The 144,179-nt window shown below is 39.3% G+C and overlaps 1 protein-coding gene across 3 annotated transcripts; it reads right to left on the minus strand.

Annotated features, from left to right (window-relative positions):
* Positions 1-320: 320 nt before the first annotated feature.
* On the minus strand, positions 321-111,236 carry ENTPD1 (ectonucleoside triphosphate diphosphohydrolase 1). Of its 3 annotated transcripts, XM_020996783.2 has the most exons (11): positions 110,936-111,236; positions 84,186-84,391; positions 38,676-38,803; positions 31,981-32,098; positions 26,947-27,097; positions 24,398-24,557; positions 23,267-23,506; positions 19,472-19,732; positions 14,640-14,747; positions 12,115-12,252; positions 321-8,949 (listed from the first exon to the last, which is right to left on the minus strand). In XM_020996783.2, the coding sequence occupies exons 2-11, from the start codon at positions 84,211-84,213 to the stop codon at positions 8,743-8,745; spliced, it is 1,539 nt and encodes a 512-aa protein (XP_020852442.1). In that variant the 5' UTR covers positions 84,214-84,391; positions 110,936-111,236; the 3' UTR covers positions 321-8,742. The 3 variants fall into 3 exon arrangements, with proteins under 3 accessions (XP_020852442.1, XP_020852443.1, XP_020852441.1); XM_020996784.2 differs by lacking the exon at positions 84,186-84,391; XM_020996782.2 differs by lacking the exons at positions 84,186-84,391; positions 110,936-111,236 and adding an exon at positions 106,007-106,144.
* Between the last annotated feature and the right edge of the window lie 32,943 nt (positions 111,237-144,179).

Raw genomic sequence — 144,179 nt, forward strand, 5'->3', positions numbered from 1 at the left:
TATGATTGTCATCTCTACATGGGTTACACGGCTGCCAAATTCTTATCTCCAGCCCAAATATTTCTCCTGATATCCTGTCCTGCATTACCAGCTCCCTCTTGAACATCTTTGGATTTCCCAGACTTCTTGTCTTATGTTTGACGCATCTCAAACTCAATTTATCATGTTTCTCCCAGAACCCACCCACCCCTGAAATTTCCCTGCTCCTTCCAAGGGCATTACCATCCACCAAATTTCCTGAGCTAATGACCTCAGAGCAGGAATATGCTGACAAATATTTAACAGATGTCTAGAAGAAAAAAATTACACATGACACAGTATGGGAAAAAACAATTATATTTGTTTTTCTTGGGTCCAGAAGGCAGAACTCAAAGCAGTAAATGGAAGTGACAAAGATGTGGATTTCAGTTCTTTCTCCTGCCCCTCTCCCTCACAGTAGAAAGGGATTTATCAGGAGGTCCTCATCACTGAGGTTCTTCAAGCAGAGGATGATGGATGGTCTCACTTGTTACAGGGGATTCCTGTTCAGGTATAGATTGAACTACATGATCCCTTCCAACTTTGAGATTCTGTAGTTTTGGTGATTCTATTCAATTGGTGGACTTTTGAAGCCACAGTTTGTGGCTCCAGTCTCCATTTAGATCCTTGGCCTAGGAATTATTAAGAGCCAAAGATGAGAGTGAACCAAACAGAAACAAAATGGGATGTAGTTAACTACTGACATAGTTGAATTTTAGGGAATTATTTCTATGTTAGAATTTTTGTTTATCATTGGCTCCAAGTGTAGTATACTGGAAAGATCAATGAACTAGATGTTTGGGGACTTGAATTTTTGTCATGACTGCCACTTACCCACTTTACCCTTCCAAGCTTCAGGTAATAGATGGGGGGGGGGGAAGCATTTATTAAGCATCTCCTATGTGCCAGGCACCATGCTAAGTGTTTTACAAATATTATCTGATCCTCATAACCAATCCTGGGAGGATTCTCATTTTACAGTTGAGGACACTGAGGCAGACAGAAGTTAAGTGATTTGCCCAGGCTCAGCTCTCAATCATACCACCTGGCTGCCTCTGTTTCCTGAGGGGCTTGGACTCCATGATTTCTAAGGTCTCTTCCAGTTCTGATGTCCTGCACTTCTGGAAGCAATAATATTTTGATCTTGTGTGGCATTGCTTTTATGCCGAAGTCCACCTGTTTAGTTCTCTACCCCAGCTGCCCTTTCTTTTAGAGGAATGTGGACTTGGAACTGCTGTTTTCCCACTGATCAGATAATAAAGACAAAACTAAGACATTCGTGGCACTGTGTTAGCCAGGTTATCAAGATGTCATTCATTCCCACGTAGAGAGTCTGAAATATGGTAGTTTTGAAACCTGGATGTGGCCACCAGAAAAACAAAGCATGGAAAGAAATAGGGGGAATGAACCAGAAATAAGGAAGGTAAACAGAGAGAAAGATAGGGTGGTATCCACTGTTGCATTAGTAGATTGGTATGAAAAAACCCTGGAATTGGTGTCACAGAACCTAAGTTTTGCATCTTGCTCTCTTCTAAGGCTATAACTCAGCAAGTGTCTTTAGAGCTCATTTCCTTCATCCACAAAATGGCAGAGTTGTTACTACATGACTACATGATTGCTAAGGTCCCTTTCAGCTTGTAATTTATAACCCTAAAACCTATGAACCTGTAATCTTGGTACCATCACTGTGTGAGTTTGCCAAAGTCACTTAACTTCTCTCAATTTGTTTCCTTATCTGTAAGATGGATATAATCATGCCAAACTGACCTAGGATCAATATCTTAATTTTGAATGAAAAAAAAAAAGAATACTACCCTTAAGTGAATCATGGTGACCAAGCACTTTGGGTAGGTGAAGAGATAATGATCACATCTAGAGAAGAGTTAGGTTTGACTATTACCCTTAATCCATTTTCCTAAAAAAGGCCTTAATTTTTGTTTCATCCACTTTCCTAAAGGGAAGAAAAGCCTGGAAAAAAGTTTTAGCCTAGAGAAAATATTGTTTCTTAGTATATTAGATCTTGCTAAAAATGAAGGTTTTTAAAAATATGCACCCTTTGCTAATTCTCTTTATTTCTTCTATCAAATGCATATGCTTATTGGTACACAAAATGCCTGCATCCTAAAACGTTCTCCCTCCTCATTTCCACCTCCTGGTTTTCTTCAAGCTTCAGCTTAAATCCCATCTTCTACAGGAAGCCTTTCCCAACCCTTCTTAATTCTATTACTTTCGCTCTCTTACTTCCTATTTATTCTGGATATGGCTGGTTTGTTGAAATTTGTTTGCTTGTTGTCTTCCACATTAGATTGTACCTTGAGGTCAGGAACGACCATTTGCATTTTTTTGTTTGTTCCTCCAGCTTAGTGTAGTGCCTGGCATGTAGTAGGTGCTTAATAAATGTTTATTGACTGACCAGTAATTCTAGCATCTCAATTTTGTACCTGTTACTCAGGAGTAGTTGGTCCAAAATATGGAGTTTTCTGTGTTTTGCTTTAATACAACAAGTGCAGCAAAACACAAAGATGATGAGAACAATTCTAGATGTTGTAACAGTAGATCAAGTGACATAATAGGATTGAGTCATTGCCTTGAATTGGGAACAGAAAGCAAAGCAACGGATCGAGACAAAACCCAGTACAGCAACACACAACTGGGGTGCCCGCAAGTCATTAGAGTGTCCATGTCCCATCATCAGGAAGCTAGTGTCATAGTCTTGACTTCTTGCAAAACCTTTCTCATTACAAATTCATTCCTTGTGAGGAAACATGTGTAACCTGGTTTCATATATGATGTTTTCCTGGGTGGCTCTAACCTTGTCAGAAGAGAAAGGTGTATGTATAAATTATTTGCAGATTTTATAGTGGTACAGAAAAGTCAGTTACCATTTATGTCATTGTTAACAGTGTTAGTAGCATTAATACTATTATTAGAAGCCATATTATTAAATGGAAGAGCAATTTACCTGGATGGAGGGAGTATGGAATATAGGGAAGTTTATATTCTTTTTAAATAACAGTTTGGAAATATGTGGCAAAGACAGAGCACAAAGGAGCTAAATATCCTGAAGAGCAGGCAAAGTGTACTTTGGCAGAAGGAAAATTGAGCAATTAGTGTTCGTATAGGGGGTGTTAAAGAGATAATTAATTACTTCCTGAATAGCAGCTAGAAACAAGTTAGAATAGAAGGCTTCAAAAGGTGCTGGTGAAGCCTAGAGGCAGGGGAAAAAACCCCCAAAACTCACAGTTAACTAGAAGCAAGGATAGATATTTTGTACTTAGGTATTTATGTTTTTATCAGTTTTTAATAAAACTGGAATACTATGCATTCCAGTGTTCAAAAGGAAAATAGAAAAAAATTCTTACTTCTTAATATGGAACTGTATTTTTGTAGGAAAAGCACTGAAGGTGGATTATATTTCCCTATCTCACTCACCTAAAAAAAAAGCCTCAGGAGTTAGGAGACATTGATTATAGCTCCCACTGTGTATACCAAGTAGATGAGTGGTTTAGGTCAAGCCGTTTTACAATCATGGTCTAAATTTTCTCACCTATAAAAGAAGGGAGTTAGACTGAATAATTTCATCTCCAAAATTCAATCTAATCTGTGAAATTAAAGACTAAATTACCTAACTGGGCATCACTGTTCACGTGCTGTGGAGTTCATTCATTCAATTCAGGTCTCATGTTATTTACCACTTTTAGTGATGTACAATGTCATGATTACATGATTACATTTTATATTAAAATAACTTACAATATCTTCTCCACATTGAAGGGACTAATGTTTCTCCTCATTATTTTCAAATAGAAGTCATTGTATAGTTCACACAATTATGCTTGTATTTTGATGTGCTCCAATGGTCCCTCTATCCTCTTCCTTAAGCACTTCCATCAATCGATGGATAATTGGATGTTGTGTGTTGTACTTGCTGTTAAACTCTGTCTCCTAAGCAAAGACTAGGAACACTTTTCAGATGTCAGCTGCTGAAGAGAGTATTCATTCATTCAAAGACATTTATTAAGCTCCTACTATGTGTCAAGCACCTTATGATCTATAATGGATGATGCAAAAAAGGAATCGAGTAAACTACTCTTGAGAGCCTTGAATACCACTGAGAGTTTATGTTTGATGCAACAGGGAATCACTATAGTTTCATATATAAGTATAGTAAAAAAGGGAAATGATGTTTGAAAAGATTGACCTAGTGACCTTTGGAGGGGGCAGAGAGGGAGGCTATGACACTTCTAAAATGGCTTTTCTGTCCCATAAAGTTTCAGTGCATTTTTGGAACAAGTGAATAACCAAGGGTTCCCCTGGTGAGAGGCTGCATTTTTAGACAATTTTCTTACATACAATTCTCTTAGTATGACTCTTTTTTCCAATAAGACTTCCTGAATAGTTAAGCATCTGCATAGTTCCCAGTACACTCTGTCCCTGCCTATCTGTACAGATTCTTCCCTTCCCTACCTTCCTCTCCACTCCCCTTTTCTCTTTCTTTTCCCTCATTTCAAGTCATAGGAGGGAAGAGGGGTGCCGTAGCTTCTCAGAGGGCTTCATTCAAAGATGTAAAGAATGTCATCAAAGCACTTTTCAGATGATGCTTTGTTACTGGGTATCTCTTTATAATACAAAAGCCTGGAGTCAACTTGTTTACTTCTGTCAGTAATGCCATTATTGGACCATTAAACACTACCAGACCATACACATGTGTGCATGCATGTACATATACACCTGCACACACATGCATGCACACACATACAGTCTGAAAGTTTATACTAGTGTTCACATCCAATCTAGCTACCATCAGGTTCATTTAATAAAAGGACTTTTGCAAAACTTCTAAATATGGTACTCCTCTGCCAGCACACCTGTAAATTATGTGTTGATCAGAGACCACTCAAGGAAACCCATAGTGAATTAGCCCTTTTCATCCTTGTTTCAGAGGAAATCTATAAGGTCAAGTGAATGATGTCACCTGATTTAGAGTTTCATGTTGATTTTACAAGGAAGGGTGTGGGTACTTGGATCCAGCCTATAATAGATACGCAAAAATGAAATGTCTTTTGGCCACCATTTCTCCCACTATTAGAACACAGTTATGGCTATGACAAAACCAGCTTTGTTAAATTTTATTGTATCTTTGTCTGAAATGTTGTTTTTTGGATTATACAGGGCACCACATGCATAAATGAGAAAGAAAATGGGTAGATAAGTCTTTAAGGAATTCTGTCAGTTTAAAATATGAGGCCATCTGAGCTGAAGGGGGTGTCCGCACTGAGACTCTTCAGGGAAGAAAACAGCCCCAAGCAAGAGAAGTAAATCTTTAATTAGAAAGAATATACTTCTGAATTAGGTCTATTAATAGGACATTAACTGGCATAAACAATTTCACAGCTAACAATGAGTTACTGTCATATTGCAACACTAATGACAGCTGAGGTTCAAAGGTTGACGAGGCTGATTTCTAATGTAGCATTTTTTTGGAACTCATTAAATATAGCAAACAACTGTGTCTTTAAGCTAGCTGAGAATGACATTTAATAGACTATAATTTCATTATTTTATGTATTTTGCTCTAAGAAGACAGTGTATTTTCTTTCTCCTAGTTCTCCTTGTCGAACATAACAGATGCTTAATATATAGTACTGAATTGAATAATTGTTCATCAGTTTAATTTTTACTTATAATTTAAGTAATTGTCTTGATTACTAAAAAACTAACATCTGTTTTCTTTGTCTTATCTCAGAATTAAGATTACTATATATGTGTGTGTATGTATGTATATATGCACATGTATATATATTCCTGAGGTTGCCAGACTGTTCAGGTACTGATACAAAATAACTGATACTTATCCTCACTTAAAAGGCAGCAAAACCTGAATATTAAACAAAAATTCCTAAAATCCTAGTTAAAAACTACTTCAAACCTCAAATGCAATAAACGTCCAATGGAAACTACATTACAATACTTGTGGTTGCAAAAATAAATTATGACTTTAAGTATCTCCCACCACTAGGGGAAATGGGGGGGGGGGGAAGAAACGCTTTCTCTCTGACCAGGTATATTGCTCTACCTCTGTCTTTTCTTGCCCTGAATGTCTCTTAACCCTCTTTGCCATTCCTAGGCTAGCTTTCTCATAAACCACAATATGATATTTACTTTTTACTATTTGTTATAAATTTCTGTGTGTATTCTGTTCTTAATATTAAAAGCATATCAGTCGAATTCTTTTCTATTTCTCTGAAGAAAAAAAAAACACCCTACACTAGTTATATGATTTTATGGTGGTATATAGATCACTGTGATTTTTCTTTTGTGGTCCATAATGGAAAAAAAAAGCCACTCACAAGTACATCTCACTCCTCCCTCCCATCGTCACCCTCTACCCTTTCTTAAGGAATGGGATTGCCAAATTCCAGAGCATTCTCTCGACCTAAGGCTCTAGAAAGAATTGCAACTATCCGTAACGAGTGATGATAGAAGTCCGATGTCAAAATATCTATCTGCCCTGACCTACCCCTGTATGTTAACTTGATTCTAGAGAGGTACTTGGGCTGAGCAGAGCCTTGGCCTAAATCTTTCCGTCATTTTTCTGAGATGTAGAGACTAGTAGCTTGTCCCCTGAATTTCTTGGTGACCAAAAAGTGTGATGAAACTCACTGTTGTCAGAAATTGACTTTGGAATGCACTGAGTTGGTCAAGGGATTTAGAAGTGAGATGCTAAGAAGTGTTTATTTAGCCTCTCATTTTTTTTTCTCGCTGTCATCATCATATACTGTTTAAAGGTCACAGCTACATGATAGTCCCCTATAAAATGAGCGAGATAGAGCAGAAGAGCACTAGACTTGCAGTCAGAAGACCTGGGTTTGAACCCCAATTTTGCCACAGGCTAGCTGTGTGACCTTGATGCATTTAAACTCTCTGAGCTTCAGTTTTTCATCTGTAAAATGGGACAAATAATACCTGCACAAAGTGGTTCTGGAGCTCAAATAAGATAATGCAGTACTTTATGATAACAAAGCATGACATAAACATAAGGGACTGTTGTCTTATAGGCTTGGAGTGTATGTTTGTATGTTTGTCATACTTGAACTCAGTGATCCAGAGGACTCAGGTTTTGCTCAAGATTTGGGGAAGAAGGCAAACAGGAATGAGGGGGATTCCCATCACGGATTAATTGCTTTGTCATAAGAGAAGATTAAAATGTCCAGATTTGGCGTCTGACTCTTGCTTGAGGTCAAGAAGGTTCAGCTGGGGATAACTATAGAAGAGAAGGTGTTTCCCTCCTCACAGGTCATACTCTTTGGACATATTGAAAAGCAGATCTGTTGTTCTTGGGGAAAAGGGCCACCTACTCCATGAAGAGCCCAGTGAAGGAGAAGTCAGAGATCTTGGAACAAGGTCAAAGTCATGCACCATTATTCTTGCCTATGAGGCAATGCTTATAACAGTTCATGGAGGTAGGTGGCACAGGGATTCTTCATCCTCCTCCTTTCCCCCACCCCACCCAGAATTAACAACACATGCATCTCCTACAAAAGGAAAAGAAGTCCGAAGGCAAGGGCTACATCACTGTTTTTTGAAGTATGTTAATTAACCTTACTGCAGATTGTCATGACAACCTAATGACCTGTTGCTCCGTAGCAGCAGTTCTTAAAGTATGGTCTGGGGACCCCAAGGAGTCTGGGAGTCTAGGAGGTCAGAACTATATTTATAATAATACTGACATTTTGATTTCTAATATGGTAAACATCAGCAGATTTAACCCACACAAACAAAAAGTCTTTGTAGGGTGGGGCATGGTTTTCAATAATTTTTAAGAGTGTAAAGGAGTCCTGAGACAGAAAAGTCTGAGAATCTCTGCTCTACAACCGATACATAGACTTTTCCACTTTCATCCAAAGCTAGTATGACTCTCCCCATGCTAAGGCCTGATACAGCATTAAGATGTGCTACTCCCAACCCTGAGTTGAAAAGATATCTTTAATCCTGACATACATACACACACACCTGCCATGATATGTGCCCTAGGACTGGTATGTCTATATGTTTAGCAGCTCTCAGAATAAACTCTGCACTGTCAGAGATGGGGCTGCCCCCAGGAGCTCACATCTCAGCGATGGCACAGTATGGTTCTGAGGTAAGCATTGTCAAACTACCACAGAAGATGACCATGTGATACTCTTTGGCCCTAACCAATATCGGCCTAGTCTAAGAACTTTTCCTACAGAGCCCATTTGACTCTGCTCCATACAGAGGCACCATCTGTTCTTCATAAATGGGGCAGGAGAATCCCAAGGAACTCAAACAATTCCTGAGATGAGGTATTTCCAGCCACTCCAGCCTCCCCATGTAGCCCCACTGCCCTTTCCCCGGCAACTGTGGCTGATTTGTAGCTTCATCATCTCTTCTCTTCCAAAAGAATGCAAAGTTCTGAAAAAATGGAGAATCCTTGTGACCCACAAAAGCACAAAACACACAGGAGAAAGAAGGTGAAAAAGAAAGAAGGACAAGGAGATGCTGGATTTTTGCCATGAAGCATGGGACACAGATAGCAAGATACCCTCCTGAGAAAAATTGTGCAGCAGAAGTCAAGGGAAGCTTTGTGCTGGTAAAGACTGACCCCGAGGAAGGAGTGCAGCATGAAGTTGCAGGAGGGAGAAAAGTCCTCCTTATAAGTGTTTCTGTCATATTCTACCCAGCAGAACTCAGACTGACTTGCTATACAGCTCCTTTCTGAAGGCATGAAGGCTTTCGAAAGATAAGCCAGCCGATGAAGAACACAGCCGCCAGGAGCAGTGAGAAGAGGACCATGAGGAAGATGTACGTCGAATGGGGAAGAGGCGGATACAAAGGCTGCTCTGCTGGGATCATGTTGGTCAAGTTCAGCATGTAACCCAAAGTCCATCCGGCATCACTTCCACTAATCTGGAGACAGAAAGAGGGGGAGGGGTTAGGCAGGATGGAAATTTTGTTATTCAAGGTTTGATTTAAAAAACAACAACAAAACACCACCCACCTTCTGTACTGATCATTCAACAACCTTATCCACATTTATACTTAGCTATAGGACATTCATTCATCCATTCAATAAGCATTAATTTTTAAATAACTACTGTATGTATGGGCCCTGAGGAAGAGACTGTTTAAGAAACATGGTGCCAGTAATATTTTCTAAATTTATGAATTTTATATTTGAACTGATTTAAAGCAAGTGAATTAGTAACAAGGGATCAGAAAGTAAGGATTAGGACTTAATGACCCCAGTGAGTCTTAGTAGCAATCAAGAATACTGACTTTCTCATTAGTCTCTCAGGAGAATGGAGATCAAACCCTAAACTTGTATTCTTGGTTTGGGGTGCATGACCTCTGTATTCTTCAAGCTGCATTCCAGACTTTCTCTACCATGACCCCTCCATTCCCTGTCTCCCCAACTCCTCCTTTTATGTGTTGGCCTCCTCCGTTAAAATGGATGCTTGTTGTGGGCAGGAGCTGTCTTTCTTTCTACTTGTATTTGTATTCCCAACACTTAGCACAATGCCTGGCACTTGGTAAGCACTTAATAAATGCTTGTTGAGTATCAAGGTCCCTCAAGGATCTTGATAGTCTTGGACATATTTACCTGTGACCACCTAGTGTCTAATGTAAGTTAGATCAAGACTTGTTAACCCTTGGACAACCAGTTTACAGTCTCTTGAGGAAGGTACACAGCCTCATTCTAGAGGTATTGGAAGGACGAATGGGGATGGGGTGCTGTACTGTATCTAAGGATAGAGTTTATGACATTAACATGATCAGAGTCAGAACAAAAGCCAAAGGGGAGAAGGATATGTGTCTCTGTGAAAGCACAAAAACACTCTTTCTCAGATGTTTGGAGATTTTAGATACATGCAATGTACAGAAGTAACAGGGCTACCAAACCCTCTGTGAGTCAGCCATCAAACCTTCAATATTCCTGTGATGAAGTAACTATTCATTTTTAGCTCTTAAGTAGCTACTTATGTAGAGTTTTTGTTTCTCCTTTCCCTCCCACCAACAAAACAAAACAAAACAACAACATAAAAACAACAACCCAGTCTTAAGCAACAACAGCTGAGAATCTCAACGAAAGAGTTTCTTTCCAGCATTTGTTATTTGGCTTTAATTTTTATCTTGGATAATGTATTTGCCTTTTAAAAGCTGTACTTTTCCATGAATGACTGCATCAGTTAATTTGGAAAGCAATAGTGCTAAAAGGCATTGTGACAATTCATTCGACAAAATATATATTGAATTCCTCCTACTGTGTGTAGGATTAAGATACAAAGACAAAAGTGGAATACTTCCTGTCCTCAAGGAGTTTATATTCCATTAGGGAGGAACATGGACACAGAAAAATAAAAACAACATAGATTAAAAGGACACCAGCAACTTAGGAGGATCATAGGCTTCCTGTTGGAAAGGGCATTTGAGCTGAGTGTGGAAGGAGGCTGGAGAAGACTTTTGAGAGTCCCTTGAACAGCAAGGAGATCAAATCAGTCAATCCTTAAAGAAATTAATTCCGGCCATATAGTGGAAAGTCAAACTGAAGCCAAAGCTTAAATACTTTGGCCACACAATAAGAAGATAGGACTTCCAGGGCAGCTAGGGTGGCACAGTGGATAGAGCACCGGCCCTGGATTCAGGAGGACCTGAGTTCAAATATGGCCTCAGACCAAGCACATGACACTTACTAGCTGTGTGACCCTGGGCAAATCACTTAACCCCATTGACTAGCCAAAACAACAACAACAACAAGAAGATAGGACTTCCTAAAAAAGATCCTATGTTAGGAAAGATTGAGGGCAAAAGGAAAAAGAGATGGCAGAGAATGAGACCGATAGATAGTGTCACAGAAACAATAGAAACAACGCACGTGAGGTTGGACAGACTTTGGGAGATAACGGAGGACAGAAGGGCCTGGTGTGCTGTGTGGTTCGTTGGACATGGCTCATCAAACGAACAGCAAAAAGAAATTCGAATAGATGGAGGGCATGAGGAAGTACATTCAAGGCATGGGGGATAAAGGCAGAGAGCTAGGAGATGGGACTCTCTTGTGCAGGAAAAAATAAGGTGACAAATCTGGCTGGAATGTCCATGGGGAGTTAGGTATAAGAAACCTGAAAGGTAGGTTGGAGTCAGATCATGAAGGCCTTTAAAAGGATTGGGAATCAGGAGACTTAGTTTCAAGGCCTAATCTGGCAAGCTATTATTATTGAATCTCAGTTTTCTAATACGTAAAATGAAAATAATCATACATGCCTTACCTACTTCATGGGTTTACTGTAAGCCCCCAGTGTGATTCTGAAAGTGCTTTTATAGAACCATAAAGCATTTGACAAAGGGAAGGTGGCAGCTAGATGGTACCATAGTGCACAGAGCACTAGACCTGGAGTTGGGAAGACCTGGGTTCAAATCCAGCCTTAGACACTTATTGTTTGTTTGATCCTGGCCAAATAAATCACTTAACCTTCTTCTGCCTCAGTTTCCCCAACTATAAAATGAGGATAATAATGTCACCTATCTCCCAGGATTGTTGTGAGGATCAAATGAAATAATATTTGTAAAGTACTTCTGGATACCAGGCACATGGTACATAGGACCTTAATAAATGTTTATGACTTTCCTTATCCCATCAGACTGTAACTTCCTTGAGGGTTGCTACTGTCTTTTGCTTCTTTTTGTATCCCCAGTGCTTTCACATCCTTAGTACAGTGCCCAGCACATAGTAAGTGCTTAATAAATATTCACTCGCTGGTTGAGTGATCCTGCTCAGGTCACAATACAGACAGATTGTGGGAGGGAAAACCTAGGAAGAGGTTTTTATACACACACTTAAACACAAGCACACATACTTATATACATACATATATACATACACATATATTTGCTTAGATTAAAAACAAAACAAAACACAGTCAAATAGACAAAAAAAAAAAGGTAATTAAATAGAATGGGCCAAAGCATCATGAGGGTGATGCCCAAGAAAAGACATCCACTTTCATGCCCCCGAGACTCTGACTGTAGCATATGTTCCCCCCAATCTCTCTCTCCCCATGTATACACAGTGGTTACCTTGCCCATAAACTCGATATTTTTCCAGTTATCCTCAGTGAATCCATATCCTAGCTGTAGGAGGGCAAGAATGTAGGTCCCAGAGAAGCAATATTCACTGAGGTACTTCACTTTGATGTTAGGAAATTGTGCTTTCACCTTTGAAAGGAAAAAAAAAAAGATTTTTAACTTTATTTGACTACAATAGACACCTGTCAAGAGACCTAGTTTCCAATTATAGTGCTGATCAAGAGTAAGGTAATTGGGATTGCAGTCTCCAAATGAAACAGGTTGAAAGTCCCTAAGCCTAGCTTTGAGAAGGGCAGGAGGCTGAGCTATTGAGAGTGATCTAGGGTTTGTAGCCATTTTTGTACCATGAACCCCTTTGGCATTTTGGTGAAGTCTATGGACCCCTTCCTCAGAATAATGTTTTTAAATGTGTAAAATAAATACAAGGACTGCAAAAGAAATCAATTATATTGAAATAAATTTTGTTTCCTATCCAAGTTCATAAATGATCTTGAAATCTACCCACAGACCCTTTGAGGTCTGTGGCCCCCAAGTTAAGAACCCCTGAACTAGGTCTAAATATTTCTTTCAGCTCTAAATCTATGGTCCTATTCTCGGTGAGAAGTGGGAGTGAGACTACTATTTTTCCACTGGTTCAAGAGCACATACCTTGGGCCTTCTCTATTGAGGATATCTCTTTGTGGAGTCTAGAATTATTGCCTCACCCTACCGCATACTACATTGTGTAGGACAAAGGAGAACATGGACCAATGGAGTCAACTGAAAATGCACACTCACTTTTTTTTTAGGCAGTTGGGATTAAGTGACTTGCCCAGGGTCACACAGCTAGTAAGTGTCAAGTGTTTGGTCTGAGGCTGGATTTGAACTCAGTTCCTTCTGACTTCCGGGCTGGTGCTCTATCCACTGTGCCACCTAGTTGCCCTACAAACTCTCTTTTTAACCTCTTCTTTCCCTAAATTTTTTTGCTAAAGGTATTAAAAAGTAGCAAAATTAAATTTGTTGTAATCCCTTTCATCTCCTTTACCTATTAATAAGTAAGGAATTTATTAGGCATAGAAATGGCCAAAAGAAAAGGGGCCATCATAGGGGCAGCTAGGTGGCGAGGTGGATAGAGTACCAGTCCTGGAGTCAGGAGGACCCGAGTTCAAATCTGACCTCAGACCAGACACTTGACACTTACTAGCTGTGTGACCTGGGCAAGTCACTTAACCCCAGTTGCCCAATAAAAGAAAAAAAAAGGAGCCATCAGGACTAAGAGAAGCCAAAGGCACAGACAATTAACACGTGCTTAGAGTTGGGAGTTGGTTGTATTGGGGGTTTGTGGGCTCCTTACTATTCACCTTTCCAGAAGGACAAGGAGCTGGAATTCCCAGCAACGAGAGAATCCTGACCCAGTTCAATGTGATATCAAAGCAGGTGAAACTCAAATTCCATTCTGCCACATTTTGGAAGCTCTAGTAGAAAGCCTAGTGAGAGAAAGGTTGGAAAGCAAGATGTTTTTACTTTCCACAGACTTTACTCATCTATGCTTTTCTCCATTTTCCCAGATAATCTAATATTGTCTCTAGAGCAGGGCCTCCCAAACTGGAGTATATGTATCTCATGGGGTACAGGAAGCTCATTAAGTGGGTGCAAGGGATAATTGGTAAATATCTTATTATCCTACTGAAATGAATTATTTTATCTATTACATGCACATGCATGGTAAACTCTAGAATTTATTTCCACTCATTTTGCAGAGGGGTTACAGGAACATTTACTCAAACCTAAAGGGTATGGGAGCCAAAACAGGCTGGGAACCCCAGCTATAGAGTGAGGTACTAAGTCCAAATTCCATAGATATCCTCAATGGAAAAGGTAAAAGCTACCAACTCTTGCATCCACGGAAGGACAAAAGCTCCATGCCTAGTTCCCAGCAGATTAGCAATCAAAATGTAGTCTGCTTTTGGTATATTATGGACTTGCCCTTAAAACTCACAACAGCTGCTTTGGCCCTTGTAGATGGGGTCTTTTCTATAATCTGTCAGGGCTAGGCCCCAGGTCTCTTTTTCTTAACACGAACTATGAGGTTAGGCTATGAATGATACAAGTCTCCAAACCAGCTAGTTCTTGAAGCATTGGGGGACAGTGGTGGGGGGTGGGAGGAGGTATGATGGCTCCAGTTCTAGCTTTCTTACATTTTTTAAATAAAGTTTGATTATATTTAAAAATGTAAAAATCAGCAGCTGCCTGTCTGTAGTTTGCTGACCTCTGGACTAGAAGATGTCAAAGGTCTCTTCTATCTCTAATACCCTGTGACTATGAAATGGTCATCTAATTGCCTAGATCATCTATAAAATCATTATTGCTAGCTGTGAGACCCTGGGCAAGTCACTTAACATGCCTCAGTTTTCTCATCTATAAAATGAGAATAATGATACCTGTACAATTTCACAGGGTTGTTGTGAAGATCGAATGACATAATATGTGTAGAGCACTTTGCAAATCTTACCTTGATGCAGAAATATGTCACTTACCTCTTCCCAGGGCTGGGAGCAGAAAGTTTGCATTTTGGTGATCACGCTTTCCAGAGAGGAATCTGTCAAGTTCAGGAAGTCCATCACAAAGTAAAAAGCAGAAAAAGCCTGAGAGAGAGAGAGAGAGAGAGAGAGAGAGAGAGAGAGAGAGAGAGAGAGAGAGAGAGAGAGAGAGAGGATTGACATAGTTTAACACACCCAGCAAAGAAAATTTCTCATGCCTCAGAGGCTCAGACTGCAATGAATGCCCAGTCCAAAATTTGAGAAGGTCACAGGGCATCAAGTCTTATTTCCTGTCTTCCTCAAAGAGCAGTGTCCTCCTAGGGCAAAAAAATGAAGGCTTGGTGAATAGGTTTATAAAACCTCCTATTGGCAAGAAATCCCAGACTTTATTTAGTAAACAAGAAGCTACAGGCCTCCAAAGTGATCCAGACCCCCAAAATCTAAGAGGCAAAATATGATGAAATGACCCTTTCTTTGTAAGCTATATGTGGCAATTACTACAAGAATAATGTACATATGGCATATTAAAATGGTCAGGGAAAAGGATAAAAAATAAATAAAGTTATTAAGGGTCTTGAGTAGGATGAGAAGTGAGTCAGGAATCAAGACCTGGGGAATAGTTGTGTTGACTGAACATTTGATTCAATTTACTTCAACAAATATTGTTCCTCTACTATGTGGAAGGCACTGCATTTGTGAAGGCTAGAAAAGAAAGAGTCCCTCATTCTCAAACAGCTTGCATTTGGTTGGACGATGTTACACAAGTAAATATGAAGCAATTTTAAGAGAGAGAAAGTGAAAATAACTGGGGACCAGGTTGGGCAGAATAAGGAAAGGTGTCCTGCAGAAGGTGGTTCCTGAATTGTGCTTTGAAGGAAACCAACGATGCCTACTGTGTGCAGAGGTGTGTGTTAGGTCCTGGGTCACAGGTACAAAGCTTAGCTAAGAGAGAGTCCCTTGCTAGCAGTGAAGTAAGATAAGAAAGTACTTTCCATCCAGTAGTAGAAGTATGTAGAGCTAGCAAGAGGGGCTGGGACAAGACTATGATAATTTTTAATTAGACCCTAATAGCTGTCTGGTCCAGTCATAGTAGACATTGAGTAAAAAAAAAAAATTCAGCAGGTGGGCCTGGGTCTTAAGTATAGTTACAGGTGCTTTCCTATCTATAGTGGAGGTGTACTGAATAGAGAGAGCTGAAGCTGGAGTCAGGAGGACCTGAGTTCAAATCTAGCCTTAGACACGTACTAGCTGGGTGATCCTGGGCAAGCCACTTAACTTCTATCTATCTCCGTTTCCTTTTCATAAAATGGTGATAATAGTAGCTCTTAGCTTCTTCCATGGTTGCTGTGAGGTTAAAATGAGATAATGTTTATAAAGTGATTTATAAGCATTAAAGTACTCTGTAAATGCTAGCTATTAATTACTATTAGTAGTTTCTTTACACATAGTAAGAAAAAGAATAAGACACCGAGCTAGGGAAAGAGTTGCCTTCTTTAATTGAAAATTATGAATTAAGGTTATCTCCAATTAGACCACTGAACACTAGACTAGAGAGCTTGAAATGTTTTGACAGAAGCTATAGAGGCAACTCTGGGAGCTTGGGGGAGGGGGTATGGAATTTCCCTGGGATAAAGGAGACTTGGGGAAATTTCAGAACAAAATATAAATAATTAAACCAATGTTCATATTGAAAGATTACAGAGGAATATTTTTGATGCATGCATAATTCCATTTAGTATTTCAAAGGAGAATTAATACTAAAGCCAAAATTCTCATCAAACCCCTATTCAGATTGCTCAAAGTACAATTTAGGAAGTAGTGTCCTAGTAGTTAATGAAGATGCCTCTCCAAAGGCATCCATAACTCCAATATGATTCTTAATAATTAATTGCAAACTTGGAAGTTGTAACCTGCTGTGAAATGATGAATATGTTGAAGTAATGTGCAATGACAAGTACAAACGGAAGACTGGAGGTCTTCATAGAGTCTAGAGGAGAAAAAAAGAGAGAGCTGGAGAATAAGTAATACAACATTATTATCCTCATTCTACAGATTCTATAGATTTTACCCAGTAAGATTAGTTGATTCAGAGGCAGATTGGAAGTCAAGTGTCTGCTGACTCTACACTTTCCACTAGTCAATAACACCTTTCCATCCAAGCTATTATATTTGTGATTCCTTATTGACCAAGAAACATTCTTGGTTAAACCCACATAGATTTCCTTGCCAGCGAGAAAATAAACTTGACTGCTGCATTACGACCTGTCCACTGATCTCTCTGTGACTTAAAAAACTGGTTTTCTGGTACTAATCAGGCCTGTATGAGTTTAGGTAATAGAAATCAGTCTTCTCAGCGCCTGATCATCCTTGGATAAATTGGTTGCCAGGTTTCCATAGTTCAGAGAACAAACACAGAATTTGGGGGTCATCCCAACCTGCCTAAAAGGAATTGTTGGGTGGTGCTAGAAACATTCCAGTTCCAAACAAGTCAATGAAATCCGAAATTCTTGAACTACATAGCCAGAATAATACTCCTTGAGATATGGTAGATGCATTTAATCATCTATATAAATCTCTCCCACTTACCCATTTTTGGGTTACCCCCTCCAATTCCTCTTTGTTTTCTTTTTCTTCTCCTCTCCCACCCTAGTTCTCTAGAAATAGCTTCTAGTTTCTTACTCCACAATTTCAAAACCATGCCTAAATCCAGAATCCTAAAAACTGGATAAGATAGCCAATTTCTTTTTTCCCTAGTCTAGGAGCCTGCATACCTTTGGGTATATTCTTTAGAAATCTGCCTTGTTTGGTTTTACATAGTCTAAATAAACAATGGTGGTTTCCCCAATCTCCTTAGGGAACATTGTTCATCATTCTAATAAATCTCATTAAGAAGTCTTTGAACTTGATTTTTGATTTATCCCTCCTCACAATGTTCTAGTCAATTCTGCTTTCCTAGTTGTGCTGTTAACATAGTATTCACAGATGTCATTAAAAATAATTTTAAAATTATCTCATTATCTCATCCCTGAAGATCTCATTTATTCCCTCCCTTCTTGAGATGTTTCTAATTTGCCTCCAAAATGGGATTCAGTCCAGCAGTCCAAAAGAACAAGTTAATCAAAATGACAGGAACAGTGACAGCCTTTGAGACTCTATTTACATCTGGAGAATGAGGTCATAAGTCCCAAATACAACTGTGGCAAAAAAAAATAATAATAATCTGGAACTGTAAAATTACATGTGGATTAAGAAACTTCAGGCTGGTGGGGCCCAGAATAACTTGAATGTAGTTGGATTTTGGAGATGCTAGTAATTATGCTAATGCTGGTGCTGAAATGCAAGAAAAAGATACTGGGATGGGAGGAGAGCAAGGTGAGAGAATGGAAGCTAGATTTATGATACTGGGATGGTGGGTGGGGAGGGGAGAGTTGTGAAGAAATTAGAGCTATTTTGGGAAACTTTGGGGATGGGGGAGGAGGAAAATGCTTTTAGAGCTAGGGTGGTTTAATGGGCTTTATGCTCAGAGGAGAGGGTCTGATTCAGGGAAATGAGGAGAATCATTAGGATGACTGAGATGAGAAGTTTCGCCTTGGGCCTGAGTATAAACTTGGGGTCTTGCTTTTATGGCAACCTTAGAAGCTGAGACAAATGACTCTGACATTGAACCTGAGGGGAGAAATCAAGTACAAGAAATGGGAAACATATCTGGAATCCTGATCCATGTAAACCTGTGTCAAGCTAAGGAGAGTAATGTGAGACTTAACTTTGTACTTTTTTTTGGTATACAAACTGCACCCCAAGATTCTATCACAGTATGGTAAAATAGTACATTCTAACCAGTCATTGGAGGATTTTTTGCTTGAAAAGGCCACTACAGAACATAGGGAAAGACTGTGAAACCTTGAAAGGGAAACCCTAAAGGTGGGGATAACCAAAATGATGGCAAAACCAGTGAGGGAATCTACAGTTTCTGGGCTAAACTTTTTGTTGTACTATTCCATTAGAAGTGCTTTCCTTCTCCTCCTTCAGGGTCATTTAACAGAGCCAGGACCCCCCTACCAGCAAAAATGATTGCCTACCATCATGTCCTAATGCTAAGAAAAAACAGGTGGCATGAGAGAGTGATGCCAATCCTTCCTTCTCAGTCTTTCTTTTATCAATGCCATAAATTTTCATTTCCTCTCCCAAGGCAAGTAACTTCTTCCTTTCCTGTCCCCCCCTTTCAGCTCCCTTTTATGTATCATCTTTGTCCACTAGAATGCAAGGTCCCAGAAAGCAAGGACTGTCTTTTTGCTTTTATTAACATCTTTACCATTTAGCACAGTACCTACCATATAGCAAGCACTTAAAAAATGCTGGTTTCCTTTCCTGCCTGGCTGTCTCATTCTTGGTAATCAGTTTCCTGGATAAGTAGGAAGGGGGTGTGAACTCAAAGGGTGCTACTTTCTTGCTCCCTTGAAGCTGTCCCATCAAAACTACTGCAGCAGCCCGGTCTGGCTTCCTATCACTGCCACCAAGAATGGTCAGCAAATGTGAGGTCACAAAGCTTGAATGCCAATCAGCCACTTATCCTCAACAAGGGAAAGATTTTAGTCTAAAAGGCTATGAATCCATGAAATGTAGAGCTCCGATGTTCCACACGGTTAAGAAAAACAGCCTTAATTCAGACCACGATCAAATGTCTCCTGCCCAATGTTGAAATGAAATAAAGTCTTCCTGGGACTTTCAAAGTCAGTGATTACACCTCAGGAGAAGCATTCAGTCATGGTATTCATTTCTACCTCCTTAAAAACTGAGATCTGAAATGCCAAATCATTTCCTCTACTTACCCCAAAATCTCCATGTAAGAATGGCAGGAAAACTCCATTGAAAGAACACCTTGAGTAAGGACAATAGGTGGTGTTGAAGATCTTCTGAATACTCTGCAGGCATGCCGAGTAGTTTCCAGTACCCTGTATTTGAAGTCTCCGAAATGGAAATGATTTCTTATCCTTTGTGATGCAGGGTGTGTTGAAGAACTCACTTATGTTCACATCCTTTTCATAGCCAGGGTGGAAGCATGGATCCCTTAGGAGTCCATTCTCTGCATCCTACACGAGAAAATACGGAAATCCATGACCTGCAAGGCCATGGGAAGGGAAGGAGCCACAACGTGATCTCACAACATACATCTTAGGTTTGTTTTTGTAGGAGCAGGACTTAGGGCTGTTATTAATGTCCTCCTTGTTCCTTACACCCCATCTAAGCAGAATTGACATAGTATATTCATTCACTGATATAACACATTCACTGGTATTCATTTATCCATTCAAACATATTGAGCACTTAGTAGGTGCTTAATATGCACATAGTAGCCCTTCTGAGTTTCAAAGATAAGTAAGACAGACTTTAAAGGACCTAGTAGGGGTGATACACACACAAATATCCAGAATGCCAAAATGAGTGCTAAACTGTTACAGCCTTTTTTTTTTTAATTTTTGTTTTCTGTGGCAACAAGAAAATAGAAGGATGAAAGCACAGCATAGTAGACAGAAAGCTAGTCAAAATGTCAGGAAGACCTATTCAAGGACTACAAGTTGGTTGTCTGGCCCCAGGTAATACTTAAGCTCTTAGAGCCCTAGGCAGGAGATCTGTAGAATCAAGTAATTGTTGCTCTGCTTTGCTAGAGGGAGTTTCCTCACTGGGAGTTCTCCACACCAGTGAAATCACAGATCTAATACAACACCAAAAACTGGAAACAAGGTGGGTGTCTATTTGGGAATGGCTGAACAAATGATAGTGTATGATTGTAGTAGAATATTATTGTACTATAATAAATGATAACTATGAAGAATTCTTAGTAGATAGAGCACTGGCTCTGGAATCAGGAAGACCTGAATTCAGATATGCTTCAGCACTTACTAGCAGTGTGACCCTGGGCAAGTCACTTAACTTCTGTTTGCCTTAATCCACTAGAGAAGGAAATGGCAAAACACTCTAGTATCTTTGCCAAGAAAAACCCATGGACAGTATTGGCATGCTGTGGTCCATGGGGTCATGAAAAGAGTTGGACATGACTGAATGACTGAACAATAACAATGAAGAATTCAGAGAAACTTGGGAAGGATTTGAACTGATGTAGAGTAAAGTAGGCAGAACCAAGGCAAAATAATATGCACAACAAGGACCATAATAATATAAAAGAGAATAATCTCAAAGACATCATAACTCAGATCAATGCATTAATCAATGTTTACTTCAGAGGGCTACACATTTGCCTCCTCTTGGGAGAGAGGTGGTCAACTACAGGTACTGAATGAGGCATATGCTATTAGTTTTTATCAATATGTGAGTTTGTTCTTGCTTAACTGTTCTTCTTTGTCATAAGAGAGAGTTCCATTTGGGTTGTAAGGAAACTTAAAAGTCATCTAGTCCAACAGCGATGGCACTCAAAAATTAATAATAAGGTTTTGGTTTTTTTAAAAGCAATAATTAAACATTTTTTGAAAATTAGAGCATAATGGATAGAGCTCTGGCCTTAGAGTCAGGAGGACATGAGTTCAAATCCAGTCTCAGACACATGACACTTACTAGCTGTGTGACCCTGGGCAAGTCACTTAATCACAATTGCCTCACCAAAAAAAGCAAGAAAGAAAGCAAGCAAGCAAGAAAGAAAGAAAGGAAGGAAGGAAGAAAGAAAGAAAGAAAATTAGAGCTTAAGGGAGGTGCCAAAAAAAAATGAGACACAGTAGGAGTGTCAATGATAAAGAGATCATTTCTCTGGGAAGTTGTATAACATGTCAGTAGTGTGATCTGGAGTTTGTCACAAATGTTAAAAAATACCATCCTTGGGCTATCTAGACAACCAGATTGAAAGTGGTCCTAGTAATACTTTAGGCTCACTACAAGCTTGACTTAAATGACTTTAAGGGCAAAGGCTTATGGCAGAATTTCAGCTAAAATTCCCAAGCTTTTGCCCCTTGGTACAAGGGAAAGAGCTTGACTTTTGGAGTCTGAATATCTGAGTTCAAAACCCAGCTGTGTTCCTTACCACCTTTTGTTATTGTTCAGTTGTTTCATTTGGGTCCAACTGTTGGGGACCCCATTTGGAGTTATCTTGGCAAAGATACTGGAATGGTTTGCCATTTCCTTTCTCCAGCTCATTTCACAGATAAAGAAACTGAGGCAAATGGGTGAAGTGACTTCTCCAGGGTCACACAACTCCTAAGTATCTGAGGACAGATTTGAACTCAGGAAAATGAGTCTGCCTGACTCTAAGGCCATTGCTCTATCCACTATGGCACCACCTAGCTGCCTCTTCACTATCTGGGACCTCCGTACCTCCATTCCTTGATCTGTAGGACTTTATGGCTTTTAAGGTCCCTTCCAACCCTAAAATGATAACCCTATGATGCTAACTTGGGGGAGCCCAAGTTCATTTGGTGGAAGTACCCCCGGCTATAAAGGTAAAAGTGAAAAACCAGGGCAAGGACCTGGAAGAGAGAGGCTGAGGAGAGTGAGGCTTTTCTTTGTAGTGAAAAGAAAAGAGAGGTGATTGGGAGCTAGCAGAGCAAGCCTGGCTTCTTGTATCTTTAAATACAGAAAGTGTTTGGATATGGAATTTTGAAGGTCAATTGGTCTACTCAAACTGTGGCTTTTACTAAAATGTTTCTCATTAACAGGCTTTTTATAACAATCTTCTTTTTGTTGTTATGAAATGAAGATAAAAACTCCTAACAACGGATGACAAAAACTCATAGCAACTCAGCCGGCTTCTTAATGGCCATGTGACCCATAGCAGGAAAAAGCCACAATTACCCTCCTCAGGGCATATCACGTCTTGCCAAGCTATTTTCATTGGTAGTCTTATAGCAGTAAGAAGTAGTCTCCTGGGGATTGTTTAAAAATTAGTTTCCTGGATTAGTTTGAAAATTATGGCTGGAGATATTTTATAAGAGAGGTAGGACACTGGATTTGAAATGGACAGGCCTGTTTTTGAATCCTGGCTTGGCCATTTGCTTTCTTTGTGCCTATAGGCAAATCACTTCACATCGTTATTGTTGTTCAGTCATGTTCTACTCTTTGTGACCCTGTGGACCACACTGTCCATGGGGATTTCTTGGCAAAGATACTGGAGTGGTCTTCCATTTCCTTCTCCAGCTCATTTTACAGATGAGGAAACTGAGGCAAACAGGGTCAGGTGACTTGCCCAGGGTCACATAGCTAGTAAGTGTCTGAGGCCAGATTTGAACTCAGGTCTTCCTGACTCTAGGCCCATGCTCTATACACTGCGCTGTCAAGCTGCCTCCTACTTCACCTTGCTGGGCCTTAATTTCCTCATCTGTAAAATGAGGGGGAACAGAGTGAATAATCCCCGTGGTCCCTTTCCAGCTCTAAATCTTTGACATACTAAAGAAATGTGTTGGATGTGGGAGGTGTAAGAGGAGGGGATGCTGGGAATAAACAACTGTCAAAATTAGGGTCCACCAAATTTTGTCAGATAACTTGTCAAAAATTGGTCAGGGCTGGGGGGTGTATTGCTGAGCCCAACCTCAGTAATGATAATGTGTGAGGCAGAGAAAACAGGATGTGAGGTCATGCTTGCAGATGTGGGGGAGGCAGGATCTGGAATCGGTTAGACTTGCCTGAATGCTGCTGACTAGTTTTAGCCGGAGAGCTTGATCCTTCCCATAACACAGGAAGCTGTGTGTATACACATTGTAGCTCTTGCCATAGAGACGGAAGTGTAGGGAGTTGCCTTGGGACTCAATCTGGTCATTGAGGGGCACGAAAGTTATTTGTGTAGAGGCTCCTCCAAGGTCCAAGGCCCCAGAGGTTTCCTGGGGACCTTCTCTTCTGGGCAGAAGTCTGAGCCAGCTGACAGTCTAAAAGAGATGAAGCTTATTATGCTACTATAGGTAGGAGTGGACGGCCCCACACCTACCATGTGCCCTGTGACACACCCCTTCCTAGATTCAAGTGCAGGAAGAAAAGGAGCAGGGGCCCAGGGGCAAGGCGAGGCATAGCTTTGGAAGAGGGATGGAATCTATGCCAAAATCAATGGCCAGAAAAGAGGGGTTCCCAGTAAACATTAGGGACACAAGCCCAGAGATTTTCCATTCTACAGTGTTCTCCCATTAGGTCAGTGCTTCTGAGATCTTTGGTTTCATCAGTGGGGGTTCTCCCTCCACTGAAACAAATTGCAACTCCTCTGTGCCTCAGTAGAGGGTCTTGGAGAGATGTTACAGCTCCAAAACTCTATCCTTCCTTGGCTTGCCTACTGATTACCCTCCTTGAACTTGGCTAGGCTGGTCCTCAGATGACAGTCCATTGCAGAGGAGGCTGGTCCTCAGACAAGAATCCTTTGCCAGGTCCCTACATGAATGCTTGGTAATTTGCTAGCATCTTCTACCAGCCTCACCTCTGAGCACCCTGCTACACCAGAGTGTGGCATCAAAAGAGGACTTCAGTACAGGCTAACACATGCTACTAATCGCTCAAAAAGCAATTTCCTCATAAGGGGCAGATAACTTTAGTTCTCTGAGAAAGATTTCACTCTGAAATCTCAGACTCATAGTTACATATCAATCAACAAGCATTTATTTGGCATTTACTGTGTGCAGGGCATTAAGCTGGGGCCAAGGATGCCAGTATAATCACACATTCTTAGCAGTAGAATTGGAACTGCTGGTGACACCACCAATATACTTCCCAGGACACAAACTGTGCGGGCGTCCAGGCAGCCACTCCCACACATCCTAGAGGATTGATATTACCTGGTTGAATTTGCCTAACAAGTAGTTAATGGTAATCCAGCCATAGGCACCTTCTTCCTGGCCAGTGATGATCCTGGCCCCTTGGAAATCAAAAGGGTAAGAAGAGAGGCTCTGTTTCACAGCTGTCAGGACTTTGTCCGCCAGGAGGCTGCTCTCCATCCTGGACCCCCAACACAAAGAAGAGCTCTGTTAGCTACTAGTCCTGAGATCCCAACCTCCCTCACCCACCCTACACCAGGGCAAATTACCACCAGGAAACAAGATCCCTAGACCTGAGAGGAGGTAACAATGACTAACTTGGGACTCCTACTCTCAGGCCACCTCAGTCTGCCTTCTGGCAGCTCAAGTGACACCTCTTTCAAAAGACCCTTCCTGATTGCCCCGCTTGTCAGTCAGTCAGGCAGTCAACAAGCATCTATTAAGCACTTAGTACTAAATAACATACATTGATCCCAACATAGTGATGTCATTTTGGTTCTCTTTGCCAACCAATCAGTACTAAGTGCTTGGTAGTGCCCATCCCCCTTCACTTTGTATTTGTTTTGTATTGACTTGTCCATTCATACATATCCCCGCAGTTGTCCTGATCTATATCTTGCCATTGGACCCATGTGGCTCCAGAAGAGAGAGTGAGGCTGGTGGCTCTGCATAGCCTTGCCTCGCTTAAATCCAATTCACTTGCAAGTCAAGACATCACCTTCTGGATGTCATCGATCCTCTTTAAGAACAAAGGACAAACAACTGCAACAGCCTTGTAGAATATAAGCTCCTTGAAAGCAGGGCTTGTCTCACTTTCTAAATTGTATTCCCACCATCTAGTATAGTGCCTGGTATATAGTAGGTGCTTAATAAATGCTTTTTATTTGGGGCAGCTAGGTGGTGCAGTGGATAGAGCTCTGGCCTCGGAGTCAGAAGGACCTGAGTTCAAATCTGGCCTTAGACACTTGACATTTACTAGTGGTGTGACCCGGGCAAGTCACTTAACTCCAATTACCTCATCAAAAAGCAAAAAAATGGTTTGTTTTTTTAATTGATTAAGGTGACTACCAGGATGGTGAAGAATCTTGAGTTCATGCCACATGAGAAATGGTCAAAAAGAACTGGAGGTGCCTAGTTGGAGAGAAGATTTAGGGGGTACATGATGTCTGATTTCCAGAATCTGAAAGGCTGTCCCACGGAAGAGAGATCATACTTATACTTTATCCTTGAGGGCAGACTTAAGAGCAATGGGCGGAAATTTCAGGGACTCAAATTTCAGTTTGCTGAGAAGAAAAACATTTAACAATGAGAGCTGTCCAAAAGAAGAAAAAGGGAATCTGCTCAGGAGGCTCTCATCAAACACCGGATGACCACTTGTTGGCAGAACCACAAGTAGCAATTTTGTCACTTGAGGCAATTGCTGCCTGGGAAAAGCAGCACCATCTGAGTCAAGGGACACAAAACGTACCTTCAAAACAACTTTGTGATTCATGATGAGACAAGACCACAAGAAGCAAGTCAGGTTTAGTTGAGAGGGAGGGAAAATCAGGGATCATATCAATCAACAATCACCTGTGCCAGGTGCTGGGGACCCAAACACAAAAGTGAGACTGTCCCTGCCCACGAGGAGCTTCCATTCTACAGGAAGATTATGACATGTTCCCAGATAAAACAAATACAGAATATTTGCAAAATAAGTACAAAGTGATTTTTTTTTCTAGCAGGAGGGGGAATTTAAAAAGGCTTCTTGAAGGAGATAGCACTTGAGCTGAGCCTTAAAAGGAGCTGGGGTCCTAAGATGCTAAAATGAGAGAGAGAAGCCTTCCTGATATGGGTGACAGCCTGTGTGCCAAGGCATATGGGAGTGAGAGAGGAAATGTCATGTGTTGGGAATAGGCACATAGATTGTTTGGCTGGATTATAGAGTGTGTGAGGGGGAATAAGGTGTACTCAGCTTGTAAAGAGAGGCTGGAGCTAAATTGTGAAGGGCTTGAAATGCCAAACAGATGTTTGCATTTTTATCCTGGAGTCAAAGGAGAGCCAAACATCCTCTTCCCCACTTCTTGGTTGGCATCTGAGCTCACACTCCCTTCACCTCTTCTTTTTTGGGGGGGGCAATTGGAGTTAAGTGACTTGCCTAGGGTCACAGTGTCAAGTGTTTGGTCGGAGGCCAGATTTCAACTCAGGTCCTCCTGACTTCAGGGGCGGTGCTCTATCGATTGTACCACCTAGTGCCCCCCTTCACCTCTTTCTAAAGAAGTAGAGGATTCAAATTTTTGCAGCCTCAAATTCCTCACCGTGGTGGAAAGTCTTAGTGGCCATAGGCTAGTTATGTTTCTGTTTATTGGGGATAGCATAGAGGAGATTCGTAATTGAGTACAGGTTGGACCAAATGGTCTCTGAGCTCACTTTGAGCTCTGAGGTCCAGTGAGTCTGTTCAGTGAATCTTGATTGAAATCCTTGTTCCCCTCTTGGACTTTTGCAAGATGGAGGATTTAACTACTACAACGGGGACATTGCCTTGAACCCCAAATCCTAACCCTATCATAGGTTCCTAGATGCTGCTATACCTGAGCAACCTCATGCCAGCCGTGGCTCCGAGATAAACAGGGGTCTGATGCTGCTGCTCCTTGGGAATCACTTGCTGAGCTTTGTCCATGCACTGATTTAGGTAAAAACCTACATCTTCCACATTCTGGGCATACCCTGAGATGCCAGGACCTGGAGATATCGAGTAAACCATAATAAACGATTCTAATGCTGCTGAATAAGTTCAAAAGCTTCATAGATTGCACTATGAGACACCACAGGATAAAGCTGGGGTTGGACTCCTTGTGTTTACATTCCACACCTACCCCCCAGACCTCCCAGAGGTTTGTTTTTCTTTGAAAACCTCTGGTTCCCTATGTCGACTCTTCTAAGTTAGGACTAGAACCCACATCTTCAGATGAACTCCATTGATATTTTTACTATATACTACAGTACCTCTCCAGAAACATTTGTTCTCCATCATTGGATCAAATTGAACTCTTCTTCCCCCTTCCCCCTACCCCTTTTGCAGAGGTGGAACATCAAAGGGTTTGGAATATTTTCAGATTGTTTTTGATGTTTTGACTGGTTTTGCTGATTGTCTTAGCTATTCTTCCTCTTTTTCTTTATTTCTTTTAAAATATTCTTTGTTATAAAGTGTGGCTGTCTGGGAGGGGCAAAGGGAGAGGTACAGGGGAAAATTTACACGATAGGTACCAATAACATTTTGTTTTTTTTAAAAAAGCCAATGTCAAGCATGGATAGATGGCCTCAACATGTGGAGTCCCACATGTGCTATAAATCCCTCTTGAAGGAAGTATCCCTTGAGCTGAACTTTGTTAAGGGAATCAAGGGTTCCAAGACGCATAAATGAGAAGGAGAAACATTCCAGGCATGAGAGACAGCCTGGGCCAAGGCATACAGGTAGGAGATGGAATGCTCATAAATCTGAAAAATGTTATTCTAATCCATGCTCATAAATATAAACCTAGGTGGGCCTGAGACATCTTGCCCTCGCTGTACCATGTGGGGCCTTAAGATGTTGGCCCAAACACTTCAGGAAGCGTGGGGAAAGCAAGAATAGAGAATGGGGCAGACTTAAGGTAATGAGAGCTACAGCAATAAATCAGTCAATAAACATGTATTAAGCACCTACTATGTGCTGAGTACTATGAAGTAATAAGAATTATGTAGCCCTAAATCCTCACTTTACAGAAGAAGAAACTGAAACCCAGGGAAGTGAGCTTGTTCAGAATCACTCATAAGTCTATTACAGAAAAGGACTAGAATCTAGATCTTTAAGCTTTCATTATAGTGCCTTTTTCGTATACCAGGCTATAGAAGCTCAGCGCTGCCTTAAATCTCTAGTGTGCAGCCTATAAAAACATAACAGCTTCCCAGCTGGCAGTGTCTCAGCCAATCACTACACCCCAAAAAAGTGCTCAGTCAGCAGGTTTTCTTTTTCTTTTTAAAAATTTGCTATAAACAATCATCAGCAAAAACAAATTAACGTATTATAAAGAAATAAAATCTTATATTAGAGCCCTTAGCATTTAAAAAAGCAGAAGTAAATGAATTAACAGGCAATAACCAAGAAACGTGTTGCCTCTTTGTCCTTTCCAAGTCTCGGTTTCCTTGTCTATACAATGAGGGAGCTGAACTAAGTGACCTCTAAGATCACTTCCAGTTCTCAGTCTGTGATCCTCTAAAGTCTGAGCAATGGAATCACTTGGGCAAAAAGTACCGTTTTGTGATTCTTATTGTATGCTGCCATGTTCCTCTCCGAAACATTTACAGTACACTACAGGTCTACCAATGATGTATTAGAAAGCTCGGTTCGGGTCCGTTTCAAAAGGCCCTATCACACCAGGATGAGAAGAAAAAAATTCTGATGCTGTTTTTCAATATTTCTGCGGATTTGCATGCAGTATATCAGCACAAATGCTACTGAAATGAACAATATGAAAATTAATTAACTTAGGCCCACACTATGTGAATATTAGTGATTGACTCTGTACAACTTGTCTAAATCCTTTTGGAACTATGCACATTGTGCTTCTTAAGGGCTGGATCCAAAAGGACTCTGGCATGGAAACTGTTTTGTAAATTCCATTCTCCCCCTTCCCTGGGCCTCCAATGCCTCTTGACTCTTTTCCTTTTACATGTTATCACTTGTTGGGATGAGATAGAGTTCCGTTTCCAAGTTATACAAGAGAAATGAACTTAAAATTCCTGGTTTCCATTCCAGTAGCCTTACTATTTATTGCACTCTGATCTTCATAATCATAGGCATTTGTTTCACCAGGCAATTAAACTTCAGTTGCTTCCAGTCCTACACAGATCTGTGTAGATGTCCTCTTCCCTTAACAGGCCCAAGTCAGAAGAGGATGTTTAATGAGGATTGGTTAATTACAGGGAAAACATTAAACAGACTATATGATTTACAGAGCATATAGAAGTTACTGAAGAGACAAAGAAAAAAGTAGAGACCCATTAATCCTATCGAGGCTTTCCTAAGCTGACCAATGAACTGATTGGAACCAAAATTCCGAAACTAAGCTAGCCCCCACCCTTGCTCCTCAGCTTGGGTCAGGGGCTCTGGATCTATGGGCTGTAGGAACCATTTTGTTTCTGGGAGTTACTCTCTCCACTTCCAGTGATTTGTTCTCCCTTCTCCAAAGCAGGCAACCTTTAAGGTTTATCCACTTCCCACTGTCCTAACTCCCTGGTAGGGCTACGACAAGAGACAGGCCAAATGGCAATGAACCCCCTTTCCTTGGCCCGGCTGCTTTGCGCCCCATGGCCCCTGTCTAAACTTTAAGCTGCCATGCCATAGCTGGGGGATGATGGGAAGGGATGGTGCAGCTCTAGGTTTTATCTCCATTCTCCCCTAACATTTTTCTGAAACTGTTTCCTTAAAGGTAACAAGTAACCTCAGCTGCTAAAGCTGTTAGCCTTTTCTTTCTCCTCCTCTGTGAACTTTCTATATCTTCTTATACTATGAATCAGCTACATGATACAGTAGATAAAACATTGGAGTTGGAGCCAGGAAAGCCTGAGTTTAAATCCTGCCTCAGATACTAAGTGTGTAACTGCTGGCCAAATCACTCAACCCTTTTCAGCTCTGGTTTCCTCACCTGTAAAATGCGGATATTCCTAGCCCCTACCTCAGAGGTTTGTTGTCAGGCTCAAATGAGAAGACCTGCAATGTACTCTATAAATGTGAGCTATTATTACTGCTATTAGCCACATCCCCCTCCTAGACACTCTGTCTTGCCTTGGCTTCATGACTCTGCTCTTTCCTGTTTCTTTAGTTTCCTGCCTGACTTTTCCTTCTCAGTCTTTGATGAATTGTTATCCATCTCCTGTCTCCTTAACATGAGTATTCATACAGGGCTCCATCCTGTGCCCTCCCTTACTGAGCTCATCCATCCCTAAAGGTTCAATGATCATGTCTACACCTATAATTCCTGAATCTGTATATGCAACCTGAGTCCCATATTGCCAAATGCTTCATATCTTCATCCTAATGACTCACTGGCATGTCACACTCACACCATAGTAAAATAGTAAAGTCATCTCCCCTCACAAACTTTCCTCTCTCCTAATTTTCTCTGTTTCTGTTAAGAGCACAACCATCTTCCCATTCATAATAATTATAATAGCTACATTCATATAGCTGTTAAAGTTTGCAAAGTGCTTTCTTTAAATGGCAAATCATATTTGATCCTCAGTCACAGCCCTGTGAATCAGGTGCCATTACTATCACCATTTCACAGGCTGAGAAAGGTTTAGTTCCTTGCCCAGAGTCACACTATTAGTAAGTGTCTGCGGTAAGATTCAAACTCAGATCTTCCCAGCACTGTAACTTGGAGCCCCTGTCCCTTGGCTCTTTCTTTTCTGTCATTCTCTATAGCCAAAAAGTTTTCCAGTGCTATTGATTCCCCTTCCTCATGTTTCACACCCATCTGCTTCTTTCCATTTATACTTAGAACCCCTTGCCTGCGTTAATATAACAGCCTCCTGATTGGTCTCCCTGCTTCCAGTTTTTTCCTCCTCCAATCCATCCTCCACACAGCTGTCCAAATAATATTCCTAAAACACCGTTGAACCAGGCCACTCCCCTGCTCCAGTGACTCCCTTTGACTCAAAGATAAAGTAGAAACTCCTCTGCTTCTAAAGCCCTTGAAAATCTGGCTTCAAACCTGGCTTCAACTTTTCCATTCTTATTTCCCATTACTCCCTTCAAACCCTATGTTACAACCAAAATGAATGGCTAACTTTTTTTTCAAGCTCAACATTTCAGCATGTCCCACCTCTGTGCATTTATAGAAGCCTCTCTCCTGGAATGCCGTTCCTCTTCATCCCTACCACTCAGAATCCTTATCTTCCTTTAATATTGAGCCTATGGGCCACCTCCTCCATGAGGGCTTCCCTGTTTCCCCCCAGTTGTTAGTGATTACTCCATCCTGAAATTGCCTTACATTTTGTGTATGACTAGGTTTTTTGGGGGGGCAGGTAGGTTGAAATGGGGGGAAAGAGAACATGGGGCAGGAAATTTGAACCTGTACAAAGTTCCAGGTGTGAAAACTCCCTCCACCAATGCAGATCAGCAACTCATGTGTAAGTTACAATCTTAGATCACTGCCTGGAGCACTAGGAGGTTATAAATTGCCCAAGATCCCTTAGCCAGGATAAGTCAAAGGTGGAACTTGAATTCCAGTCTTGCTGATTTCAGGATTAACTCTTTCATTGACTGTGCCACGCTGCTTCTCATATGTATCATATCTTCTCAGTAGGGCCTGAGGGACATTCTTTTATTTTTATTCTTGTATCCCCTACCTACTTATCGCAGTGCCATGCACATAACAGATACTTCATAAATGTTTGCTAAATTGGATTGCATTCATGTTGATTATAACAGTGCCTACAAGGTAGCATCAACAAATTTCCCCCAAAAGTTCACTGGAAGGGTTACTTCTTAATGCATACTACTCTATGGTCATGACTTCTCACGACCCTCATGGCACCCCATCTCCTCTCCACTTCCACTTTCCCACATTTCCACACCTTACCTTGTACCTTGCACATTTCCACCTGTTGTACCACTCCAGTGTCGTTCTCCTTCTCTGCTGGCCAGTTGTAGATGTACATGTTGGTGTGAGAAGAGCCTGCATCCAGCACGATTCCATACTGAGGACAAAGCAAGCCAGGAGCCAATTAGCCACAAACACCCTCCTAACTAGTTAACTCATGGCAGAACACACTGTTCTCATGTAGTCAAGAGCCTTGGAACAATGTGTATTTTATTCAGAGGAGGTAATGGCAGTCCTTTACATGAGAGCCGAGAACACCCCAGTATCTCTGGTGACCGAATCCTTTTAAAATCACATACCAGCAAGCACGTCGATGTACATAATATGCTAGGGTGAGGGTGGGGAACATTCTTTCCTCCAGAGACTTCTAAAAGTAATAATAATAGTTCAGATTTATTTAGCCCTTTACAATCTATAAAGCCTTGCCTTAACAACCTTATGAGGTGGGTGCTATTGCTACTCCCATTTTACAGATGGGGAAAATGAGGTTCATAGGGGATAGATGACTTGCACAAAGTCACATTTGTTGTTGTTCCGTCATTTCAATTGGGTCCAACTCTTTGTGACCTCATTTGGAGTCTTCTTGGCAAAGATATTGGAGTGGTTTGCCATGAGCTTTTCCAGCTCATTTTATAGATGAGGAAACTGAGGCAAACAGGATTAAGTGACTTGTCTGAGGTCATATAGCTAGTAAGTATGTGAGCCTGGATTTGAACTCAAGACTTCCTGACTCCAGGCATAACACTCTGTTCACTGTGCCACGTAGTTGCCTGCATTTGGATTCCAACCTAGTTTTCACTGCCTTCAGATCTAGGATTCTACTCACTGTGCTATGCTGCCATTTTCAAAATAAAAAAATTAAAACAACTTAAGATAACTTGTTTTTGTTTTGAGAGAGAATGAGAGAGAGAGAGACTCACCTGATTTTTAATTTATTAGGAATGTGAAAGTTTAGTCAACAGATACAACAAATATTTTAAAATGGATTTCAATTCCATCATTATGGTTCACGGATCCATGATTTCATCCACATGAGACTTTGTTCCATTAATGCAGATCACAGCCCCTCTAGTCCTTAGCAGATGGATTTTATGAGTTACTGTGGTTGAAATAATTTGTCACTGGTAGCCAACTGTCTGGTAACGTGTCTCTGGACTGAGCTAGGCTGGCCTTCAAACAACAGGCATGCTATCTGTCATCGGGCCTATTTATTCTTTCCAGCTTTCTGATGGGCCTTGCCAATTCCTTGACAGAACTTTATAGATCCCATAGGCTACTCCACACCATGATGAGACATTTGAGCAGGACTTCAGTGGCAGCAATTCCATATTCCATTTTCCGTAGGAGACTCTGAGACTAAACATAGCTGAATCATTGCTATCCACACTAGTGGAGAGAGTTTCCTCACTGGAAGTTCCTGACATCAATAAAATCACAAGTCTGGTCCAAAATCAAAAGAAAAAATATCCACATTATGGACACTTAAAAGTAAGGGTAAAGTTAAAGGTTAAATTGGAGAATGGAGATAGAGAAATATGGATAGAGGCAAAGAAAGACAAAAGGGAAAGAAAGGATAGGTAAAGGAGAGGAGAAGAAGACAGACAGACAGATAGCTATGAAAAAGCCAAAGCAACATAGACGAAAGAGGAGAGGGAGAGAGGATGAGACAGTGTTGGGCTTCTCAAACCTCACTGTTCAATGAAGAACTGTGAATGACTTAGGTATTCTCAGCAATACAATGATCCAAGACAATCCCAAAGGACTAATGATGAAGTATACTATCCACCGCCAGAGAAAGAACTGATATTGACTGAATATAGACTGAAGCTTGCTATTTTTCACTTTCTTTCATTTTTTTCCTTTTATTTGAGTAGTCTTATACAAAATTACTAATATGGAAATGTTTTACATAACTGCACATGTATAACCTATATCTGATTGCTTACTGTGTCAGGGAGGGGAGAAGGGAAGGAATGAGGGAGAGAGAGAATTTGGAACTCAAAATCTTATGGAAGTGAATGTTGAAAATGAAAAATTAATAAACTGCTTAATAAAAAAGATAGCACCTTTCCAATACTTCTAAGTGGAATAAATACCAAATATCCACATCTAAGTGGATAAATAACAGAGGCAAGTCCCCTTACTTTTCTGAGATGCATTGTTTTTGTTTTGTGCCTTGTTTTGTGAGCCCTAAAGTCTTTTTTTTAAAGCGCTTGTTTCTTTAATACTCATTCCTGCAGCTCCATCAGCCAGTCTCAGAAATTCTAATGGTTTATAAGCAGTCAGTCCTTTTAAATGTTACTTTAGTGATCTGTAAACAAGTCTTTGTCTGTCCTTGGGGAACCACTGATCTGGCCTGCTAAATCTTTAGTTTAGAGAGATGGGAAGAGGAACCTTTTTGTAAGTGACAATAGTGGGTCCTCCTTGAAAACAGGGCCAAGATTTTCCTTATTTCCTAGTAGAAAACACTTTGAAATGCAGTTTTAGAAAATGTATGGAACTGTACAAACATCCGGATCCTGAAATCAGAACTGATCTTTCCAAATACTTCATAAAGACATCAAACCACAAAATCTTTCTCATCTGAGGACAATCCTTTGATCCATTTTTGAAGTGGAACTCTTGGGAAATTCCATGAACACTGAACACCAGATGCATGTCTTGGAGAGTGCCAGCAGTGGAAAATGTCTCAAGTGAAATGTTCACAGCAGAGTCCTGTTTGTAACACTGATTGGACAAAGCAGTCCAGAATGGGAGAGTGGAACTTAACTCAAATGCAGAGAAGTCAAAGCTAATAATCAGCAGTCCAGCAAAGGTGTTGTGGCTGAAAACTGCATGCCTGGAAGTGGAGGGAGAATTCTTTTCTATTAGCTGTTCTGTGTAAGTCTTTATAACTGTTCCAAAAAAGGTTTGGCATTCAGGAATGGACAAGGCTAAGAAGATTTTAAAACAGCCTCTTTCTGAATGCACTTGACACCCAGAAGATTTGGAAAAGAGATGTGGAAACAAGGAGTTTCCAGATGGAGCAAAGGACTGTTAGATATACTAGTTCCTAATTATATATTATGAGGAGCTTCTTTTTTGAGCCTCACAATAATCCTGTGAACTAAGTTCTATTATTATTATCCCTCACTTACAGGGTCACAAAACTATTGAGGGTCTGAGGGGGAATATGAAATACTGCTTTCTCTGACTCCAAGTACAGTACTCTGTCCACTGTACCCTCATGTCTCTCCAACTTAACTAGGATCCAAGAAATGAGGACATGATTGGCATGTTACAGTGACCTGCTGTATATGTGCTAAGCTTCTCTTCCTGACAGACATTATTCCTAGCTCTGTCTGTTCCAAGTCCAAGCTGGTCTCCCTCTTTGAGAACGTCAAAGACCTTAGGAGATACATATTTCTCTTCACTCTAGCTTGTGAGAGAGGATGAATCATTCTTAGGGAGAATAGAAGCCAAGAAGAAGAAAATTCCAAGATGAAAGCCGCTGACCTGGAGGAGAAGATAAGGACTTACATCATTGGTTCCATAAAGCAGACAAGGCTTTCTCATGAAAAGTATTCTCAGACACACGGAAAGGAAACTTTCAGCCATGCAAAGGAAGACTCTCTGGCAATAGCCCAAATGCTGCTCTGTTTCCCAGAATGAACAGACAGAAGATGGTGGTTGGTGGCACTCTACTGAGAACTCTTCTTGACAAGGTGAAGACAATATCACAAGTCCATGTTTCTGTAGAACATATCCAAGTTGTGACAGAGCACTGCCCAAAGCACAGACCTATGAACTGCTATCCATTTCTGCTTTTCTGTGTGGGAATGAATGAAAACACAAAACGAAACACATTTCTTGAAAATTTTAAGGTCTGAGAAAGAAGCTGAAAATCTGTGGTACTTATATCTCTTTTTTATTTATTTTTTTCAATTAATAAGCATTTTCTCTCCCTTCCACCTTGTCTTTTCCCATGGGGAAAACCTCCTTTTAACAAATAGACATGGTCCAGCAAAAAATCCCCACATTGGGATATTAGAAAATGTATGTCTTGTATCACATCTTGAGTATATCACCTCTTTGCCAGGAGGTGAGTAGCATAGTTCATCATAGGTCCCTTGGAATTATGGTCAGTTGTTGCATTGATCAGCATCTTTACATCTGAAAATTTTTTGTCATTAAAACATTGTTATGGTATAAATTGTTCTCCTAGTTTTCCTTACTTCACTTTGCATCAGTAAGTCTTCTTAGGTTTCTCTGAAAATGTCCCTCTAGTCATTTCTTATTGCATAATAGAATTCCATTTGTTCATACATCCTCCAAATGATGAGAACTCTCTTAGTTTCCAGTTCTTCGTTGCTATAAAGAATGGCTATAAATATTTTTGTACTTATGGGTGTTTTCCCCTTTTTTTTCCATCTCTTTGGTGGTAAAGGCCTTGTAGTGGTATCACTGGGCAGACTCATTTTCCTGAGTTCAAATTCAGCCTCAGATACTTAATAGCTGAGTGACCCTGGGCAAGTCACTTAACCCTGTTTGCCTCAGTTTCTTCATTGGAAAATGGACTAGAGAAGGAAATGGCAAATCATTCCAATATCTCTGCAAAAAAACCCTAAATGGGGTCATAAAGAGTCAGATACGACTGAAACAACTGAACCACGACAACAGCAACTAGTGTCACTGAGTCAAAGGGTATGCACAATTCAGTAACTTTGGAGGCATACCTCCAAATTGCTTTCCAGTATGGTTGTACCAACTCACAGTTCCATCAATAGTATATTAATGTACCTATTTTCCTGCAACTCTTCCAACATTTGTCATTTTCCTTTTTTTTAAACAACTTTGCCAATTTGAGAAGCATAAGATAGAAACACAGAGTTTTTCATTTTCATCTTTTCATCCAGTTGATGGTCATGACTTGGAAGAAGGCAGAAATGAGGAGCTGGTTATGTAGATGGTGCCTATGACAGCAAGAATGTGATTTCCTGGATGGTGAGCCATAATACCACATTGGAAGGCAACTGTTCAGGTGTGGGGACTGAGAGGGATAGGTTTAGCAAGAGACTAATTGAGAGGACTTTCAATTAAATTTTGAAGACGGGGGAGTAAAAAGCCCAGCTGCAATTGCAAACCTGAATAAAGCAGGAGGAGCATTGGAAAGATGGTACTATTAAATCTTAAATGAAAATAACAGGGAAGCTGGTTGGGAATGCAGCTTCAGATAGCAATATAACCGCACAAATGACCTCATTGCAGCCCACATTAAGCTAGAGAATGGACTAACATGAGAATTAGGGTGATGGACTTGGCCCAGGCCAGGCAGGCTAAAGTAAAGACTATATATACTTTATTCTGCATGGAAGACTAGTCTGGGGAGGGGTTAGGTGAAGAGATACAGTAAGGAAACTACCAGAGCAGGCAGGTCTGGATTAGGCTATATCATAGACACATAAAGGAACAAGGAGACCTATCTCTCTAGGATATGCTGATGAAGGACAAAGTCAAAGATAAGAAAATGAGACGAGAGAAGGAAGTGTGACACAATTACTTGGAGACAGGAAAACTCAGGTTCAAATACTGCCTCAAACACTTCATAATTTGTGGTCCTGGTCTAGCTACTTAACCACTGTATGCCACAGTTTCCTCATCTGCAAAATGGGGGAGAAGTTGGAGGCGAAGACCTCTCAGATCCCCTCCAGCTTTAAATCTATGACCTTATGATCCTATGACAAACAAGTGTGTAATTATCATTACGCCATGGTCAGGACTGAAGGATTAGGGGAGGCAGCAGCCAGGCTGAATCAGTCAGGTAATCCCCCTCAGCTCTGATGATGTCACAGTGAAGTTCTTCCCTCAGGATCAAGCTTGTAGACTGAGCATTTTCTCTCTCTCTCTCTCTCTCTTTCTTTCTCTCCTTCTCTCTTCCTCCCTTCCTCTCTTTCTTTCTTTCTTCTTTCTTTCTTTCTTTCTTTCTTTCTTTCTTCTTCTTTCTTTCTCTTTCTCTCTCTCTCTCTCTCTCTCTCTCTCTCTCTCTCTCTCTCTCTCTCTCTCTCTCTCTCTTTCCTTTTCTTTTCTTTCTTTCTCTTTTTTTTAAATTTTGGAGGCAATGGGGGTTAAGTGACTTGCCCAGGGTCACACAGCTAGCAAGTATCTGAGGCCACATTTGAACTCAGGTCCTCCTGTCTCCAGGGCCTGTGCTCTATCTACTGCACCACCTAGCTGCCCCCTAGACTGGGCATTTTCTCAAAGCTCTGATCATATCCAGTGCACAGAGTAGAGTTAAGGAAGGAAATTCAAAATTGAAAGGCAAGAAGGTCAAAAAGCCTCAAGTTTTAAAACTCCATGATTTGTGGACTACAGGTAGAGATATCCTGGAACCAGCTCAAACTAGCTCAGAGAACTGATTGTTGAACTTTCAATGTGAGCATCAACACCTCAGAAATCAGCAAATGCCACAAATCAGAGCTTGATTCATTGTTGCGTTGGTTGTCTCTAGGCTTAAGAAAGTGATGGGGAAGATGCAAGTAATGTAGATTAAGCTTAAAAGTGCGTTCTGCAGCCGGTTGTTAAACATTTACCAGTATACCTCTGACTGTAAGAGGTTTGGTGGGGACACAAAGAGAATTGGAATGGTCAGGGCAGGCTAATTTACCCTCCAAATTGTTATAAATTCTTTGACTCACCTTAACATTTTCTGGCAGTGGCTTGTTCTGGGTTAAGGCCACTGTGATTAAAGCAATCACAGCCAAGGAAAATAAGAATCCAAGGATGACCAGGATATTCTTGGACCCACATCTCTTTGGTTTAGTACCTGTAACCAAAAGCAAATGATAGTCAGCCAATAAGCATTTATTAAGCTCCTGCTATGTACCAGGCACCGTGCTAAGCACTGGGGATACAAAGAAATGTAGAAGATAGATCCCACCACTGTTTAATCAGCAAGTATTTACTGAGCGCCTGCCACGTGCCCCAAAATGTGCTAAGTCTGGGGAAGGTGGAGACACCAAAATAGAAAAGCTAGTCTCTGTCCATGAATAACTCACAATCGAGTTGATGAGTGGGCTTATACACATGAGACAATTGCAATACAAGGCCAGGTATCATCCAACAGATCTGTGATGGCAACAATGAGAGTGCTCTCCTCACCCACGTAGGTCACTGCTTCTATGTGCCTTTTTATCCTTGAGGTAAATTGATTAATAAATGTTTATTGACTGACTAATTGGGTTACACCACAGCACAGTGCAGTGGTACCCGTTTAGTGGTTCACAGACCCCCTTGTGGGGTTTGAGTTGTGTTGATCCAAGTGCTTATATATACATTATTCTGCAATAAATTAAGCAATAAATAATTATAAACATAAATAAAAATAAATATATAAATAAATGATAGATGATTGCCCAATTATATTACAAATAAATTTTTCTTCTCTGACAACAGGCACATGCATGTCTGAAACATGATGGGTTTTCATAATAACAGGTAGAACAAAATGTTATAATTCATAATTATAGCATATACATTTTAATCTGGAGCTTTCAGGAGAGGGCAAAAGTTACAATGTAGTTTTATAAACACAATGAATAAATCTAAAAATCTGTAAAGAGTGGTATATTAAATTATCCTGGGGGTTCACAACACAGTTTTATTGTTGTTGTTGTTGTTGAAAGGGATTGAAGGAACAAAAACAATTGGAAACCACTGTGGGCAGATTGCTGGCCTGGGAGTCAAGAAGCCTTGAGCCTGAAGCTTGCCTCTAACATTAGTTATATAACCATGCACAAATCATTTAACCACTCTGAGCTTTAGTTTCTGCAAAATGTGATCTGCAAAATGGAATTAATAATACCTGTAGCAAAAGCTCCCACAGTTGTTGTAAGGCTCTAATGAGATAAGGCCTGTAAAGCATTTTGTAAACTTTAAAGCAATTATTTATATAAATATCAATGGTTTTTATCATCCTACATTTCTCTTGTCCATCTCCCCCCATAAATCTTCACGGAGAATGTGCCCAATATGAAGGGAAGGTCTGCGTCTAGGCTTCTCTTAAATTCATAGATATCAATCAGTCCATCAACAACCATTTATTAAGCACCTATGTGCTGGACACTGTTCTAAGAGCTGGGGATACAAAGAAAGGCAGAAAACACAGTCCTTGCTCTCAAGATCACATTCTAATAGTGGAGACAACATATTAAAAAACGAGGTACATATGAGATGTAGAATAGATGAAAAAGTAATCAAGTTGGCCCATGCCCTTTAGACTAAGTCTCAACCCATTAATCAAGGATTTTGGATTAAGTATGAAAAGTCCTTGAATGAACCAGAGTGACACTGACAGGAAGAATGTTCAGATTGACGAAGAAATCTTAGTCACATCTGTGGGTCTTGCATAAAATAGCAGACCAGTGAAAAATCAGAAATTGAAGATTCAGAGTTGAGAGGGATTTGGAGGTCTGGCTGTGGAAAAAAAGAAGTGAGGATATCCAGTAGTGACTAGGAAAAAACAGAGAAAATGGGACTATCCCGTGAGGAGGAAGAGAGAGAAAGTGAGGAGGGCCATCAGCCCTACAGGCAAACTGAAACACTTGGTTGTATCCAACCCATCAAAGACTTAGGGAAGTTCCCAGAAAAGGTCTACTTTTTGCCTAACTTCTCTTTTCAGTACCTGTCTATCAACAGACACTATGATATAACACTCTACTGCTTTTTTTACCTAAACATTTCCAGTAACTGCAATTTCACCTCAACCACAAAGAGGCCGCCAAAGGTTGACTAGAAATCAAGATAAAACGTAAATTAAGGTGGAGAGTCAAACCTTTGCCAGAATGTTAGAAATTTTCCTAACTGGGAACTTGGAGAGATTGTGACGGTATGCCTAATTTTTTTGTTCAATATAAATTTGTTTAAAGCAGCATGTGGATCTAAAGGGACATTCTAATGCCCCTAGGCTTAAAAAGAGTTAATTATTTTAATAGCATGTTACACTAAAATAAAAGCCTTTCCTTGTAGCAAGTAAGTATCATCAAGCTAAGCAAATTTAGACATTGGTCATATCTAAAAAGACATCTCATTTTGTGCCACCTCCCTGCCAAGAAGCAGAAAAGTGGAGAGCATGCTTCATCATTTAGTGTTCTGGAGTCACAACTAGATACTGAATTGATCTGAGTTGTCACATCTTTCACTTAGTTTCCTATTGAGGGGATGCCATTTAATTGGGGAATGACTGAACAAGTTGTGGTATATGACGGTGATGGAATACTATTGTGCTATAAGAATTGGTGAGGATGGTTACAAAAAAACCTGGGAAGTCTCACATGAACTAACGTAAAGTGAAGTGGGTACATTGTACGCAGCATTAGAGCTGTGAAAGACTTAGCTACTGTGATCAAGACACGAATCCAAGACAATTCCAAAGGACTCATGATGAAAAATGTTATCCACCTCCAGATAGAGAACTGATGGACTCAGAGTGGAGATGGAAACATACCTTTTTCACTTTTAAAATTTTTTCTTGTTTGTATGTGTTTTCTTCTGCAACATGGCTAATACGGAAATATGTATTGTTAGACATCCCATGGATAATCAATATCATATTGCTTGCCTTCTCAAGGGGTGAGAGGGCAAGAGGAAGGGAGAGAATTTGTAACTCAAATTTTAAAAAAATGAATGTTAAAAAAATTTTAGTGTAATTTGGAAATAGTTACTGAAATAAATAAAAGATATATTTTTAAAAGTTAGTTTCCTTTACAATATTGTAGTCATTGTATAAATTGGTTATGCTACTGGTTATACCCACTTCTTCTGTTTCAATTTATATATGTCTTCTCAGGTTTCTCTGAATTCCTCCATTTTGTAATTTCTAATAATGCAATAATGCATTATAGATTTGTTAAGCTATTCTCTAATTAATGGGCACCTATTTCATTTCCAGTTCTTCCTAAAACAAAAAGTGCTGCTATAAATACTTTTTTGTACATTTGAATCCTTTCCCTTTTGTCTTTGACCTCTTTGTGGTATATGCCAACAGTAGTATCACTGGGTAAAAGGGTCAAACTGGTCAAATTCCGCATATGCACAGTTTATGGAGTTTGGGGGCATAGTTCCAAATGACCTTCTAGAATAGTTGAACCAATTCATAGTTCCACCAACAGTCCATTAGTGTCCCAGTGTTCCCATAGCTCCTCTAACATTTTGCATTTTCCCTTTTTTGTCATCTTTGCCAATGATGGGCATAAGGTAGAACCTCAGTGTTGTTTTAATGTTCATTTCTTATATTAGTAATCTGGCATCTTACTTCATATGGCTTTTATGGTTTGGATTTCCTCTTTTGAAAATTTCCTGTTTATATCCTTTGACCATTTGAATGGCTCTTGTTCTCATATATTTACATCAGTTCCCTATATATCTTGCATAACAGACTTGAATAACAGAGAAATTTTCATTATTCCTTTAAGATTCTTGACCTTTTATTCTTCCAAATAAATTTTATTACTTTGTCTACTTCTACAAAGTAACCCTTTGAGAGTTTGATTGATTCAGCATTGAAATTTCTAAATTAATTTATGTAATATTGTCATTTTCCTTCTAACTATTCAATGTCTGACATTTTGATGGTCCACTCAGGCCTGCCCTTCCACAAAGTGTCCCATGCTCCAAAACTATTCCTTCCTTGTCTAAGACCCTCTCCCACTCCACATTCTCATTTCCTCAGGGTTAGGGATTTCAGATAGGTATTCTGATTATCTGATTAAAGCAAACCACACAGATATCTAGTAACTGATTACCTTAACCCCCACCTCCCCCCCATATATATTTCCTTAAATTCTTCTTGTTCTACTTTTCATTTCTATGCCACATCCAACCATTCACTATGAGCTTTGTGAATGGGATAGGAAGTGAAATAAAAGAAAAGAGGAGAGGGAAAAAAAGAAGGAAAGGAGGGCAGAAAGTGAGCTAGTATCCCCAAACTGTATGATTAGGATTATATAATGTTAGAACTAGAAGAGAATATAGTGTAAAAGTATGGAAAGGTCAGCTAAGTAGCACAGTGGATAGAGCATCGGGCCTGGATGCAAGGAAGACTCATCTTCCTGAGTTCAAATCTGGCCTCAGATACTTCCTAGCTGTGTGACCCTGGGCAACTCATTTAACCTTGTTTGCCTCAGTTTTTTCATCTATAAAATAAACTGGAGAAGAAAATGGAAAACCACTCCAGCACCTTTGCTAAGAAAACCCCAGATTAGGTCATGAAGAGTCAGACATGACTAAATAATGACGGAACAACAACAACAACAACAATATGAGTGGAATTTGGAGTCACTAGCTATGTAGCCTCAGACAAACCATTTAACCTCCCAGAATCTCAACTTCCTCATCTATAAAAGCTGACAATACCTTTCCTACATATCTCACAGGTTGTTATGAGGAAAGTAGTTTGTAAACCTTAAGGTACCATGGAAATGTGAGTTGTTATCATCATCATTTCATTCTACTTCTTGTTTTAGAGATGAGAAAATGAAAGGCCTTAGAGGGAAAGGGACGGAAGTCCAAGCTCACCCAGAGAATGAACAGCAAAGCCAAGACTCAGGCCCAAATGGCTTGATCCAGTACTCTGTCCTTCAAAGAGCATATCCCAAAATTCTTAATGCAGCTTTAAACTTCAGCAGCTGTTTTAGCTATAATTCATCTTATGCAAGTTTTGATAGTTACTTAATAGGATTCAATTCAAAACTGCAGCAAGAATTTCATGCCACCCTGTATAAGATGGCTAATGTTGTGAAGTAGGTAAGTGGGATGACAGCTGCTGAAAGAATCCAGGCACTACTCACTCCTCCTCCTTCTGTCATTATCTGTAGTAGCCAACACTTTCCTGATAAGATAGAGCCCCTAGTCTTTGTCTTGCCTCAAGAGCTAAAATTCTGCCTTTGGGACTGGACTTGAAGTCAAGAATTCCAACATTGCCGTAGGCTGATGCATAGACCAAAAGCCAGTAATCTCTAGAAGGGTCTTTATACCACCACTCCCCAAGTCCCCAATGTAAAATTAGGGGAAATGGCACATTTTGGGGATGCTATTTATATTCTTCTACTCAAGTTCTCCAGGGCCTCGTTGGAGCATAGAGTGGGCCCGGGTTCTAAAAGGCTCTGTGAATAGGATGCACATTGTAACAGGTCTGATGAAACTGTAAAGGCTTTGAGTATAGGCCTGGTAATAGACAGTGTATCACCCAAGGACCAGTGTAGCTAGCTAAATTCATCACTGACAGTACTTTGGCCGTTGAGTGATGAATTTATGAAACCTTCTAACAATCATGAAAGGAAGTGCAATGGGAAGGAATATTCACATTGATGAAATTACCAATCCTTGAAATACTAAAGCATTGAATTCAATTGAAGTTACAGAGGAAAGAATACAGAGTGCCCCAAAGGCTTAAAACTGCACTAAGATTTTTGGGACAACCTGTAAACACACAGGCAAAACAGCATAGCATGTATGCACTGAAAGAATTTGTGCTTAGAGAATTCTAAGCAGGTTTTTTTTGTTGTTTTTTTCTGCTTAGGCAATCCAGGTTAAGTGACTTGCCCAGGGTTGCACAGCTAGTAAGTGTCAAGTGTCTGAGGCTGGATTTGAACTCAGGTCCTCCTGACTCCAAGGCTGGAGCTCTATCCACTGCACCACCTAGCTGCCCCTTAAAGCAACTTTGTCCTTTTGCCCCTCTGATTTTTGTGATAGAAGCAAAACCCTAGAAGAAGAGAAAAGAAAAGTTGCTAGGAGAGACAACCATGAAGGAGAAGGGAAGATTTTGGTTATGGAGGTAAGAAGACGAGGCAGTAATAACACCTCCCTGGCAAGTCCTGGGTGTTCCTGATTCAAGCTGGGAACTGAAGAAATCAGACAATGCCATGCAGAGGGTGGCAGAATGGCAGAACCCAAAGGGTCATTGGGTACCCCAACGCCAACAACCTCCTGGAGCCAAGACACCAGGAGAAAGTAAGAAGGTGCCCTGTTCCCTTCAACTCCCCAGGCTCTTCTCAACACCACTTTCACTACTGGGATGCTACTGTGAGTTCACTTTGTGGCTACTGACTTTCTGGGGGGAGGAACAGCCCTCACCATAAGGTAGGCTTTACCTGTTCCCTTGCTAACTGAGATCAGATCTGAGTTCTTCCTCAGTCCTTTAGATGCATTTTAACGAAACCTATTTTAGGTTCTGTGCCTTGTTTACAGTCATCCTTGATCCCTGACTCTCTCTCACGCACGCACTCCTCTCTACATATCCAATTAGTTGCCAAATATTATTGATTCTACCTCCATAACATCTCTTACAAATGTCCACTTCTCTCCTTTCATGAGGCCGTGACCTAGTTCAGGTCTTTATCATCTCTCAACTGGATTACTGTATTGGCCTCCTGGATGACCTTGCCTCCACTCTGTCCCCCATACAGCTCATCGTTCACAGAGCTGACCAAGTGATGTGCTTAAACCATAAGAATGATCCTGTCACTTGCCCACTTAGGAAACTTGTGGCAGCTTACTGCTTCTAGAGCAAGACACAGACTCCTCTGTTCATCATGTAAAGCTCTTGACAATTTGGATCCATTCAATCTTTCTAGGCTAATTGCACATTATTCCTCTTCACACATTCTATGTACCAGACAAGCTGGTCTACTTCCCATTCCTCATACACAATATTCTCTTCCCCATCTCTGGTATTTGCAGACTGTCCCACACCCTGCACCCCAGTTTCTTCATCTGTAATGTAGTCCTTCCTCACCTCTACCTTTTAGAATCCCTAGTTTCTTTCAAGACCCAGCTCAAGTGCTACTTCCTATAGAAAGCCAATCCCAATGACCCCATTTGTCCCTCTCCCTGCTCCAAAAGAATTTGCTTCTTATTTACTAATTTGTGTAATGTGTTATTCCCTTCTAAAAGAACATGAGATACTTAAGTAAAATTCTGCTGTATTTTGTTTTTGTCTTTTTACTGGTCAAATATCTTAACCTCTATCTGCCTCAATTTCCTCAGCTGTAAAATGGGGATCATAATAGCACTAACTTCACAGGGTTGTTGTAAGAACCAAATGAGGTAATATTTATAAAGTACTTAGCAGAGCACCTGGCACATAGTAGGATCTTAATAAATGCTTATTTCATTCCCCCTCCATTTTAACATGCAATTTTGACATCCATTCATTATATTACAGTGGAAAGATCATTGGCTGTAGAAAGAAGAAATTGTTTTGGAGCATAGGACATTTTGTAGGAGGGACTTGGGTTCAAATCCCCCCTCCTCTTATTAATTGTGCGACCTTGGGCAAATCATTTAACTTTTGTTGGCCTCAGTTTCCTTATCTGCAAAATGAGTGAGTTGGACTAGGTAGCTTCTGAGTTTCCCTAAGATCTCTTCCAGTTCTAGATTTACACTCTTGAGAAAAGATATCGCCCATATGCTCATCTTAACCATGATGTAACTTCCCTGGTATTTTCAGTTTTGTCTTCATGGCTGTCACTGTACAAGAGAATGCCCATTGCTTGTTTTTTTTCCAAATGGTAGCTTTTACTCATTAGTTACTATCTGCGGACAAAGTGGCTTACATTTTTTCCCACTTACCCTACTCTTATTATGCTGGCTACAAATTACATTTCAGACCATATAAAATATGCTCTCCCTCTCTCTGTCTGTCTCTCTCTCTTTTACCATTTGCATGAGACCAACAAGAAGAGCTTAGTTCAGCTAAACCCTTAAAATAGTCCAACATTTACTTTGGATTATGCTAAAGGCTACGTGTCTAATAACAGAGATAAGGTTATTCATCCATTCCCACCATTGATCACCCCACCCAGAAGGAGGGGAATCAGTCAGGGACCAAGTGCTCCAGGTCCAAGGCTTCCCAAGGCTCCACAATTTCTACAAAGTGAAAAGAGGGAAAAAAAGAAAAGAAAAAAAAGGCTAAGTTAATTGTTTTTGTTCAACTGATATCCATTGTTTTTGTTCAACTGATGTCCATTATCCATAGGGTTGCACTCTCAACTGACATGAAGCACTGTGGGGAAAAGCACTGGGTCTGGAGCCAGAAAACATGGCAGGCAATTATGGTACAATGGAAAAAGCTCAAGATTTTTAGTCAGAGGACCTGGGGCCAAATCCCACTTACCACCTTAGAAACTTTGGCAATTCCCTGCACTTCAATTCCTTTATCTATATTATAAGAGGGTGAAGGTGGGAGGAAGGCCTAACTAGATGAGTCAGGGAGGAAAGTGTGGAATTTGGAATCAAAAGGGCTGGGTTCAAATCTAGACTCTGTTACGTAATAGGTACCTTAAGGTTATGAGTAACTGTAGGCAGTCGCTTAACATCTCTGAATCTCAGTCGTTGAGTGAATTCTAACATCTCTTCTAGTTAGAAATCTATGAGCCTGAGAAATAATAGGAAATGTTCATGCCTCCTTGTTACTGAGGGAGACACTGGCATCTCCAGGAGGGTTGGCAAACAGTGCTAGGGGCCCAGATCAAATGATTTGGGATAAAAATGACCCGTTGTAAATCTCTCTTGCTCCAGACTTACTTCATGTCTGGACAGCTTCCATCAAGGTTTATTATGGAGACGCTCCCCTTGAATGTCATCCTTCCTGCCCCCCCACCCCACATTTGCTAATTTCCTGACATTTTGATACTAGGAAGGCTGCTTCAACCACCAACTTGAGGCAATTATCTGAATTATGCAGTAATTATCTGATAATTGAAATGTCCAGAGGCCAAAGTGAAATGTCAAATGTTCTTTTTTTTTTTAATTGTATGGCTAATTGCCTCAATTAAAGGCGCTACTCTAGTAGATCTGAGAGATTCAGGTTTAGCAAGCCAATAATCTCTCCATTAAATTAAACAAACATTTATTAAGCATCTACTATGTAGAAGAAATACTTATTGAATACTCACTGTGTTGTAGGGGATAAAAAGACCAAAATAAAATAAAATAAAACTGTCTCTGTCCTCAACAAACTTGTGTTGTCCTAGGGATAAGAAAGAGATATTATATATGCAGAAAGAGGTAAAAGAAGCATTACATAAAATGTTATATGAAAATCTCAGGAAAAAGAAAATACTAATAACTAGAGAGAGATTGGGGCACCTAGTGGATAGAATGCCAGCCTCATTTTCCTGGATTTAGATCTGGCCTCAGACACTTACTAGCTATATGACCCTGGGCAAGTCACTTAACCCTGTTTGCTTCAGTCTTCTCATCTGTAAAATGAGCTAGAGAAGGAAATGGCCAAGAAAACCCCAACTGGGGTCATGAAGAGTTGGACTCCACTGAACAACAACTGAACAGCAAAACAGAAAGGGAGATCAGGGAAGACTTCATAGAGGAAGAATCAACTGAAACATGAAGAAAATTAAGGAATCTAAACGATGAAGTCGAGGATGAAGTGTGTTACAGGTATAGGGGACCTTTTGTGCAAATGCATTTGGAAGAACAAGGTTTTGTTTTATGTTTTGTTTTATCCAATTAATTTTTTTTCTGTGGTCAGTAAACAATAGATATAGTGGCACCTTGTCTTGGTCTTGGCCTAGTCCAGCTGCACTTTCTACCTTTTTCTCTTTTATCTCTTATCTGCTTTCTCATGTAGCACAATGGGAACCACATTGTTAAGGTCCAAATCTGATAGTTCATTGAAGTTCAACGCATAGCTCACTGAGGTGGATAGATGCTGCAGATGGATAATAAACTGGATCCAGAATTAAAGAAGAGGAAGGAACAAGCTGAATTGCATTTAGGAAATTGCCTGTGTTTATTATGAACTCAAGTTTCTTCCTGAAATAAAGACTCATCATTGTAACATTATTCTTTCAGTGATACTACATAGTTAAAATTCACAGAATTCCACAGGAGCCAAAGAATAGAAACTGCATATCATCCAAAAGGTAATATACATGATAGGCACCAATAGGGGGTAATGTATTATTTAAAAAGAATGAAGCAAAAGAAAGGGCATTAGGGATATATTATCTAAGAGATATAAGACCACAAAAAGGAGATATGATAAGCTTGTCAATGAGTATGAAGTACAATTGATGGACAGCTTTTGTGCTCCATTGCTTTCTAAGCAATGTCAAGATATCTGGGGGAAGGACCCTAGCATGTTGGGTGGACTCCTTGTGATGGATTCATGGGAGGACATGGATGAGATTCACACAAGATGGAAAGGCATGGATGGGTCACAATCTGCATCACTGAAGGGAGTCCCCACATTGCTGAGATCACAGACCCACTGAAAGACTGAAGACAAAGACAAAGAGACAAAACTGAGCAAACGAAATGCTTTTTGTATGTGATTAATTTCAGGATCGTTGTTCAGAGCAAGAAATGAAGAGCCATCATAATTCTAGCAGAAGCAACCATTGTTACATGCAGCCTGTAAGGGAGCTTAAGAAATACTTGTTCAATTGAAGTTAGTTGACAAAATCTATTTCTTCTTTTCTTTAACCCACAGTCTGCTCTCAGTATTATCTCTCCATCTCAGCCTAAAATAGGAAAGAAATCACATCATCTTGCTTTTGTAATCTTACCAAGTTAATAGGATATTTGGATACTGATGGACATAATGGTTTTCCAGTGGGGAAAAAAAATGCTAGTTTTGCTTTTCCCCAGATACAAGGAAAGGCAGTGTCACAGAGCTATGTTTCCTTGGGCAAGTTATTTCCTTCTTCTAGGTCTTAACTTCCTTAATTATCAATGAAGCGGTTGGAATAGATGGTCTTTACATTTGCTTTCCAAATTTTTTATCTTGTTGAACTGGTTATGTTTAAGTTGGTTGCAAATATTAAACTGGCCACATCTGGAACAAAGCTTATTAAGTCTTAAGGAAAACAAAACACTGGAGATCAAACAGCTGTGCAGTGAGCACTGAACTTCTTCCAGTGTTCACATGGACCACAAAGCCAGCCAAAATAATGTAGTGAAAATCCTTAAATAAAATAATTGGCCCTTATTAGAGGAACCACCTTAATGGAGAACTATGTCCTCTGCATCCCCCAGGTTCAAGATCATAGCACAGCATCTTTCACTTAGCTCTCCTCTCTCTTCAATCTTTACCCTCTACCTCTAGCCCACCATTGTGTAAGGCTCTAAATGTTAAAGATAAAAAACAAAAGAAAAACAGTTCCTGACCTCAAGAAGCTTACATTTTCCTTTGGGAAATCATCCTATAAATGACTTTTTTTAATAGATCATTCTAGTTTGTATACATAAGTATTATCTTCCTCTAATAGCATTTAAGCTCTTTGAAGGTAGATGCTATCTTCTTTTTGAATCTGAATTCCTAGTGCTTAGCATAGTGGTTGGCATGTGATAAGTTCTTAATAACTGCTTTTCATTTATTCATTTGAATGACTGGTATCAAATAGTGTTGTCTATTTTACTAAGTTTTCTATTTGGGGATCTTTTAACCAACAAGAAATCTAGACTGAGCAAATGGAAGCAGGACAAGATATTTGTGTACTCTAGGCGAGAACTGAAAGCTGCATTCCCTGTGTACACTCTCAGGGAAAACTACACATGTAACAGTAACCGGAATTATTGCAAATAAACACATATAATGGAAAAGAGATAATAGTCTTCTGGCATTAAAATATTTACTTTTACTTAAAAAAAGGAATACGTTAACAAGTGTTCCTGTTCACAGCTTCCATGGCATGCCACCCCTTACATGGCTGCCTGCCTTGCCTGCTTCTAGATCCAACTCTGATAGTAGATAATACCACTCTATAAAACCTTGTGTACATGTTGGCTTTTTCAATGTATTGTAACTCCTTGAGCAGGGAAATTTTGTTTGTTTTGCAACCTTGACCCTAAAACACACACATGCACAGAGCCTGGACTTTTGCAGACTACAGCTGCTTCATAAAAGTGCCTGGCTGATGGACTTGCTAACTAACTGGAAGGAAAGCTTTTTGGCTCCATTCTTTCCCTTGTAGATCCATAGGGAAGGAATACACTGAGGCCAATGAGGTCCTTGGCTGGTTCCTTTTAACTTATGGCTGTTTAGATTATAGATAGGTTTAAGATTAGATGTAAAGTAAACTCAAGAGCCATTGTTTGTCCTAGTGAGGGTCTTTGCTCCAGGATGGTTCTGGAATTGATCCATTCTCCTTGAGGTCTTTTGGATCTGTACCCTCTGAGCAGGGCTGAAAGTGAAAATCCTATGACCTGTGATACATTGATCTATCTGTATCTATCCTCTTACTCAGAGGGCTCATTTGCTTTTATGCTCCAGCAAAACTGGATTTTGGGACATTCCTTGAACATGTTCAGTATTTTCTCATCTCCGTATCTTTGCTTATGTTTTGACCTACTCATAGATTGCTGTCTATCCACTGTCTCTGCTTATTGTGTATCCAGGAACCTCCTTAAATCCTTCTCTTTTATAGGAAGGCTTCCTTCCCTGATCCCTTTTTCCCCTCATCTGACTTCAGAGCACTTTTCTACTCTTTGTATGTACTTATCTTGTAATTTATATTTTGTCTCTGAGAATGTCTTATCTCCCCTAGTAGATTGTAAGAGCCTTGAGGGATTTTACATTGGGTCAAATTTGTCTTTGTGTCTTTCCTAGTGTTATAGCATAGGTAAGTGCATACACATAGTGGGTGCATAATAAATCTTTGTTGACAAGATCAGAAGGGAAGCAGAAAGCCGGGAAACATTTTTTACAGCCAGTGTCTATAATAAAGGCCTCATTTCTAAAACATGTAGAGAACTTTATAGGAATTTATGGGAATACAAGTCATTCCCCAGTTGATAGGTGGTCAAAGGATATGAACAGACAGTTTTCAGATGAAGAAATTAAAACTATCTATAGTCATATGAAAAAATGCTCTAAATCATTATTGATTAGAGAAATGCAAATTAAAACAACTCTGAGGTACCACCTCCCACCTCAGATTAGCTGACATGACAAAACAGGAAAATGATAAATGTGGAGATGTGGGAAAATTTTAACACCAAGGCATTGTTGGTGGAGTTGTGAACTGATCCAGCCATTCTGGAGAGCAATTTGGAACTATGCCCAAAGGGCTATAAAACTGTGCATACCCCTTGATCCAACAATACCACTACTAGTTCTGTATTCCAAAGAGATCATTAAAAAGGGAAAAGGGGGGAGGTGGAGCCAAGATGGTGGAATAAAAGCAGACTTGCTTGAGCTCTCCCCCAAACCTCTCCAACTACCTGTAAAAATGACTCTAAACAAATTCTAGAGTGGCAGAACCCACAAAATGACAGAGTGAAACAAATTTCCAGCCCAAGACAACCTGGAAGGTGGACAGAAAAGGTCTATTACACCAGTCTAAGAGAGGAGCACAGTCCAGCGTAAAACACACCAGCACAGATTAGGCCCTAGCAAACCCAGAGCAGGCCTCAGGGGACTGAATCACTGGCAACTATGGTTTCCAGCCTTCTCAACCCACAAATGCCAAAGACAACTTAGAAGATCAGTAGGAAAGGTCTGTCGGACCAAGGTGAGAGAGGAGTCTGGGTCCAGCCCCAGGGTGGCAGCAATGGTAGTGCCTGCTTCTGGAGCGTTTGGCCCACAGACAGTGAGGGGATCAAGTGGCTGATCAGAGCGGGATTGCAGGGATCTCTTTGCTGGTGCTGAGGCAGTATTCTCTTGTTTTGCTTGTGCTTGGATCTGGGTCACAGTTCTGGGTGGTCGTCCTGGGGTGAGGAGGAGCACCGGCATGGCAGAGTTTGTGGCAGTACAGAAGGAATCCTCCTCACAGCTCCAAGGCAGAAAAGAGTGCTTGTACTCACTCACAGACAAGAGCACAGGCCAGGAAAGGAGTAAACACCTTGCCTTTGATTATACCACCTTGGAAGAACTGGAAATTTACAGGTCCCTAGAAATATCTCTGAAAACATCTGCACAAAACCCCTGAAGCTTCAGACAGTACATCTTCCACATTGGAAGCAGAATCCTACTTTAACAGAGTTAAAAAGTCAAGTAATTGACTGGGAACATGAACAAAAAGTGGAAAAATACTTAGACTATAGAATTTTACTTTGGTGACAAAGAAGATCAAAACATACAACCATAAGAAGACAACAAAATCAAACCTCCTACATCCAAATACTCCAAGAAAAATATAAATTGGTCTCAGGCCATGGAAGAATTCAAAAAGGATTTTGAAAATCAAAATAAGAGAAGTAGAGGAAAAATTGGGAAGAGAAATGAGAGTAATACAAGAAAATCATGAAAAACATGTTAACAGCTTGCTAAAGGAGACCCCCCAAAAAAATACTGAAGAAAAGAACACCTTAAAAATATATTAATTCAAACGACAAAAGAGCTCCAAAAATCCAATGAGGAGAAGAATCCCTTAAAAAGCAGAATTGGCCAAATGGAAAAGGAGGTCCAAAAGCTCACTGAAGAAAATACTTGATTAAAAATTAGAATGGAGTAAATGGAAGCTAATAATTTTATGAGAAATCAAGAAACAATAAAACAAAACCAGAAGATTGAAAAAAAAGAAGACAATGTGAAATATCTCATTGTAAAAACAACTAACCTGGAAAATAGATCCAAGAGAGATAATTTGAAAATTATTGGACTATCTGAAAGCCATGATCAAGAAAAGGGCCCAGACATAATCTTTCAAGAAATTATCAAGGAAAACTGCCTTGACATTCTCGAACCACAGAGTAAAATAGAAATCAAAAGAACCCACCAATCACCTCCTGAAAGAGATCCCAAAAGGAAAACTCCTAGGAATATTATAGCCAAATTCCAGAGTTCCCAGGTCAAGGAGAAAATAGTGCAAGCAGACAGAAAGAAATAATTGAAGTATTGTGGAAACACAATCAGGATAACACAAGATTTAGCAGCTTCTACATTAATGGACCAGAGGGCTTGGAATATGATATTCTGGAGGTCAAAGGAGCTAGGATTAAAACCAAGAGTCACCTACCCAGCAAAACTGAGTATAATCCCTCAGAGAGAAAAATGGAAATTCAATGAAATAGAAGACTTTCAATCATTCTTGATGAAAAGACCAGAGCTGAATAGAACTTCTGACTTTCAAATACAAGACTCAAGAGAAGCATGAAAAGGTAAACAGGAAAGAGAAATCATAAGGGACTTATTAAAGTTGAACTGTTTACATTCCTACATGGAAAGATGATATTTGTAAAATCATAAGACTTCTCTCAGTATTAGGGTAGTTGGAGGGAATATACATACATGCATACATATATACCTACATCACATAAAAGAGGCAAGAAAAAGCATTTACAGTGGAGGGGAAGGGGAGGAGGTAAAAGGGAATGAGTGAACCTTACTCTCATTGGATTTGGCTTAAGGAGGGGAATAACATACACACTCAATTGGGTATGGAAGTCCATTTTACCCTACAGGAAAGTAGGGGGAAAGGGATAAGAAAGGGGGGGATGATAGAAGGGACAGCAGATTGGAGGAGGGGATAATCAGAAGCCCAAACACTTTTGAGGAGGGCCAGGGTCAAAGGAGAGAATAGAATAAACAGGGGGTTGGATAGGATGGAGGAAAATATAGTTAGTCTTTCACAGCATGAATACTATGGAAGCGTTTTGCATGACTACACATGAATAACCTATATCGAATTGCTTGCCTTCTCAATGAAGGTGGGTGGGGAGAGAAGAAGGGAGAGAATTTGGAACTCAAAATGTTAAAAACGAATGTTAAAAATTGTTTTTACATGTAACTGGGAAATGGGATATGCAGGCAATGGGGTATAGAAATCTATCTTGCCCTACAGGAAAATAGAAAGGGAAGGGGATAAGAGAAGGGGGGTGGGGTGATAGAAGGGAGGGCAGATTGGGAGAAGCGGTAATCAGAATGCATGCAATCTTGGGGTGGGGAAGGGGAGAGATGGGGAGAAAATCTGGAACTCAAAATCTTGTGGAAGTGAGTTTTGAAAACTAAAAATAAATAAATAAATATTTTTTTAAAAAAAGAGAAAAGGACCCACATATACAAAAATATTTATAACAGCTCTTTTTGTGGTGGCAAAGAATTGGAAATTGGGAGATGTCAATCAATTGGGGAATGGCTGAACAAGTTGTGGTATATGAATGCAATGGAATACTACTGTTCCATAAGAAATGAACAGGTGAATTTCAGAAAAACCTGGAAAGACTTGCATGAACTGATGCTGAGTGAAGTGAGCAGAACCTGGAAAACATTGTACGCAGTAACAGCCACATGGTACAATGACCAACTTTGATAGACTTAGCTTTTTTCAGCAATGCAATGGTATAAGACAGACTCATGATGGAAAATGTTTTTCACATCCAGAGAAAAAACTATGGCGTTTGAATGCAGATCAAAGCATACTATTTTCTCTCTTTTTTTTTTGGTAGTTTTTTGTTTTTCCTTTCTCATGGTTTTCCCCTTCTGATTCTTCTTTCACAATATGACTAGTGTGGAAATATGTTTAATATGATTGTACATGTATGGCCTATATTAGATTGCATGCCATCTTGTGGAAGGGAAACGGGGGAAATTTAGAACTCAAAATCTTATAAAAGTGAATGCTGAAAACTAAAAATAAATTAATTTTTAAAAAAATCTTTGTTGAATAAAGTTAATGCAAAAAATAAAAATAAAAAGTATTGTAGAAGTCTCTTTCCTACCAAATCTGTTATCTAATTCCAAAACATAAATGCATAGTGAATTAATAACTTGTGGATTATATTTGCATTAGAGTTTGCTAATGCAATGTAGCTGCTGAAATGACTCCCAAAGCTTGTCTGCCTTCCTGGCTCAACCTTGCCTTTTATGGATAAAGCAGGAGATGCCTCAGCCAGACACTTAAGAACGTTTGTTTATCAATTTAATAGATTCCCAGTTTATTCCATTTCATAGGCTCATTCTTTCTGTAACCTGAGAAGGCAAGGCTGTGTCTTGGCTTTCTTCTACAAATCACAAACCCCTGCCAACGTCTTTGTTCTGTCCCTATCCTCCCTCCTTCCTCCTCTCTCGCCCATTCTCTCTGCCTACCCCCTCAACAAAGACTCACAGGACAAACCTTCCTTGCTCTTAACTCTAAAAAAAGGAAATTCTCCTTCATTCCAGGCTGCACTCTTGACTTTTCCAATGTTTCTCTACAATGCCCCAGAAACCCCTTCACCCTGGAAGCTCACTGGACTTCCCATATTGAACACATCCTCCACTCCTGCAGTCTATCCCTCTAATTGGCTGGTTCCACAGAGAACCTCGATTTTAAGGAGGATGCCCAGGCTAGCCATGATTTCATTCCTTGCCAGGCTTCCTTCCTGACTCTTCTGGACTTTCCAATGTCCTAGATCCCCTTACCTTTGCTTTTCCTCCCTACTCCCCCTCTCTTTTTTTTTTCTTTTTCGCTTTTTGGTGAGGCAATTGGGGTTAAGTGACTTGCCTAGCGTCACACAGCTAGTACATGTCAAATGTCTGAGGCCAGATTTGAACTCAGGTCCTCCTGACTCTAAGGCTGGAGCTCTATCCATTGGGCTACCTAGTTGCCCCCCCCTTTCCAATTCTCTTTTGTGTGTTGTCTATTCTTGTTAAAATGTAAGCTCGTTGAGGGCAGGGGCTTTCTTTCTGCTTGTATTTGAACTTACAGCTGTTAGCACCGTGCCTGGCACACAGTAAGTGTTTCATAAATGCATGTTGATTTATTGACTGAAATTTCAGAGGTTCACAACTACTCATCCACAGAGACAGAGGAGGATGGAGTCCCAACAACACTACAGATATTGAAGTTCTCCTAAATCCATGTTATGGGGCTATGCCTAAGGAAGGACCAGCAAATGCCTGGAACAAGAGAAATCCTCAAGATAGTGTAATCCTCACCTAGGACAAGGTTGGGAGGAGTGTATACACAGTTCAAACTGGGGAGGAGAACAGAATGATCCAAAGGTCAGGCTAAGGTGAGTTACCAGAGTAATTATGGGTGCCAGTATCCAAAGGAGGAGATGAGTGGGTACACTGGTACCAGTCAGAGTCCAAAGTCAAAGGAGATAACGCTATGATCCTGCCAAAGTCTGGGAGCTTTCAAAAATTCAGGAAGTACCCTGGAGTTGACACTGTCTAAACTCAGACTGCTTTCCAAAAGGTTAGGTTTTTTTATTTTTAACTTTTAAATCATAGTACCTGTTGAAGCCAATGCCCATTGGAGTCTTGAGTGGACCTGGCTGCCTCCTGCTGACTTAGTCACCCCCAACAACTCCCACAGACACATTAACCCTGTCCTAATCTCCTAAATATCTGTGATATGATGGTTGCATTGGCTTCTTTAGAACTAAATGGGTAGGGGCAGTGGATAGAGCACCAGCCCTGGATTCAGGAGGACCTGGGTTCAAATCCAGCCTCAGACACATAACACTCACTAGCATTGTGACTCTGGGCAAGTCACTTAACACCAGTTGCCTCAAACAAACAAACAAACAACAACAACAACAAAAACACAAGTGGGTAAGTCATCCCCAGCATCAGGCCTGACCTCAATATGGTTTTCAACAGTCCTCTTCCTAATGAGCAGATTGGGGAGAAATTAGGAATGGCTGACTCCTGGTGGTTGGCTAGTGATTGCTGTGACCATACCGTAGCATCTCCTTTTCAATGCATCCTCATGGTTTGTAGGAAATATTGGATTGTAGGTTTAGAGTTGGAAATTAATCAATCATCAAGCATTTATTAAGTGCCTACTGTGTGCTAGGCAGTAGGAAAACAAACACAAAAAAAGAAACAGCTCTCATGGAAAGAAGTAAATAAATGGAGGAATATTCAAAATATAAGGTAACTTTGTGGCAAGGCTCTAGCAACTAAGGGTATCGCAAAAAGCCTGAGGTAGGAGGTGGTATCTGAGCTGAGTTTTGAAACAAACCAGGCAGAGGTAAAAGGGAATGAATTTCAGGAATGAGGGGCAGGTTGTGCCAACACACGAAGACAGAAGATTGAATACATGAGGAACAGCAAGAAGACCGGCTTAGACAGTTTGGAAAGGTGTTGTCTGGTCTGAGTCCTCCATTTTACAAAGAGGAAACTGAGATCTAGTTAGGTTAAGGGCTTCGTCCAAGGCTATGCAGGTAGTAAGTGGCACAGCTGCTATTTGAACCCAGTCCTCCGATTCCAAATTTGGTGATTGTTCCAAAGTATTCCTTTGCCTCTGAGCTGTCAATCTGTCTCCTAAGTGACCACATATCAGTAAGAGTTGCTTTTTCCTTGCGTTTGCATAGACAAATAAAGACGTCTCATATAATGTAATCTGGTCTAATCTAATCTAATGTCAGCATTTATATAGTGCTTTAAGGTTTGTGAAGTATGCTACGAACATATTTCACTTGATCCTCACAATAACCCTGAGCAATAGGTGCCATCAGTGTTCCCATTTTATAGATGAGGAAATAGAGGCAGACAGAGGTTAAGCAAGGTTACAAAGTTAGTAAATATCTCTAAGGCTGGATTTAAACTCAGGTCTTCTTGATTCTAACACGCCCAGCATTCTATTCATTTTGCTACGTATCTGCCTCCATGAATTCTATGTCCAGATACACAGTTTCCCAGGTTAACACGTTTCATCATAAATTTCTGGAGACATGATTAGTCATGGCTTTGATCAGAGGTCTTGTCTTTTAAAGTTTTTTTTATATTGTTGTTGCCCATGTATAAATTGTTCTGGTTCTGCCCACTTCACACTCCCTTCAGTTTATACCACCAAGAATTATCTGAAATTGTCTCATGTCATTTTTTATGGCACAACAGTATTCCATTATATCTACATACCACAATTTGTTCAGCCATTCCCCAATTAATGAGTAACCACCTCCCTTTAGATTCTAGCTCTTTGTTTTTCACCCTGTCCCCCTCCCCCTTTAATTTTCCATTCAGAATCAGGAAGTTTACTTCGCTCATGTCTGTTTTCTACTCAATATTATCCTCCCTCTTAATCCTAGTCCTCATCCCACTTGTTTCAATATATTAAGTTAGATGTGTTTCTACACTGAATTGTGTGTGTATGTGTGTGTGTTCAACCCTCATTTGTCCATTTCAAATGAATACAGTTCGTCTGATGTCTGCTCCCTTCACTACTCCCTTTCTCACACACCCAAATTATGAGAAAAAGCAAATTCTACTACCTTTCCCTTCTTTTCTACTCTTCTAATTCTGGTCTATTCCCATTTTATTTACTTTAAAAATACTCAGAACAGAACCAATCCATCCCCAGGTTCTCTGTTTTTTTTTTAACTCCTTCAATACTCTTTGTAGACATTTAGGTTCTGAAGGAACAATTATTTCTGCTCTCCTTATTAGAATGTTAGCACTGTATCACCATACAGCGCCTTCTAATTACTCAGATAAATCTACCTTTCTACATTTTTGTATTTGTATTTCTAAGTTCCTATTCAGCTGGAGTTTTTCATCAGAAATTCTTATAATTCCTCTATTCCAGTGGTGTCAAATTCAAATAGAATGGAAGCCATTAAAGCATACATAACAAATCCCTGGGGACTGCATATTGACTTAATTCTAACATTTGATATTATCCACATTGTATTTATTTATTTTCTTAAATATTTCCCAATTATATTTTAATCTGATTTGGGTTGCACTCAAAAGTGTTATGGACTACATGCAGCCTGCAGGAAGCATATTTAATACCTTTGCTCTATTCAATTAAAGGTTTTTGTTTTCCCCCTTTAGGGTTATAATTAACTTTGCAGATTAAATTCTTCTTGGCTGTAAACCTCTATTTTTTGCCTTTAGAAATATTTATTAGAAGCTCTCCTTGCATTTACACCAGAAGCTGTTACATCTTGTGTGATACTGAATGTAGTTCCTTGGTACTTGAACTATATTTTTCTCTATGTTTGCAATATGATGTGGGAATGAGGAATTTTGGCTGTGACATTTCTGGTACTTTTCCTTCTGGCTGCTTTTCAGGAGGTGATCAATAGATTATTTATATCTTCACTCTGCTTTATGGTTCTAATACATCAGAATAGTTTCCATTCATGAATTCTTGAAATACAGTGTCCAGGCTTTTTCGAATCAAGGTTTTCAGGGAGTCCAGTGATTTGCTAATTATCTTTTCCTGACCTCTTTTCCAGGCCAGTTGTTTTTGTTATCTGGTATCTAGTGTTTTCTTCAATTTTTAATTTTGTTCTAAAATTTCTTGCTATTTTATTGAATCATTGATTTGTTTGGTTTATTCTAGTTTTCAAGGAGTCTGGTAATGTTTGCCTTTTCTTTTCTTAGCTATTTATTATTTTGTCTCTCACTTTACTTTCTTCTAGACAGTCATGTAGTCTTAGTGGAAAATCTAATTGTTTTCTTTGAGTCTTTATATTGCAGTTATTATGGAGTTACTCTCCTTTTTTTGTTGTTTGTTTGTTTTTTTGGTTAGGCAATGGGGTTAAGTGACTTGCCCAGAGTTAAACAGCTAATAAGTGTTATGTGTCTGAGGCTGGATTTGAACTCAGGTCCTCCTGAATCCAGGGCTGGTGCTCTATCCACTGTGCCACCTAGCTGCCCTGAGTTACTCTCCTTCTTTGGAGGAATCTATGAATCTACAGTATAGATAGATAGATAGATAGATAGATAGATAGATAGATAGATAGATAGATAGATAGATAGATAGATAGATAGATATAGATAGATATAGATAGATAGATAGATAGATAGATAGATATAGATAGATATAGATATATCTATAGATATATCTATATATCTATAGATGTATAGATATATAGATATAGATATAGATATAGATATAGATATAGATATAGATATAGATATAGATATAGATATAGATATAGATAGGATGATGTCTCCTTTGATTTATTCATTTCTCCAGCTTTAGTTCCTGAATCTGAATTTTATGTGAAGACCAGCCTCTTCCCCCTTCTTGTGCTCTTGAGTGGGGTAGGCAGGTCCTGGTAGGGGTCACTCTGGTTCCCTTAGGTTCCTTCACTGACCTCTCTTTCCTGGGATTAGCCCTCCCCCTCCCCGATCTTTGATATTTAAAAGACTACATCTTCAGAACCTCTATGACATTTCAAGAGAGAGTGATAGGGACCTGAGAGGACCTGGACATCTTAGATGTTCCTCTATCTACATCGATCCCCAAAACTTCTAAGTTCTCTACCCTAGGACTATCTATCTTGAGGATTTCTGACCTTTCTAGGTCTAGGGCATGGCAGATCTACTCTTGCTATCTCCAGGTAGAGAATTTTTCAAACTATGTGTGTCTCTGGCCCATCACTAGCCATGCTATAGGGCTGGACTTTCTTGACTTTGGCCCCCTTTCCTATTGTCCATGGGCTTCTGGTTTACTTTTTATGTAGTTTTGGGGCAGAAGCCACTTACTACAATTTCTCATGGGATTCTTTGATTCTTATTCACTATGATTCCAATTTCAGATTTTTGCCAGAGTAAGATAAGAAGGAGCTGGGTGTTCCCATTCCATTCAGGCAGCCATCTTGACCCAGGGTCTGAGTTTAGGTTAGAGCAAGATGGCGGGAACACAACTAGAGAACATCTTGGAGGTATCAACAACTTTAAAAGAAGTCCTAAACAGGAATGTTGTCAAAATCACAGAGAAATAATGTAATCTCAATATGAGTCAGCAGCATGATGTGGCAGACAAAAAAATTAGTGAGATCTTGGGCTGCATTAAGAGAAGCAAAGCTCCCAGCAATCGAGTGGTGAGAGTCCCTCTTACTCCGCCCTTGTCAGAACTCATCTGGAGTACCGTGCCCAATTCTGGGAACCACAGTGTCTGATGGGCATTGATAACTGTTTTCAAGTATCTGAAGGGTTGTCATGTAAAGGAAAGGATTAGATTTATTCTTTTTGGCCTTAGAGGGAAGAACCAGGATTAGTGGGTGGAAGATGCAGCTGCAAAGGAGCCAATTTAGGCATGATGTCAGGAAAAACTTCTTAACAATTAGCGTTGTCACAAAGTGGAATATGTTGCCTAGAGAAGGATTGGTTTCCTCTCTTTGAAGATCTTCAAGCAAAGGTTGGATGGCCACTTATCAGGCGTACCATAGTGGGGATTCCTTTGGCATATGAGTTGGACTAGATGGATAGCTTCTGAAATCCCTTCCAGTCCTTAAATTCTGTGATTCTAATGTATGCCAAGTGCTTTTTAAATTTTAAAAGTCAGTGATACTAATGTTAGCTCTTATTTTTAACATACGCAGTTGAATTAAATTGTTCCTTCATAAGAGGTTCGCTTTTTTAAAAATCAACTTGAGTTCATAGAGTCAGTTCTTTGTAATAGACACCAGATGGTAGCACACTGAATAGAAAAGCAGCAGTGGGTAGCTGCCCAGAGGCTCCTGGGTCTACTCTAGTCAGTACCAAACTGGTACTGATCCAGCTCAAGTCTTAGATGCTGTTTGTTTTTTCATCCTGGGAGCATTCAAGAGAAAAGAAAGGGAAAAAGTGGATATGGAAAGGGTAGAAGACATTTCCCTTTAGGGCATTTATAACCCAGGAAGTTCTCCTTCCAGAGATGCTTAACTCCCTCTTTTAGCCTTCCAGAAGAAACAGCAGGATGCTTCTGGTAAACTTTGGTAATTCTAATTTGGGTTAATGATCTATAGTAATATACGATTTTCAGTCCCTATCCCTTTCTTTCCTCAAAAGCTAAAAGTTTTTCTTGGCTCCCAAAATTTGGGAGCTGTATCCTAGATGCAAAACAAATTTGTTAAGCCTGATTTGTCGATCTCAAGCTTTGAAATTGGGTCGAATATGTGAAATGAAAAGGACTGACCCTATGACCTATTATCTCACAAAAGAAATAGTCTGACTGTACCTGGGAAGATCTCATATTCCAATTCTCCAATTCAATGCAATTACTGGTGTTAAAAAATTATATAAAGTTACAATTTGAGAGTAAAACAGCCACGCCACTGAGTAGAAGTTCAGAGACCCACACTAAGAACTAAATTATGGAAGAAGGCAATGGCAAAGGAACACCTGTGTATTACAGTGCTGGAGAAGGGGAGGAGATTCATTAATTGTTTTTAAGTGAACCACACAAGTAAAAAAACCAAGTTATTTCATATTTATCTTTAAAATACTATTCAGTTGCCTTTTAAAAAATAAAATAGGTCATAGCTACTCAAGAATTGGGCCTCTAGAGATGAATTATACATCATTTTTCTCAATGTCTTTTCTTCCTCAATCTCCATACTCAACTCCTACCCAAATATGAGGTTCATTAAGTATCAGTTCTATTTTATATTATAAACATTTGTGTGTATCATTTCCCACCTATTACATCCAGTCGTTTAACCTTTCTGGGCCTCGGTTTCCTCATCTGTAAAATAAGGGGGTTGGATTAAATGGTCTCTAAGATGCCTTTTAGCTTTAAATATGTGATCCTGTTAGATTATAAACTCTTTGAGGACAGGTAATATTAGCATTTACCTTTTTTCATGTTGCCTTGATAATAATAAATGTTTGTTGAACAGAAAAAAAATACATAAAATAGGAAATATAAAGTTTTATTCAAAAAACATATATAAATTCTTTAATTCTATAATAAGGCTGTTTAACCATAGCAATAGAGCAAAGGGAAGAAGGGGAAAGAGACAGACAGACAGACAGATGAGGGAGAATGGGGAGGAGGGAGAAAGAGAGAGATGGGGGAAGGAGAGAGGGAGAGGGGGAGAAAGAGAGAGATGGGGGAAGGAGAGAGGGAGAGGGGGAGAAAGAGAGAGAGAGAAAGGTTACAGAAAAAGAGTAGACATCATGTAAGACAAAGACACATAGCAAACAGAAATAAAGTAAGATGGAGAGACAAAAAGATGGAATGAGAGATAGAACAAGGTAGAGCAGAGTCTGAAGGTCAATAGGTTTTGATGCAAGTGTTAAGGTGAGTACCTTCCTCTATACTGCTTTTAACTTTTATACCGAAGGCAATAGAGGATGTAATCAGTACTCATCTGCTCTGTTCACATGTCTTCAACTGCTCTATATTCTTAAAACCCAGAGGATACCAACAAAGCCTACTGAGGAGACTACCAAAGTAGGGTGTCACCCAGAAGACTGAATGAAATCCAGCCTTGTTCCCCAACCTTGTCTTTCTACTATCCTCAGTTGAGTAGCTACATCCTTGATAATTTTGTTGACTGATGAACATAGGTGTCAAAGTCCTGTGACACATCCAAGAATATAAGGAAAGGCTCAAAAGGTATAGATAAAGACAGAGCTGTTGACTGCCCTGCCTAGGACTTCCAAAGGCTTACAAAATAAGGCAATGCACAAGGCTTGTACATCAAAGACAATAGACAGCAGAAAACCCAAGGGGCACTTAGAGAAGGCCATCCAGATAACCAGGTGCCTGCACTGCTTTGCTGTAAAGAGGTCTCACTTGGCTTTCTTCTTCTGTTCCTTTTCACAACTATTAGCTCTACAGTTGAAGTCTTAGGGACGGCTTAGGCAACACCCAGAAGCTTGTGCTATCTCTACTTTTATAGGCAAGCCTCAGAATGAGAGGGAGGCTGTAGTATAATCCAACAAGCATTATATTGAGACCTACTATGTGCTGGGAACTAGTATGGGATTGAAGATTGGAAAAAGAAAAGGCCCATTAGGTATATCAGCTATTGCCTTTACCAGTCCACTAATTCTTTATTTATAGTGGTTATACTAAGAAAGTGAATGATTGCGAAAGAGGTTCTGTGTGTGAGATAAGGAATAAATAAGTTTCCCTTTCTCCTTTTTCCCCCTCCTAGAATCCACATGCATACTTTCCTTTCACTAAATTTTCTAGCATATAGAAAGAACACAGTAAGGCTTTGATCAGAGTGGAATCTTATGTTTAATATTTTAGTTGGCAAAGGGGTTTATTTCTGGTAAAATGGCATCATGGAGGTTAAAAACAGGAATTCTCTGTAGTCCAGCCAACAAATTTAACAATCTCTTTTACTGATTGCCTCCAGAACAAGCACATTCCTTCCACTTAATTGTCTGCCCCAACATACCACAATGGAAGAGCCAGCCCAATGGGCAAGACTCATTTTGCAAAACGCTTGCCTTTTTCAGTTCTTATCTTATTTATATCCAGTGGGTGAGAACATTGGCAATATCTCCCACTAGCAATTTACCAATGTATGGTAAGAATATGTATTTGTAGATACACATACCCCCAACAATGGAGTCCCAGTTTCTTTGGCAATGCTCTAAGACCTCACATATCTGGTCTCTCATGTTAAAATCCACTGAGTCATGTGAGATGCCAGCTATCTAGCATTCAAGTACTCAACAACAAGCATTTATTAACTCCTACTATGTGCTAGACACTGTGCTAAGCATTGGGAATATAAAAAGAAGCAAAAAGGAAGGCTAAACCTGTCCTCAAGGAATTTTCAATTTAATGCAGAAAGACCACAGGAAATTGAAAACAGGAAATAGGGAGAAGGTACTGGGTGGAGCATTACAGAAATTCAGAGTCAGAAATGCATCCTGGAGAGAAATGAATTCATGACTTGGTCATCTGCCTTAAAATGAAGGTTATAGTAGGAACCAGCCAATCAGAAGAGACTCCAGGGATGGAGGGTACTTCCAAAGTGAGAAATCCAAGGGTGACATGAATTTCCAGGGTGACTATTTTTCTTTGTCATGGTAGAGAAAGTCCAGAGAGTCAGGAGTATAGCCCAGTCAATGCAATTGTGAGATTTCCTCCAGTAGTATTAAGCAACTTATAAGTAAGAGTGGGTATGGCAGATGGTGCGAGTAATTTAAGGCTGACAAAAGTTTTCCTGAAACCAACCTAAGATAAGGCCTCCAGATTGCAGGAAATATTTGTACTGACCCAGATTCACATTGTTATAGAGATACCACATGTGCCTATCTGAAAATTCATTATAACTGTGGGCAAGATCAATCCTGACAGTTGGCATGGTACATCTATTAATCACCAGGATGATGTTTGTTGGGAAATGCCCTTCTGGTTTCGAAGATGTAATATCCTTCTTCTCACTTAAGATACATTTTATACCCAAATTTACTTCAAAGTGATAGTCTAGGCCTAGGGCCAATTTATAGTAATTGCATATTAATCCCAAAGTACCAAAGATATGCATCACCATCACAGAGGATTTTCTGTAGAGTTCAAATAGAAGAGGAGTTCCTCATAAATGCTGATGTCCTCTAGATTTTCTGTTTGTAGATGACTGGCTACACGAAGCCCTAGAAAATTACACAGCCCCCTCAATTAGATCCAGTCACTCAAAAGAGATTTTTCTTACAATAATGAACTTAGTGAAGAATAGATCAAGGTCTCTGTCCTTAAGAAGTAGGAACCTTAATCTTCTACACCAGTTGGCTGCCCAGAGGTCCCAAGAAGCATCAAAATGCAACTCTTCACTCTTCCAGGGTTACAAGGATGTTACCACCTGTGCCATATGCGTGTGGGCAACTTGTGAATGATGGAGGGGATGTTTGGAGTGTGGAAGATGAGGGGAAGGGAGCAGAGCGGAGTAACTCATACAAGAGCTAAAGTAGATGGCTGAATATAGCTCAGAAATAATTTGTTTTTAGTTTGATACCTATTAGAGTTCTGACTTTTGTCACTTGCTTATCAATCTGTTCTTACCCTTGCAGCCACCAACTTTCTTCCATTTTCTAATTTATTTATTCACTCATTCTTTTTCCCAGTCTCCAAGTAATATACCATCTGATCTGTAGGTTTCTCAGTGTATGTGAATGAGTGTCTAAGAGCACTTTAGAGTTATCATCTTAATTGTAGTTAGCTATTTAAAAAGCCATAGGAAATATTCAAAATGATAAATATTCAAATATTATGATAAATATACAAAACAAATAAGTTAGGATGTGATTATACATTTATTGTTCAGTAGTTAAGTCATGTCTAACTCTACATGACCTTATGGATTTTTTTTTTGTCTGTGGAGTTTTCTTAGCAAAGATACTGGAGTGGTTTGCCATTTCCTTCTCCTGAGTACCCCCTATTTTACAGATGAGGAACTGAGGCAAATAGGGGTTAAGTGACTTGACCAGGGTCACACAGCTAGTAAATGTCTAAGGCTCCAAACCCAGTGCTCTATCCACTCTACCACCTAGCTGCCCATGATTTTAAATATATATATATATATATATATATATATACATACATATATATATGTATATAAAGATATATTATACATGATTATATATATATATCTAAGTAATATATAACATATTCTTGGTTTAGAAATATACACATAAATAGTCATTCTTTTAAAATATATTTAAGCGTTTCTTTGCAAAACATTATTTGATATAGAGAATGAGAGGCAAAGTAATTAGAAGCTAAAATGCTATGAGTCATTTCCAAATAAAGATCAATGTATGCCTGTGAAAATAAGTTTAAAGAAAATTGTCATAATGCAAAACACCAACTGTGCATATACTGTTGCATTTGTCTTTTGGGACATATGGTATCACGGGAGAAATTGGCAGATGGGTGGGTAAAGGTTTCAGGAAGTGAAGTGTACGGTGTTTATTAGGCAGTATTGAATCAATGATGCAATGAAACTTGAAGTATCAAAGGATACCTGAAAGAATTCTAACCTGACTCTAAATTGATTGTGATCTTGCCAAATGAATGTAAAATAAAATATTTTATTCAAACACAAATGTACATAGCATGGTTGTGTCATTTGCCACACTTTGAAAGATTTGAGAATGTAAGTCCTGCATCATCTGTTTTATTTCCTCCTAGGTATTATGGTCACAATCTAGTTGAGCGACTTACTATTGCCTGGGTTATGGTTTTGTGCCTATAAGTAACTAATTTTTCCAGGCCCAGGCTTTAGGAAGATTATATTAGACCCTAAGTGGATTTAGGCCAATGGTTTGGATAGAGAATAATCTGAAGGTAGGCAGATCATTTGGGAGGCTATTGCCTTCAGCCAAGTGGTAATAAGGGATAGAACTAGGGTGGTGGCTGTGTGTGGCAAAGAAAAGGAAACAGGAGAAAAAAGTTGTGAAGGTAAATGGATTTGGCAACTGACTCAATATATTTCCAAGCCTGGGTAACTGGGAGGACTAGTGACAGTAACAGGAAGTTAAAAAGAAAAGAGGCTTTGGGGAAAAGATGATGAGCTCAATTTAGGATATGGTGAGTTTACAATAAGATATCCAGTTCAAGATGTCCAATAAGCAGCTGGAGAGTGAATCGAAGTTACCAAAGAGCCACTCTAGAAGAGGGGGTGGTCAAAGGCAAAGTCCAAGCAGGCCTGAAGAAAAATAATACAAGAATACAAATATAAAATACAAAAATAATACAAGAGAACAGTCAAAAGCAGGTTCTAAGCTGGATAGATCTAAAAGTCCAAGCTAGCAGAAACTTTGTTTGGGAGCTAAAATGATGAACAAGATGTTCTGACAGTTTGGGGGCAGTTCAGGCATTTATTATTATTGTATTATCATATACTGCTTGGGTGCAGAGCCAGCTAGTTCTTCCTTGGTGTGGGTGGGCTATTTGTCTTTTATCCTGGAGGCAACAGGGAGCCCTTAAGAGATTTTTTGTTTTTATTTTTTAATCTGGGAAGTGACATGGTTAAGCATGTGCTTTAGGAATATTTCAACAACTGTGTGGAAAATAAATTGGGGAGGGCAGAACCTCCCCTAGGACTCCTGTTTTCTCTACTATTTATTTTCCCAGTCTTTGGAATAGGCTTTTGCAGAAGTTCCCCAGTCTCTGAAGATTTTATTTTGCTCTTCTCCTTTCTCCTGTGCCCTAGGCTACTTCAGGGAGGAGTACATTCTTCCTCAACAGAAGTCCCCAAGAGAAGGCTAAATGACTACTTGTCAAAAGTGCTGAACAATAGTGCTGTCAGACTCCAGTAGAAATGGATCCCTGTAGGCACAGTGACTTAGAAAACCACACATTAACATTATTTATGTTGTGTTGTATTTTTATTTATTTTGTTAAACATTTCCCCATTTTAATCTGGTTTGGGCAACATTTTTGAGTGCTATGGGCCCCTGTGCTTGAGGCCTCTGCTTTGCAGGACATCCCTAGTCAGATGTTGGTTGGGCAACATCACCTCTAAATTCCCTTCCAATTCAAAGATTTGTAGGTAGGAGAGTAACATTACGATTCTCTCTCTGATTCTCATTGTCTCTAAAATCTTCCATTACAGGGCATTCTAGAAAGATGGCAGAGTAGGTCAGAAATTTCCAGGCTCTTGAGATTTCTTCCACAAACAGAAAATCACCAAGAAATGAACACAGAGCAGCAAAAATAAAGGGCTAAAGCAGTTGTCCCCCTAAGACAACTTAAGAGGACCTCAGAAAAAGCAGAATCTCCAGGGGCTGAGGTTTGGCCTGAGTGAAGTGTAGACACCTCCAGGCTGACTCCAGTGAATCAACAAACAGCAGGCCCTGGATTAGCTCTGTCAGGAAGCAGACTAGGCCTCAAGAAATTTCACCTCAACTTTCACCTCACAGACTTTCTTCTAAAGAACAGCAGATGCTGAGTGAGGGAAGATTGAAGGGACCCCACCCCCTACACACACACTCTGTTTCCAGAGGCCAGGCCTATTGGTGTTGACCATAGGTGATCCCAGGCTGGAGCTGTGGATGAGGAGGAGTGAGCACATGCCCAGTGAGTGTGGTACTGGTACCACAGGGAACAAGAATAGTTTCAGGGCAGTGTAGCTGGGGGCCCTAACTGTGACTTGGGGGAAGAGAGGAGTCCCTAAGGTTGAACCCCCAGACAGAATTCAGAAAATAACAGTAAGGAAGAACTGAGGCCTAGGGCAACATTACTTACAACTCAGGGTTAAAACTTGATTATAATAAAAATAAAATAAAGCAAAATAAAAATAAAAATGAGTAAGCAAAGGAAAAAGAACTCAACCTTAGATGTAAAAGATGTAAAAGAAGATCTGGGTTTATAATTCATAGGAACATATTATAGGATATATATAATTCATAGGAAGATATATATAATTCATAGGAAGAGGTTAAAAAAAAAAAAAGCTACTCCTACCCAAACAGTAACATCAAATGGCCACAAGCCCAAAAAGAGGTCTTGGAAGAACTTAAGAAGGAGTTAAAATATCAAAGGAGAGAGCGAGGAAAAACCAGGGGAAAAAAATAAAAGCAATACAAGAAAATTATGAAAAGAAAGTTAACCAATTGGAAAGGAAGTTCAAATTGGAAAACTAGAATTGGGCAAGAGGAATTGAATGACATTGTAAGACACCAAGAACTAATAAAACCAGAAAAACTAGAAAATAATCTGAAACATCTCATTAGAGAAAGAACTGATTTGGAGAACAGATCAAGGAGAGACAATATAAGAATTGTCAGGCTACCTGAAAATTATGATGAAAAAAAATCTGGATATACTATCACAAGAAATTATTAAGAGAAATTGCCCTGAAGTTCTGGAGCAACGGGGTAAAGTAGAAATAGAAAAAGTCTATTGTTTACCACCTGAAAGAGATCCCAGGAGGAAAATTATAGGAATGTCATGGCTAAGTTTCAAAACTCCCAGGTTAAGGAGAAAATATTGCAAACAACAAGAAAAAAATTTAAATACTGTGGAAATATAGTCAGGATTTCACAAGACCCAGCAGCTTCTATTCTAAAAGACTGTAGTTCTTGGAACTTTATATTTTGAAGAGCAAAAGAACTGGGGTTGCGTCCAAGAATAAATTACCCAACAAAGTTAGGTGTAATCCTGAATGAAAAAAAAATGGATATTTGACAAACTGAAAGACTTTCAGGTATTTGTAACAAAAAGACTAGAACTCAATGGAAAATTCAATATAAAAGATCCAGAAGAAATATAAGGAAAACATTAAAGACTAATTATAAGGCACTCCTTAAGATCAAACTGTTTACTTATCATATATACACATGAAAATATTATCAGTGTTCTTAAAACTGTCACCATTACTAAGGTAGTTTGAAAGAAAGATTGAAGCTGAGTTGAGTCTGATGGGGTGATTCTAAAAAACAATTGGGCAGGAAAAGGTAAAAGGGAGCAATTATATTATGAAAATGGGGCATGAAAGGAAGAACTAACACAGAGGAAGCAGATGGGAGTAGAGGGCTGGTAATGTCGGAACTTTATTCTTATCTGGGTTGAAGAGAAAACAACATGTACATCTTCTGAATACATAGAGAGGTGAGAAAACTGGGAGATGGGATGGAGAAGGATATTTAAAATTATCCACTAATTCTATACAGCTATTTTTCAGAATCATTTCATGGATACACGTTACCCCTTTATGATATCTCCATCCATTCACAATACACACATGCCTGTAAGAGGCAGATCCCACTGATACCCATTAAATGTAAGATACTCAAAAGCTCAAATTAATTCATTTCAACTCAGTTTAACAAATGTTTATTAACTATCTACCATATACAAAACATCGTGCAGTCATTAAGGATACAAGGGTGAGAAATGCTTTTGGTTCATAAAAAGAGAGGGAATACACACATACCATACATCCAAAGGACACTGCTGAAGCCAGAGTTCAGATGTCAAGCCAAACCATGTGGAACAGGATTGGTCTGAGGTTTGAGTAAAGAGATCATGCTCAGTGCCCAGAGACCAAAAAGGTCAAGGGGATGGGGGATGGGCAAGGGTCAAGCTCTAGGATTCAAGTACAAGGCAGACACCAACATTCCAATAGGGATACCATGAAACATCTCAAGATCCTAATCCTGATAAATGGGTACACACAATTAGGGCTCATTCACTTTATTTTTTTTATTAGTTTTTATTATGAACTTGAACACCAAATAGAATGGGTATTTGCCTATGGATAGGAAAATAGAAAATTGTGTTTAGTTGTTTTCAGTCATGTCCAACTCTCTGTGACCACATCTGGGGTTTTCTTAGCAAAGATACTGGAGTAGTTCACCATTTCCTTCTCCAGCTCATTTGACAGATGAGGAAACTGAGGCAAACAGGGTTAAGTGACTTGCCCAGGGTCACATAGCGGGTAAGTAGCTGAGACCAGATTTGAACTCAAGAAGAGGAATCTTCTTGACTCCAGGCCCAGCACGTTATCCACTGTGCCATCTAGCTGCTGGTGGTATTGTAGTCTACAGAGATTTGATTGGCAAATGCTGCACTGGATTCATTTTGTGGTCTTCTCCCCTGCTGCCCCCTATCTCTGTATCATCTCTAAAAATGAGTATGTTCTAGATCTTTGATTCCAGAATAATAACTCACATTTGTTTGGGCCTTTAAGGTTACAAAGCATTTTTCTCACAACAACCCTGTGAAGTTATTACGAATATTATTATCACCATTTAACACGAGTCGAAGCTGACACTCAGAAGTTAAGGGAAGTCCTGACCTCATAAAGCTAGTGAGTATCAGAGTCAGAATTTAAACTCAGGTCTCTTCTGACTCATGTCGCAGATGGCCTGGCATATAGTGAGCATTTAATAAATTCCTTTTGACTGACTGACAGTCCAGAAATACGATGACTTTCTTCTTTTTTTTTTTTTAACTACAGTAAATTTGAGTAATTCAAGAGGATTTCTGTTCTGGTAAGGGCTAGCCCACAACAGCTCTGAGGTCCCTTCCTCCTCTGAGATTCCTTGGTGGTTTCTTCTGTTCCAAGTTATTGCTGGCTTCTTGTAAACTGGGCATAGATTTCTTTAATGCCTACCACCTTGAAACTCCATTGGTAAAAAAAAAATGTGAATACATTTAAAAGCCAATTCAATTCATTAATTTGTAATTATTCTCAATGCTTTTAAAATTTATCATGCCAGATATGATAAGTTAATGAACAAAACCATGTACACATTTTTTAATTTCTTTATTTTTCCACTATTGGTATAATGGATAGAGAGCTGGCCTTGGAGTGAGAAAGGCCTGGCTTCAAGTACTGCCTCGAACTGGCTGTGACACCCTATGCAAGTCACTTAATTTCTCACTGCCCTAAGCAATTCTCTACGATTTTAAACTCTAGAGCAAGTGTTGCTTTATGTTAGTTTTTTTTTTTTAATGACTTGCTATCATGTTCCATTATTTCTAGTCATTGGTCCCTATGGGGATTCATTCCCATGCCCCTTTCTCAAGTTTCTTTGTGCCTCAGCCTCTATCACTTTACTATCATTGGCCAATGCCATTCTTCTGAGAATTCAAACAAGACTTACTCTTTCAGACCTCTGGAAGCCCACTTTATGCCCCTACTACCTATGCCACATCATTCCTCCTACTCCCCTTCCATTACTTTTGGCTGACTGACAGTTCAGAAATACAGTGACTTCTTTCTTGTTTTATGATTTGTTGACCTTCAACTCCAAACTGGGTTTGCCTTCTGTGGACCTCTTATAGCATTTTCCCTCTTACAAAATACTCTCTATATACTATATGCCCAGTACTTGCTTCCTGAATCTTTTCAGCCTGACATAAATATTGAATGCAGGGCCCAGTCTCTTTACTTGGGTTTTGTGATAAGTCCATTGTCTGTAGTATTTATGGTACAAATATGCCTTTCTGATTTCTCTTCTGCTCTTTTGGGCCTGGAACTTCTATTTCCATTGGCTCTTTTGTTTTAATGTGATGAATCCCTTTGGCAGTCCAGTGAAATCTGTGGACTCCTCAGAACATCTGTTGTTGTTTTTTTTTCCAATTGATAATTGAAGAAAATATTAAGTTAGAGATTATTGAAAAATAAAGATTTAATTTTTCCTCATCCAAGTTCACAAACCCCCTGAAATCTATCCACAGACCCTATGGGAGTCTCTGGACTCCAGGTTAAAAATCCTTACTCTAGATTCAAGTCATCATATTCATAGCTAGCATTTATAAAGCACTTTTAGGTTTGCAAAGGACTTTACAAACACTATTTCATTTCATCTTCACAATAACCTTGGAGGTAGGTGATATTATCACCCCCATTTTATAGATAAGGAAATTGAGACAGAGGTGAAGTAACTTGGCTAGAGTCACTTTGAAAGCATCTGAGGCTGGATTTGAACTCAGGTCTTTTTGACTCTACATCCAGTATTCTATATACTGCACCATGTGACCTCTGAAAGGTCATGACTTCACAGCCTGCTCCTTTCTGTAGCTGTTAAAATTCTAGTTCTGACATTAAGGCGAGAAACTCAAAAAAGATTTTCAGTAATAATAGTTGAAAGAAAAGAGTTTTTCTGAGTTAATCTCTTTATTATTCCATTCCAAAATAGGATTTATTGTGCTGTTTAAACTCATTAATGTGTGCCGGCCCTGGAGTCAGGAGGACCTGAGTTCAAATCCGGCCTCAGACAGTTGACATGGGCCATATGACCCTGGGCAAGTCACTTAACTCAGATTGCCTTGCCAAAACAAACAAACAAAAAAACAACAACAAAACCTCATTAATATGATTGAACTTAATTTTTTTTTCATTTCATAGCAACAATGCTGTCTTAGTTAACATTTTTATATCATTCAACAATTACTTATACTGCTGACAGACTCCTAATAATCCAGGGTTAGAGTTTGTGGGTAGCAATGGCATTTTCTCCCCTACTGCAATGTCAGTTCCTCGAGCGTAGGGCTTATTTTTGCTTTTTCTTAATATCCTCAGCACTTAGCACAGTGCCTATCACATAGCAGCACTTAATGGATGTTTATTGATTGACTGACTGTTTACTTTGCACATAGTATATACATTTAACAAATGCTAATCATGTAGGATTGAACTGGACTGGGGTTGGCAGTCCAGGAAACAGATGGCTCAAAAAGTTCCTAGGTGCCAAATGAAACCTATGGTTATCATATGTGTGCTAGCAGATTTGTTTTTCATAATCAACCAATCGTTAAACATTTATTAAGCGCTTACCGTATGCCAGGCACTGTGCTAAATGCTAGTTGAAAGGAAGCAGTTCTGTATTTTGTTGCTTCCACCTGTAGTGTGTCTGGGGGAAATGTCCAGGAACAGAAACTATCTTTTGGCTTCAATGTTTCATCCCTGTGGCTCATTGTTTTACAGAGATGTAGTTATTTATGAATCTAGAATCCTGAAATTTCCTATTGAGAAATGGCTTTATGAGAATTACTTTGTAAAAAAAAATAATCCGGATGGATTCCACCCTCAGGAAAGCAGGGCATGCATAATCAGAACCAGGAAAAGTTACACAATGAGAGAAAAACATCTGTGTGCGGCTCTGTTCCATCACCCTACCTCTCCAGCATCCTGCTTCTCCCTAGGACCTCCTTGGTCCACTATTGCTTGTTCACCAAACTGTTTCCTCTCCAAACCATTTCTTTATGACTATTCCTACTTGCCATAATCAGCGATATCTCTTACCACCAAGTTCCTGGGGCAACCACAAATATTTGTTATTCTTTATTTCATAGAGCCCCCCTCAAAGACATTGAGACATGTTTCCTATGATGAAAATGAGAGACACAACAGGATTACAAGCCTCTTTCGGCTGCATACCTGAGAAAAATATAGATATGATGCTGCCCTCCCCCTACCCTTACTGAAATTTCTAGGAACACTGCAAGTCCTAACAAAAAATAATATTGCTGAAATTCAGCATATGGTTCCAGAAGAGGATGGCTCAGGTGAAAAGGATTAGATTCAATAGAACCACCAAAAACAGTTCTCTTTAATTCAGCAAGAGCTTATTAAGTGCCTAGTGTGTGCGGACGAAGACAAAAACCAAACACCTGGATCTCCCAGAGTTTATAATCTACTGGGTTTGGGCAGGGGTGGAGTCTGGGTTCCAACCTGCACACAAATTAGGAAATACAATTACACAAAGTTTCAAGAGGGAGAGAATATTAACAACTGGGGAGGGAGACAGACATAGGAGAAGGCGCTTCAACTGCCCTCATCAGGATCTAAGAATTCTAAGCAATGTGCCTTTCTTTGGAGAAATCCAAACAAGGTCCAATCTCCTCACTTAGGCTGTTGTTTGTCATTCATTCTTGAAGGGGGACCATGACATCAGAAAAGTGTTGCCATGATATGCAAGTGAGTTGGATTTAAGTGAGGGAGGGCTACATAAAAGTCACCAGCCTCAACTTTCTCCTCTGGAGCCATCTGTACTTGGTCCTGAATCTTGCAGGACAAAAATCTCCAAGAAACCTATATTCCAAACAGTGCAGAGGAAGGAGTCTCTGTGACTGGGGATGAGCAGCCTTTTGGAAATGGCTCACCAAGTCTTCAGATCAGGTTTCCTGTAACAGTCCTAATGCTTACTTCGGACATCATTGTGGAGTAGGAAGTGACAGGGCAGTTTGGGGACAGACAGCAAAATTCAAAGCATGGCTGTGCCATACACATAAAGTGACTGATTCCCCTGCCCAAGAGGAAATGTGGAAAAATTAGAGCCTTCCTTACTCAGATGGTGATGAAGAATGGGAAAGAGGAGAAAAGGGGGAAGGAAGAGGGGGAGGCTTTTGTTTTTGAGACAGAGAAAAAAACATTGGAGTTTTTTGGGAACTTGTGGTTTTAGAAATGACTTCAGAGCCTTTGGTTTTTTTTTTTATTTCATCAAATGAGATAATGCATGTAAAGATCTTTGAAGGCCTTAAAGCACTACGTAAATGTGAACTATTATTATTATATTTTGTCTTGTATCCCCAGTGCCAGAACAGTGACTTACACATAGAAAATGACTAAAAAATCCTTGATGAATTGAAATCAAAGTGGAGGAAGAAATGAAGTACGTATAAAATGGAAGAAAGAAAAATAATAGCTTAGTTGAGCTGACCCCAGGGGTAGACACCAAGGAAAAGGGTAGGAAACACTATTTCTTCTTTTACCTCTCCACTCCTGTATAGCATGGTCCCCTTCACCAAGACCTAGAACCCAAGCTGCTGCTCTCTCCTTTAAGGTTCTGGAACCAACTGTCCAAAAGAATTCAGCCAAAGTTCCTGACTTCATTTTTACACTCTGCTCAGATCCTTGGTGTCTAGTATTAAGACCACAAGTTTTCAATTCCTCTTGAGCTAAAGATTACCAGTGTGGCTTCAGTATTTATTCTGAAGAGTTGTGAATTCCCAGAGTACCCCACATATTCATAGGTGACTATCAGTATAAAAACTCATCCCAAAATCAGCCACAAGGGGCTTGTAGAGTACTATTACGGATTATCTGATGTACTGGCTCCCTTTGGGCATGGATAATTAAGAATGTGCAGAACACTGGCGGATCCCCAAATCAGATCATAGGTTTGGAGCCAAAAGAAACTTCAGATATCATCTAGTCCAATACCAACATTCAAAAACAATTGATCTTATTTTTATTGATGTCTTTTTATATCATCTTCATTTCTGAATCTATCCTGCCTTCTCTGCTCTATCTTTTACAATGAAGAATAAAGAAGAAGAGAAAAGGTTTTCCATTAAAACTAACCCATATACCAACCATGTCTGAAAGTATATCCACTACTCCACAACCATAGTCACCTACATCTATGAAGAAAGAAGGGGGGGGTGCATTTTCTCAACTCTTCTCCAAGGCCAAGCTTGGTCTTTATATTATGTAGTATTCAATTTTTTTTTGTTCTTTCTATTTACATTGTTGCAGTCATGGTAAACACTGTTTGTATAGTTCTGCTTATTTTAAAATATGGCTGTTCTTGTATGTATCATCATCACGCTTCTCTCAATTCTTCGTGTTCTGTGGTCCTAGGGAATTAGGGAGCAATATTGCATTACATTCACTTTCCACATTTAGTTTAGTTATTCCCAAATCAAGAGTTCTCACCTTAATTTCTGTTTTTTTGCTGCCACAAAATTTTAATGTTTTGGGGTATGTAGGGTCTTTCTTGTTGTCTCTCCCCTCCATAGGATATATACCAAGTAATGGGATCTCTGAGTCAAAGGATATGGGCATTTCAGTCACCTTCTTAGCATGGTATCAAATTGCTTTCCAGAATGGTTAGACCAACTCACAGCTGCACCAAGAGTACATTAGTGTGCCCAGCCCCCTATCCATATCCTTGATGATTTCAAGTTCATGGTTCCCCTCCCTCCTTGATTCTGTCAATTCTAGCCACATTCTACATCAATCACGTACCAACCAAGCCACACTTTAACTCATGACAATGTGACACTCCTTTGTCAATCCATTAATCAGTGGACAATTAATACCTACTAAATTCCAAGTGCTGTATACTAGGCATTGCAGATACCAAGTTAAAACAAGCTCCCTCAAGGAGTTTACAGTGTATCAGAGAAAGCAACCTATACACATAAAAATAAATACAACATTTGGGTAATTTCAGGGGGCCACTAATAGCCAGGGAGAGCAGAAAAAGGTGTCATGGAAGAAGAACTACTAGAATTAGTATTGAAGGGACCTGGCAATTCTAATAGACAGAGTTGAGGAGGGAGCACATTCCATGCATGGGGAACAGTTTGAGTGAAGGGACAGAAATGAGAGATAAATTGTTGTGTTTAGGAAGCAGCAAGGAAGCCAATTTCACTGGACCGTAGAGTACACAGAAGAGAGAATTTATGTAATGAGCCTGGAAAAGCGGACTGGAGCCAGACTGTGAAGGAATTTAAATGCCAGAGTTGTTTGCATTTTATCCTAGCGGCAATGTGGGAGCTACTGGAGCTTTCAGAGTAAAGGATTAACATGGTCCCACATGTAACACTTGAGAAATCTTGAACTTTCTGACTTAGCCTCTTGCCTTTCAAATCTCCCATTTCCCAACACTAAAATTATGTACCCTTAGTTCTGACCAGGTCTCAATGATGATGATGATGATGATGATGATGATGATGATTGGGTAGGTGATGATGATGATTAATTTGTTATCCCTTCTGGCTATACTCAACTCCTATCCAGGCTTGATGGCTTGATTGATCATAGACTCATTGTTTTAAGAGTTGGATTGAACTTTCAAGTTCAACTAGTCCAGGTTCTCATAAATTGCAAGCATGTCTTCTACAATAAGGCATGATGCCATGGAAAGAGTGCCAGATCTGGAGACAACCTGGATTTGAACCTTGATTCTGTCACTACCTGTGTAAACGTGTACAATTCACTAAACTTCTCTGGGCTTCAGTTGCCTAGAATCTGATCTCTAAAATTTGAATCTAGGAGCTCTAAAGAAAGGTCATCTAGCCTGTTTGAGCTCATTATAAGATGAGTCAACTCTTCTACTGATCACAAGCTCCTTGAGGACAAAGACTGTGTCTTACTGGATTTTGTTTCCCCTCTGACCACTAGCATGGTGTGTCATGCATGTGTTATCATGGAGCAGTAGAAAGGGCTGGATTTGAAGTCAGAAGGCCTGGGTTTGAATCCTGGTTGTGCTATGTGATCAAGGACACATTGCCCTTTCTGCACCTCAGCTATCCCAACTATAAAATAAGGAACATTTACTAGATGACTTCTGAAGGCCCTTCTGATTTCAATCTGTGCTCCTGTGACTCTAGACACCTCATAAAAAAAATTGTTGAATTATATCACAGCCATTCCATTGTTGGAAAATTCTAATTGCTAAAAAGTTCTTCCTTATCTTTAGCTAAAACCTCCTGGGTCTATAACTTCCACCCATTGTTCCTTCCTCTGGAACAACCCAGTACAAGACTACTCCCTCTTCCACAGGTCAGCCCTTCTCTAAGAGAGGAAATAGTCAAACAAGCAAAGAAAGTAGTGTCCTAATTCCCAGGCTTCCTTGTTTCCCCACACCCTGACTGCTCAGTGTGAACCTGGAGCCACTAATGTTGTCACTGTGAAATTTGTAAGAAATATCGAAAATATTTGAATGAATAAGCTAGCCTTTATATAGAATACATAGCAGAAAGCTATATTTTATCCACTCTGACCTCTGGCCCATTTAACTCTCTATTCAGTACCACAGAAACTCACTGGCCCTGGATTTCCAGGGCTCTAGAAAAAGAGCCTTTCCCTGTCCGACCCTGGAGATGTCAGAGATTAAACCTACGTACCCTCTGCATGGCAGGCACACAGTGTTCCACTGAGCTAAAGCCCTGGTGCTATTGCCATAAACAATGTATGTCATATTAAAATACATATATCATATTCCTCCATAGAAGTAAATGCATTTTAAAACTACAAATTAAAATTGCCTCTTTGGGTGTCATGATAAAAATACTCTCACCTCCTCCACTCCAGAATCACAGAATGTTAGAAGTGGAAGGGATCTTAGAGAACATCTAACCCAGTCCTTTATAGATGAGGAAATTGAGTCCCAGAAAGCTTATGACTTTCCTAAGACTATTCAGTGAACCAGTGGCAGAGGTGAAGCAATGATCCAGGTCAGTGTTGTCATTAAGCCATGCTGCCTACGCTCACCCTGCTGCCCCAGTGAAACCTCATCCTTAAAAAAATATTACACCACTAGGTTTTCCTGGCTTAGACAACTTAGTCCAACTCAGTCTGACCCAATCCACCATGAGCAAGGCATTGTGCTAAATTCTGGGGATACAATGTCAAAAATGAAGCAGTCTGCCAAGTGTGGTGGCTCACACCTGTAACTGCTGCTATTGGGGAGACTGAGGTTCATGGATCTCCTGAACTCAGGAGTTCTGAGGTGCAGTAAGACTCAAGCTGATAGGGTACCTGCCCTAAATCTGGTACCAATAGGGTGAACCCCTGGAAGGAAGGGAGAACCAGCTTTAGTCAGACACAGCAGGACAAAGTACTCCTGTAAATCAACAGCAGGATCTGACCATAAGTGGTTGCTGCACTTCCAATGGGCCAGATAGAAAGGCCCAGTCTCAAAAACAAACAAATGAAAAAACTAAAAGACAAATAAGCAAAAACCAGTCCTTGCCTCCAAGAAGCTTATTTGAAGCATCTCTTTCCTTGATCCCCTTAATCCCCCAAAACTCAGTTCAAAGACTCACTACACACACTGAGAATCTATTTATTACTTTGCCCAGGGATTATTTCAAAAACTGGCATGTGATGAATGCTACAAATGTGCAGAGGTTTTGTCTTTGTCACAACTGTCTCATGACAGTGCTGATTCTCATAGGGCCAACTCTGACAACGCTGACTCTGACAATTGGCCACAGTTTCACACTGGACTATTCCGATAAGGACAAAGATAAACTGCTCCCGAACATCATATTCAAATTAGTGGGTTCCAATAAAGACAAGCCTTCCTATTTCATTTTACACACCACAATGGGTATCATTCTTTCATATTACGGAATTTGGTTGGGGTTTTTTTTTTGAGTTTTGAATTCTTCAATGAAACACCAGTTACAAGCAGACATTGAAGGAGCCAGCTAGAACAGTTCAACAGGTCTCAAAAAACATCACAATGAAGGTGGTTCTCAGACCTCTAAAAAGGTCTCAGAGCTACACCAACCTTACAGAGCAGACACCACAGAGGAAGGCTTGTGAAGGCCCCCGTGGGAGACGATATGGAAACTGAAACAGTATTTTCTGTTTCAGAACATCCAGTCTTTGTTGAGCTCCGTAAGGCTGAATCAGGAAGAGCTCCTTGACAGAAAAGATAAAGAAGGCTTTCAATGACAGTGGAGCAGGAGGAGAAAGCTTCCAGAGAGAGCCATTCTTCAGAGGGTGATGGTGGGCTTCGGGGCTCCTATGAGACAGTAAATGCTGCTGGGTCAATAACTCCCAATACATGATGGGAACCAGGCTTTCAATCTAGCATGATTCTCTTTCCTTTTGATCTGGGATCACACAAATGACATGAACAGTCTGCCCAGTTCTTTATTTTGTACCATAGACCTTATCAAGCTTTATCCACTGACCAGAATATTATGCAAAACATCATTTTGGTTTTCCTATGCTTCATAGATCATCTCTTGGAGTGACCAATCATTGGACTGATGAGAAAACTCTTAAGAGGAAATCAATGGGCCATGGCAAATCACAGGGAGACATAACTATTGATGATGTCCAGTCTAAAGAGATTACAAAGACTGACATCCAGTGTAAAACCACCTGGGATCAAGGATCTTAGAATTTTTGAGTTGAGAAGGACTTCAGAGGTCATCTAGTACAACTTCACTCCTCACTATAAAACTGGTACAACAACCCTGCCAGGTGGTCAGGGGCTGCAGGTAAGAAATTAAAAAGAAAAAGAAAATTTTAAAAAAGGAGTTTCTTTTCTGGAAAGGAATATAAGCCAATCACCAATAAAATCATCAAAATGTGTCCCAATGTTTTAATTAATTTAATTTTTAAAATCATTCAATTTTAATTAAAATTAATTAATTAAAGATCCATATCTGACTTGGCTCTAAGAGAAATATTTTCATGTTTGTTTGGTTTTTTGTTGTTGTTTTTTACTTTTATTAAGGATAATTAGTGAACCAGTAGAATTGTATACAACATAGCATTGATGTCAACTAATATTTTTGGTCATTTCTTTACCCTGAATTTGTGCAGTAGAAACCAGCAGTGAGTATGATGACCCTGGGAAGGGAATATATTCCACTGTGTTGGATTTTCATGGTTGCTGAAATGGAATAGGCAAAAGAAGCACAAATGCTTATTTGCATTGCCCCTTCAGTTAGGTGGGCATGTAGAACAAATCCTGTAACCTGTGCCAGGCCCTTCAGCCTTTGCCAGGTGCTAAGGACTTTTCAAAAGACAGGGCCAATTCTTTGATTCTAGGGACAAAAGGTAAGGTGGGCTGAAAGGCTTTCCTTTGAAGTTTAACAAGGGTAATCCTGACCTTATCCTGCACCTAACTTTCAAATAATTTGCTGTTCTGCTTCCTCAGCTGCAACTAGTGAATGTTGTTGCTACAAGACATATTGGTTGTGTTTGTGTGTGTGTGTAGTGTGTGTGTGTGTGTACATATGTCTTTGTGTGCCTATTTAAGCACTGAGCCCATCACACAGATGGCTGGGTTGTCACTCACTTTGTATTTAAGTTTCTAAACAATTGAAATTGATTATAGCCAATGGTTTTCAGGTGGATTTCTATTCAGTTTAAAAAACAAAAACAAAAACCCACCATCTTCAATGAACTTTGAGACTTCAAGACTTCTTATTTCTGAATGTATTCGTCAAAAGTGAACTGGTACACTATGCTATTTGTTTTTCATAAAGTTTATTTCCTCTTTCTAATTTTTCCTGCTCATTTGTTCTAGTTGCAAAGACTTTTGAACAGTGGAGTATATGTGGGACCCCTCCTTCTGACAAAATTAGCCATTACAAACTAGGCTGAATGCATGCATTATATTGACCTCTCCTCACCATCATCCATAACAAAGATTTTAAAATGAAGAAAAAAAACCAGTTCAACAATGCTAATCAATCCATCTTCTGGTTCTGACAGTATTTGCAACAACATTCCACATCCACAGTCCCCCTAACTCTGTAATGAAAGGAAAAATCCATTTTCTCAGCTCTTTTTTCTTTGCCTTTCTTCCCTCCTCCCCCAAAATAATCACAGAAACTGCCTTCCTGCTATGCTACCAAGGGCTACCAGCCTAAAAAAAGAGATATGCAGTTTCCCCCTCTGTAAAATGAGGGACAGGGACTCTATTGTCACTAACCCCTTCTGACTTTACCATCCTTTGATTTTATACAAAAAATAGCAATAAAGAAAGACAAGGAAGCAGTGAAAGTGAGACAGATACATTGTTTTCATTTAATAAGAGTGGCAGTTGGCAATCCCTGGAGAATGAATCCTGATTTATGAAACACTTCTCTGTGATGTCATCTCCCCCATCTGTCTATGCAGAGTGAGGTTGTGGTTCCTCACAGAGGAAGCAGAAAGCTGCCAGAGGACATTTCTGAAAGTCCGTTTTTGCTGACATGCAGTAAATAAGTTTGTTTAAGCAGCTTCTGCTGTATGCTGAGCATTCCTTATCTCATTCAGGAGAATTCTTCTCCCTTCCCTCTAATTTTGATTTTCAGATACTTCCATTTGTGGGGCTATTCTGCCAAATTGCACGCTTTACCCTATTATGGCTATCCTAGTTGCATTGGTAGGTTGGATCTCCAAAGGGTTCCTACTACTGGGGGGTGACTTTATTTCAGGAGCCCCTACCAGTGTGCTTCCCCTATTGATTATTCTAAATTATTTACTCAGCCAGATTTAATTAGCTTATAGTAATTAGCATTTACCAGGATAATCTAGTAAGAACAATTAGGACAAAACATACCTCAAACCGGAGGGGAATACTCTGCTACAAATACATGCAGGCCAGGGGAAAATGGACACAAAACTTAGAGCACTTGCCAAAAGGAGTGACTCACAGCTCCTAGAAATCCTTTTGCTGTACATCTTTTTCTTCCCCTTCAGGAGAACTTCATAAAGTCCACCTTCAGTATGGTGAAGCTTTCTTTGTGTATCCTTGTAGAGTCTTGGGTTCCTGATGCAGACACCGTCATCAGGCACTACTGTTCCAGGGATGCTAGTCCAACTTCTCTAGCCTTTGAAGTTCACAAGGTCCTCCTCTGATCTGAAGAGAAGGGGAAGGGGAGAAGGAAGGGAAGAGGAAAGAGAGGCTCTCTCTCCTCCTCCCTCAAGTGCTTCCTTCTCAGCTGGAACTGCTCTCTCATCTATAGTGCCAGACACTAGAATGTTAGAATCTCAACTGGCTTGCTATTTTATGACCCATGGGGTGTGACAGAGCATAAATAAGTGTAATGCCTTTGATTGATTGATTTAGTAGCATATTGATTAAGTGGGATCAGGTGATTGAGTGAATCAATCAACACCCACCATTGCACGTCATTTCTAATTCAGGTATGTTACTTATTTCTAATTCAAATATGTTGCCTTTTCGTTCCTGTTCGAGCAAGAAAAACTAGAAGAGTTCTCTATAAACAATTTTCATTTGTCTTCTAGCTATAAATAATTCATTTCTGGTCATTTAGGTGTAATTAATAATATACAATTAATTAAAATACCATCATTCATAAATATACCACCAATAAAATGACATAATGATATGCTTCATGTGGCAATCTGGCATATTATTACTAAACTGTTGTTCTGAAAAATGGGAAACATAATGGTGTCTTCAGGTAGAGCAAGGTGAGTCCTGAGCAAATTAGCTGGATCTGTGGGCTAATAAGAAACAAGCCTTGGCAGTGCACTTGAAAGTGAAAATGCCAATGGGCAACTCATGGCCTTTTATACATCACTCAGGAACCAGCTGAACTAGTCAATTCATTGCTTTCTTTTAACTGCTTATAGAGGTTAGAAATAGGAACTAAGAATTTAAGTTTATTCGTAGACTTGACAACCTTTGTTGTTGTTGAGTCCTTCAGTGTTGACTCCATGGCCCACAGCATGCCAGGCCCTTCTAGCTTCCATTATCTCCTAAAGTCTATCCAACATCATGTTCATTGTTTCCATGACACTCTCTATCCATCTCATCATCTGCCATCACTTTTTCCTTTTGCCTTCAATCTTTTTCAACATCAGGGTCTTTTCCAATGAGCCCTGTCTTCTCATTATGTAGCCAAAGTATTCAAGCTTCAACTTCAGTGTTTGACCTCCCAATGAATAGTCTGAGTTAATTCCTTTAAGTACAGACCAATTTGATCTCTTTGACAACTTTTAGCTTTAAAGTTAAAAGCATTCACTGATTTTTGAGCTACCCAACACAGTAGCTTGTTTTCAATTGTTTTCAGCTGAGTCCAACTCCTTATGACCCCATCTGAGGCTTTCTTGGCAAAGATAATAAAGTGATTTTTCATTTCCTTCTCCAACTCATTTTTACAGATGAGGGAACAGGGTTAAGTGACTTGCCCAGGGTCACACAGCTAGTAAGGACCTGAGGCCAGATTTGAATTCATCTTCCTGACTCTAGACAGGGTGTTCTATCCACTGTACCACCTACCTGCTTTGCTTACCCATAAAATGAGCTCTTAACAAGAAATTCATTAGAGTACAGTGGAGAGAGGAATGAACTTGGGCCTGACTTTAAATCCTGGCTCTGACTCTTACTAGACGTGACTTTGGGCAAATCATTTAAGCTCTGTGGCCTTCAGATTCCTTATCTGTCAAATAAATGGAGTGGACTAGATAGCCTTTAAGTCCCTTTCCAGGTCAAGATCTGTGGTGTTACTGCTTAGTAATATGTGTACATCTAAGAGGTAGGAGAGAGGGCCAGCCTTCATCACACCCTAGCAGTCTAGCCAGGCGGAAATCTCCTTCCTTCCTTGTGCCCTGTTATATGTCACGAGAGAATTACCAATCTGCACATTACAGGCCATAGTTTTCACACTGGGAGTTGCCTCTCACAAATGAAATCAATCTCAGTTCCAGACCAAAAATAAATAAAGATCACAGAAAGTTATGCCCAACTGGGGGCTTCCATTCGTAAAGGAATCAAGGAATGTTTTTTCCCTTGCCCACACATTCAGAAAAAAAAAATCCCTACAAAGGAATGCTTTTTTCTTTGTCTAAACAAATTTCTCAATGTTATTAAACTGAAATTATATCAAGAAAAAATAAGAATAAAATATAAGGAAGGAGAGAAAAAGAGAGATAGGAGTCTAGTTTAATCAAGAGTCTAACCACTCAAAGAACTTCTAAATCTGATAAGAACTAGTCCACTTCCACATGGCATATACCAGCAGTTGTTACTGTTGTGTCGTTTCTGTTGTGTCTAACTCTTTGTGATCCCATTTTAGGTTTTCTTGACAAAGACATAGGAGTGGTTTGCCATTTCCTTCTCCCACTCATTTTACAGATGAGGAACTGAGGTAGAGTTAAATGACTTGTCCAGGGTCACACAGCTAGTAAGTGTCTGAGGCCAGATTTGAACTCAGGAAGATGAGACTTGCAGACAGCACTATCCACTGTGCCACCTAACTATCCCTATACCACCAGACAGAGTTGTAAATATCTCCTTTGGCAAAGTTGGACTGTATTTTCAAAATCGAATTTTCAAAATCTAAGAGTCATTTTGGGGAAACTGGATCTCTAAACGGCTTGTTGATTTGTTAGCTTGTTAATTTAAAAGACTGTCTTCTGATGGTCAATGTGGCTGCATTAAGGGAAAAGCTTCAATATAAGTCTGCAACTGGTTAAGTTCAAAGAAAGAGAATGAAGATTGTGAAACTTGTCCTAACTGGAAAAAAGAATCAAGGGCCAAAATATCACCAGAGGAAGGAAAAAAAAATGTTCTGCAGCTGGTGGGAAGTATTAGCCCCCAAGCCCATGCAGGTGGTTGGCATAGATTATAGGGCAAGAAGCTGAGAGACCTAAAGTAAAGCTTGGAGGGTAAGAGAGAAGCTAAGCAAAGAGCGTCTCCAAGGCAGGGCCTGGAAGCTAATGGTCAAGGGAGGACCTGGAATCTAGATTAAAGCTCTCTGAGGACAGGAACTATGCCATTCACTTTTGGGTCCTCCATAGTACCTAATACAGTACCTTGAAAACACTAGGCATCTAGATTTTGTTGAATGTATTCATTAAACAAACAATTACTAAATATCTACTATGTTACATCTCAGGGATATTGAAATTTAAAATGATACCACTCCTACTATAAGGGACCTTATAATGGGGCCTGGGAGGTGGGAGGGAGGAGGGGAGAACATAGGAGGCAATACATAGACATGAGAGAGACAAAAGAGATATCCAGACAAAGTGTTCTAGAAAAATTTTAATTAGGAGAGGTGGAATCAGACTTGGAAGGGGTAGTGGCATCTGCAAAATAGAAATTAGACAAAGAAGCAGAGTGTGCCCAAAGCAGGAAAAGGTTAAAAAAAGGTGGGGATAGGGGCAAGGCTGAAAGTCAGAATCAGGAGAGTGAGTTGAATTCAGGATATAATACGTGGATACCAAGAATCAGGATAAACAACAGGTCACACATTAAAGCAGCAAACAAACAGGAACCAGAAGAACATAAATACTAGAAGGCCAGACAGCAACATAAGAGAAGGGCAGTTAAAAGTCCACTGTGCCAGTAAAAAAACAGGAAGTCTATAGGAACTGAAAGGGTAGGAAAAAGCAAAGCAGTTGAACAATGCAAGGCGTAAGTACTGAGGATTCTGATCATTCAGGTACTTCTCTGCCTGAGACTCAAAGCTTTGATATGGTTCTTTTTGAGTAGCTAGTCTAACATGGTTAGCTCTAGGTGCTATAGGTGGGACCACCTGGCCGAGGAAGCAGGTATGCGGGTAGGAAAATCAGCAGCTTCCAGCAAGATCCTGATATGCCCCAATTTTTCCCAGGCAGGAGAAGATTCTCATTTCTATAGGATCAAGAAAGACCTTGTGGAAGGCATGTACTTTAACTAAGGCCTGTGGTCAATTTACTGCTTGCTAAGACTGGTCTTCTAGGTCATAGCCTTCTTTGTTGTGGCAGTGGCGTTGTAGATAGAACATGGGGCCTGAAGTCAGGAAGACCTGAGTTCAAATGTGGCCTCAGTCGTTTACTGGCTGTGTGACCATAGGCAAGTCACTTAATCCTGTTTGCCTTAGTTTCCTAATCTGTAAGACAAGCTAGAGAAGGAAATGGTAAACCACTCCAGAATTTTTGCCCAAAGAACCCCAAATGGGTTCATTAAGAGTTGGATATGGATGAAACAAGTGAGCAAAACTGGTCTTCTAGGTCATAGACTTCTTAGTCCACTAAATAATGGATTTAAACTTATTTTCTTGGAGTCTAGGATGCAGTACATCTGGTATTCAGTCAATAAATATCTATTAAGTGCATACTATGTGCTAGGCACTGTACTAAGTGCTGGAGATACAAAAAGAAGCAAAAGGCAGTCCCTGCCTTCAAGGAGCTCACAATCTAATAATATTCATGGAACATGGTAGAATCTATATGGCCAAGAGACCAAGAAGTAGACTGGCCTTGTAGGGCTTCATCTGGAAGATAAGAAACATGAAATATTTAAGTTGCCTGGAAGGGTGAGTGCATAAGAGATCTGAGTTAGGTTGGAAAGTGGGGGCGTGCTTCCTCGATACTGACGATTTCATTTTGCCAGCAACCTATCACGGACTGCTATACTTCTTCCCTGAAGCTAGAAATAGCTGCTTTTTTACATCAGTGGACTCAACCATCTGATCAACTACTACCAGGACTAGTGATGATCTAGCACTTAGCACAGTGTATGGCACAGAGTAGGCACTTAATAAATGTCTATAGACTAGTGGCTGATGGGGCAGCAGTCAAAGATAAGTAGCATGGGTTAAATCCATGTGGCATAAGACAGAGTTTGTTGGGAAGACCTGTTGATAGAATCGGAAGCATCTGGGAATTTTACTGAAACATTTGGTTTGAGTATAAAATGGCAGGATTGGACTACATGATGTCTAAGGCCTCTTCCAACTCTAACATTCCAGAAGGTTTATTTAGAGGTAGTCTGCTGGGAAAGAAGCTGGAGGCCTAGGTTTACTAGCAACAACTTCCAGAATTGGGAGATAAATCAAAGCTGTGGTCACTTGTTAGCTAACAGGTGATGAAGTTTTTAAAATGTAGTCAAGAACCATTTTGATACTAATTTGTTACCCCAAAGGTTAAGTTAATGTCTTAAATTATTTTCTATAACCTCCAATACCCCACTGGAGGGTGGCATAACTCAGATAAAGGACTAATACGAAGGAGCTGTTTGTTTATTTGTAAATATCCAAAAGTCATTGGAATATGGGAGTAGGATGTCTTTCAGATGTAGAAATGCACAAGCATTCCCTGGGGGTGAGAGAGTGGGTATGAGGAGGGGAAAACTATTTGATACTGGAGAGAATATCTCCAGAAAAAAATAAAAACAAACCCAGACTTTGCCAATAAGGAAATTGAGTACCAGAGAGATTGTGACTTGCCCCAAGTCACATAAGGAATAAGTGTCAAAGCCAGTATTTGCACCCAAGTATTGTGATTCTAAATCCTCTTTTCATTATTGCATACTGCTACTACCTGGATGGTGAAGACGTCCTATTCCAGGGGAGACTCACATCCATCAGAGATGATAAGCCTTAAGGAGCCAGAAAGAATAGAGGGTCTGCCTTAAGGAGCCAGAAAGAATAGAGGGTCTGTGCCAGAAAGGACATGCATTAGAGGTCCTGAGCAGCTCTAACAGACAAACCTACCCTCTAGAAAGCTTGTGCTTCAGTGGACACAGAGATTGGGAAATGGGCAACTCTCCATATGTGTACTATCTTCTGGAAATGCCTCATTCTCCAACATCTTGGGATGAGGCTAAGGAATTAGTATAAAGTGTGAGTCCAATCTAACCTTAGAGAAACTTTGAAGTATTCACTGTTCAAGTCAGATAGCAGGGTAGAATTCCCTGCTACCTATCCTCCTAGCTTCCCAGTGCTGACAGAGACAAGCTGTAGAAGCAGACACCATCACCCTACACAGAAACAATGCTCAGTCATCATAGAATCCTATTGGGTAGAGGCTTCTATTACATGGTTTCTTCTATAACCTATAGAGGGTAAACTCCCAGCTTCAATTTGACTTATCTCTGATTCAGTTACTGTCTACTAAGGCAAATATCCTTTCCTCCTGCTACTTATTTGCTACTCCAGCAGTTCTGAAAGTGTGGCTTAGGGATCCCTAAGGGTCCCCAAGACCTTTTCGGGGGTCCACAAGGTCAAAACTGATTTCATAATAATACTAACATTTTAACATGGTAAATATCAATAGATATAACCCATATAAACTAAAGCTTTTTTGGGGGGGCTCAATTTTTAAGAGTATAAAGGGGTCCTGAGACCAAAAAAGTTTGAGAACCATTGCCCCACTCTCACAGCCATCCAACTCTTGGCCTTGCCATAGTCCTCGTTGTCCTCTCTTCCCATTGTGCCTTCCAGAACCCCTGCTTTATTTTTTTCTTTATTTTTAATTTTTATTGATGCTTTATGTTTTATGTCACATTCATTTACTAATATGCCTCTCAGTAAAAATCAGCCAAGACTTTCTTTGTAACAAAGATTAAAGAAAAAAAAGTGTAAAGAAAAAAAGCTGCTCAGTAAAACCAACTAACTTATCAGCTCCAGCCAATAGCTTTTACAGCATTTTACACCATCTCCCACCTCTCCAATGAAGGAAGGGAGGGAAGTTCATTGTCTCATCTCTTCTCTGGGGCCAAAATTGATCATTATAATTGCCCAGCATTTAGATTCATTTAATTGTTCTTTCCATTTATGTTGTTGTAGTTATTGCATACAATTTATTGACTTCTTATGACTTCTGCTGACTTCACTCTGTATCAGTTCATATGTCTTCCTATGCTTCTCTGAATTCTCCATAACTGCCATTTCTTGTTGTACAGTAATATTCCACTCTATTCATATGTCAGTAATATGCTTAGCTATTGCCCTTTGACTTCAATTCTTGGTTACCACAAAAAGCCTTGCTGTGAATATTTCTGTATCCATGAGACCCTGACTTCTTGAGGATATGTGCCTACCAGTGGGATCTCTGGGTCAGAGCGTGGACATTTTAGTTGCTTTACTCCCCCATTTAATTTTTTAACCAACTTCTCTTCATTCTTGATATCTCCACTTCACATTCTTTCCATTTTATTGCACAGACAAGATACCTGACTCTTGACTATATAGTTTCCATTATGTTCCAAGATCATGAAGAATACTAGATGTACTAACTCCTCAACTCCAAGAAAATGAGTCTAAATCCATTATTGAGTAGATTAAGAAAGCTATGACCTAGAAGACCAGTCTCAGGAAGCAGTTAACTGGCTAGGTGACCACATCAAAGTACATGCTTTCTATAACACCTTCCTAGATAAGTTTTGACCCTACAGGGGTGAGACTCCTCCCAGTCACCCAAGCTTGTAGTCTTGGAGTCATTCTAGACTGTTCTTTCTTCTTCTATCTCTACATTTGAATAACTAATCAAATTAACTAAAATTAACTAAACAAATTAGCTACTAACTAATCAAAAGTTGCCAAGCCTTCTGAATTCTACCTCTATAAAATCTCCTGCATAGCCACCAGCCTCATTCAGCCCCTCATCATCTCTTGCCTGGATTATTGCAATACTCTCCAAATTCATTTCCTTGCTTCTAAGCTCTCCTTTCTTCAAACTATCCTTTACACAGTTGCCAAAATAATCTTCCTAAGCAAAGGTCTGACTTTGTCACTCTGCTGGTCAATAACCTTCAGTTTCTCCCTATTACCTCTAAGATAAAATGCAAATTCATCAACCTGGCATTTAAGGCCCTCTACCAATGCGGTCAAATGCACGTAGAAAGGGTCAATTCATAAAGATCCCTGTGGGACACACATTGACTCAGAAAACCACTGGTTGTATTTTTTATTTATTTTGTTAAATATTTCCCAATTATGTTTTAATCTGGTCAGAGCACTGGTGAGTGTTCCTGCTGTCTATTGATACTTCTGCTCTATACAATTTAGCTTCTAGCCTTATTTCACATGTTTCCTCTTGGCACATTCCATGTTCAAGCTTACTTGGACTTCTAGAAGTTCCCCTAGTTTGGCATCTCATCTCCCACTCTATCCCTTTTCATAAGCAGTACCCCATGCCTGAAATGTACACTTTCCTTCTTCGTCTCTGCATCTCAGAATCCTCATCTTCCTTCGAGGTGTTGCTCAGGAGTCACCTCTTCCTTCTCCCCTTGTTAATGCTTTCTCCCTCTCCAAACTACCTTGTATTTTACTTCTCTGAAGGCCTGTTCTACGCTCCCAATAGAATGTCAGCTCCTTGAATGTGTGGTCTTTCATTTTTGTCTTTGTATCCCCAGTACATGGTACAGTGCCTAACACATAGTTGGCACTTAATAAACATTTGTTAAATTGAATCAAAGATCCCTGGTCCCAAACATTTTAATTATACTATTTCTGGATTAAAGGCTTTGAGTAGCGAGAAGACTTTTATATGAACTGGCATTAATTGAAAACCAACCCAAGAGAATGGTGTAAATATTGACTACAATAATGTGAATGAGCTTAGATTAAGTGTAATGACCAGCCTTGGTCCTGGAGGCCAAATGATGGGTAAGGGAAAAGAATAAGCTTAAATTGTTGTTCATTTGGGTCCAACTCTTCATTGCCCCCTTTGGGGTTTTCTTGGCAGAGATTCTGGAGTGATTTGCCATTTCCTTCTCCAACTCATTTCACAGATGAAGGAACTGAGGCAAACAGAGTTAACTGACTTGCCCAAGGTCACACAGCAAGTAAGTATCTGAGGCTGGATTTGAACTCAGAAAGATAAGCTTTCCTGATTCTCCTAGTGCTCTATCCACTGTGCCATCTAGCTACCCAAGCATTTAAAGAGTTTAAATAGTACCTACAATATGTCAGGCACTGTGCTGAGCATTTTACAAATATTATCTCATGTGAGCTTCACAACAAGGTGCTATTATATCTCCATTTTACAGATGAGGAAACTAAAGCAGACAGAAATGAAGTGACTCGTCCTGGGTCACAACTAGTTAAGTGTCTGAGGCAGGATTTGAAATCAGAACTATCCTGACTTTGGGTCCGGTGTTCTAACCAGTGTACCACCAATGGCCTCCAATAACAAAGCACGTTTCTCTGCTTTCAGGGTACAGAATGTTGTACATTTCTGTCAGAAGCGGTCACTGGGTGGATTGGTTTTGTTTGATAGCTTTTTATGCGTTATATAGGAGGGCTTCCTGCAGGGGAGAGGAGGAAAGATAATAATAAATGAAAGTAGTGCTTGAAAAAAGAGAAGAAAAGACACAAAAAGCAGGGCACCAACAAAACACTTTACAGCACACAAAAAATAACAACTGTAAATAGAAGGCACACAGGGGGCTGGAGCCCTGGCTCTGAGGCAAGACAGCCTCATGAGATTCCTCCAGCTGCTAGCGGTTCTCACCACAAATTTCCTTGTATTTATTTTTGTATATACTTATGTGTGTACATGTTGATTACCCCTAAAGAATATAAGCTCCTTGAGGGTAGGGGGACTGTTTTACTTCTGTCTTTGTATTCCTAATATAGTATATAGTAGGCAGGTACTAGATATTTGTTAATTGATTGCTTGACAAGAGGTATCAGCCTCTATCACAAAGGATTAGGTTGAGTCAGAGTGGCCCAAGAACTGGTCCCGGGTATAAGTCCATTGATAGTATACCTTTTTTCAAGATGGGTGAAATAAAGTGAGCTACTCCTTAACATGCACTCACAATTCAGAGGCTGATTCCCTTGAAGGAGAATACTGTGACATTGTTGGGATAAGCCTATGGGACTTTACTACTAAACCAATGGCTCATGAGCCCCCATGGATGTGTTTTCCACTAACAATCAGTCAATAGATTGTCTCTTAGCAAAGAGTTTTATTCAAATGGCATAGCAACAACAGTAGTTGCAAATACTCCCCTGCCTCACTGCATTGGAGGTGTCCTTTCCCACAATTATACAGTGTCCATTCTTCCAGTGGGCTCAAACTTAGGGTATAATGGTGGCAAAATACAGGTATAAGATTTGGGTGTAGAAAGGCAACTCACGACGACTGGTTCAACGGATCCTGGAAGTCTTTTCTTTCTTTGTAGAGTCCTCACAAAATATCCCTCTGGTGCGGCATTTTTGCTGGTCAGGTTGCTGTACTTTGTTTTCAGGGTCTGATCTTCTTCATAGCGGTCCATCTTCTCTGCTGTCATGGATCATACTCCTGAAAGCCACTTCCTCCTTCAAGAGGCTTTCTCTCTCTATCCATGCCTGTTTGGTATATGTGTCTTTGATCCTTTCTAGATGCAGTGTCTCCTACCAAACAACTCCCCTTTAGAGCTGTGACTGATATCCGGGGGCTGAGGAAAGAGAAATTCACTCCTATCTTCCTCCACAGGCAGCTCCTGGTTTACAATCTCAATTTTTCTTGTCCTCAAACTGCTGGAACTTGTTCAGGTTAGATAGCTATTTAAATCTCCCAGAGAAGTGGCTATTTTTTTTTTACCTAGTTCCCTGCTTGACTCAATCAGAGAGGTGTTTGTACCTTATAAAAGAATCACATAGTGTTACACCTCATTAACACATAAAAACTGCATTATGGGGGCGGAGCCAAGATGGCAGAGTAAAAGCAGTGACTTGCTTGAGCTCTCCCCCAAATCCCTCCAAATACCTATAAAAAAAATCGCTCTAAACAAATTCTAAAGCAGCACAACCCACAAAAAGACCGAGTGAAACAGATTTCCAGCCCAAGACAACCTGGATGGTTGATTGGAAAGGTATATCTCTCCCAGCTGGGAGAGGAATGCAGTTTAGCGTGGGCACGCAGGCCTCAGTGAACCTGGAGCAGGCCTCAGAGGATTGAATCGCAGGCAGCTGTGGAGGTTTCCAGACTTCTCATCCCACGACCAACAAAGACAACTTAGAAGGTCAGAGGGAAAAGTCTGTTTCTTTGGTGCGCAGTGGTCTCAGCTCCATTCACTGAGCTCTGCCCCGGGGTGGCTGCTGCCTCCTGAGCTTCTGGCCCACAGACTGAGGGGGAATTGAGTGGCTGATCAGAGGGGGATTGCAGGGATCTCTCTGCCGGTGCAGGATTCTCTTGCTCTACCTGTGCTTGGATCTGGGTCACAGCTCTGGGTGGCAGTCCTGGTGTGAGGAGGAGCGCTGGCGTGGTAGAGCTTGTAATGGTGATGGAGAGACAATCCTCCTCACAGTTCCAAGACAGAAAAGACTGCTTGTGGTCACTCATAGACCAGGGCAAAGGCCAGGAAAGGTGTAAACACCTCGCCCTTGAACATAGCACCTTGGAAAAACTGAAAATTTACAGGTCCCTAAAAGTATTTCTGAAAACAGCTGTACAAACCCCCTAAGCTTGGGACAGTACATTCTCCACATTGGAAACAAACCCCTACCTTAACAAAAAGTTTATAACTCAAGTAACTGGCCGAGATCATGAGCAAGAAGCGCAAGAAGAGTCAGACTATATTATCTTACTTTGGTGACAAAGAAGATCAAAACACACAGCCAGAAGACAATGAAGCCAAAGCTCCTACATCCAAAGCCTCTAAGAAAAATATAAATTGGCCCCAGGCCATGGAAGAGCTCAAAAGGGATTTTGAGAAGCAAGTAAGAGAAGTAGAGGAAAAACTGAGAGTGATGCTAAAGGAGACCCAAAAAAACACTGAAGAAAATAATACCTTACAAATACCCTAACCCAAATGGCAAAAGAGGTCCAAAAAGCCAATGAGGAGAAGAATGCCCTAAAAAGCAAACTTGGCCAAATGGAAAAGGAAGTCCAAAAGATTACTGAAGAAAATAATTCCTTAAAAATTAGAGTGGAGCAATTGGAAGCTAGAGACAATTTGAGAAATCAAGGCTCTGTGAAACTAATCCAAAAGAATGAAAAAATAGAAGAGAATGTGAAATATCTCATTGGAAAAACAACTGACCTGGAAAATAGATCCAGGAGAGAGAACTTAAAAATTATTGGACTATCTGAAAGCCATGATCAAAAAAAGAGCCTAGACATCATCTTTCAAGAAATTATCAAGGAAAACTGCCCTGATATTTTAGAATCAGAGGGCAAAATAGAAAATGAAAGAAGCCACCAATCACCTCTTGAAAGAGATCCCTAAGGAAAACTCCTAGGAATATTGTAGCCAAATTCCAGAATTCCCAGGTCAAGGAGAAAATATTTCAGGCAACCAGAAAGAAGCAATTCAAATATTGTGGAAACACAATCAGGATAACACAAGATTTAGCAGTTTCTACATTAAGGGGTCAGAGGGCATGGAGTATGATATTCCAGAGGGCAAAGGAGATGAGACTACAACCAAGAATCACCTACCCAGCAAAACTGAGTATAATCCTTCAGGGTTAAAAGTGGTCATTCAATGAAATAGGGCACTTTCAAGCATTCCTGAGGAAAAGACCAGAGCTGAATATAAAATTTGACTTTCAAATACAAGACTCAAGTGAAACAGGGAAGAGTTAAACAGGAAAGAGAAATCAAAAGAGACTTATTAAGGTTCAACTGTTTACATTCCTGGAGGGAAAGATGATACTTGTAACTCATGAGTCCTTTATCAACATTAGAATAGTGGGAGGGAAAAAATTATATGCACACGCAGATAGATGGCACAGGGTGAGTTGAAGATGAAGGGTGATATCTGGAAAATAAAATTAAGGGGTGAGAGAGGATTATACTGGGAGAAGAAGAAAGGGAGAAGTAGAATGGGGTAAATTATCTTTCATGAAACAGATAAGAAAAGGCTTTTATAGTGGAGGGGAAATGGGGGAAGATGAGAGAGAATGAGTGAATCTTATTCTCATAGGATTTGGCTTAAGGGGGGAATAACATACACAATAGGGTATGGAAGTCTATCTTACCCTACAGGAAAATAAAGGGGGAAGGGGACAAGTGAGCAGGGGGTTGATAGAGGGGAGGGCAGATTGGGGAGGGGATAATTAAAAGCAAACTCTTCTGAGGAGGGACAGGGTCACAAGAGATAATAGAAAAATGGGGGGTAGGATAGGATGAAGGGAAATATACTTAGTTCTTCACAACATGACTACTACGGAAGTGTTTTGCATGACTACACATCTATAACCTGTATCGAGATGCTTGCCTTTTCAGTGAGGGTAGGTGGGGAGGAAAGAAGGGAGAAAATTTGCGACCCAAAGTTTTAAAAATACATATTAAAAATAAAAAAAGAAAGTTAAGAAAAATAAAAATGTTTATCCCATCCTTCAAAAAAACAAACAAACAACTGCATTATGTATGTCTACTAAGGGAGAGGAGGAAAGGAATAAGGTATAGGAGGAGGAAAATCTCTTCCCTGCTCCCTTATACGATAAGAGTTCCAGGCAAACCAATAACAAAAGTTCTCCCAAGTTACTCCCAAGAACTGACAAAGGCCTAAGATCTCTGTGGAGATGCCTAAAATTAACAGCTGTTACTGAGAAACTACCATATAGTAGAAAGAACATTGGATTTGGGGTAATAATAATAATAACAACTAGCATTTATATAGTACCTACTGTGTGCTAGGCATTTTGTAAAATATTATCTCATTTGATTCTCACAACAACCCTGCTATTGTGGTGGTGCTGTTAGTATGTCCATTTTATAGGTGAGGAAATGGAGGCAAACGATTTAGGTGACTTGCCCAGGGTCACACTTAGGAAATATCTAAGGCTGGATTTGAACTAAGGTCTTCCCAATTCTAGGCCCATAGCCATTCCAGATCTTAAATTGTATTATAAAGTAGCAGCCATCAAAACTGCTTGGTACTGGCTAAGAAACAGAGTGGTGGATCAGTGGAATAGGTTAGGTACATAAGACACAGTAGTCAATGACTATAGTAACCTACTATTTGATAAACCCAAAGACTCCAACTTCTGGCATAAGAACTCAGTAACTGACAAAAACTGCTGGGAAAACTGGAAAAGTGTATGGCAGAAACTAGGCATAGACCAAAATCTCACACCATATACCAAAATAAAGTCAAAATGGGTTCATGATTTAGATATAAAGGCTGATACTGTAAGCAAACTGGGAGAGAAAGGAATAGTTTACCTATCAGATTTATGGAGAACAGAAGAATTCATGACCAAACAGGAGACAGGGAACATTACAAAAAGCAAAATGGATGACCTTGATTACATTAAATTGAAAAGTTTTTGCACAAAGTCAATGCAACCTGATTCTAGGCCCAATTCACCACCTAGCTGCCCCCTAAAGGGTCAGAGATGAGGAGGAGGAGGAGGAGGAGGAAGAGAAGGATGACGATGACAATGACAATGATGACAAATAATCTTATTCCCATTTTTGACAAGATTACTAAATAGTCAGATCAGGGGAATGCTGCAGGTACAGTTCATCTAGATTTTAGCAAAGCATTTGATGTATTTGATACTTTCATGCTATTCTTATGTATTCATGGGCTACATCAGAAATGTCAGGCACATAGCTGGCAACACTCCCAAGTCCCCAAACCAGATTTAAATGTAATTGAAAAATATTTAACAAAATAGATAAAACTATAATAGAACATAATGTTAACATCTGGTTTCCAAGGTCAATATGCTGTTTTCAAGAATCCTTACGTGCCCCGTTTTTACTCAATTTTGACACTGCTGGGCTAGATAATAATACAAATAGATGGATTTAGAACTATTTGAATGGTTGGCTACAGACAGCTGTCAGTACTGGTTTGGCATCAACTTAGAAGGAGATAATGAGTGAAATAAGGTAAGTATAGCAGAGCCTGGGGCTACTCTACAATCTGAACTCTAATGGAGGACTTCTGGGTTCTGTGTGTGGCCCTTGTGCTGCCGAACATTTTTTAACAGTGACTTGGGTAAAGGCATGGATGGTATGCTCATCAATCTGCAGAAGACACAAAGTTGGAAGAAAAAACTAACATACAGGATAATAGAGGGGAAAATGAGAAAGATCTTAGTAGGTTAGAGCAGTGGTTCTCAAACTTTTTGGTCTCAGGATCCCTTTATACTCTTAAAAATTATTACAGAGGCCCTAAAAAGCTTTCATTTAAGTGGGTGATATTATGGAAGATAATTTTGAGCTAGAGATCCCCTGGAAGGTCTTTGAGAGCCATTGAACTAGGACATTGAGTTGAATCAAATAAAATGAAACATCATAAGGACACATGTAAGGATTATACCTGAGTTTTTAAAAAATCAATTTCACAAGTACAATAAGAGACAGAGGTTTTAGTAGACTGCAGATTCAACATCAATGAATAGGGTGTTAAGGAGGCCAAAAAACCTAATGCAAACTGGAGAAGAAATAGTATCCAGGTCTAGAAAAGTAACACTCCCATTGTAGTCTTCTATGGCCAGATCACATCTGGAGGACTGTGCTCAGTTTGGGGTACCACATTTTAGGAAGAACACCAATAAATTGGAGAGCTTTCACAGGACAGCAACCGAGATACTGAAAGACTTCAGGGTTTTGACATATGAAGATCAGAAGAAGGAACTTGGGATGTTTAGCCATTTAGCTGAGGATGAGAAAACTTGAGGGGAAAGGGTGTAGGAATAACACATGACAGGCTGCCTTCAAATATCTGAAGGACTGTCAGATAGAAAAGAGAATACTCATCTTGCTTGACCCCCAGAGAGTAGAACTAGAAGCAGTGGCTGGAAATGACCAAAAGGAAAGTTTAGGTTTGACGTAAAGAAAAATGAGCAATTAACTCAATCTAAAAGTGAAATTGATTGCACAGGAAGTCATGGGTTCCCCCTCATTTGAGATATTCAAGCAAAAGAAAGATGGGGGCTCTCAATCTCAGTCCATAGAGAGATTTCAGAGGGTCTATGAATTTGGATGGGGGGTAACTCTAATGAAAATTTAGCATTTCCTTCCATTAAATTCCTTCACTTACAAATATTATGCTGAAAAAGGATCCATAAACTTCCTCAGACACAAAAAAAGTGAAGACCTTATGGAGTTGCATGATCAATTGTTGGGCACACTGTAGGAGATTTTTTGTTTCAGACTGGATGAGACAACCAATCCTTTCCAGTTCTAAATTCCTGAAGCTCCTTTCAGTTCTAAAATTCTCTGAATTCTCCAAAATCTCATTTTATAAATAGCCTTCAGACAGTGGAAGGTGAACAGGAAAGGTTCTATAGCTTTTGTTTGCTTTCTCATTTTTCTGAAACTCAGGAAACAATTAGAGGCAGGGTGGAGCAGTGGAAAGATCACTGAATTTGGAATCAGAAGACCTACATTCAAATTCCGTTATTTAGTTAATATTTGTGCCAGTTTAAATCAATTTGCTTCTCTGGGCCTCAGTTTCTTCATTTGTAAAATGGGGGGGTCGAAGTAGATCCCGCAGATCTCTAAATCCTATGATCCTAGATGAGCCCAACGATTCAGATGTTGTAAAAGAACCCAGAAGCCATCCCATCACTCCCTGCGGCCTGATGGAGTATCAGAAATTCCACTGATCAGAAACAATCATGGTTCTGATTCATCAGCATCTGAATGAAATGTAGACTCTTCCAACAGATGTTACCATTTCTCAAAGGAGTCTTAAAGATTATCCCCTCTCCATCCCAAATATCATATTATTCCTTGCTTGGTGAATACACAGAATGTGCTGGAGCTAGCTCTCCCTGGCCTGAAGGGCTGATTGTTAAATTTTCAAAATAAACATTTACACCTCAGAGATCAACTACAAATAGGGCTCAATCTATTGTTTTGTTGATTGTATTAACTTAAGAAAGTGCTAACAATACAGATCAAACTTAAAAATTGTGTGCATACATTTTTTTTCTTTCTTCCTTTCAAGACAGCTATTTGTTAAACATTTACCAGTATACCCCTGAGCAGATGGCACAGTTCGTTAGGCATTGTTTCAAGAAGACCTCTAGGGAATGGTATGGCTGATCAGAGAGGGATTGCAGGAATCTCTCTGCTGGTGCTGAGGCAGGAATCTCTTGCTTTGCCCTTGCTTGGATCTGGGTCACAGTTCTGGGTGGCGATCCTGGGGTGAAGAAGAGCACTGGCATTGTGGAGCTTGTAGTAGTGATGGAGACAGAATCCTCCTCACAGTTCCAAGGCAGAAAAGAGTGCTTGTGGGCACTCATAGACCATAACACAGGCCGGGAAAGGAGTAAAATATCTCACCCTTGATCACACCCTTGGAAGAACTGAAAATTTACAGGTCCCTAGAAGTATCTCTGAAAATCCTCTCTATGCTCCAGGGATCTCTTTGGAAGTCAGGAATACTTGGAATTAAGCTCTACCTCTTTACACACTTCCTATATGACCATGGGCAAAGCATTTAGCCTTTTGGTGCCCCCAGGCATAGCCTAGACTCTAAATTGCATTTGACACTCTGATCTGCCTGTATAAAGAGAATTTCAACACAAGAAGTTCCCTGTTGTTGTTCAGCCATTTCAGTCATGTCAGACTCTTGGTAACGCCATTTGAGGTTTTCTTGGCAAATAAACTGCAGTGGTTTTCCATTTCCTTCTCCAGCTCATTTTACAGATGAGGAAACTGAGTTAAATAGGGTTAAGTGACTTGCCCAGAGTCACCCAGCTAGGAAGTGTCTGAAGCAGGATTTGAACTCAGGAAGATGAATCTTCCTGACTATAGGACTGGTGCTCTGTGCACTATGGTGCCACCTATGCCCTAAGGAGTTCTCTTTTCTTTACATTTATGAAATCACAATTTAAAGGGGGGAAAAAATGTGTGAAACTCTGCATTACATAATAAGGGTGCAAAGAGAGGTTACTTTATGTCCTTGCTCTTCTCTTTCCTCATCCATAAAATAGGAGAGTAGACTAAATGTTTCCCAATATTTCTTCCAGTCCAACTGTTTTCCATTGTCCAAGGCAGACTGAGCTTTTGGAGAATCCATGAAAACAGATTCTCCTTTCCAGTGATGTGGAAGAATATTTTGATGCAGTTCCATGAGAACTCTCTAAGGCCTAAGAAATCTTGCACTCCTCCTCCGCAGCATCTCTGGGTGATTCTCAATGCTTCCACAGCCACTACTTGATCTAGATCAGTCCATGGCCAACTGGGAGAGATGATATCACTAAGAAACTCTTTTCTTCTCTCTCAAAGAGGCATTTTTCTAATTTCCTGTAGAGATAGTGGCCTCAGAGGTGTTGAAAAGCCAAACTAATATGTATGCACACTGTCACATCTGCAGAAGAGACCAAGTGCTCCACTGCCTATACAACCACAAAGAGTTTAAGAAAATCCCAGAAAACATTTTCTTGGAAGCCAGAGGCATTACACAGTTCTAAGAGCATGACCAACTGTTCAAAATGACTGTATCAAATGCTGCAAGTTTTCTATTCTTCTCCCTTGGAAACCCCACACAGATCTAATTTCATTAAAAGCCAGACCTCTTTCAGTCTCCCAAAACTCAGATGAGTGGGAGCAGGCACTAGCTTTCAAATCATGACCTAGCTGAGGTCATAGCCATCAACATATCACATTAATATGGAGAATCTCTCCAGAATGAATTACCTCTCCAGCCTGGAAGGTATCCTCTAAATGATGCAACATTGCCTTACTCTGGGGTTTAAGATTCTCTACGATCTGTGTTCAGCTTATATCTTGGGCTCCCAATTGGAGCTCTCCACCCTAGCCAAACTGATCTACTCACTGTCTCAAACACACCTTAAGCTGCCACTATCATTCACACACATCATCACTATCAATCATTCACATCTGCTTAGAAGGTTCTTCCTGCCTTTCTCTCCCTACCATGGATCCTTTCCATCCTTCAGGGGCCAGCTCGAGTCTCATCACCTCTTTGAAACCTTGTCTGATCGTGTCTCTCTCTTCTCAACTACTGTAGCACTGACAATTTGTCCCACTTCTGTGGCATTTATCAGTGCAATTTTGCATTGTTATCTACAATCTTACAGATGTAAAATATAAATATAAATTCATTCTACAATATAATATTAATTATAGTATAAACAAAATATAAACTCACTCTAAACAATGAATATAGGATCATAGATTTAGTTGCAAGGAACCTCAAAGGCAATCAACTTCATTTTACAGATAAAGAAACTGAGGCACAGTGAGGTTAACCAAAGCCACACAGTTAGTGTCTGAAGTGGGATTTAGAGCCAGGTCTTCCTGACTACAATCCAGAGCTTTATCTACTGTATCATATTGCTTCTCAGATGTTTCACAGTGAAGTTAAGACACTAGAACCAAACCCTATTTGTAAAGTTGATTTTTATTTTATCTATAACACTGTTCCTATAGAAACAACTGCCTCTACTAATATTGTTTTGCCTAACAGTATGTTTTCCCAAGGCAGCTAGGTGTCTCAGTGGATAGAGTGCTGGCCTTGGAGTCAGGAAGACCTGAGTTCAAATCTGGATTCACACACTTAATAGCTGTGTAACCCTGGGCAAGTCACTTAGCCATTTACCTCAGTTCCTCATCTGTAAAAATGAGCTGGAGAGGCATCTAAGTGGCGCAGATAGAGCACTGGCTCTGAAGTCAGGGGGACCTGAGTTTAAATCCGACCTCAGACCAAACACTTGACACTTATTAGCTGTGTGACCCTGGGAAAGTCACTTAACCCCAATTGTCTAAAAATTTTTAAAAATTAGCTGGAGAAGGAAATGATAAATCACTACAGTATCTTTGCCTAGAAGACTCCAAATGGGGCCAAGAGAGTCAGATGCAACTGAAACAACTCAGCAGCAACAATGTTTTCCCAGAGCCAATTAACATTAGACAGCAGATAATTTCTATTTGTCTTATCTTCCTATGAATTTTATAAACTACCGGAGGGCAGGTACCATGTCTGAAACTTCTTTGGTTCTAAGTGATGCAGCAGATAATGTCAGGTTTGAGTCAGAAAGACCTGAGTTTGAATCTTGTCTCAGAAACTTGCCAGCTGTGTGACCCTAGAAAAGACACTGAACCTCTGTCTGCCTCAGTTTCCTCTTATTTAAGATGGGCAAAATAGTAATACCTACCTCCCATGGATGTTGTGAGGGGCCAAATGAGATAATGTATATAAAGTGCACTTTGCAAGCTTTTTCATGCTATATAATGCTCACTAGTATTTCTCGTATGCCTCTTAACATTTCACCAAGTCATTGTACAGAGCAGTCACTCAAATACTTCTGAGCTGGTTGACTAATGTTCTTCCTTCCCTTATTTCCAGACCTCTCATCACTAAGTCAAAACCACTATGTCTACGCTCTTACTAAATTTCTTCCAGAACCAAACCCCATTCATGGTTTTTGCATTACTACAAACTTTCTGCTTTGTCCCAATCCTTCTATCTTAACATAAACAGGTTTACCCACAGTGTTGCCCCAAACCAGACAAACATAATCCTTACCCTCTGTTCAGGTGGTGAGAGAATATGTCAAAGATGCAGTGGATAGTACTCTGTGGATACCACAGCCTTAACATATATTACATTTGATATATATATTAGACCCACACATGACAACTCTGTGGAGCTGGAAGTACAGATATTATTATCCCGATTTTACAAATAGAATGAGCAACTGGTTCCAGATCAGATAACTAAAGAAGGAATAAGGCCAGAGACCCAGCCCAGGCCTTTGGACTCCAAATCCAGTGTTCTTTTCTGTACTAGGCTGTTCCTGTACTAAGCTATTTTCCAAATGATTCATGTTCACCCCAAAGTTACATTCCTTTGTTCAGACAAACAAATTGAGATTGAAACTATAAGCTCCTCGAAGGCAGAGAACATAACTTGTTTTGGTCTTTGGACTTTCAGCCTGGACCACAGCATTATACATGGCAGGTTGAACTCAACTTTGTTGAATTGAATTGAATTGTACTAAAGAACGTCAAATGTTTTCATCAATTGTCCTAACATTGGGTCATAAAAAAGACTAGAATACACCCACACACTTTTTCTATTTGTCTACCGTGGAAACACGGCCAGCCTTAGACAAGGCATTGGCATTAGACATTAAACAAAGTGTTGGCATTCTGTCTCCTGCTCCCAGTCTCTATTTTCTGCATAATTTCTTGTCCTTTCCCTTCTGCCTTAGGGTCAGCTCCTTTCCCTGGCATCAAGTAGTCACTGCCCAGTTTTTAACCTCATTCTCTCAAACAAAACAAGATATTCTCCCCCACCCTTAAAAAGCTTTCACTTGGAGAATATAATAAAAAGAAAATGAAGAAAACTTAGCTGTACAAACTAGTGGCTGTGTAACCCTGAACAAGTCACTTAAACTCTGAATGACCCCCAGGAAACCCTCTCAAACCATAAATTGCAGAGAAGGAACTGATCTGCTTTGGGGGAAGAAGTTCCTCACCTGGAACTTCCTATATTGATGAAATCAAAGGTCCAATGAAAATAAAAATAAAAATAAAAAGCCTTCATACAATGTCCTCAAGTTATTGTCCTATATCTCTCTTCCCTCTTATAGCCAAACTCTCAGAATTAGCTGTCTTACACTCACTGCCTTTATTTTCTTACCATTCATATTCACTTTTCAACCCCTTATGATCTGGTTTCTGACCTCATCACTGAATTAAAACGACTCTCCACAAAGTTACCAATGATCTATTAATTGCCAAATCCAATGGCTTTTTCCCAGTCCTTGTCCTGGACCTCTCTGCTGTTGATCAGGCTTTTTTCCCTGAATCCCTCTTCCCTGGGTTTTCACAACCCTGCTTTCCCCCACAGTTTTCTTCCTACCTGTCTGGCCACCTCTTCTATGTCCCCTTTGTAACATCATCATTCTTTTTCCACTCTGCACCCCCTACATGCATCCAGGCTTTTGTCTCAGATCCTCTTCTATTCTCCTGTAATTTCTTGGTGATCTCCTAAGCTCTACTGGGTTCAACTATTACCTCACTCCCTTGATTTCCGTTCCCACATCACCAACAGCAATACTGGACAGCTCCACCTGGCTATCCCATTGTTTATGTTCAGTCCAGTGACCTCCGTGACCTCATTTGGGTTTTTCTTGGCAAAGACACTGGAGTGGTTTGCCATTTCCTTCTCCAGCTCATTTTCCAGATGAGGAACTGAGACAAACAGGGTTAAGTGACTTGCCCAGGGTCACGCAGCTAGTAAGTATCTGTGGCTGGATTTGAAGTCAGAAAGATGAGTTTTCCTGACTCCAGGCCCCATACTCTATCCACTGAACCACCTGCCTGCCATAGATGTCCTATAGACACCTCAAATTCAACAGGTGCAAAGCAAAAATCTTTCCCCCTGTAAATTTCTTTCCTCGTTTCTGAAGAAAACACCATCATCCTTTATCTTTCAAATTATTCACGTTTCCATCCTCCACACAGCTGCCAAATTCCTATTCCTAAAGCACAAGTCTGACCATGTCACTCCCCTGCTCAAGGGGCTTTCACGGCTTCATTTGCCTCCAGGATATAATACAGAGTCTACTGTTTCTTTTTAAAGCTCTTGACAGTCCGATCCCAACTACCTTTCCAGGCCTGTTATGTGTTACTGTCTTTCACATACTCTATTTCCAGCCAAACTGGTCAGCTTGCTGTTTTGTGGTTCTTCCTCCTTTGCACAACCTGTCTCCCATGCCCAGGTTACAAGCTATCACCTCTGATTCACAGAATGATTTTGTTGTTGTTGTTCAGTCATGTCCAACTCCTCGTGACCCCATTTGGGGTTTTCTTGGCAGAGATGCTGAAGTGGTTCTCCATTTCCCTCCCTAGTTCATTTTACAGATGAGGAAACTGAGGCAATCAGAGTTAAATGACTTGCCCAGGGTCACACACCTAGTAAGCATCTGAAGCCAGATTTGAACTCAGGCCTTCCTGACTCCAGCCTGGCACTCTATCCACTGAGCCACCTAGCTGGCCTACTCACAGAATGACTATCTTCCTTTAAAATCCATTTCAAGTACTAACTCCTACAAAAAATCTGTTCTGATCCCCCTAACAGCTACCACTCTATTCCATGTCCAGAAATTACTTAGTATTTTGCAGTCCCTCTCCTTACCTGACAGGAGAGCAGGGACATCTTTGGTGCACACAGCAGACACTTAATAGGCACATTTTGAATTTTACACTTATTGGTTGGTTAATTATATTTTATACCAAATGTCTTTCACTTGATATTCCTTCCAAATATTTGCATTTGAAGCCATGGCACTCCAGCCTTAAAGTGCTATACAAAGGTTAGCTTTTATTATCATATCTCATGTCCACACCACCTTCACTCTCCCAATCATTTCTTCATCATTGCATCCCCACCCCCACACACCTAGCACAAGACATTGAGCATGGCAAGCTAGACAAATATGAATGGGACGTTGAATTGCCTAGTACTAAAGTTTTCCCATTCAGACAGCTCCATGAAAGGACCAGATGGTATACAGAGGATTGACCTAGAAGTCAGAGGTCAGTTTCCACATCAAGACTTTCCCCATTGAGGTTGGGGTAAGAAATTAAATGGGAGTTTGGGGGAGTTTTGCAGAAGCCACAGACATTAGAAGGCTAGCAGATGACACAGAGCCTACAGTCAAACACTTAATCCAAATTTTACAGTAAGGTACTGTAAACAGCCTACAGAAGAAAAAGAAAAAATTCAAAGTTCTTCTCTGATACTGAAGGCAGAGCCAAAAAATTTTATGTGGATTTTCCAGATCTTGGGGAGCACCATGCCCCTAACCCCTGCAATGTGGAAGGGATAACTATATAATTCGGAGGTAACCATTCTGGTTTAAAGTAAAAAAAAATTCTGAGTTAAAATCTTGTCTTTGCCAATGATCAGCTGTCTTAACTTTGGCAAGTTGCTTTATCTCCAGTGCTTAGAACAGTGCCTGGCACATAGTCAGAGCTTCAGAAATGCTAGTCGGGTGACTGACTCTTTTTACATCTGAGTCTAGAAATTGAAGGATTGGGCCAGATACCCACTGAGATCCTTTCCAGCACTAAATCTATGATTCTGTGAAATGAGTTCTAGACCCAGCTCTGGTACCAACTGGCTGTGTGACCTTGGGCAAGTAATTTAATCTAACTGGAGCTCAGTTTCCTTGTCTGTAAAATAAGGGGTCTGGGATGAGATAATTTCTAAGATCTCTTTCAGTTCTATGACTCAGAATTTTCATCTAGGACGGCCTTCCCCTATCTCCTAAGTAAATATTGTCTTTGTAAGCTGTAATGGCAGGGCTTCCACGTAAAGGTCAGTCAAGGAAACTTTCATCTTTGTAGGATGGAGGAAAAAGTGTTAAGACAGGAATAAGGAGAACTTTCCCCACCCTCAGCTCTATCCCACTATTATTCCTTGTTTATGGCTATAGTTTTGCTGCCCTTTAGTTATGTGACCTTAAGTAAGCTACTTAAACTCTATTATCCTGTTTCCTTATTCTGTCAGATGGGAATAATATCTGCCTACTTAAATTCCAGAATCATTTTAAGAACCTCAAAAGACACAGTATAAAAGTACTTGGAAAGTGTTAAGGGTTGGAATATCTCCAATAGCACCAATACTTTGCATACACAATAACACATTCAGATGCAGCTTCCCTCACAACTCTAGGATTAAAGATTTAGTGCATAAATGTGTGTATACATATATACACATATATGTATATATACACACATGTACATGGAATATATGTGGATACATGTAAATGATGATGCATGTAAATGATACATGTAAATAATTTGTCCTTTCCTCAGTTTGGAAAAACGTCTTTTATCTCTAGGATTTAGTATATCCTAGCAAGTTGTCTGAAACACACAGAAAGGTGTGAGCTGCAGAATTGGAACCTGAGTCTTCCTGACAAGGAAATTGAGGCCCAGTGTGGTGAAGTGAGCTGGTGGCAAGGGTTACCGCTAGGATACGAGTTCAGGTTTTCTAAATCCAAGACCAGTGTTCTTTCCACTCCACTCCTTCATGTATGTCCCAGACAAAATCGACTGCTGTAAAACCTCTGGGATTTGCCATTGATTTTTTCCCTGACCATTCCCTCTTCTGCATAATAAAAATGACCAGAGCCTCTAGAATATAGAAATAACAAGAGACTTAAAGTAAATAACAGCTGACAATTATATAGCACTTCAAGGTGCTTTGCAGTCATTTAATCCTTACAAAAATCATATGAGATTGATGCTTTACCTCCGTTTTACTGATATGGAAACTAAGGTTCACAGAAGTTAGGTGACTTGGCCAGGGTCACACAACTAGTACTTGTCTGAGGTGGAGAATTTGAATCCAGCTCTTCCTGAGGCTAAGTCCAACACTCCATCCACCATGCCAGAAGTAAGTAAAGCTCTATTTCAAAATTCCTTCATCCTTCCTTTTCTCCCCTTACAGGATTTAAATTATGTAACTTCAGGTTAGGTGTGAGATACTTAAGAAGTTAAAACAAGCTCCTTGAGGGCAGGAGGAGGAGGAAGAGAAGGAGAAGAAGGAGAAGAATGAGAAGAAGAAGAAGAAGAAGAAGAAGAAGAAGAAGAAGAGAAGAAGAAGAAGAAGAAGAGAAGAAGAAGAAGAAGAAGAAGAAGAGAAGAAGAAGAAGAAGAAGAGAAGAAGAAGAAGAAGGAGGAGGAGGAGGAGGAGGAGGAGGAAGGAGGAGAAGAAGGAGAAGAAGGAGGAGAAGGAGAAGAAGGAGGCGGAGGAGAGAGATACTGAGAGACAGATAGAAACAGAGAGACAGAGACAGAGAGAGACAGAGATAGAGACAAAGAGACAGAGAGAGAAAGAGACGCAGCTAGGGTACCCCTGGCCACTGTTCAGACTATAGGAGAACTCTTAGGTGTGAGAACTCCCTCCACCAATGCCTATCGAAACCCTCTATGACTTAAAACAGTGGCTACAAAAAAAGTCACTCACTAGCCCTTACGTCATGCTACTTTCTTGATAGTAAGTCCCACATGCCTTTTCCGCTTTTTACAAGGCAGTGACTCTTCTTGTCCCTCCCCCCCCCAACCCCAGCCTTTCAGTCTCTTCAAGGCACCCAACCCCCAGGTCCCGTGGTGAGAACCGCTAGCCACCACCAGTTCTCAAGACAAACTCCCTGCAAGGAAGGCGCTGGTGCTCATTTCATCACAACAGGAAAGAATGCCGGAGCAGAAGATAATGGAACCAAACAAAGCCCCGGGACAAGTAGCCCAGCATCTTCCAACAAAACCCAGAGGAGGAGGTCCAGGCAGAGGAAGCCAGAAGCACTCTCGGAGATAGACGGATTTCTTCCATTCTCCCCCAAAACAATCTGAACCCAACTGCTGATAAATAGCTGTGCCCTTCGCTAGCTAGAGGAAGAAAGAGCCGCAAGGACAACGACACAGCTCTCGCGCTCGCTCGCTCTCGCTCTCTCTCTCTCTCTCTCTCTCTCTCTCTCTCTCTCTCTCTCTCTCTCTCTCTCTCTCTCTCTCTCTCCACCCTACCCCCACGTCGATCTCCCTGTCTGTCTCTCTCTGTGTCTCTGTCTGTCTCTGCGTCTGTGTGTCTCTCTGTCTTTGTGTCTCCGTCTCTGTCTCAGCAGTTTCTCAAAGTTCTCTCTGGCCTCCTCATCTAGGGAAAGCTGGTGGGAACGTTCCTCTAGGGCGGTGAGGAGAGAGAGGAAAGGAGAGGAGGGAGGCTGACTGGTCTCAGATTGTGGCGAGTGTCGGTAGATTCAGGTCAGATCCATTTCTCTCTTACCCTCCATGAGCTGCCAGGGGCCGTGTCTTCCTCTTTCCTTGGATTTCGGCTGCTGCAGGACTGCGCTCAGCCTCAATGAGAGGTGATCATGAAAACTTAGCTTCTTATAATCAGCTCTTTGGTTCGTGGGAGGGGCTAAATCAGTTTCGGGAGGAACCTGGAAGCTGGGGGTCGCCCTGGGTCTTTTTTCATTGACGCGAGAGAACAAATTGACTCAGGAGAGTCCAGGAGACAAAAATCTCCTGGAGCCAAACCGAGGCTCCATGGAATTTGTAGTTTTTATTTGGAAATCTGCAGTTCCATGATGTTCCATCCTTCTCTTTGGAGAAGTCACCGGAGGTCATTCGCAAAGAAATTTTGCGCATTCCAGATTTCAAGTCAGATAGCAGAGGACAAACCCTCTGGCCTCAACTGGACAGCTTTTCTGCTGGGTAATTAATGGACCTTTGCTTTTCAAATTCATTGGCAGCGCAGTGCAGCAGAACCGGCGCTGGAATGGGCGGCAGAAAAGATTTGGCGCTGCCTTTTGGCACTTGTATAGGTGTCAATTTTTAACTAGCACTTATTAAGCCCCTATTATGTACCAGGCACTGCATTAATAGCTAGGGATACAAAGAAAAGCAAAAAATAGTCCCTGCTCTCTAGGACCAGTCCTAGAGAGGTAGGACTATCTTATTTCCAAAACATTTAAACTCTGAGACCCTCAGTTCCCGCCTGGCAAAATGAGATGTTTGCAAAAATGTTAAACTTCAAAGTGCTTTATAAATGTCAACTTATAGAATCTTTTCCCTTATTGGTGCAGTACTTCTTATGTGAGCAATGGTCTTACTGTCACTGCATTAGTTATAATAATATAATAGTAGTGCTATAATATCATAGTACTACTATTAAGAGGCAGCCTAGGGCTTGCGGATAGCCTTCTGGGCTTGGAGTCAGGAGACACAGGTTTCAATTCCGCAGCTCACACCTTTCTTTATGTTTCAGACAACTTGGTAGGATGTGCTAAATCTTAGAGATAGAAGGCGTTTCCCCAAAATGAGGAAATGACAAATGATTTACATAGTGGTTTGTTGTTGTTGTTGTTAACAACAACAAAAAAAGTAACACATTTAAAGTACTTGAAAATTTGTAAACATTTTGCTCAGGGCAAACTTGGGAAGCAGGTATTATAGAAACTATTATAATTCCTGTTTTGTGGATGAAGAAACATGCTCAGAAAATTTAATAGATTAACGCAAGTAGAGTTCGAGTTTCTCAAAGGGGAAAAAAAAACCTTTTTGTCAGAGAAAAATGCATTTGAAGAATAGAGCACCCAGATGCATCAGAAACAGAATCCTAAATTCTTGCACCATCATTTAATAGGACTTTATATAAGCAGTCCACCCTCACTTGAGCTTTCATTTTTCCCTCTTCAAAGGCTCAAAAATTTTGAGAATAAGTGTTCATAGTCAGAATAACTCAAGCTCTAAGGTTAAATGTAAGCCTAAGGGTTAGCACCCCAAAGGCTTTTAAAATGTGTGTGTATACACATATGTGTGTGCATACATACATACATACATACATACATACATACATACATATATGCATATATACATTTCTATACCTGGTAATGGGGACTAGAATTAGCAATGAGTGAGCTGAGGACTGTCTCTGAAAGAGGTAGGGAGGCTCATTCACTCTAGACAAACCCTTTCTTTAATTATCATAAATCATCACAATCTAGAGCTGGGACTTTAAAAATCATCTAAGCTAACTGCTTTATTTTACAGTCAAGGAAACTGAGGGTGAGATAGTAAGTGATCTGCCCAAGATCACACAGCTACTCAGTGGGAAAAATAGAAACTAGAACTCCTGGCTCCTCGTCTACTGCTCTTTTGACTACCTCCACACTGTCTCTCCGTGATGAGAATTTGTGTCCATTAAGTAAATCAAGATTTGTGGATTCAATTCAATTCAACAGGCATGTAATAAGGTACTATTACGTACCACATTGGAGGCTGTTTGGTTTAGTGGATAGAGAGGTAGGTGGCCTCTTTGTAGCAAGTTTCTCTGATAAAGGTCTCCTTTCCAAGAGATATAAGGAATTTTTTCAAATTTATAATAATAGAGTCATTCACCAATTAATAAGTGGCCTAAAGATAAGAATAGACAAGTTCTCAAAGGAAGAAATCAAGGCTATCTAGAGTTACATAAAAAAATGTTCCACTAATCAGAGAAAAGCAAATTAAAATAATTCTGAGGTTCCTCATCTATCTGATTAGAAAAGATGATGGGGGCAGCTAGGTGATGCAGGAGATAGAGCACTAGCCCAGGATTCAGGAGGACCTGAGTTCAAACCCAGCCGCAGACACATAACACTTACTAGCTGTGTGACCCTGGGCAAGTTACTTAACCTCCATTGCCAAAAAAAAAAGAAAAGAAAAAGACAAAGAAGGAAAATGACAGATGTTGGAGGGGCTATGGGAAAATAGATACATCAAAATTCACTGTTGGTGGACCTGTTGAATGGGCACAACCATTCTGGAAAGCATTTTAGAATTATAGTAAAAAAGTTACTAAGCAGTATGTGCCCTTTGGCACCATTGCTAGGCCTACACACAAAAGACATTAAAGAAAGAGCAAAAGGTTCTATGTGTACAAAAATACAGCATCTCTTCTTGTAGTGACAAAAAAAAAACACCTGTAAACTAAAGGGACATCCATCGACTGGGGAACGGTTGAATAAACTGTGATATATGAATGTGGTAGAATATGATTTTACTATGACAAATGAGGAAATAGATGACTTGGAAAAAGACATGGAAAGATTTGTATGAACTGATGCAAAGTGAAGTAGAACCAGAAGAACAATTTATGTTATAACATCAGTATTATAAGAATGAATAATTTTGAAGACTTTTATAAGTTGACAAAGAATGAAATCAGCAGAATTAGGAGAAAATTTTATACAATTACAATGCTGCAAAGACTTTGAAAGCTATAAGAATTATAATCGATGAAATAACCATCCCTGATGCCAGAGGAACAATGATGAAACATATTATCCACCTCCTGACAGATTCGTAATGAATTTAGGGTGCAGAATGAGAGAAATATTTTTATATTCAGCAAATGAGGGAATTTATTTGACTTGACTATGCATATTTGTTACAAGGAATTTCTTTTCTTTTTTTAGTGGATTGGGGAGGAGGGAGGGAGAGAAAATAGATTCTTGTTCATTAAGAAAACACTTAAAAATAGAATGGTGGAGGCAGCTACAGGTATGGAATATTGCATGCACTTTCAGATGAGGTTATATTTTTAGTTTTGATTAATTGTTTTACTTTGCCACAAGCTACCTCTCACAGAATGAGGGTGATCTTTAAGTGTACTGTTAAAACAAAATTGATCAATAAAACATTTAAAAGAGAAGTGGCCTCAGAGTTTAGAAAGACCAGGTTGCTAGTTTGGCTAAGGTATGAGTGATCCTGGGAAAGCCTCTCAACCTCTAAGTGCCCCCAGACACTTCTCTGAGACTATAAATTACAAAACAGGTGTGGATCTGCTTTGGAAAAAGTTCCTCACTGAGTTCCCTACACTGATGAAATTCAGCTTTTAAAGAGGGATAAAAACTATGCTAAGCACTGAAGATGGGGTGGGGGGATAAAAGGAAATTATTTGTGCCCTCAAAGATCTTGCATTCTTTTGGAGGAGGAAGGACAACATATCCATAAAAATATAAACTATATGTATATGTGTGCATATATATATTTATATGTATGCATGTGTACATATTCACATACATATACACATATGTGTACATATATGTGTTATGTATAGGTGCAGTTGCCTTAGAGCATTATCTATATATTATTTATATATGTGTGTGTATATATGCATGTATGTGTGTATGTATATACATACACACATACATATATAGTTCTCTGAGGCAACTGTACCAACTCCCCCATTCAAACTGATGAGCTGGATCTCCAAAGGGTGACGACTAGCTCCCCTCAAGGTTCCCCCAAAAGAATTGCTTTTTTTTCTTGATAGTTATTTTATTTATTTTTAGCTTTCAACATTCACTTCCATAAGGTCTTGAGTTTTAAATTTTCTACCCCTCCCTCTCCTTTCCTCTCCTCTTCTCCCCACCAAGACAGTGTACCATCTGATATTAAGCAGATTTTCCCATTAGTCATGAGGTAAAGAAGAATTAGAACTGATGGGAGGAATCACGAGAATGAAGCAATAAAACAACAAATGTAAAAGAGACCAAATAGTATGCTTCCAGCTGCATTCAGACTCCACAGTTCTTTCTCTGGATATGGATAGCAAGTTCCATCTAGAGTCTTGGAATTGTCTTAGATCCTTGCGTTGCTGAGAAGAGCTAAGTCTATCAGTCAGTTATCACACAATGTAGCTGTCACTGTGTACTGTGTTCTCCTGGTTCTGCACATTTCACTCTGCATCAGTTCATGGAAGTCTTTCCAAGTTGCTTTTTTTTTTTTGAAGTCTGCCTGCTCATCATTTCTTATAGCACAATAGTATTCCATTACATTCATATACCACAACTTGTTCAGCCATTCACCAATTGATGGGCATCCTCTGAATTTCTAATTCTTTGCCACCACAAAAAGAGCTACTATAAATATTTTTGTACATGTGGGTCCTTTTCACATTTTTATGATCTCTTAGGGATACAGACTAGAAGTGGTATTGCTGGGTCAAAGGGTATTCACAGTTTTATAGCCCTTTGGGTATAGTTCCAAATTGCTCTCAAAAATGGTTGGATCATTTCACAACTACACCAACAATGCATTAGTGTTCCAATTTTCCCACATCTTCTCCAACATTTATCACTGTCCTGTTTTGTCATGTTAGCCAATCTGATAGGTGTGATATGTTACCTCGCAGTTGTTTTGATTTGCATTTCTCTAATCAATAGTGATTTAGAACATTTTTTCATATGACTATAGATAGCTTTAGTTTCTTTCTCTGAAAACTGCCTGTTTATATCCTTTGACCATTTATCAATTGGGGAATGACTTGTATTCTTATAAATTTGACTCAGTTCTCTATATATTTTAGAAATGAGGCCTTTATCAGAAACACTAGTTGTAAAAATTCTTTCCCAGTTTTCTGCTTCCCTCCTAATCTTGGATGCATTGACTTTGTGCAAAAATTTTCAATTTAATGTAATCAAAAATGTCCATTTTGTATTTCATAATAATGTTCTCTATCTTTTGTTTTCTTCCCTTCCTCATAGGTCTGAAAGGTAAACTACTCCTGCTCTTCTAGTTTGCTTATACTATCACTCTTTATATCTAAATCCTGTACCCATTTTGACTTTATCTTGGTATAGGGTGTAAGATATTGGTCCATGCACAGTTTCTGCCATCCATGTTTCCGTTTTTCCCAGTCGTTTTTGTTAAATAATGATTTCTCATCCCAGAAGCTAGAGTCTTTGGATTTATCAAATAGTAGATTAGTATAGTCATTAACTATTGCATCTTGCATACATAATCTAGTCCACTGATCTACCACTCTATTTATTAGCCAGTACCAAGTAGTTTTGATGATTACTGCTTTATAATACAATTTAAGATCTGGTATAGCTAGGCCACCTTCTCTTGCATTTCTTTTCATTAGTTCCCTTGATATTCTGGAATTTTTATTCTTCCAAATGAATTTTGCTATTGTTTTTTCTAGCTCTATAAAATAAGTTTTGGTAATTGACATGGTGCTGAATAAGTAAATTAATTTATATATAATTGTCGTTTTTATTATATCGGCTTGGCCTACCCATAAGCAACTGTTATTGTTCCAATTATTTAGATCTCACTTTATTTGTGTAAAAAGTATTTTGTAATTGTGTTCACATAGTTCCTGGTTTTGTTTTGGCAGTTAGACTCCCAAATATTTTATAATGTCTATAGTAATTTAAAATGGAATTTTTTTCTATCTCTTGCTGCTGGGCTTTGTTAGCAATATATAGAAATGCTGATGATTTGTGTGGGTTTATTTTATATCCTGCAACTTTGCTAAATTTGTTTATTATTTCAAGTAATTTTTTACTTGATTCTCTGGGATTCTCTAAATATACCATCATATCATTTGCAAAGAGTGATAGCTTTGTTTCTTTGCAAATTCTAATTCCTTCAATTTCTTTTTCTTTTCTAATTGCTATAGGTAACATTTTTAGCACAATATTGAATAACAGTGGTGATAATGGACATCCTTGTTTCACTCCCTCCCCCAATGTTATTGGAAATGCTTCTAGGTTATCCCCATTACATATAATGCTTGTAGATGGCTTTTGATAGATGCTATCTTTCATTTTAAGGAAGACTCCATTTATTCTTATTCTCTCTAGTGCTTTTAATAAGAATGGGTGTTGTATTTTGTCAAATGCTTTTTCCGCATCTATTGATATAATCATGTGATTTCTGTTAGTTTTGTTGTTGATATGGTCAATTATGCTGATAGTTTTCCTAATACTGAACCAGCCCTGCATTCCTGGTATAAATCCTACCTGGTCATAATGTATTATCCTCAAGATAAATTGTAATCTCTTTGCTAATATTTTATTTAAAATTTTTGCATTTATATTCATTAAGGAAATTGGTCTATAATTCTCTTTCTCTGTTTTGGCTCTTCTTGCTTTAGGTGTCAGCATCATATTTGTATCATAAAAAGACTTTGATAGGATTCCTTCACCTATTTTCCCAAATAGTTTACATAGTATTAGAATTAATTGTTCTTTAAATATTTAGTAAAATTCACTTGAAAATCCTCTGGCCTTGGAGATTTTTTCTTAAGGAGTTCATTGATGGCTTATTCAATTTCTTTTTCTGAAATGGGGTTAAGTATTTTATTTCATTTTCTGCTAATCTGAGCAATTTATGTTTTTGTAAATATTCATCCATTTCACTAAGATTGTCAAATTTATTGGTATATAGTTGGGTAAAATAGCTCCTAATTATTGTTTTGATTTCCTCTTCATTGTTGCTGAATTCACTCTTTTTATTTTTGATGGTGGTAATTTGGTTTTCATTCTTTTTTAAAATCAAATTAACCAAAGGTTTATCTATTTTATTTTTTTCCATAATACCAGCTCTTAGTTTTATTTATTAGTTCAATAGTTTCATAATTTCAATTTTATTAATCTCTCCTTTGGTTTTCAGAATTTCTAATTTGGTATTTAATTAGGGATTTTCACTTTGTTCTTTTTCTAGCTTTTTTAGTTGCATGCCCAATTTATTGATCTTTTCTTTCTCTATTTTGTTCATGTAAGCATTTAGAGATATAAAACTTCCCCTAAGGACTGCTTTCACTGCATCCCATAAGTTTTGGTATGTTGTCTCATTATTATCATTCTCCTGGATGAAGTTATTGATTGTTTCTATGATTTCTTGTCTGACCCCCTCATTCTTTAGGATTAGATTATTTAGTTTCCAATTAATTTTTAGTCTGTCTTTCCAAGGCCCTTCATTACATGTAATGTTTATTGCATCATGATCTGAAAAGGATGCATTTAATATTTCTGCCTTTCTGCATTGGATTGTGAGAGGAGTAACTTTCTAATACTATAGTTAATGAGCTCCCACTAGTGTGCTTTTTGCCGTGATTATCAGTTAGCCAGATAAGATTAGCTTTTATCTTTAACTTTTATATTATCTTTTCCCCAAATCTTCCTCTCTCCCATACTACCCCATTACTGTCTAGGGCACGACTAACCTTCCAGTCATTTAGGATTGAAAACAATGTCATTCTCCACTCCTTGCTGACTCTTTATATCCAATCTAGTACAACGTCCTGTAATTTCTACCTTCCTAACATCTCTCTGACATTGCCACCACCCTGGTACAAGCCCTCAGCACCTCATACCTGGACTTTTGCAATAGCCAGCTGGTTGATCCACCCTGCCTCACTTTAGTCCATCTCCACTCAGATGTCAAATTGATCTTCCAAAAATGTGGGTCTTCTTATATGACCTCACTCCCTATTCAGTCAACTCAAGTGATGCCTTATTTCTTCCAGGATCAAATATAAAATCCTCTGTTTGGTTTTTAAAGCCCTCCATAAGTTAACGACCTCCTACCTTTCCAGGCTGCTTATACTTTACTTCCCTATATGTGCTTTTACAATCCAGTGACACTGGCCTCCTGACTGTTCAAGACATTCCTCCTGGCTTCATGAATTTTCACTGTCTATCCCCCATACCTGGAATTCTCCCCTTCTTTGTCTCTCTTTGGCTTCCCTGACTTCCTTCAAGTCTCAGCTAAAATCCTACCTTCTGCATTAAGACTTTCATCATTCTCTTTAATGCTAGTGCTTTTCCTCTGAGAATTTTTCCAGTTCATCCTGTCTGTATCTTGCTTGTACATAGCTGTTTGCATGGTGTCTCTTCCATTAGACTGTGAGCTTTTTGAGAGCAGGGACTGTTTGTACCTTTCTCTGTATCCCTGAGATAGTGGCTGGTACATAGTAGGTACTTAATAAATGCATGCTGACTCGACTTGTTGACTTTTAGAATTTGATTGTGGTAGAGTAGTTGCTACTGCAGTTGGTATAAAACAGCCCCCCAAAAGTCTGTGATATGTTTTCCCATCAGTACATATAAAGTCCAGGAAAAAGTAGGCTTTAAAAAAAAAAATTTTATTTAAGTTTTGAGTTCCAAATTCTATCCCTCCCTCCCTCTCTGCCTTCCTTCCCCCCTTCCTGAGAGAGTAAGCAATCAGATATCTATATATAGGTTACATATGTACAATCATGTAAAATATTTCCATATTAGCCATTTTGTACGCGAAAACTTGAATAAAAGAAAAAATGAAAGAAATTGAAAAATAGCGTGCTTCAGTCTGTATTCAATCCATATCAGTTCTCTCTCTGGAGGCAGATAGTATGCTTCATCATTAGTCCTTTGGGATTGTCTTGTATCATTGTATTGCTGAGAATAGCTAAGTCATTCACAATTCTTCATCGAACAATATTGCTGTTCTTGTGTACAACATTCTCCTAGTTCTGCTCACTCCACTATGCATTAGTTCATGTAAGCCTTTCCAGGTTTTTCTGAAATCATCCTAATTGTCATTTCTTATAGCACAATAATATTCCATTGTAATCATATACCATAGCTTGTTTAGCTATTCCCCAGTTGATCAGAATCCCTTTGATTTCCAATTCTTAGCCACCACAACAAGAGCTGCTATTAATATTTTTGTACAAATGGGTCCTTTTCCCTTTGAAAGTAGGCTTTTGAGATAAGAAAGCAAGTAAGGCAAAGGGATAATTCAAAGTTCCTGCTAGTCTCTTCACTGCAGTCCTCAAGAGGTTCCCTTTAGGGATGATGAAGCTTTTCCGCTGAGCTCTTTACAGAATTTTGAATATATATCTAGTCTGTGCTTGGCCCCCAATGCACTGCAGTCAGCAGATCTCAGAATGCTGTTGGGATGCTAAAGAGAAGTTTAGGAGTCCTCTGATCTCCAAAGTTCACAAGGTCCTCTTCTAGAGGAATGGGGTGAGGGGAGAGAAAGGAGCCTGAGACCAAATGAATCCAAACTTCACAGAACAAATTCCCTTAATAGAAGGATTGTTCTGTAAAACTTGGACTCAGTTAAAAGACTTCACCCAAGGATCTAAAAGGCACATGTGTCCTCGAGGCTGCAGGTTCCCCACCCAACCTAGGGCTTTGTTCCTCTACATCCCTGCCCCTTCCCCCCATGATGGGGTTGAGGAGTAGCTGAAATGCTCTCTCCTCTCCACTTGTTTGAATCTCCCTGGCCTGTTACTTGCTGGATATTTTCAAGAAAACCCACTTGGCATGAATAAGTTTCTTCAGCCAATGGAAACATACACCCTATCATTGTAACTACAGTTCATCCAAGGACTTTTTAAATATAGACTAAAATGGGAGTTCTCACCCCAGGGCCCCTCAAAGGGTCTGCAGATAGATTTCAGAGGTCTGTGAACTTGTTTGGTTTTTTTATTTTATAACTTCGATTTTTCAATACAATTTGTTTCTTTTGCAATCTCATGTGTTTTTATTTTGTGTGTGTGGTTGTGATTTGTTCTTCATTCTGGAAGACATCAGGGAGATGATGACATGACATGCAATTAACTTTGAGTTAAGTGAAAGAGGGATGTGCAAAGTCACCAGTCTTACTTTCTCCTCCAGAGCCTTCTGGGTCCAGTGGTGGCCTAATTCATCAGGAAGACTGGAGATGGCCTAGGACACCCTAGCCCTTTTAAGCTAAGGTCTTTTCAGGTTCTCACTTTGAGTGAGGCAATGTCCATTAAGTGAATAGACTTCTTTTGAAAGTGAGTCAAGGGTTGGCCCCTTTAATAAAAAGCAAAACAAAATCAAACTGCACAGGGAAGACCCTCAGGTTGCTGGCCAAAAGAGAAGCAGTTACTATTTACATTCACTCTGAGCCAGGAGGGTCCAAAAAATAACCATTAAGTGGTGCTTGGACAGAGACCTATTGTCCAATCCATGAGTTTCAGAGTGAACTGGGCTTAAATAATATTTGGAGAAGAGGTCTGTAGACTGCCAAAGAGGTTCATGACACCTAAAAGGTAAAGAACCCCTCTTCTGAAGTCTTTGGTTGATAGACTGAGTGGAGGTACATAAGCCTCCTGTACCACTCTGATATGATTGTTTTGAAGAAATGTTCTCACCTGGTTAAGGCATCAGGGAATAGCATTTTATCCCTTATTTTAAATGAGGCGGGATGACTTTATTTCAATCAGTCCCTATCCTTACATAAACAAGGTAATGTCCAGTGAGGAGGACACCAGCAACTGGAGGTGGGAGACTAAGCTTCCTTTAGGATGGGGCATTGGAGGTGAGCTTTGAAGGAAGCTGGGGATTCTAAAAGGTAAAGTAGGAGGAATGGATATATAGTCCATGGAGTCAACTGCCTAGAAATAATAGCTAAACCTATAAAAATTGATGAGATTCTGGAGAGAGAACAGAGAAAGTGGCCCAGGACCCAATTCTGGGCTACACTGAGGCATAAGTGATAGGGTAAGGATGATGATACTGTAAAGGAGATTGAGAAGGAATAGGAGGAGGAAAATGAGGAGGGAGCAGTGTCATGAAAACCCAGGGAGGAAAGTATGCACATAAATGATGGCATAAATGGATTCTTCTTTTACACATTCTTTAATTTGTGAACTTTGAGGGTTTTCTTTTTTTTTCAAAGAGAAAAACTAATATCCAGTATAATTTCAATCATATTTTTAATCATTCTTTAGAAGAGCTACTCCTTTCTAAAAAGTTAGAAATCCATGTAATTTAATTAAATAACATAATTATCATTTATATAGTGCTTTCTTCATAAAGATTTTGTGAGATAGTGCAAATATTATTCCCTCTCCCTCACTTTATAAGTGAGAAAACTGAGATTCAGAGAGAAGTGGAGGGTAAAGGAATTAGTAAGTAGAGGAATAAGGACTTGAACCCAGGTCTTCTGACCAGTAGGCCAATGCTCTTTCTCTCATACTATAATTGATATTTCTTATTTATGGAATGCTTTTATTTGAATGAAGTTTTAAAAATTCCTTTTGATGGATTTTGATAAGGCTATATGTTAGTTGGCTTGCTGTGGGCAGGGTGGAGAGAGAACAGGGAAGGAAGGAGGGGCCAGACTAGGGTAAGAAGGTTAGAGTAGGAGTGAGAATTGGTAAAGAATGCTTCCCTTAGTGGACTGGCTCTCTGACCTGAGATTAGAAGGTTAGCAACCCACAAAGAAGAGCAATTAAAAAACCTAGGTCCTTTTCCAGAAAAAAATCAAATACCTAAACCCTCTGCATACACTATTTTTTATTTTAAAATTATATTTTTTTTTCCAAATTACATGTAAAGACAATTTCTAACATTCATTTTTCAAAAATTTTTAGTTCCAATTCTCCCTCTCTACTTTACCTCCCCCCTCCTAAGACAGTAAGCACGTAGGTTACATGTGTGCATTCATGCAAAACACATTTCCATATTAGTCACATTGTGAAAGAAGAAACAAACCAAAAGGGAAAAAAACATGAAAAAAAAAAGTAAAAATAGTATGCTTTGACCTGCATTCAGACTCCCATCATTTCTTTCTTTGGGTGGGGATAGCATTTTTCATCATGAGCCTTTTGGAATTGTCATTGTATCCTCTTCATACATTATTCCAAGAGTACTCCTGTTCGGAGTTAAATTTTATTTAACCAAAGAATTATGCTAGTAGTCCAATTAATTAGCTATTTGATTTCTTACTCAGCACATAATGTGGATTGAAAGTTAGGATACTCATTCATTCATCCTTCTTCCTGGATGAGATCCAGAGATCATTCTATGGATTGCATCAATTTACTTATGTCTTACAAACATCGTTAAACACTTCTATTTTCAGAGGTCTGTATTAGGTTCTGAGGGGGATGCAGAGATAAATGAGGCATGACCTCTGACTTCAAGCCTTCAGGTCAATAACTCTAAGTAGATGCTCAAGTCCCATTGCAATAAAACAAAAGGTCCCATAAAAATTTGGATCATCTTTTGCAGGTCTTTGAATTGAACTGGTAGCAGTGAAAATAGGGGTTAACAATCGTAGGTAGCATTTATATAGTGCTTTAAGGTTTGCAAAGCGCTATGCATATGTTCTATTATTTGAGCCTCGTAACAATCTTGGAAGGTAGGTGCCATTGTTATCCTCATTTTACTGATGAAGAAACCAAGTCTGAGAGAGGTTGAGTACCTTGTTCTTGGTTTCAGAGTAAGTGTCTGAGGCTGTATTTGCCCAAGGTCACACGACTATTGGCCTTCCTGAGGCCAACTATAGTTCTGTGCTATTCTATGGGGTTGGCTGTGCAACCAATATCCTCATCCATTTTCTCCTCTTTCTTTCAGTCCTTGGAGTATGACATAGACTTTTCTTTTCCTTTTTGATAGTGGATCTTGGTATCTCAACCAGGTTAGAAGTAAAGCACTCCACTGCTGATCCACAGAAGCTTCTGAGCTGGGCCAGTCTGCTCCTCCTTAGGTAGTCTAACAGCCCCTTGCTCTCAGAGGTTCACCATATTGGTGTCAGACTTAGTGAAGACACTGGATCAGCTTCCTTCTTTCCTTCCTTCCTTCCTTCCTTCCTTCCTTCCTTCCTTCCTTCCTTCCTTCCTTCCTTCCTTCTTCTTTCTTTCTTTCTTCTTTCTTTATTTCTTTCTTTCTTTCACAAGGCAATTAGGATTAAGTGACTTGCCCAGGGTCACCCAGATAGTGTCAAGTGTCTAAGGCTGGATTTGAACTCAGGTCCTCCCAACTCCAAGGGCAGTGCTCTATTTACTGTGCCACCTCACTGCCCCACATGGGATCAATTTTAGCCCTACTGCAGCTCGTAACTGTGGAACTCAAGCAATCCACCAGTCTCAGTCTTCCCTGTAGTAGGGACTACAGCTGTGCACCACCATGCCCATTCCACTGATGACATAGACTTTCTAATTTCTAAGTCTAACTTTTCCATCTCTGTTCTTGACCCCATTTCCTCTCCTATCCCCAAAGACCTTGCCCCGTTCCACCCAAGTTAACTCAATAAATATTTATTAAGAACTTACTGTAAGGGGCAGCTAGATGGTACAGTGAATAGAGCTCTGGCCTTGGAGTCAGGAGGACCTGAGTTCAAATCCAGCCTCAGACACTTAATACTTAATAGTCGTGTGACCTTGGGCAAGTCACTTAACCCTGATTGCCTCACCAAAAAGCAAAAAAAAAAAATTTACTGTGTACATGGCACAGGTACTAAGTGTTGGAAATAAAAGGACAAAAAGTAAGTCTCATCTTCAAAGAGCTCACATTTTGCTAGGAAAAAAAAACAAGCTCATAAAATCAACAAAAAGCTCTGAAGCACAAGAGGAGCTAAAGATCCCAAGAGGAAGGGAGGAGGGGCATATCAGTGCAGGAAACAATCTCCTTCTCTCACAAATAGATAGTCTTTTCCTCTTTACAGGTTGCTTCTCCTTAGCTTGACAACGGCACTTACCTTCCAACATTGTTATGAGGCTCAAATTAGAGAACATATTATAGCACTTTGCAAACCTTAAAGCACTATATAAATGCTACCTATGATTATTAACCGCTATTTTCACTGTGGTCTCCCTATCAAAAAACAAAAGTAAACACCAAAAAATTACCCCCCTGCTACCCTCTGGGGCAGCTAGATGGAGCAGAAGTTGGAGTGCCAGGCCTGGAATCAAGAAGACTCATCTTCCTGAGTTCAAACCTGGCCTCAGACACTTAGTAGCTGTGTGACCTTGGGCAAGTCACTTAACATTGTTTACTTCAGTTTCTTCATCTATAAAATAAGCTGGAGAAGGAAATGGCAAACAAGTCTAGTATCTCTGGAAGAAAACCCCAAATTGGGTCATGAAGAGTTGGACATGACTGAAAATGACTGAACAACAATAGTAGCTGCCTTCTCAAGCTGTTATCCCATCTCTCCCTTCCCCTTTACTTCCAGGAAGGATAGCCTGTGCTTCCTGCTTCTACTTCCTTACCTTCGTAGCCCCTGGGAATGTGGCCTCCTTCCTGGGCCTTCTCTTGTAATTGCCATAACCAACAAAGAGCCTTTTTTTTCCTAGTTCTTATCCTCTGAGTTTTCTGCTATACTGACACCCCCTCCTTGATCTTCCTTCCTTTCTTATCTTACACAACACTACTGTCCGTGGTGCTCCTCATCCATCTCTGACAACTTTTTGGCCCCTTCTTTCCTGCCCCCCAAGTTTAGCTATGTGGCAGGTGAAAGATGAAATGACTGAGGAAACAAAGGTTTGATCTTCTAAGCCTATCAATTTATTAAGTAATTGCCCAACAAACCAGGACCAGATCCCCTCAGCTTAGACCTGGATCCCTAATAATATAGGAGAAGACAGACTTTTATATGTTAAAAAACAATGAATCAAATAGGCCAATTAATTAAAAGGAAACAATACAACATTAGGTAATCTGATTTCTAATTGGAGGAAAGATTAGGGACTTTCCAAGTTGGGGGGGGGGGGGAGTGAACAGGTGCAATACCCAGAATTCAGAGAAAAAGGTGTCCCATTCCACCATAGTGTCTGTAAACAATCAAAGGAACATGGAAACAACAAATGACTGACCAGTATGAGGCCAGTTTTAAGATAGGACATATGGGTGGCTTGAGATGTACATTATGAGAAAACTCTTTACATCAATCTTTGGATCTGACCGGTTTCTGGTCAGTATAACCTAGGTCCTTGGTTGAGGGTCCCTAAGCAACAGGTAGGGATAGTCCAGCTTCCCAGTCACACAGGGCTAGGTTCAAACAATACAATAAGGTTTTCTTCCAATTTCTACAACTGGATAAATTTTTCTCACAGGACAGAATCTGGATGAGATCCATAATTTAATAGAAACTAAACTGGCACCAGAATTGAGTCACAAGGTGGAGTCAATATGGTTCACTCAATGCCCACAATTAACCACTTGCTGTCCTAGTTCAGTCAATTTCCTCAATTTTCCCTTTTGGTATATAAGGGAGTCGCAGCCCACTCCCTTATAGATCACTTATATACACACCAAATCTATAAGGTTTTTCATAAATTTATAATCAGAATTATATGTCAGATTACAGATCAAACTACTTAGAAGACTCAAAAGTTTGAGGAAGGAGATTTACACATCACTAAGAAGCCAAGGGAACTTAAAAATAAACATACACAAACACCATGAAACAAAAGGCAAAGCAATACAATAATGATCATTAATATTTACTAATACCAAGTCTCCTTGTATCCTAGTAACTGACTCCCAAGGTCCATTTAATCAGCACATTTGAGTATCAAATATCTCATGTGGTTGTCCAGTCCCTGGAAATCTTCTCTTGGACATTTTGGAATGGACATCATTCTCAGAGCAGTTCTGAAGGGAGCTCCGCTTCTCTGGTTCCAAATCACTTGTAAAGGTTCTTAGATAATTCTGCTAACATTTGCCAGTAACAAGACTTCATACAGTTTAGTACAGTCTTTTACATCTGGTTCTCCAATCCTGAAACTTCAGAGAATTTCAGGTGTTTTTATATGCCACTTGTTGTTTCTATCTTTACCCTAAACCCTGTACCTAATATAAGAATCTTTTAAAAATTCATATGCCTAGGGGCAGCTAGGTGGCGCAGTGGATAGAGCACCAGCCCTGGATTCAGGAAGACCTGAGTTCAAATCTGGCCTCAGATACACAATAACACTTACTAGCTGTGTGACCCTCGGCAAGTCACTTAACCCCATTGCCTAACCAAAAAAAACAAACAAAAAACAAAAATTCATATGCCTAACTTGTAAAATGAACTCCTCTGTCTTTTAAAATTAATAGATACTTAAAAATGGGAAAATAATTTCACATTCTTTAGAATTACCAATACAATTTTATATGTGAAATCCTTATTCCCATTTTGAGAACTTATTAGTATACCATACTCAAAGCCTGAATTTCCATACTAGATATATTTGAAAGCCAATCATATACATATATATGTATATAGTTCTTGGAGGAAAAAAATCTAACTTGGTTTCTTACTACTCCATTTAATTAGAAAACTTTTACATTACATCTTTGTCTTATTACTTTGTCTAATGTCCCCTCTTGGATTATAATGTCCTTATATTATCATTTGACCACAAATATGGATTAAAATTGTAAAATATTTCGTACTTGCATCCTATGATAGTAACTCAGAGATGTTCTGGTATCAATCTATTGATAAATAGATTTAGTATTGTATTTACAAAACTTCCACTGCTCACCTGTCCTTATCATAGAAATTTGCTAAGAAAGGAAAAGGACGGACATAGTTAAAATCTGACATGTATCACAACAGGGTAAAAACTTCCTTAGCTCTTTTTGATTCCAGGTATTAGTCATATCTGTCAGCCAATCATGTAGTTACAGGGTATCAAAAGCCAGGTTTAGGATTAACCAGGTGGGGAAATTTCCTCTTCGGAAAGGAAATAGCACAAGAGAGAAACTGAGTCAGGAGGATTCTACCTTAGGTCATGCCAAGGTTGTCCCCTCAACTTTTTTTCCAGACACAGACATTCAATTGTCACAATTCTCAGACTGCAGAACATGCTGTTTTCTACAATTGGCTTCATGACAGTTCAGACAACCATCCCTGTAATCAAAACTCAAAACAATAGTAAATTATAGTCCCAAGAGTTTTTACCTCAAATAGCAAAATTTCACTAATTACAACTTAGGGCTTGAACGCAATATTAATTTCTCATGTTTCCCTAACAGTTACATTTCACTTATCCTTTACTTATAAATTAAAGCTAACCACATTCTGGGGTTTTAGACATCAGCAAATACTTGATAGTTGACTCATGTTGAAGTCACATCTTTAAAACACTGTCTACATTTTCATAATTTTTATGAGTGATAGCCAAAAATTTTCAAATAAAAACTCACCATTATAGTAAACTTATTATTATCTGTTTTAAAACAAAATATAACCCATTAAATATTTAACAGTTTTCAAATACCTATTTTTAATCACATTCTTTTTTTTTTTTTTGCAAGGTAATCGGGGTTAAGTGACTTGCCCAGGGTCACACAGCTAGTGAGTATCATGTGTCTGAGGCAGGATTTGAACTCAGGTCCTCCTGACTTCAGGGCCAGTGCTTTATCCACTGGGCCACCTAGCTGCCACATTTATCACATTTTTTAAAAAAATTCAATTCATAATCTAATAGCATCAGATACAAAAGAGAAGTTATTTGTCTAACAGCATTTCTGATACAATGGTTTTTCACAGCATTGACTTATAGCTAAAATATAGATGTGCAAAAAAAATTCATTATGAGAACATGGTTTATTATTGTTAAAGGATAACATTTATGGAATACTCAATCGTAATGGAAATTATTTCTGTTCATCAAGAAAACTAAAGAAATTAAGTTTAACTAAACTTTCAAAAGTTGAAAACTATGCTTCAAAAATACAAATTTTTAAATGACACAAAATGCCAAATGTTTGCACTAGCGATTATTCAGCATAAAAATCCAGCCAATTTTCCTGATCATATAATCTTTAACCACATAGGAGCTAACCTAAATTGACCAAAGCCAATTAAGGTTTCTTCATCTTCCTGTGCTGGAGAATAAGATCTTCACTCAGTGTTGTGTGGGTATAAATTCCTCAACCACATCATTGTAATTAACTGTGAAAGCCAATTCTTGTTCAATGCACAAAATCATAAGGAAATTGAGGTACTTCGGATACATTTTTTAAATGTATTGGCCTAGAAAAGACTTTCAAATGAATAGTTTGTAAAGGTAAGGCTACAAAGCATTGATTAGATTTTTTAAGAGCCCGCAAAATGGAAGAGCAGACTGATTTTCTTTAGTTCTTTTAGAATTTCCAGCTGGCTTGCCATTTCATGAGGAGCCCCAGACATGCTCCCTTCACTCCCAGCTCAGCTCAGTCTCTGAACTGTTCCATCTCCTCACCAAGTCTTGTGGATACTCTTGTTTTACCCCTTCCTTTAGAATATAAGCTCATTTACTGTAGGGACAGTCTTGTTGTCTTGTTTTCATATCCCCATCATTTAGCACAGAACCTGGCATATTGTAAGTGCTTGATAAACACTCCATCCACCTACCTACCTATCTATCTGCCTATCTACCCTATCTACCTGCCTACCTGCCTATCTATCTATCTATCTATCTATCTATCTATCTATCTATCTATGTCTGTCTGTCTGTCTGTCTATCTATCCATCTATCTATCTATCTGTCTGTCTGTCTCTCTACCTACCTGCCTATCTATCTACCTATTTCTCTATCTCTCTATCTACCTTTCCTACCTTGAGGAAACAAATTCACCATAACCCAGAAGCAATCTGACTTCCACTTCTAACTCATCTAAGGACACTTTAAAGTTGGTAATGACCCTCATATCATTCCAATCAACATCTAAATTCCGTAGTCCCCCCTCTGCAATCACAAGTTTACAAGTCTCTAGTCAATGTTGGTAATCACTGAGTCTAGGAGTAGGTAAAATAAAATTTCTTACTCTTGCTCCTACTCGTATCAAAGTGTTTGTGAAACTCAAACTAATCATCAACATGAATGATCATTTATCTCTTTTAACTTTTATCTTCTCTTACTGTTTTTCAAATTTAATTTCTCTTCCTTTCACCTCTCCCTCCAACTGAAAAACCAAACCTTTGTAATAAACATGCATAGTTGGGCAAAATAAATACCCATATTGGCTGTGTCTCATTTCGCGTCGTGTCCGTCACCTTTCTATCAGGAGCTGTGGGTGGCATGCTCTATCATCATTCCTCTGGCATCTTGATTGATCTCTGAGTTGATCAGAGTTCTCAAGTCTTTCAAAGCTATTTATCTTTACACTGCTTTGTTACTGTATAAACTATCTTCCTGGCTATACTTACTTCACTCTGCGTTAGTTCATACAAGCTTTCCCAGGTTTCCCTGAAACCATCTCTCATCAGTTCTTACAGCACAGCAGTATTGCATTATATTCATATACCATACTTTGTTCATCACTGTCCAATAGAAAGGCATCCCCTGAGTTTCCAGGTCTTCACCACCACAAAAACAGCTACCATAAATATTTTGTACATATGAATACGTTCTCTCTTTTTTGATGTCTTTGGGTAAAGGACTAATAATGTTATTGGCAGGGATATTAATCTCTTTATAACTCAGGGAATTATTATATTATTCCCTATTCACATTTTACATTATCATTGAAAATAGATTAAAAATATTCTGGACTATTTCTCATTATAGCAAAAGAGTTATACAAATTTTCACCCATGGATCCTCATAGTAAGTTAAGAACTGGAGCTCCGAGGGCTTTCCTCACTTTTACCACCATATGGATAAAAAAGGCTGATTATGTAAAGGGCAAAGATGAACTTGAATGAATTTAGTTCATGCATAAGACTCCTCCCCCTTTCATTCTAGCTTTAGAAAGCCAAGTTGTTTTGGAATCTCTTGTAAAGCTTATAAAATAAAGGAGTAGTTTTGTTTTATACGAGTCACTGCTTCTGCACTGAATGCACATCTTGTACTCAACAGTGACTTAAAAGTCATCAGCTGAGATCCTACTTCTTGTGAAATCTTCTCCATTACTCTATGTCCAGTAAATGGTTCCCCTCCATGAAAGTGTCAAGACTCTGAAAAACACCGGAAGTATCAGAGAATTCTGTTCTGTTTGCTTGAAGTGCATGCAACTATTAGGATGAGGTTCAAACAATGCACATAGCAGTATACATATGGAATATTTAATTGTTTCTTTCTTTACATTTCATTTTAACTCTTGTAGTACATGCAGATATAATAGATATCATTAAAACAGAGATATCATTGATCTCCAGCCATTTTGAAGAATGTCAAGGATGTCATTTAAGTAGCAAAAACTAGACTAATCATCAACTGTTAATAGTTTCTGAACAGACACAAAATGTTCAAATGGACTGTTTTTCATTGTCAAAATGCCACATCACAATGGACATCTGTTCATAGTGTCCACAAGCAGGGTAGCAATTATTGAGACCATTTTTCCATTTAGTGACAATACAGTCTTTTGATGCACAGCATCATAAAGGCTACAATTAAATCATTTTGGATGCAGTTCTTCTAGATAGGTAGCAACTTGATGGAATTTTTACACATTTTGCAATTATAGAATTATCTGTTTTTTGAAGCATACTGAGAAGATTCAGAAGTAAACCTTTCTTAAAATTGTTAGCTTGTCAATTTGGAACCAGGTCCAAAAAATTATTAAACTGTGCCTACTCTTTGACCCAGAGATTAGGCCTATACTTTGAAGAGACCAAAGAAAGAGGAAACCAACCCATGTATGCAAAAATGTTTATAGCAGCTCTTTTTGTGGTGACAAAGAACTGGAAAGTAAGGGGATGCTCATCCATTGGGAAATGGATGAACAAGTAATGAATAAAATAGTCAGTTCATAAACAGGTTCCTACTATGTACCAGCCGCTGTGCTAAATACTGGGGAAACAAATGAAAGTTTAAAAAAAAAATCAGTCCCTGCCTTGAAGGAGCTTACAATGTAATGGGGAAAAACAAGATACAAAAGGAAGCTGCAAAGGAGGTAGGGGATAAGTTGCTCTATGTGGGATTACGATAAAGAAGTCCAAAAGCAGTGTAGATGATGGGAAATGGATGCTGAGCCTCTTCTCTATAATATCATGGAATACTATCGTGATAGAAGAAATGATGAAAAGAATAGTTTTAGAGAAACCTGGGAAGACTTGTATAAATTGATGCAGACTGAAGTAAACAGAACAAGAGAACAATTTACACATTAAAAACACCATATAAACAAAGAAAATTAAAATACTTCAGAACTCTGATAAACTGACTGACCAACTACAGCTCCAAAGAACCAATGATAAAACATGCCATGCACCTCCTGACAGAGAAGCGATTGGACTCAGGGTGGGCAATGAGACATGTATTTTTTTGACATGACCAGTGTTGGAATTTATTTTGCTTGACTATACATATTTGTTACAAAGGTTTTGTTTTATTTTGAGGTGAGAAGGACAGAAAATAGATTTTTGTTCATTGAAAAAAAAATTAACCACCAGCCTTTTCATTATGGCCATTACATGGTCTCCCACTTTTTTGCCAAACACAGAACATCTGTCAATTTTTCCATTACACTTTGGTTATATCATCATTCTTCTTGTTTTTTTAGACAGATACATATGCTTGCCTTCATACAACTTCCCACCACAGCCAAAGAATTATACAAGCTTTCTACTCCGACATTTTAATAAGTTGAGACCCAGAGCTCGAAGAGCCTTAGTAGTTTTCACCACTATCAATAGGTTTCCCTTCATTAAAGCTGGACAATGAAGAATAGTCCAAAATATGAAATTTTAGAGTTGGTGGTTTTGAAAACATTCAATTGACACACACCAGTTTCTGAATCCCTTCTCAATATATTTTAGATCAGCATGACATTTCTTTTTTTTTTTTTAATCATCAGAGGAAAAGAAAAGGCAGTAAATGTACAAACATACAAAATGTTATTCCTTTGATGGCTTGTTCTAGCCATTTATATTTTTCATACCAGTTAAACTAAAACACATTTATTAAATTTTTGTTCTTAATTTGTTTATTAAATAAATGTCATTAATTTTACTTCTAGGAAACAGGCTCAAACTAGAACGATGAGGATATCTAGGTAATTGAAACTGGCAGTCTAATCTATGTTTTTGTCATGTAACAGACTGGATGTCTTCCATCAGATGGAAAGGTTTTTTGGCTTTGAATAGGATGAAAGTGACTCAAACTAAGAGACAGATTTCGTGTCTGTTGGTTATTGTGTGCACTGGAACTTGTGCTGGCATTATCTTCATGTAAGTTACTAACCAAGAAGTCTAAGGTATTTGCATTGATATCAGCACATTGATTATGGTTTAGTGTTTCTACTCCTTTTCAGGACAAAGTGATCCATAGTTTAAAATTAGAAAGAAGTTTCACATGATTGAATTATTATAAAAATAAAACCATGGGCTTGTTATGCTATTTTAGTGCAAAGGTGATAAACACTACATTATACTAGGGATGACTGATGCTGCTGCTTTTGTAGGTCAAAGAAATTTCTAGAAGAATAGTTAGAGGGAAGGAAAAGACCAACGATAATGTGGTGCCCTAGTAATGAGGACCCATGCTGTGAGTGAACATGAACTTTTTGTGTGTTTCTACAGCATCTATATCATGTAATTTGGGGTAACACAGCAAACAATAAAATTAAAAGAGCACATACCATGTGATCAAATTACAGTTCACTGCCATTTTGGGGGAGACATTAGGGTATCCCTGTGTATGCCTTTGCATACCCCAAACACATACCTATGAACTGAAAGGGAATTTAAAGGTCACTGACTAGCCATCTCACCTACTTCACTGCTTGAGTTACCAACCCTTTGTACAGTAGGTGACTCCCAAATGTCTAGATCCATCCCAACATCTTCTCTGAACTCCCAGTCTTACATTTCCAACTTCTTGCTAGAAATCACCTTGATGTCTCACTTATCCCACACTGGGCGTATCATTTTCCACCCTAAACCTTCCCCCCTCCCAACTCCTTTGTTTCTATGGAGGGTACCACCATCCTTATAGTCACAGATTGGTAAACTCAGAGGAAAATCCTTAAATGTTCCCTCTGCTTTACTCCACCTGCTCTTCATACCCAATTCAGGGCGTGCCAAGACCTTACAATTCTACCTTTACAATATCCTGCAGCCAAATCCTTCTCTCCACTCATACTACACTAATTCATTTTTTTTCTAAGCCTTTAGCTGAGTTATTTGAACAGCCTCTGAATTGATTTCTGCCTTCAATCTTTCTTTTCTCTAACCCATTGTCCACATAGCTGCCAAAATCATCTTCCTAACATACCTAACAACCTACATTGTTAAATCCAACAATGGAATGTGGCTTTATGATTGCCTGTTTGAAACATAGCATGGTATAATTGAGAAAAAAACTGAAAAAAAAATGGGTTCAAGTCCTAGTCTTGTCACTCACTGAATTTTCTTAATCAAGTCCCTCAGTTTCCTCATATGTGAGATGAAAATAATATTTGTATTACCTAACTTCGCTTCCCTGTTCAAAAACTCTAGTTACTCCCTGCTTTTTCCTGGATAAAATACCACCTCCTCAGTCTGACTTTTAAGGCCTTCCCAAATCTATTTCTGACTAGTTTTTCCGAGCTTCCCTTCATGCACTCCATTTCTGAGCCAAAATGTACTATTAGCTGTTCTCTGAAATGGACACCCCCGTCTCCCACCTCCATAGATTCGCATACATAGCAAATGACTAGAATAAGTAGAAACCACTTTCCTCTCATTACTAGTTCTCAGAAACCTTGCCACTTTCCCTATGATGCCTTCTTGATATCGCTTAGATACCTTTTTATTTACTTTCTGTGTCCATGTTCTATTCCCTCTTGAAGATGCAAGTTCTTTGGTGGTAGGTACTATGTATGTGTATATGTACATATGTACATATATGTATATGTGTATATAGAGATATTCATTCATATATGTGTGTATACCTTTTTTCTTATATTCCAGTGCATAGAGTAGTGCCATATATATATTAGGTGCTCAAGAACTGCTGAATTGAAATTTTTGGAAGAGATAATAAATGGGAGTCATTCACAATCAAAGTTTGTCAATCAACAGTTAAATGTAAATGACTGAAATCAGATCTATTATCCTTTAGATTGAGGGGCTGTGGTTAAAGATATGAAAGCTGGGGCTACTTGAAAGTATGAAGGTGAAGAAGAGCTGATATCAGGGTGAAAGGATTGGGGAAAAGGGGAAAATTACACAAAGGAGAAACCAGAGGTACTAAAGCCAAACTTCCAAAACTTCATAGATAAAACTTCATGGACAAAGCTCCTTTAGTGGCCCTGCATGCATCACAAAGAAGAGATGTACTTTCCCAAAGCCATCTGCCTTTATTTTGGAGAAAATCTAGCATAGAACACAAGTCAAAAAAGTCTTCCAAATGCCTTAGAAAATTACAGAACTTCCTAGGAGAGATCTATAACTACAAAAACCAGTTTGGCTTAACCATCCACATAGAAAAAGATGAAGTAGATGAAGAATGTCTATTGACCATATTATAACATATAGTCATAATTGGATGGTAGCCTATTGAACTTGTTCATCTATTAGTGTACCTGAGACAGACTGCACATATGGACCTTGAGTTGGGCCCACAATTAGCAAGACAAAAGTGGACTTGGTTGCTTTCAGGAAGTTATAAACCTCTTTTAATGACCCCCTTGCTTTTCCTGTAAAAACAAACAAACAAAACTGAACAGTTTCTTCATTTATAAGGTGAGGATAATAACTAGTACTAAGCACTTCACAGGATTGTGAGGTGGCCCAAATAAGACAATAAATGTAATGGGTTTGTAAAAATAAAGCATTTTGTAAAGGTGAGCTCTTACCATTTTTACATTCTATCCCCAACCTGGAGACGGTGTAAACTCTTTTTATGTGTTTCATGTCAAAATTGTAAGAAAAAATGCTTTATGTAAAATTGGACTCAATGTGAAATAAAGCAATTATTGCAACAATTTGCATGTATTTTAGCAAAGCATTTGATTAAGTCTCTTACATTGTTGTTGTGGAAAAGCTGGAAAGATATGAGTTACACAATTCAATTAGATGGATTTGGAACTGGCTGTATTCTGTAGAAGGTAGCAATGTAACGATATTAGAACATTTATTGTCTCTAGAAAAAAAAACTTAGAATGCATGCACACACACACACACACACACACACACACACACACACACACAGAGTTCCTTTGACTACAGTATGAAAAAGAATGGTCAGGAGAGAAGGGAAGGAAGATCAATAGTCGGCCTAAATATTTTGTGCCTATTTTGTGAAGATACACTGGCAAATATTTAGGAAGGGCAATAATGCTGCAAAGGAGTCTCTCCTCAGTTTATGACATTAGTAAGGAGGACAGACAAATAGAAATAGACACTGCCTAACATTAGTTGATTTTGTGAAAACCGGTTGTTAGCACAAATTGTGAAGAGAAGCGATTACTATATTCAGAAAAGGAATGAGAGAATTGACTCAGATTATCAAGTACCAGTCCTTCTCCCTGCCCCCACCACATGGTGTCAAAGGATAGGAACAGTTTTCAGAAGATTTACAAACTATAAATAACTACATGAAAACACTCTAAGTTACAAGTAGTAAGAGAAACGCAAATTAAAATAGCATTGATTTTGTCTAACACTGCAAATTGGCAAAGATTAAAAAAAAAAAGACACAGTGTTGAAGAGGCTGTGGGAAAACAGGCAAATCAATGCATTGCAGATTCAACTGGGAAGTGGTCCAGCCCTTATGGAGTTCAATTTAGAATTTCTTTTTTAAGTGAGTAAATAGCCCCATACTCTTTGACCCAAAAATTCCACTACAGGGCACATATCTGAAGGGAATCAAAGACAGAAACAAAAGCGCAATATATTCCAAAATATCCACAGCAGCATTCTTTGTGGTAGCAAAGGACTAGAAACAAAGTGGATATCCATTTGTTAGGGAATTGCTGAGAAAAAATCTATGATATAAGAACATAATGGAGCATTATTGGACATTACGAAATGACAAAAATGAAGAATTCAGAGAAAAGTGGGAATATGAACTGATACAGAGTGAAATACAAGGAAACCAGAGAACAAGATACACAATGACAGGGAGGATGGCAATGAATGTCCTGGAGAGAAGATCACAAAATATATGGTTTCTCTCATATCAGAGAAGTAGGGGAATTCTAAGACTGAATATTATATATACTATCAAACGAGGTTTCTATATCAAATATTCTATTCTACATTGGATAGCTTTTAATTGTTCTTTTTTTTTGTCAAAAGGAAAGATTCAACATGGAGGGGGTGGAGATGGGAAATGGCTATCAATACAGTATGTTTTTAAAAAACAATGAATTGCCTCATAAGGTAGTGAGTTCCCTATGAGTGAATGTTTTTGAGCACAGTCTGAAAACCACTTCTCAGAAACATTGTAGAAGGGATTCATGCATCAGATTGTGATCATACCTGATGATCCTCCCAATTCTGAGTCCCCAAAAAACTCTCCTCATTTTACCATCCCTGATAGCTATTGTCCTATATATCTCCTCCCCCTCATCAGCTAAGCTCCTTGAAAAGGCTTTCTATATTCAGTGCTGCCATTTCTTCTCCTCTCACTGTCTTCTAAGCCCTCTGCTCTCTGGATTCTAAGGTCAGCATTCAACTGAAACAGCTCCAAAGTTACCGTGTCATCTCTTCATTGCCAAATCCAGAGGCTTCAACCCTCCTGCTGCAGAGCTCTCTCTTGGATACTCTCTCTTCTTCACGTTTTTATGATTCTGTGCGCTCTCTCTCTCTCTCTCTCTCTCTCTCTCTCTCTCTCTCTCTCTCACTCTTTCTCTCTCTCTCCTTCTCCCCTCCCATCTCTCAGTGTCTCTGTCTCTCTTGCTCTCTGTCTGTCTCTGTCTCTTTCTGTCTCTCTCTTTCTCTCCCCTCTGTCTCTCTTTGTCTCCGTGTCTCTGTGTCTCTTCCTCTCTGTCTCTGTCTCTCTGTCTCTCTTTCTCTGTGTCTCTCTCTCTTTCTACATAACCTTTCCCTCTCAGTTTCCTTTACTATATCTTTATCCTTGTCATGCCCCCTAACTGTGAGTGTCTTGGAAGGCTCTGTCCTGGGCCCTTTTTTCTCTGTATACTATATTCTATACTCTCTAGCAGCCTGAACTACAGTTCTACATCACCAACAGCCCACTGGAATTTTGGATTGGATGTACTGTAGGCTTCTCTGTCTCAGCATGTATAAAGCAGAACTCATTAATCCTTCTCCCCCAAAGTCTTCTCTCTTCTGAACTTCTCTATTACTATCAGGAGCAGCACCTCATCCTAGGCATCCAAGTTCTCAATCTCAGTGTCATCCTTGACTCCTTCCTCTCTCCCAAACCCTATTTCCGGTCAGTTGCCAGATCTTGTCATTTCTATCTTTACAACATCTCTCCTATATGGCTCCTTCTGTCCTGTACACAGCTGCTACCCTAGTTCAGGCTTTCAGCACCTCTCACCTGGACTATTACAATAGCCTTCTAATTGATCTCTTGGCTTCAAATGCCTCCATAGCTGCAAAAATGATTTTTCTGAAAGCATAGGTCTGACCATGTTACATATACCCCAATGCAATAAATTCCAGGGGCTCCTTATGACATACAAGATTGCCTATAAAGTCCTTTGCTTGGCATTTAAAGCTCTTTGTAGCTTGGTCCTTTCTTAACTTTCTATTTACCTTCTACTCCTCTCTACACCTCCATCATTCAGGCCTCTTTGATGCACCTTACATATGGCCCTCCACCTCCCTCTCCCATTTACTGTGTTGTATCCATGTACCTAATTATTTATATATTGTCTCCCCAAGTAGAATGTAAAGTCCTTGAAGGTCAGCCTTATTTTTTGTCACATAGTAAATGATTAATAAATGTTAGTTGTTCGATTGGCTGTTAAATTCCATTAAAAAATCCTAATAGGAAATCCACTTGAAATTGCAACCTGGGATATCACATCAGTGATAAAATACACTTTGAATATGGTTTGGTGGCTATTTTACATTTTTTGGTTTAGATTTACTTGTTGTCCAATTATTTTAATTTCATCTTTCAAGTTAATTTCTTCCTCTCTTTTCCATCCTTGACATAATTCCTTAGGCCAGAGGTGGGACTAATTATCTGCTTTTGGATGAGTGCAATCTTCTCTCCAGAATTTTCTCTACTTCAATATTCCTGAGATAGCCCAGAATGTGGCTGTCAGAGCTCCATTTCCTTTTTTTTCATTCCATTTTATTTTCGGTTCCAAATTCTCTCCCTCTTATGTCCCCCTCTCCTACTCATTGAGAGAAAACAACAAAAATAAGCCTATTACAAATATACACAGTCAAGCAAAACAAATTCGCAAATTAGCCATGTTTTTTTTTTTAAATGCTTCAATTTGTACTCTATCAGCTCTCTCTGGAGGTGGATAAGTTGCATTTCTCTTATGTCTTTCTTTAGAGTCCTGCAGCAATTCCCAACCATATACAGTATTGGTCTAAATTTAGGCTGCCCACAAATAAAGGACACATCTTAAAAAGAGATTTTATTGAAAGTTAAAAAAAAAATAATGAAGTGCCCTGCTGCAGCAATCTGATTACCAGAATCTGTCTAGGTTTGCCAGCTCAGGCAGTCATCTCAACACCCACTACAAAGACAGAAACAACAGTCTTTGCCCTCAGGGGGTTTGTATTCTAACGACCCAGACAATATATACATATAAAATTAAATGCAAACCATAGGGATAGGGGATAGACCTGAATGTGTGATTTAATTGATAAAAGACAACCCCCCCCATGAGAAAATTGGTATACCAAAGGAGGTTAACACCTTCTTTGCAATTTAGAGTCTTAGAGAGTCAGCTAAAACACTGAGAGATTAAATTATTTGCCCAAGGTCTCAAGGTCAAGATTGATACAATTCAATTCCTTCAGTAACTTGTTCAATTGCTAGTCATTGTGCAAGGAGCTCATATTTAGAGTAATAATAGCTAAGTTAAATTTTGTAGATGATCTGAAAACTGCATGATTCTTAGCATACCTGCCTCCATTTCCTCTACTCTGCCATCTCCCCAAAGTCACCTCCAATGTATCATTGTGGCATGGAGTGGACCTGAGTTCTTAAAGACTGGAAGAGCTTTTCCATGCCATAGAGGCTTTAAGTATAGTGAATTAATAAGTCAATTATGTCTTCACAAAAATGAAATTGACATTAAAAGGCAATTTGCTGATAACTCATGTGGGAGTATTATAAAAATTAGCAGTCTGTGTGTAGTCAGGTTAAAGGCTGACTAAAGCAAAAGTCAAAATCAATGCCAAATTAGGTAAAAGAATAAGGATGACAAGAAGGCACTTCATCATTACAACAACTCTAACTTTACCTGTTTAAATGAATTATAAGCTTTGAAAAAATGGTAAATGGACAAAATAATTTCTTGACCAAGGCAAAATAGTCAATGCAATAAGAAGGATGAAAGATCCCAGAATCTGTTGCTTAGATCAACAAACACTACATCTCTTTGCCAAGCAGGGAGACGTGTCAGTTGGAGGCAACATCAACAGGTTAGATTACATACTTATTTGAAAAAAATCACAGAAAACTGTTCATACCCTTTGTTCTAGATATGCCACTGCTAGGTTTATACTTTAATGGGGTCAAAGACAGAAAGAAAGGTCCTAATATGTTCCTAGCAGTACTTCCTGTGATATCAAAAAACTGGAAACAAAGTTGATGCCCACCAATTGGGAATGGATGAACAAAGTGTGGTAATGGAATATTACTGCATCATAAGACATGATGAATTCAAAGAATTTAAACAAACATGGGAAGACTTTACATGAACTAATGCAAAGTGAAGAAAGTAGAGCTAGTAAAATATACACAACTGCAATAACGTAAATGAAAAGAATGTTAAAATTAAACTAAATGCTATGTCATCATAGTAACTAATCTTTTGCCTAGGGAAAACATGAGGAAATGGATCTACCTCCTTTCCTTGGAGAAGCGGGAGGCTATAGATATAAAATACCACAGATACCATGTGTTAATTAGTTTTGATTAATTATTCTTTGTTACAAGGAAAGGCTCAGTGGGTCAGGGACTTGGTGAGGGAGAATGTATATCCTGTATAAACAGAAATGACTATGATGGAAAAACAAAAGGCATCCAAAAAACCTTTTTTTCTTTTGTATAATTATGGAAGAAGATGATAGATTACTATTTCCCCACAAAACATTCTAGCTGTCAAGTGGGAAATTAGTCTACAAAAAGCTTGGCAATGAAACCCAGCTAAGACATAGCATCCCAATGGCAAAATAATACTATAATAACTAATATTTATATACTTTTTCAGATTTGCAAAGCTCTTTACATGTATTATCTCATCCTTAGAGTTTGTTTTGCTTAGGACTAATTTCTCCCTTAATGTACACTCACTCTAATTCCCCTCCCTGCTTCTCTCCTTTCCCTCCTATTTATTTCCCTGTTGAGGAAAATGTATTTCTGTACCTAACTGTATGAATGTGTGTGTGTGTGTGTGTGTGTGTGTGTGTGCGCGCGCACGCAGGTGTGTACTCTTCTTCCTTTTGACCAGTTCATATGAGTGAGGCTGTTCTCCCTAGTTTCTCCTCCTTATTTATGTAGATGTCTACTTGTATGCCCTAATTATGTGAGATAATTTTCCTTAACTTTCCTTTCCTTTTGACTCCTCCCAGTGTGTTCCTGTTCCCTTCTCTTTCCGTTATTTTCCAAAGATCATTAAGGCATAACTGAATCACTCCTAGGCCTTACCTACTTATACTTCCTCTATAAGCCCTGATAATGAGAAAGTTCCGAAGGGAAATGTGTCCTCTTCACATATTTAAATGTAATCAATTTATTTTTGTTTAGTCCTTTGTCATTGTTCATTAATATTTTCCTTTTTATGTTTCTCTTTACTCCTGTGTTAGAACTAGAAACTTCATTAGGAATGCTTGGAAGTCCTATATTTCATTAAAAGTCCATTTACGCCTCACCACACTTCCACCTGCCCCCTACAGCACAATACTCAGCTTTTCTGGGTAAGTTAGTTTTGGTTGTAAGCCCATATCCTTTGCTTTCTGGAATATCATGTTCCAAGTTCTCCACTTCTTTATGTTATTGGCTGCTAAATCATGTGTGATCCTGACTGTGACTCTTTAGTACTTGAATTCTTTCTTTCTGGATGCTTGCAATGTTTATCCTTTGACTTGGAAGCTCTGGATTTTGGCTATGATGTTCCTAGGCATTGTCATTTTGGGTTGTTTTTTTCATGAGGCAGTGGCAGATCCTTTCTAATTCTACTTTGCCTTCTATTTCTAAGAGATCTGAGTAGTTTTAAGATTTCATGAAATATGATATCTAGGCTTTTTTTTTTGTCTTGGCAATTCAGTAATACAACGATGTGAAAAATTTTTCTCCTCAATCTATTTTCCAGGTCAATTGTTTTTGCTTTAAGATACTTCCCATTTTCTCTATTTTTTTTTCTGCTTTTTGACTTTGTTTAATATTTCTTGTTGCCTTGTGGAGTCATTGACTTCTATTTGGTCCATTCTAATGAGATTTATTCTTGTTAATTCATATTAAGTGAGCAGTCAAGACACTGTCTTTTGTAAGCAAGGGAGCATTTTGTCCACTGGCTATGCCACATACAGAAATGACCTTTGAATATTTCATGAAGGGAAAAAAAGGACTCCTGGGTCCAGGAGATTCCCCTCAGCTGCACAGGTATGTTCACTGCCCTTGTGCTTCAAGTTTGAGTCCATTCTACTGAGAGACTTTATATATGTGCAGGGAGGAGATGGCCCATGTTGAAAGGAGCAGCTATTTTGTACCAACCACTTCAAATTTGAGCTTACTCTCCCTAGAGACCTAGTATGTGCAAAAGGTTCAGTGTGTTCCCACTTTGGGAGAATGTTTTGGCATCTTCTCTCCTTGGTATACTTTCTCAATAAATAATCTTTATGTAAAGGCTAATTAATATCAACTGGTTGATTTAAATTGGAAAGATGTTAATTTGTCATTTGATGTTATAGGAAGTACATTGGATAGGGACTCATGAATAATATTACTAGAATCCCCAACCCTTCGGGGTTATCCCTAGAGCCCTGAGAGGAGGGAATAGTCAACTACCCTATGAGGACCTGAGTTGGAAGAGTGGATCTAAAGGGGTGCTACTTATGTGCGCGCACACACACACACACACTCAGACACATATATGTGTATGTGTGTATAATATATATTAACATACATAGATAGAGATATAGATGTGTGTGTTGCAGACAGACAAGACTAGGAACTGAACAGAAAGATGAAATTGGGCTGAATAGCATTTGTAGGTACACAACACTTTTTAATTTGTTTATTTTAGAGAAATGCTAAAACTTAAATATATAATAACAAAAGAGAAAGAAATATTATAAACTTAAATATTAAGCTCAAAATATAAAATAAGAAAAGAAAAAATGTCATGTGCATAGCAGAACATAGGAGAGGATTCAAAATATATAGCAATGACTTTTCCTTTCAAGAAAGCCTATATATTAAATACTGTGTGTTATGTTGAAAACTATACATCTTTTCTTTGCTTCCTTGTAGGTTTTCTTTTGTTCTCTGCTATACACTATATTCTTTGTTCTTTTTCCCCCTTTCCTCCCCCCTACCCAACACCCCAAAGTTATAATTGAGTGTGGGATATATTTGTATATAGGTATTGATATATTCATACACATACACATGTATACACAAATATATATATAGACATATATTTTCCCTAAGAGATTCTACTCTTAATCTTTGTTTTTGTGCTTGTGCATATATCTTTTTTCCTATCTCTCCTAACTCCTCTACTTTACTTCTAGCTGTTACCTTACCCTCCTAATACTTGACCTACCTCACTTCAGCAATCCCTCCCTTATCCTCCCATTACCCTAAATCTAAATCCCCTTCTATATGCCTCTTTTAACTTATTCTCTCACCCTCCCCTCTAAAGATCTCACCTTTATCCTCTCCCACCTCCTTATCCCCTTAGGATTTTATTTCTTTCTAAATTTAGAAGAGTTTT

Source organism: Phascolarctos cinereus, unplaced genomic scaffold, assembly GCF_003287225.1.
Source record: "Phascolarctos cinereus isolate Bilbo 61053 unplaced genomic scaffold, phaCin_HiC Scaffold_3;HRSCAF=262, whole genome shotgun sequence".
Classification (NCBI taxonomy): Eukaryota; Metazoa; Chordata; class Mammalia; order Diprotodontia; family Phascolarctidae; genus Phascolarctos; species Phascolarctos cinereus.

What these genes read in the sequence shown, in the direction of transcription:
- ENTPD1 (XM_020996782.2), bottom strand. Translation starts at nt 106,049, where the DNA reads ATGATGATGTTACAAAGGGGACATAGAAGAGGTGGCCAGACAG. An exon ending in GGAAATGTGCAAGGTACAAG is followed by an intron (nt 27,098 to 31,980) that starts GTAAGGTGTGGA and finishes CGATATCTCCAG; the next exon opens with GTCCTGGCATCTCAGGGTAT. An exon ending in TCTTACATGGAGATTTTGGG is followed by an intron (nt 14,748 to 19,471) that starts GTAAGTAGAGGA and finishes TCTCTCTCTCAG; the next exon opens with GCTTTTTCTGCTTTTTACTT.